At 45.4% G+C, this 142,940-nt stretch overlaps 4 protein-coding genes across 10 annotated transcripts in view; 2 read left to right on the top strand and 2 right to left on the bottom strand.

Moving 5' to 3' along the window:
- Copg2 (COPI coat complex subunit gamma 2) overlaps positions 1-28,362 on the top strand; it is a 123,742-nt gene extending 95,380 nt beyond the window's left edge. For both annotated transcript variants that reach the window (XM_052719304.1, XM_052719303.1), the window contains 4 exons: positions 26,171-26,268; positions 26,903-27,041; positions 27,294-27,392; positions 27,804-28,362. In XM_052719304.1, coding sequence (XP_052575264.1) covers positions 26,171-26,268; positions 26,903-27,041; positions 27,294-27,392; positions 27,804-27,934 — 467 coding nt within the window. In that variant the 3' untranslated portion in view covers positions 27,935-28,362. The remainder of the gene's footprint in view (positions 1-26,170; positions 26,269-26,902; positions 27,042-27,293; positions 27,393-27,803) is intronic.
- Positions 28,307-40,283, bottom strand: Mest (mesoderm specific transcript). Its single transcript, XM_052719306.1, has 12 exons — positions 39,990-40,283; positions 37,282-37,436; positions 35,756-35,835; positions 35,305-35,382; positions 35,067-35,203; positions 34,845-34,903; positions 33,595-33,635; positions 33,075-33,145; positions 32,825-32,926; positions 31,543-31,619; positions 30,660-30,723; positions 28,307-29,793 (listed from the first exon to the last, which is right to left on the bottom strand). The coding sequence occupies exons 1-12, from the start codon at positions 40,013-40,015 to the stop codon at positions 29,676-29,678; spliced, it is 1,008 nt and encodes a 335-aa protein (XP_052575266.1). The 5' UTR covers positions 40,016-40,283; the 3' UTR covers positions 28,307-29,675.
- Positions 40,284-81,221: 40,938 nt separating this feature from the next.
- Cep41 (centrosomal protein 41) lies at positions 81,222-123,971 on the top strand. 6 transcript variants are annotated; one of them, XM_052720024.1, is made up of 11 exons: positions 81,222-81,338; positions 95,247-95,310; positions 104,868-104,915; positions 109,415-109,476; positions 110,652-110,721; positions 116,304-116,448; positions 118,537-118,688; positions 119,115-119,182; positions 119,982-120,096; positions 120,715-120,930; positions 121,569-123,971. In XM_052720024.1, the coding sequence occupies exons 1-11, from the start codon at positions 81,306-81,308 to the stop codon at positions 121,715-121,717; spliced, it is 1,122 nt and encodes a 373-aa protein (XP_052575984.1). In that variant the 5' UTR covers positions 81,222-81,305; the 3' UTR covers positions 121,718-123,971. The 6 variants fall into 6 exon arrangements, with proteins under 6 accessions (XP_052575984.1, XP_052575986.1, XP_052575987.1 ...); XM_052720022.1 differs by lacking the exon at positions 81,222-81,338 and adding an exon at positions 87,257-87,352; XM_052720026.1 differs by lacking the exon at positions 104,868-104,915.
- Positions 123,972-131,298: 7,327 nt separating this feature from the next.
- Positions 131,299-137,245, bottom strand: Cpa1 (carboxypeptidase A1). Its single transcript, XM_052720028.1, has 10 exons — positions 137,059-137,245; positions 136,548-136,629; positions 135,895-136,128; positions 135,577-135,678; positions 134,956-135,057; positions 134,678-134,788; positions 134,184-134,274; positions 133,510-133,709; positions 132,943-133,027; positions 131,299-131,552 (listed from the first exon to the last, which is right to left on the bottom strand). The coding sequence occupies exons 1-10, from the start codon at positions 137,121-137,123 to the stop codon at positions 131,365-131,367; spliced, it is 1,260 nt and encodes a 419-aa protein (XP_052575988.1). The 5' UTR covers positions 137,124-137,245; the 3' UTR covers positions 131,299-131,364.
- Between the last annotated feature and the right edge of the window lie 5,695 nt (positions 137,246-142,940).

Here is a 142,940-nt window from a genome sequence, read left to right as displayed (position 1 = left end):
TCTGTTCTCTCTGGTGTCTCTGCCCTGTCTTCTACAGCTGACTCCACCATGTGCTACATCATCTTGATGTGCCTCCTTCCCTTCCTGCAGCCTTTCTGCTTCAAGCCTGTTTCTTCTTGTGCCCTCTGGTTAGTGGAAGACTCCCTGCATTTTCTCTGTGGCCCATACTTTTCTAAAAACCTAAAACCTGCCACTTGGTCTTAACTCATGACTCTTGTCTCTAGGACCTTCTTCCTTCCTGTGTCTGCTTTCATACTCAGATGGTTTCCATTGCTGTCCCACCAGCACTACTGAAGCTGTGCAGATCCCTGCTCTGGGTTTTCCACTGGTTCTCCTTGCCGCTCATCTTAGACTGCCATGCCCTCAGCTCTCCCATCCCAGCCATTCTCCTCTCCTTTCCTCTTCTCTCAAGCAGCAAGTCAGAAGAGTAGAGCCAGTCCTCCCACATCCTCCTCCTTCTCACTCACTTCCTCACCTCCACTGCAAAGCTCAGAAAAGAATATAGCCCCACTCATTGCAGACACACCTTTTAAAGCCCACTGGATGTTCCTTTTTTCCTTCCTGCCACTTGGAAATACAATATTCATTATACTTGTATTTATATTTGAAAACATTCTCCTTATGTAAGTACCACACTACATCCTCTTCTTTATTTCCTTACCTTTTATCCTCTCGATCCAGCACACGGTAGCCTAAGCCCATCCACCCTATCATCAGACCCTGGCCTTCTAGACCAGGCTCATTCCACTGCTCATGGACTAGTGACCTAACTTCACTCTAAACCTATGAGATTCCCATGGTGTTGGAAGGTCCTTCCTACCTTAAGCGGTTAGGAGGTCCTTCCTACCTTAAGTGGTGAGAAGGGCATTCCTACCTAGTAGTTGGAACCGTCCCTCCTACCCTGGGCAGTTAGAAGGTCCTTCCTGCCTTGAATGGCTAGAAGGTCCTTCCTACCTGGGCAGTTGGAACATCCTTCCTACCCTGGGCTTCACCAAGACCCCTCGCACAGTCTCTCTGTTGTACAGCACATCTCTCTCCTTTCAGCCAGTCTTGAACAGTAGAAGCACAGGTTCAGAGGTCAACTACGGAGTGGCTGTTCCGCATTGGTACCCAGCTGTGCCTCCACCATTTGCACACATCCTGTATCTACACTCTTACTGGACTCTCTTCAGGAGTCCAGTCCCACATTTCTGAGGTGGCTTAACAGTGGTCTGTGCAGGAGTCTATAAGGTGCACCTCACCTGGTCTCCTCTAATTAACTCAAGCCACTCTTGTCCCTTTGCCAAAAACGCCATACAGTTCCATCCTACAAACACCCGGGCTTTTGCTCATCTTTTCTGTCCCGCTAAAATCTGACATTAATACCATCTATCCAACAAACTTGTCCCCTGAGATCGCCAAGTATCTCAGTTAGGGAACTCTACTGTCTGCTTTATTGTTTTCCATAGTGGCCCCTCAACCTTGACTGAATTCACCACAAACTCATGAAATTTTCTACTGAAATGCCTCTTCTTTTTGTCCCACACGAACTGCCCTAAGCCAGTTCAACACCACCTGCCACCGTTCACTAGCAAGCCAAAGATCTCTATTTGTCTTCCATGCAGGTGGTATAAACTTTCTGCCATCATCCCCTGCAGATTGTTCCCTTCTCTGTCACCAACACTGTGCTGACACTACTAACTTCACCTCCTGCCTTCCAATCAATGCATGGACTCATCAGTCTTCCCCTTCTCGGCTCCCTTCCTCACCTTCACCCATTCCAGACATTACTGTCAGCCTCTGTGTTCAAAACCAGTTCTCCTGAGTCCATGCTGTTGGAACCCACCCCTGCCAGCCTGGCTTCCTAGTTCTACCACATTAAAGCAAGTCAGTTACTCGTCTGAGACCTTTATATCCAGCTGATGAACTCATTGGCCTCCTCTAACATAGTGTCCTAATATTTCATGAGTATCATGATGACCACAGGCTCCTACAGATCTTCCCCTGTTTTCATCCTGCTCTTATCTGACCCAGACCATGCCTTCTTTCTTCCCTGGGCTACATTCCACACTTTCTGTCTTCTTCCTTGTTCTTCACTCTGATTGTGTCATCCTTGATGTGGTAACTTCCCCTGAGCCTCTCGGCACCCTCTGCTCTCTTAGCTGCTGGCTCCTTCCACTGCTTGTGCTGGTTTGACCAGCTCTTCTCTCATGCTCTCCCACCTATTCCTCACCTCCTCACAACTCTCCTGGGTCCAGCTAACCCTTTCTCCTGCTTTCCCATCCACTGCCCAGAGAAGGAGAGTCCTACTCTGAACACCTGCAGCTCCTTCAGATGCCCTCTGCAATGCTCTGCTGTATCCTGTGGACCTCTGAACCTTCACCCTCACTGACCTGTCCTCCACACCCGCCCCTTCACCACGTTTGGTCCTCTTTGGGTCAGACTGAGTATACCAAGTCTGTACACAGCTGTCACCCCTATGCATCATCCATCTCTGTCAGCCTCACTCACTCCTCCACCTCAGTCCTCAGCAGGAATCACAGTGTTGGCACTGCACTCCCTGCCCCTGACAGCAAACCCTCACACAGCTCTCATCCTTCCTCAAACCTTCCTTGTGCACTGCATCCAGCTGCATCCAGCTGCTCACTGTCATCCCCCTGCACTGACAGGACCTTTTCTCCCAAGTCTGACAGTCATGATCTGATGCCTCCATCTGCCTGGACTCACAGGCTCCATCTGCTCACCCTTCCTTCTCTGTAGCCATCTCCATCCCCCCCCCCCCCCCCGCCTCCACCAGTGATTCTCACCCAGGGGTGCATGGCCCCCCAGTAGCCTATCAGAACATCTTCTGGATGGTGTTATTGTTGGTATTTGTGAGCAGATGACTGCTCTGCCTCTGATGTTCTGATAGGCCACCTGGGGGCCGTGCCCGCCCCCCCCCTCGGGTGGAACCCCCCCACCCCCCCACCCCTGGTTAAGAATCACTGCTGTGGATGGCCCCCTCTCCTTTCAGACCTTCACTCTTCAATCCCATGCCTTGAGCTTTCTAGTGATGACAATTTAGTGTCCCCACTCAAGCATCTTGGCACTTCCTAGTCTCTCTCCCTTTTTTGAGACACCTTCTTCCTTTCACTGTTTATTCTTTCCCACAGAACATACATACCCTGCTCCTGGTCTGCATGTGAAAGCTATTCTTTTTAACCCTCAGTCCTACCCATCATATCTTTCCTACCCAGCATCACTCAAGTTTTCGGTTAGTCTGGGTCTTTGGGGTGATTGTTATTACCCCTTTCATTTCTTCCTCTGCAGTTAAAACACATGGTACCTGCTGCAGAGATTATACCTTTGGTTCTCAAGATCCTTGTTGTAGTACACCAGCTGGTGTTATTTAGAGCAGCTACTGTCTTATTTCACCTCTAACCATCCCAAAGTCTTACTTCTACAAAAGTAGATATAGTCATTTCTGGTCACGGCTATTCCACTGGCCTTTCATCGTCTTACCTTGCCCTTTGACACATAATCACCAATCTTTCCTAGGTGCTTCCAACCCCTACAGCCTTGCTGTTCTTTCCATTCTTGCCACCCTTCCTTTGTCCCTTGATTGTACTACCCAGACCACCCAGGCCATGGCCATGCTCTTTCTTTACGGAATTCATCACACTCATTCTCTCTCTTTGCAGCCTTTTAGAAACAGAGTTCCTACTCAACTGACCCACTTTTCTCTCTCTCCTTGGTTGTTTTGTTGGTTTTTTTTTTTTTTTTGGTGTTTTTGTTTGTTTGTTGGGTTGGTTTTTGGTTTTTTGAGACATGCTTTCTCTCTACAGTCCTGGCTGTCTTGGAACTCACTCTGTAGACCTGGCTGGCCTCCAACTCAGAGGACCACCTGCCTCTGCCTCCTGAGTTCACCACCATGACCAGGTTAACTGACACCGTTCTGCTCCTCAGTGTACTTGTCTTGGATCAGGCCCTTCTCTGAGTGCTCTCCTCTCGCTCTTTCATGTGTTGCAAACTCCTAACCTCCTCTCCCATCTCCTGTGTTCAGCTGATCGTTTCTCCTGCTGTACTCTTTACTCCAGTGAAGCAAGGTCATACCCCCACACTGGAAGCCCTTTCCACTGTTCTGTGTGATGTGCTGGTTCAGTCTGGCGACCTGGGTATGCACTCTCTGCTTCATCTGTCCTCCACACCCACTGTTCTAACAGGCTCCTTCCTTCATCTTTGCAGCCCACTGCTTGTATCAAGCCTGCATATTATACCCAGCAGTCCATGTAAGTTCCTTCTAGAACTCCATACTCGTGACTCCCTGTAAACTGTTTTGCTTCCTTTGCTGCTCTTTTGTTTGACACTATTCCTGAAAAGCCCACAGAGAGCATCTGTCTCTTAATGTTCCTGTTTCTACATGCTTTTTGTCCTCTGCCCTCATTTCTGCCTACTCATCCTCAAATAAGGATGCCCACCTTCACTCTGACATGCTGCTGACATGACAGCTCTCTTTCAGGACACTCTAGCCCATCATCTTCCTTTCTTGCATCTCCATTCCGCCCCCCCCCCCTGCCTCCACCAGTGATTCTCACCCAGGGGTGCATGGCCCCCCAGTAGCCTATCAGAACATCTTCTGGATGGTGTTATTGTTGGTATTTGTGAGCAGATGACTGCTCTGCCTCTGATGTTCTGATAGGCCACCTGGGGGCCGTGCCCGCCCCCCCCTCGGGTGGAAACCCCCACCCCCACCCCTGGTTAAGAATCACTGCTGTGGATGGCCCCTGTCTTCCCTGGCCTTTGTTTTCCCAGTCCATGCCCTAGCTTTCTGGTGGTGACCACTTGATGTTCTCACCCCAGCAGTTCAGGGCTTCCCTGTCTCTAATTGGAGCCACTTCCTTCCCTTCCTGGTTTGTTCTTCACACACAGCAGTATTCAGGGCCTTAAGATCACATTTCTCCCTGCTGCTTGCTCCCCATCCCTGCTTGCTTTGGTTTGGTTTTTCTTCCCAAAGTGTGGCTTGCAAGTTGGCCAGACCGCTCTTAAGGGCCTCCTTCTGCCTCTGCGACTTCCCGCTTTCTTGTGCCTGTAGTTGTCCAGTTGTCTTGTGTCCCTGCTCCCTGTGCTCCCTGCTCCCTGCTCCCCGTGCTCCCTGCTCCCCGTGCTCCCTGCTCCCCGTGCTCCCTGCTCCCTGTGCTCCCTGCTCCCTGTGCTCCCTGCTCCCCGTGCTCCCTGCTCCCCGTGCTCCCTGCTCCCTGGGCTCCCTGCTCTGTTCTCTCTGGTGTCTCTGCCCTGTCTTCTATAGTTGACTCTTTCATGTAGAAAGAAGCTTTCTGCTTCTGATCTGTTTCTTCTTTTCCTCACCAAGAGAAAAAGGTTTTTTGCCTCTTCTGTATTCTCAATTACTTCGTTGCTGTCACTTTGTCAGATATTACATCCCCAGTGGTTTCCTGAGCCTGGCATCACTGCGCAAACTCCTGCCTCTTCCCACATTCTACCTGCTTTTCCAGAGCCAGTTGTTTTCACGCTTCTTACCATCCTCGGATTCTTGCCTCTACCGTTTCGGTCTCTTGTGTCCACTGTCATCCTGATTCCGTCTTTTTCCCTCTTCCTGTTCCACTAAAATGGTTCCCACAAAACTCGAAAGTCTACCCAGTACTTTTCATCCTTCCTCCTCTTCATCACTTCTGTACCACCAACAGGGCTCCCTTCAGGAAATACCTACTCTCTATTACCATAGACTCCACCCATTCACAGCATGTACATCTCCCAGTTCTTCATTCCTTATTTGGCCTGCCTGTATCACAACACTTGTGTTCAGTATTTAAGATCCTTTCTTACACAAGGCCCACTCTCCAGCTGCTTCTTCCTACCTGTTTTCCTTTAGTTCAAACCTCCCCAAAAAGAAGTTGAGCCTCGACACACTATCCTTCCCCCAGGATGTTGCTCTCTGGCCGAACAAGTTTACTCTTTCATTACCTTCTTGTGATTTATTTATAATGCCTTGCTGGGTTTGATGGCCTATCCATCCTTTTGCCATTTTCACTGGCCAGATGCTGTTTGCCAGTGCCTGCCTGTCTGCCAGGCATTACAGCTCTCCTTTTAGATACTTTTAAATAGCTGAAACACAGGTTCTGTGGTCACTGCGAAATGCCTGTTCCGCATTGGTTCCCAGCTGCGCCTCTGCCATTTGCAAGTATTTTGCTGCTGACAGACATAATGATTTCAGTCTGGAGTAGGCCTTTCCCAAGTCCCGTAACTTGTTGGCGCTGTCTATGCATGTCCTGATTTTAAAACGCAGTGCTGTCTGATTTTCCTGTTTGATTTAGATCACTTTGGGCAGTTGCCTCTGCTCTGCTCTGCCTCTCATGTCTGGCCTGAGCACATACCACTCATCCTGTCTCCTTGACTTTTCTACTAGAAGCTGAATGCCCTCCATTTAGAAACTGCAATCTCCTTCCCCCTTTACAAGTTGGCACCACTCTGACCTCCCATTTTTAAGAGGTTCTCTCCCAGTTGGAATGCCCCCATCCCTCTGTCTTCCTATCAGCTCTGATACAGTTGGCCCCACATACTACTTTTCCATGGCAGCCAAATCTAGTGACGGGATGTCTATTTAATCCTTGCAGGTCCCTCATCTTCTGTTTCTCCTCTTTTTTTTTAGAGACCCTCCCTCAACTTCCTTGCAGTTTCCAGGCACATTTCTTCTGCCATCTGACATCAAGCCCTAACACAGAAATGCCCATCCTTTCTTTGACAGCTCTCTTCCTGGGCACTCCAGTCCCCTCAGAGCTCATCTTCTTCCTGCAGCTCCTATTAACTACTGGTTCCATTTTTCTCTGTCCCTGCCTCTCCACGGACAACCAGCCACACACACCCCCATCACCCCTATGCATCATCCATCTCTGTCAGCCTCACTCACTCCTCCACCTCAGTCCTCAGCAGGAACCACAGTGTTGGCACTGCACTCCCTGCCCCTGACAGCAAACCCTCACACAGCTCTCATCCTTCCTCAAACCTTCCTTGTGCACTGCATCCAGCTGCATCCAGCTGCTCACTGTCATCCCCCTGCACTGACAGGACCTTTTCTCCCAAGTCTGACAGTCATGATCTGATGCCTCCATCTGCCTGGACTCACAGGCTCCATCTGCTCATCCTTCCTTCTCTGTAGCCATCTCCATCTCCCCCCCCCCCCGCCTCCACCAGTGATTCTCACCCCGGGGTGCATGGCCCCCCAGTAGCCTATCAGAACATCTTCTGGATGGTGTTATTGTTGGTATTTGTGAGCAGATGACTGCTCTGCCTCTGATGTTCTGATAGGCCACCTGGGGGCCATGCCCGCCCCCCCCTTGGGTGGAAACCCCCACCCCCCCACCCCTGGTTAAGAATCACTGCTGTGGATGGCCCCTGTCGTCCCTGGCCTTTGTCTTCCCAGTCCATGCCCTAGCTTTCTGGTGGTGACCACTTGATGTTCTCACTCAAGCATCTCAGTGCCTCTCCATCTCAAGTGAACAGAATACTTTCCACTTAGAATTACTTCCTTCCCTTCTGTTCATCCCTTCACACTGCTATAGTGCCCAATCCCAGTCTGTATGAGTGCTCTGTTTTCTTTTTCAAACACATTCGTCCTCATCCTAGTCACCTCTACCAAATATGACTATCCAACATTTTGATGTTACCCCAATCAAATTCTGTTTGCTTAGTATTTATTATCGCTTTTAATTTCCTCTATTCTTTTGCAGTTAAAACAATGAGCCCTAAAGAACCATCTTGAATTTTTGTCTATCCTTTCTTCCTACAAAACATCCCCTGACCCTCTTCTTTCCTATCCTCCCCACCTGAAGTTACTCTTTCTCCTTTGGGTAGATCCCATCTTTCCCAGCAGGTGTCTGTCTGTTCATTTGAACACTAGACATGGAATTGTTTTCCAGCTCAAAACAGTAGAATTATTTTCTCTCAATACCTGGCACTTGGCTCGTGTCCCCACCCAAAACCCATCCCAGTCCTCCCACGCCCAGCCCAACCCCATCCCACCCTACCCCACTACTCCCAACCCTGCCCTCCCCACTAACCCAAGTAAGCCCCATCCCTTACCCCTTCCCACCCACCCACCCTTCCCCGCCGGATCCGTAGTAAAGAGCCTGGCCTAAATTTTACTCCGCAAGAACACTCAAGACAATAATTTAGCTATTTTCCCTTACCTATTGCTGACTACCTTTTTCTGCTTTTCCTTCCCCATGCTGAGGCTTACAAGCTGTTCTGGGCACTCTAAAGTGCCATCATTCTGATCCTGGGACCTCCCATGTGTCTTTACTCCGTGATGGTTTCCAGCTTGTCTCCTTCTACCTTGTTCTCTGGTGTCCATGCTTCCTGGGTATGTCTTGGGCCCTGTCTGTCTTCCGTATACTGCATCATCCTCCTGTCGCGATACTTTTCCTTGCTGTATTTCTTCTCTTTCCTCCCTGGCTGAGGCAAACCCCTCTCCCTTGGTTGTTCATATACCTAGTGTCAGTCACTTCATTACCTCTTTGTCCATAGTAGATGGTCTGGTCTTTGCTATGCTTGCATGCTCATGGTCTTTCTATCCCTCCGTCACCTTCTCTTCTGCAGCCATGCACTGTCACTGGTCTGGATATTCAGTTGGCCTTACTTCATACCTAACGTAAGATGGCCTTTTTCTTTTTCGCCCTCACACCAGCCTTCTCTCTCTTCTTTCCTTTCCTTCCATCAAAAAGAAGCACACAACATTACAGCCAACCCTACACTTACTGCTCTTTCCCTGTCTTACTTGTCCTTGTCCACCAAAGGACTCCCCAAACTGAATACAGCCTTGTCTGTTGCACATGCTTCTGCACAGTTAAAGATTATCTAAATCATCCATCTCCTTCCATATCCAGCCTCTACCTACCTTCACAATAGGAATGATACCATTTTAAAGACATCTTCTTGCACAAGCACCAGTTTCCATTCTGGTCTGCCTGCCATTCAAAAAAGGAAGCCTTTCAATTGAACCCTACTTTGCACTACTAACAAGCTTCCTATTGACCTTCTGCATGAAATCTACAAACCCTGGAGAGTTTGGAAGCCCTCTGCCCACTTTCAGTACACCTTTTCTCCCTGCACAGTCTCTCTGTTGTACAGCACATCTCTCTCCTTTCAGCCAGTCTTGAACAGTAGAAGCACAGGTTCAGAGGTCAACTACGGAGTGGCTGTTCCGCATTGGTACCCAGCTGTGCCTCCACCATTTGCACACATCCTGTATCTACACTCTTACTGGACTCTCTTCAGGAGTCCAGTCCCACATTTCTGAGGTGGCTTAACAGTGGTCTGTGCAGGAGTCTATAAGGTGCACCTCACCTGGTCTCCTCTAATTAACTCAAGCCACTCTTGTCCCTTTGCCAAAAATGCCATACAGTTCCATCCTACAAACACCCGGGCTTTTGCTCATCTTTTCTGTCCCGCTAAAATCTGACATTAATACCATCTATCCAACAAACTTGTCCCCTGAGATCCGCTAATGTTCCCAGCTAGGAAACTCTACAGTCTACTTTTCTGTTTTTCATTGTTGCCCCCCTTGACCTTTGCTTAAACTACCACAAATGCATAACATTTGTTTCTGAGTTGCTTCCTCTTCCATTTTCCCATCAACTCCCCTGACCCAGCTTGACTCACACGTGCCACTTTCCCATGCCATCCCGCCTCCAGTGTGTCTCTTTCTGCCCTGAGTGTGAATGGAACCCTGCCCAGCCAGCTCTTTTCTCATGCTATGCTTTCTAGAGATCCTCCAGTTCCTCCCTATATGCAGTGGTATTTCCCCTGCCAGCTCGCAGGAAGTTCTTCTCTCCATGTCTACTGGATTCCTAACTTTTCCTTTACTGTTGCGATTATTGCTAACCTCTGTTTCCAGCCTGCTCTCCTGAGTCCTTGTGTTACATTAGTTCATCCAGACCATTCTAGCTGTGCTATTTTGGTGACAGTGTTCTCTGCAAAAGATGTTTCCTGTACCTTTTCTTACTCAACAAGCCCGTTGTTGACTACAGTGGTCATGGCTACCTCTACAACCTCATTCTCTAGACCTCTTTTACCATCACTTCCTTCCTGGATTCTCTATCCATGTCACAGTCTTTTCTCTCAAGAATTTGACTTCAAATTCTCTTTGCCCATATGGATGGTAGAGTCCCTGGATTCTCTGGGTTCACCCCTTCTTTGTCCTTGTGATCTCAGCAGCCCTCAGGGCTCCTGCGCTTTTCATCTTTCTGGTTTCCATAAATTAAAACTTCTCACTTCCTTTCCTCCTCTCATTCCTGATTATAGGTTAATTATTTATCCTACTTCCCCACAATTCTACATAGTATGTAACCTTCCCCATCTGCTGCCATTCTTTTAGCTATTCTAATCTGTCAGACGGTTGTCATGTTCCATGAGAATTCTTTTCGTGGTCTCAACAAATGAAAACAGATCCAATACTCCTTTCATTAGGCAGACTACACAAAATCTACCTGCTCTACCCAGCCTCTTAGGCTCGCCACTCTGGTCTACCAAATGTATGTTTTTCTGACTCCCAACAACCATGGCTTCCCTCCTTATAATCTTTTAGGGGTTCCTTTTACATTTTTTATGTTTTTCTTTTATGAGATAGGATCTCACTATGTATGGCAAGGTAGCGTGCAACACAATATCCTTGGATTCTACTACCTAATTCTTAGCCCTAATGCTTTTTATCTTCTGCCCTCATTCCTGCCTCATACATGCCTACTCCATTTGCCCACAGAACCACCCACCCTCACTCTGACTTTCCCTCCTCCCTCCATGAAATCCCCTGCACTGCTGACTCCATTCTCCTTTGTCCTTGCCTCCTCATGGACAACCAGCCACACATATTCAGTACCTACCTTTCTCAATGCAGGAACCACAGTGTTGGCACTGCACTCCCTGCCCCTGACAGCAAACCCTCACACAGCTCTCATCCTTCCTCAAACCTTCCTTGTGCACTGCATCCAGCTGCATCCAGCTGCTCACTGTCATCCCCCTGCACTGACAGGACCTTTTCTCCCAAGTCTGACAGTCATGATCTGATGCCTCCATCTGCCTGGACTCACAGGCTCCATCTGCTCACCCTTCCTTCTCTGTAGCCATCTCCATCCCCCCCCCCCGCCTCCACCAGTGATTCTCACCCCGGGGTGCATGGCCCCCCAGTAGCCTATCAGAACATCTTCTGGATGGTGTTATTGTTGGTATTTGTGAGCAGATGACTGCTCTGCCTCTGATGTTCTGATAGGCTACCTGGGGCCATGCCCGCCCCGCCCCTCAGGTAGAACCCCCCCACCCCCCCACCCCTGGTTAAGAATCACTGCTGTGGATGGCCCCTTGTCCTCCCTGGCCCTTGCTGTCCCATTCTATATGGAGCTAAGAGCTTTCTGGTGGTGACCATTTGATGTCCTCACACATCTCAGTGCTTTCCCCATATCATACAGACCTAACACTCAATAACTAGAATCACCTCCTTTCTCTCTATTTCCTGTTTCACACACAATGTGCTCAGAGCCTAGTTTGTATAAGAGAGCTCTTTAAAGAAACATATTCCTCCTCATTCCTCATAACTCCCACCAAATATGACTTTTAGGCATTCTGATACTAGTTTTTACTTTAACCTGGTCCTTAGATTTGTTTATTATCCCTCCCCACTTGTGATCCTTCTTCTTTACAACACACAGAGAGTCTGGACAGAGCATCACTGCTCTCAACGTCTGTCCTCTTGCTACAGATAACACTTTACCATTGCTCTCCTTCCCACCCACTCCCTGCTGCACTTGCTCTGTCTTTTAGTAAACTCAACTCAATCCCAGCCTCTGTTTATCAACCTCTGTACTCAAGGTGGAGTCTCTATGGGCTAGAAGCTCAGTACCTGAATCCTGGCTTGTACCTTCTCAACCTAACCCTCTCATCTCTCTATGTTCAGCCCACTATTCTCATTTCCCCTTCCTAGCCAATCCAGCTAATCCCCAAATAAACCTCACCTTCACCACCCAAACTTTCCTGCCAGCCACCTATCCCTAACCAGTCTGTAACAGAGCCTGGCCAAAAGCTGCACTAGCCAAGCACACTCAAGGCTTTAAGAGCACATTTTCCACCCTCCCTTCCCCATGCCCAGCCTTGAAGGCTAGCTAAGTCCTCCAGGGGCCTTCACTCCCACCCTGGCCCCTCTCTTCTTGCTTCCTAGCCTGTTGTTGCCTAGCCTGTCTCCCTTCCACCTGCCTTTTGCTCTCCGTCTTCCCTGGGTGCCTTCTGCACCTTTGTCTTCCATACCTGCCTGCCATACTGTGACTGCCCATTATTGTCCTGTAGTCACATTTTATACTCACTCTCTCTCTCTCTCTCTCTCTCTCTCTCTCTCTCTCTCTCTCTCTCTCTCTCTCTCTCTCTCTCCTTTTTTTTTCAAGACAAGGTTTCTCTGTATAGCTTTGCACCTTTCCTGGAACTCACTTGGTAGCCCAGGCTGGCCTCGAACTCACAGAGATCCACCTGCCTCTGCCTCCTGAGTGCTGGGATTAAAGGCGTGCGCCACCACCACCCAACCATCTTTCTCTTTCTTATCTGTTCCTCTTTTACCACCTGCATTACAGAATTCATCCTCCCATTTCTCTGGGGCTTGTACTTCTCTCAACTACCTAGTGTCTGCCACTTCATCCCGTCCCCTGCTCAGTTCTCCACTGGAGTCTTCCTGGACCCTTCTCATCCTTTTTCCATCCTCTCCCTATTACCTTCTTTTCTGCAGCCAACAGCTGTCACTCATCTGGATAATCCATTAATTCTGGCTTCAAGACACACTTAGGCTGCCTTTGTTTTATCACTGCAATGATTTGGATTGGGGTGGGGAGCTGTCTTTCCGTTAGAGCCACTGGGTTCCTCAAAAGTCTGCACACTGCTTCCTTTGAAGCTTCCCTTCCTCTGTTGTTTCTAATGTACCAGGATCCTTTCCCAAAAAGTGGGACTGCACCACCATCTGTGACAGTTGCCTTCTCACTATCAGTCCTATAGTCTAAGTCACTCTTGTTTTCTTTTTCTCCTTTGGGCCCACTACATTATAAGACTAACACTCACTCAGTTTTGAAGTCCTACTGTTTATACACATACCAGTCTTCATCCTGTTTCTCTTCTTTATCTCTTGATTAAAAAAAAAAACAAATAACAACAAAAACCCAGCCCCTGAACTCCTAAGCCTCAAACCCCTAGAGCCTTGCTGTATCCTGTAAAAATATTGCTACCTACTTTCTTTACCTTCTAAAACTAACCCTACAAACCTCCTGAGGTCAGAAGATCCCCTGCATCAAGGCTCCACTAATCCCTTGTTCCCTGCACAGTCTCTCTGTTACACAGCACACCTCTCTCCGTCAGCCAGTCTTGAACGGTGGAAGCGCACACAGATTCAGTGGTCACTGCGGAGTGGCTGTTCCGCATTGGTGCCCAGCTGTGCCTCCACCATTGACATGCATCCTCTGTCTACCCACATGCTCAATTCTTTCCACTTGAGTCCACTCCCGTGTCCCTGAGGCTGTCTTCCAGTGCCATCTGTTCAGGAACTGTCATAAAGTGCATGTCACTTGGTTCCTTCTATTTAAGCCAAGGCGCTTTGACCCTTTACCTTTTCCTAAGGGCCCCATTCTGCAAACACTTGGACTTTGTTTCTCTTCTCTTCTCCTAAGACTTGACACTGATGTTCCCATCCTACCAGATTGACCCCTGAGTTTGCCAGTGCCCCCATTTGGACAGCTTTACATCCAGACTTCCCCTTTTGTACAGTGGCCCATTTGCTTTAGCCAAAACCACCACACAAGATCTTTCCATTTTCTCCTGGGTTGACTTTTTTCCTATCAGCTCCTTGACTCCCACTGGGCACTTTCCCATGGCAGCCAACTGCAGTCTGTCTTTCTGCCCTGAACATGAGTTTAAATCTTGCATGGTGTTCCCCTCTGCCTCTCTCTACTGTTGTTTTCCAGAGACCCCCCACTTCCCCATCAGCATCCAGCCTTACTTCTTCTGCCACCTCCCAGCCAACCCATGGACTCAGGAATCTTTTCCCTTGCTATCTGCTCAGTTGTTGACCTGTCCTCACTGTTGCCACTACTGTCAGCCTCTTTGTCCCTAGCCAGCAGGACTGAATCCATCAGCTGTCCAGATTCACCTCTAAAGTTCTCTCTCTATATTAAAGACAGTGACGTACCTGGATCCTTTCCCTCCACCTTCCCTCACTTATGCACATCAGTGATAAAGTACCATGACCACTCCTCCCTCTTTCTGCTCTGGCCTCATCTGCTTCTTTACTGCACACTTCTCTTCTTCCATGGTCTTTGTCTTCCCTGGGCTTCCTTACGCACTTTGCCTGCATTAAGACAGAGTTTCTGCATGTTCCCTATTCATTCCCATGCCCATGGTCTTTGCCATGTCTCCCTAGATGTAATGCCCTCCGTAATCCTCTCAACATGCCTTTTCTTTCCTTCCTACTGGGCTCCTTCATTTTGTTCTTTCTCATTCTTGCCAAATGGGGTGTCTTAGCTATCACAGGCCTCCCTTGGATTGAAAACCTCTAATCTCTTACTTCTGGGCCCTGAGTAACCATTTCTCCTGCTTTTCTCTTTAGTGCATAATTAAGTACTATCTTGCCACTGTGCTTTGTGCTGCTGTTATGAATCCTCTAGCTGATCTAGTAGACATTTTCATGAGTCCTCCCATCCTGAGCTACCCTTGGTGCCCAGTGTTTGATTGCATTCACTAAGCTGGAGTCATACTGTACCATTATACTCCCATACCTAGGCACTCAAAGTGTGCCTCCTCATGGCCTGAACTATGGTATCCTCTCAGCATCCTACATCTGTGGCACAAGGTGACATATCACATTGCCTTTCGCATTCTTCTGAAAACATGCCGAGGAAAACTGGGTCTTTCATTCTCTACTATGTTCCTGTCCATGCATGCTTTTGTCTTCTGCCCTCATTCTTGTTCCCACACAGGTCACCCCATACCCATACAGAGGTGCCCACCCCACTCTGACCCACTGCTGGGCTGACAGTGCTTCTCCTGGGCACTCCAGTCCATGACTCCTTTTCCTCCTTCTCCTTTAGCATTCATTTCCTTCCCTGAGTTTCCCTACCTGCCTCTCCATGGACAACCAGCCACACACACACCCATCACCCCTATGCATCATCCATCTCTGTCAGCCTCACTCACTCCTCCACCTCAGTCCTCAGCAGGAATCACAGTGTTGGCACTGCACTCCCTGCCCCTGACAGCAAACCCTCACACAGCTCTCATCCTTCCTCAAACCTTCCTTGTGCACTGCATCCAGCTGCATCCAGCTGCTCACTGTCATCCCCCTGCACTGACAGGACCTTTTCTCCCAAGTCTGACAGTCATGATCTGATGCCTCCATCTGCCTGGACTCACAGGCTCCATCTGCTCACCCTTCCTTCTCTGTAGCCATCTCCATCTCCCCCCCCCCCCCCCGCCTCCACCAGTGATTCTCACCCAGGGGTGCACGGCCCCCCAGTAGCCTATCAGAACATCTTCTGGATGGTGTTATTGTTGGTATTTGTGAGCAGATGACTGCTCTGCCTCTGATGTTCTGATAGGCTACCTGGGGGCCGTGCCCGCCCCCCCCCCCTCGGGTAGAACCCCCCCACCCCCCCACCCCTGGTTAAGAATCACTGCTGTGGATGGCTCCTGTCCTCCCTGGCCCTTGCTGTCCCATTCTATATGGAGCTAAGAGCTTTCTGGTGGTGACCATTTGATGTCCTCGCTCACGCATCTCAGTGCCTCCCCTCTCATTTAGACCTACATTCTCTTCCACCCACCTCCTTCCTTTCTGTGTTTACTCCCTTTTCACACGACATGAGAAGTCTTCTCTTGAAGGCCCTATCCCAACCATCATACTCTCCCACCCTTATGTCAGTACCTTTGCTTCCATCCTGGTCCTCTCTGGACTTTCATCTTTCTTTCCTTAAACCTCCCCTCCTCTTTCTATGCAGAGACACAAGGAGCCTCTGCAGAGCAGACTGCTTTGTTTCCTGTGAAAATGGCCCCTTGCTTTTGCCCACCTTCCTACTGTACTTAAAGCTGCTCTAGTTTCTTCTTTCTGTAAGAACAGTAGACTTCTTCAACTTGCATTAATTGTCCTCATCACTCAAAATAGACTCTACAAGCTCAGTTCTAGAAAATTGTTATCTCTAGGCCTATGTCCTCAATCCCTACTTCCACCTCCAATATATTACTACTTCCAACCCTGCCTTCCAGGCTAGCCTAGTCTGGGCCTCTCCCAAACCCCACCTTAAATCCACCCACCTACTAGAGCCTTAATTTCCTACTAGATCCCAAGAACCTGGCCAAAATGTTATCCCCTTGACAACGGTGTTCACATTTCTATCTAGCATTTACTCTCTATAACTTCTGTTCTCTCTCTTTCTCCCTCCCTCCGTCTCCTCTCCCCCTCTCTCTTCTTCTCTCTTCCCCCATCTCATGTCCCCCTCTGTGTGCTTGCCTTCACTGTAACCTTGGGACCACTTTCTTCTCCTCGGTCCAGCCTGTGTCACTTGTACCATACTCAGTGCTGTCTGTCTGTCTGTCCACCTAGTGCCTCATCTCCATCTGTCGTCCATAGCTGACCTCTCTTTCTCTTCCTCATCAGAAATCTCCCCACATCTGTTCTTGCTGCCTTTCTTCTCTCTCTTAGGCAAGAGAAAGCTCCCTGCCTCGTATCTAGAACATACTCCTGTGATCTACTTCTTTGTATTCCCTCCTCATTTCTTCCTAAGAATCAACTCATTTCTTTAACCCATTCTCACTGCCCAGCACTTTCCCTTCTCTCCCTATCCCACTTTCTCTTCAGGGACTTTGACTACCAGTTTATCCAGTGATTCCAACCTTTTCTGTGTCTCAGTAGTCTTTGCCCACTTCTCCCCTACTAATAGTTCAGCCTCTTTCTTCCCATCCCATGAAATACATTCCCACAAAGCTCTTCTTTTTTTCCTCCTTTCTTCTCATCAGATGATTTCCCCCTAAAAGAACCTCCATTGATCATAGGCTGTCCAATTTCACTTGCTTCTCCTTCCATCCTTGACATACCACCTTCATACACCCATTTTTAGATTTTAAGACTCTCTTCTTAAGTAATTACTATTTTCCATCCTGTTGTTCCATGTCCTCTCTTGCCCTTTGGATCAGCTGACCCAGTATAGAAGCCCACACAGCCCCAAAGCCCTCTGCTCCTAGAGCCTAGTTTCCTGCTCGGTCATTTGTCTACCTTCTTTACCCCCAATACTAAACCCACAATGCCCAGTGGGTTCCACTGTCAACTTCTCATCCCACCTTGCCTTCTGTGTCAGCCAATATAGACTTCTAGCCACCCTGCAAAGGGGAAGAATGGATTGAGTTAACCCTACAAAATGTCTTCTCAGCATTGATCAGCAGATGCTCCTCCACCATTTACAAGCCTCTTGGCCCACATTCTGGACTTGGTGTCCATGGGTCCGTCTCCATGTTCCTGAGATTACTTGCCAGTACTGCAAACATTGTCTCACTTTCGGGATCTAACAGAAGTCACTGTGGCTCTCTGTGTCATATTCTCTAAGTCTACTGCTTTGCAAATGCCTAGGCTTTGGGTTTCCTTCTCTGCTCTTCTCCTGTGCTTTGACATTGATACTGACTTGTCTCTGATACCTGCACACACTTCCATATGGGAACTTTGGAGCCCACCAATCCTTTCGTAATCATCTCATGTTCAAGGCTGACCTCTGCAGACTCCTAACTTACTGCCCCTTAGGCACTTTCCAAGTGTTGTCTTTCCAATCAGCTCTTTTCCTTAACAAATACTCTTATCTGCTACCTTCCTCTGGCAGCTTTAATAGCTTTCTTCCTACTTGGGTATAAATTAACCATTGTTTCACCATCCCCACCATCCTTCTCCCCACCCCCTCTCTGTGTGTTCCTGAAAGACTGTGCTTGTACTTCAGCATCTCCTTTACTTCTCTTGCCACCTTCCAGTGATGCTGTAGTCAAGTGTCTTCCCCTCCCTGTCTGCTCCCTCCCTGTCAATTCATTGCTGCACGCTCACCTTGGTCTCTAGAGTGCTGTTGGAGCTGTCTGAGCTCACCTCTGATCGTCCTAGCGTCTTAGTTTTACTGCATTAGACACAGTTGTTTCTTCCCTTTGGGGCTTCCCCTCGAAGCTGTCCTCATCTCACCATGTCATTCGTTGCCATGGTAGTCCTAGAGTTTTCTAGGGGCCTTCCCAGTCTCTGCTTCCTGCTCTGGCTGTCCTACCCAGAGACGTTCTTCCTCCCAAGCTTGGCTCACCTGGCTCACTCTTGTCTCCCTCTTCTTTGGTGTGGTCTGGTGCCTTTCCCTTAGCTCTCTGTGCTCTGCTCTCTTGGCTGTTGCTCCTTCCACTACTTCTCATTTGGACCCAGTAAGAAGCTCTTCTTCCATGCCCTCCCGTTTTTTCCAAACTCCTCACCTCCTCTCCCCTGTCCTGGGCCCAGCTGGCCCTTTCTCTTGCTGTACTCTCTTGTGCTCTATGTCACACCTTCAATGTCTGCAGCTCCTTCAGATGCCCCCGTGATGCTCTGCTGTATCCTGTGGACCTCTGAACCTGCACCCTCACTGACCTGTCCTCCACACCCGCCCCTTCACCACGTTTGGTCCTCTTTGGGTCAGACTGAGTGTACCAAGTCTGCACCCTCCTCCCATCACTCTCTGTGGCCCAGGCTTATGAGTTCCTTCTAGAACTCCACATCCATAGCTCCCTGTAACCTGTTTTGCTCCCTTTCACACCGTTTTAGTCACACTCTGATAAAGCTCTCAGGGAACATCTGCCTCTCTGATTTCTGTATTCTGCTCTAGACAATCCACCCCATCCTGACCTAGTAACCTCTACCCTTACCCTAACTTGATCCTCACAACAACTCCTCCGCCTGATGGTCGTGCTTCTCTTCCCAATCAACACTCAACTTCTTCCTTGACCTCCATTTTGTTACTAGCTCCATTCTCCTCTTTCTCTGCTTCCCCCTGGATAACAAGCCTCAACTTTCATTATTACTGAACGCTACCCATCTCAGCCTCACTCACTCCTCCACCTCAGTCCTCAGCAGGAATCACAGTGTTGGCACTGCACTCCCTGCCCCTGACAGCAAACCCTCACACAGCTCTCATCCTTCCTCAAACCTTCCTTGTGCACTGCATCCAGCTGCATCCAGCTGCTCACTGTCATCCCCCTGCACTGACAGGACCTTTTCTCCCAAGTCTGACAGTCATGATCTGATGCCTCCATCTGCCTGGACTCACAGGCTCCATCTGCTCACCCTTCCTTCTCTGTAGCCATCTCCATCCCCCCCCCCCCCCCCGCCTCCACCAGTGATTCTCACCCCGGGGTGCATGGCCCCCCAGTAGCCTATCAGAACATCTTCTGGATGGTGTTATTGTTGGTATTTGTGAGCAGATGACTGCTCTGCCTCTGATGTTCTGATAGGCTACCTGGGGGCCGTGCCCGCCCCCCCTCGGGTGGAACCCCCACCCCCCCACCCCTGGTTAAGAATCACTGCTGTGGATGGCCCCTGTCTTCCCTGGCCTCTGTTTTCCATTCCCTGCCCTAGCTTTCTGGTGGTGACCACTTGATGTCCTCACTCAAGCATCTCAGTGCCTCCCCTTCTTGTATAGACCCTGAACCCTCCTTTTGGCGCCACCTCCTTCCCTTCCCTGTCATCCATTCACATGCAGCATGTTCTGACCCTAGTCTGCACTGTGTGATTGATATTGGACTCCTCATTTCCACTGGTTTTCCTCTTTAGATTTTTCGATGTCCCTCCCCTCCCAACTCCTCCCGTCACTGCTTTCTAACATCTTTCTGGTGTCGTCGTGGTCGTCGTCGTGGTCGAACATGCTTTCTAGGCATGGATATGCTCTTTTCCCCTGTGTTCTCTGGGCTCCTTTCCCCAGCTTCATTCAGTTTCTTTGCTTACTTTCAAGTTGCCCTTGTTTGAAATTAGACGTAAATATAATTCCACCCTCCTTTCCATCGTGCCCTGCATGACTGTCATCCTCTTTCCCATCAGTGTACTTGGTCTCTCGTGCTCTGGTCCTTTTCTTGGCTCATACTCTGATTCTGCTGGCCCCTTTTGTTGTTGTTTGTTGCTAACCTCACTCTTCAAGGTCTTGTGACACTAACTAACCCTATATTATCAAACCCATAACAAACTTAGCTTCCACCTACTTTCTATTCCTTTTGATGTAATTACAGTGCCAAGACTTTTTTCCCAACATGTCCTCTTCACATGGCCTTTCCCATGTAAGGGTAAGTTTAGCCTTGCTTTTTTATCTGTTTACCTGTTCCTATTCTGCCTGTGTTATGGATGACTAATTTATCATCCCTCAATCTGTTTTCATAGTTCCCCTTTTCCTAGACTGTGCTCAGTTGCTCTGGTTCTCTAGTCGCTCCTTAGCAGGACTCCTGCCACTCGCTTCGTTTCACGGCTACACAACCGAATTCTTTGTTTGGTTTGGGTTTTAGAGACAGGGTTTCTCTATTTAGTCCTGGCTGTCCTGGAACTCCCTCTGCAGACCAGACTGGCCTCGAACTCAGAGATCCACCTGCCTCTGCCTCCTGAGTGCTGGGATTAAAGGCGTGCGCCATCACCCCTAGGACACACACATACACACATATACAACCTAATTCTTAACTTTTCTATCAACTGTACCTTTCTTTGTATACACTTCCCTGAACATTACCCATCCCTCCCATGTCCTGTTTTTAGTTATCGTTTGATCTCCTTCCCTTTCTTCCTTTAATAACCCCCTTCTTCCTGACTCAGCTGCTTTGTAGATACCAGCAATTATCATTAACCGCCCCCCCCCATACACACACTCTTTTTATAGTAAATACACTACATTCTGAGTTTGAAAAGGCCTTCATCCAGCTCCCTTTTGGGGGGGAAAAAAGCACATTTTCAAACCACCATTAAAATGATAATGAAAAATTTTAAGACTATTTTACAGTACAAACCATGTTTAAGGACAGTTATCCAATTATTTTACATGCAGTGTTCAATAAGAGACACATTTTTATGTAGTACAAAATGATCCCATACTCATACTATAGGATGAAACAGTGGTATTTTTAACATAAGTAACAAGTTGTAATACCTTACATATTAAATACATAGAATATAAATAAATATTTTGGAAATATTTACTTACCAACTGATGAGTTTCTTGAGTTATCTCACCCATATTATTGGGAAGATGACAGGAATATTTCACAGCATTTTTTTTACGGTCCTTGGTCATAGGAAATGAACCTACTGATAAGTACTATGGCCATTAAAAAAAAAAAAAAAAACTATACTACCCCAAGCAGGCTTATGTACAAGGGAATCATTAGCATTAGCATCTGAGTGTAACTAACTGGTACAAGGCTTCCTAAGCACATGGTGGTGGTGGTGGTGGTGGTGGTGGTGGTGGTGGTGGTGGTGGTGTGTGTACAAGAGCTTTACATGCTAACTACTTTTAGACTGTGTACTACAGAGCTAGTAATACTTGCATTCCTCTTTCTGGCCTGTCGTTTTTGACACTCTAAACCTTGTGTTCTAAACCACCTCAGTTGGCTGACTTGATCTCCATTCAAGCACACCCACCCCATATTTATGTTCTCCGGATTGTGTCTCACTTCTCTCACCATCAGTTGGCTCTACAAGATTCTTTAACAATCCCCAGCCAATCCAGCCTCCAACTCTCCTTTAACAATCCCCAGCCAATCCAGCCTCCAACTTTCCTGTCTCTCCCTACCATATCTTAAACATTCTGCATGCCTCATCTGACCTGCTGAGCCCACCTGAATTTCGGGTTCAGTAGGGCTGTGACTGTATACTTAGAACACAGTTAAGAAACACTGCTCTTACCTTTCCTTCCACCAAGCCCTTAAGTTACCAAGTTCACACCCGGGCATCAAGAACAAGTTGACTCCAGCACTCACTCCTTCCTGCTCTCTTTTCTGTGCAGTCCTCATTGTGATCAGAGTTTAGTTCTGGAAACCTCTATGGCTCCATGGTCTCTCTCATCGGAATCATTCTCTAGGTTTCAGAGTTCCTTTGGGGCATTAACCTTTCTTCTTCATGTCCTGTGACCCAAATAAGGGGTTTCTCCTCCCGGACAGTGCCTGCCGTTATTTATTTTCACCTGTTGTTTCCCACTCCCTCCCTCCTCGCTCTCTGGCTTGTCCTAAAACAGGATCAGCCCTCTGGTAGAAACCACCTGTGTTCCTCCTGAACAAGCCAGGTTCTCTCTCTCTAGATGTCTCCCCTCTTCCAAAACAAGAACAAAAACCCTTCGTACAGCAGAGGAACTTTGGTGCAGCACTCTATATGGCACACATGTATCAATTTGTACTCCTATGTCTTAATTATATGTATGTCCATCCCCCATTTCTCCTTGGAAATAAAAATGAAGTTTTACTTTTGAGTTGGGTTCCCATCATACTCTTCAGCCACTCTCTCCCAATATTACTCATCCATTCTGTGGACACACTATTCAGAGACTTGTCCTGGTGTCATTTCATCAACGTCCAGCATAGTCCATCTCTTCCTTCCTGTCCCTTTGAATGAAAACACCCACCAAAGCCTCCCCTAATTTAATGCCTCACTCTTCTCCCAGTGCATATGTATGCCACTTTGGGAAGTCTGGCTTGAAGATCCGACAGCCAGCCTGAGACCCTCATTATTTCAGTCTCACAGGTTCCGTTCTGGGAACTACCATTACCAAGCTATCTGCCATGCTGCTCCTACCGTTAACTCCCCTTCAGATAACTCCCAGTCTCTCTCCTCCTCCTCCTCAACCATGATGGTCAGTACAATATGGTTTAGTCCAGACTTGGAGAGGCTTCCTGCAATTGGCCATAGCTCAGAGCCATCCCATTTATACTCCTCAACCCTTATGTCTGTGAGTCATATTGGTGGCTTCAGATGCCATTCAAGGAGAAACTAGCAGATGATACTCCTTCATAACACTGTTTCATAGCCACAGTCTTCTCTCCATCTTTGGTTGCAATCTAGCATAACACAGTTTCTCTCCTACAAATTCAACTCAGTCATTTTTCTTCAGCATTCCCCATTTTGGCCCTCTACAATGCCCTTCCCTACCCACCCTTTGTACTCACTCTGTCCTTCCACTCAAAATGCTACTTACTTTTTTCTTTTTCAGATTCCAACCTGTCTTCTCTGTGATACTTTCATACAAGGCTCCCTAAGTATGTCACTCAGAGTCGGCCAAGATCCACAAAGCATATCAGCAGTTTTAATGGTGCACTATGCAATAATCTGCATCTGTCATCTTTTCCATTTCCACCTGCACTGTAGTCAACATGGATGCAGAATTCTTGAGATGTATTTGCTTCCTCATAATCTTTACTCATTCTCCATCTTGTAATAGTAGTCTATTCTCAGGACAAGCTACCTGCCCACACCCTCCACTAAGTCATCCTAGTGTCTCCATAAAGTTGTCACCAGCCACTTTCTACCAGCACTGTGGCATCTTAATCAGTAAACTTTCCCTGCCATAACAACCAAATCCTCCAATTTCCCTCCAACCCTTCCTGTTCAGGTCCTTCTTCCTCATACTGTTCGCCATGGTCTCTAATGCCCAAATGTGACCAAGTAGATTTACATTGAGCTCTGACAGGACTTTGCATTTGAAATCTTTATTCTCCACTTTCTCTGCTTGTTGGTCCTCTAAGAGGCATGTTTTCCTTCCCTTTGCTTCCAGTCTACCTCTTATTTTTTTTTTTTTTTTTGGTTTTTTTCGAGACAGGGTTTCTCTGCGTAGCTTTGCGCCTTTTCCTGGAACTTACTTGGTAGCCCAGGCTGGCCTCGAACTCACAGAGATCCGCCTGGCTCTGCCTCCCAAGTGCTGGGATTAAAGGCGTGCGCCACCACCGCCCGGCATCTACCTCTTATTTTCATTCCTTCCTGATTTGAGGCCCACGAATAGTCTTAACTCTCATTTGATGTCTGTCATTCCTTAGTGCTGGCTCTTTTACATCTGTGGTTAACTTTAATGTTGATAATTCTGTACTGTTGTTCCACCTTTAATCTAGAGATGGCCTTAGTTTTCAGCATCCCTCCTGTTCTGTGTGTAGTGTTCCCATGGATTCAGCACTATCTGCTAAGTAACATCCATCTCCATCACTCATTTTTTTCTTTCTTTTTTACATTCACCGGGTAACACTTCATCCTTAACTTCCTGTGTACTGTGTTCTCAGCTCAGTCTAGACCTCTGTGGATCATTACAGGCAGCCTATTGCAGATCCGTTCCTTTAACCCTCTCCTTTTTGCTCTCGTGGCACATCCTTTCCTTCAACTACCTAGGAATCTCTTCAGATCTGTATCTCTTCTTTTTTTTGCCAGTCTTCCCCTCAGTGATTAACTTCAACTTTCCACCCTGACATGTGCTTACTACACACTCTGTCCCCAGCCCAGCTGTACATCCCTCTCCCTATTTAGCTTCCAGCATTGATGTTTTTTCCAATTCTGTATTCTTTTCATACTGTCTCCTTAGCAGCTGACTCTCATTTTTAGCCAGTCCTTACAAAATATGCTTCATTTTTTAAGCCTCTTTAACAGAGGTCTTCAGGTTTTGTTTTCTTTGCTCCTTTTGGTTTTTGCCTTTCCTGTTTGATGAAGCTGTAATCGTTATGATAGTGAAGTTGTGCTCTTGCCCTGGAAGGGTCCCTCTGCCCTGCCCTCTTGTCTCTCAGTGTCTGTCTCTTCTTTAGCTTTACTGATGCATTACTACCACTGGCTTTTAATGGAGCTCTTGGAAGGTTCCCTGAAAGTCCTCATTGTATCAACCAAATCATTTAATTAAAAAATGTGCCACAAAGGTGTCATTCACATATTCCTCCTCAATCCATTCCTAGGTGTCACATCCTCAGTACTTTTAAATGCCTTCTCTCTTGGCTTCTACATCATATCTAACTAGTCTGCCCCAGTCTGTGGTCTACTCTATCATTCATTTTGTCTCTCTTCAATTTATCCCCAGGCTCCTAATCCTGCAACTTCACATAGCACTCTATTAAAATTTGTACTAAAGAATCTATGGCATTGAATTGTAGTGTCATGAATAGATTAATCATATATATAATCACACTAATTTAACTCCTAGACAATCGGCTTTGGAAACAGAGGTCATATCTAACTCATTTTTGTGTCTACTACATTGCCTTATACCTTTACTTAAATGTCAGTGGGATGGGTGGGTGGGTGATTGGATGGATGGATGGATGGGTGGATGGGTGGCCGGACAGACGGACGGACGGACGGACAGATGGACTGAACAAATACCTCTTATTGCCCATACTATCATGCTTACATTTGAGTCTCCTTTCTTCTCTTGCTCATACCCCAAAACAGCTTTCTAATGTTCCAGTTTCTAGTATTTTGTGCACATAAGCCTTTTCCAGACTCCTGATTAGACCATAGATGCCTTTCCTCCATTCATGCTGGCCAAGTTCTCTCTTTCACTTTCCCAAATTGTGTCAATTTATTATTATTCATTTCTTACTTAATTCTGTCAGTCATCTGAAACGTACAGTGCCTACTTGCTTTTCCATTTTGAAACAGACTTTACCAATAGTAAAACCTCATTTTCATCTACTCACTGCATGTTGAAAGTTGACTTAGGAGTAGTTTATTCTGGTGTTCTGTGGATCCACTAAATCCACAATCTAAAGACAGCATTGCAACTGTGTACTTGGTCAGTATTAATCTGATGATCTGTGTGCTTTGCTGTCAGCAGTTTTTGCTTTGTTGTGTCCTACAGCATCAGTGGCTCTTTCATTTTTCAAAATATTGGCCCTTTTGACCAGCATGACAAAAAGTCCCCCCAAAATATCTCCCCTGCTGTCTTCACATCAACACAAAAACAGTGTGCTCAGGTCATCTCTTCTGTGTACTCTTCTAGTCTACAGCACAGAAATATTTTCAAATCATACTTGTGAAACTGACTTTTTGACCAGCTTGCAAGCTGCATCAGGAACTCTACTACCTTAGAACAGGGTATGCATATGTTAACACTTGAAATGTGGAACACAATGCTGAGCACAGGCGGTGCTTCCTCAGTAATGATGGAAATGTGCTTGTCCTGTCCACTCATGTACATTCACCTGCCCTTCCCTCCAGTTGCAGGCACCTTTAGCTGTACCATGAAGTTTACAGTCCGGGATTGTGACCCTAACACTGGAGTTCCAGACGAAGATGGATATGATGATGAATATGTGGTGAGTCTTCCCTTCAGACCCTGTACTTTTGCAACATTAAATGACTTCTAATCACAAGAGCATTTTTCTAGAAACATCTGACAAAACTCATGGGACCTAGACTAACCCTCTCTGTAATGGAATTGTATCATGCCAGAATTTAAATGGAGCACTTTATAACTAAAGCAAAGAAATTCACTTTTTTTTTCTCTTTTAATGGGAATCACTAAGATAATTGCATCATTTTTAATGTGATTGAGTTTGTTTATAAAGGAGGTTTTGGTTTTATTTCAGCAACTTTTTGTTTGTTTGGTTCTAATATTGGCAAGTCAGGGACTGAAAAGTTTTGACAGAAAGGAGGGGTGGAGTGTCAGGTTTAGAAGGTGCTGTATGGCCTCAACTAGGGCTCCAAATGTGGCAATAGGACTACTGTGCACCATAGGGCCATTGGCACTCCACCTACATTGACTTGACTCTTGCTCATCTGAACTAGAATCTATAGCATCAGGCTCGCCCAGGCCACAGGAGTGAGGAAGAACTTCCTTCAGGCCCTTTGCATGGTTTGTAGACATGATGATGAATGATCAGCTCCTTCTATTTTTGTTGTAGACTCAAAAGGACTTTTATTTACTGACCCCTGCTTATTGTCCACTAGCTGGAAGATCTCGAAGTGACTGTGTCTGACCATATTCAGAAGGTACTAAAACCTAACTTTGCTGCTGCCTGGGAAGAGGTGGGAGACGCCTTTGAGAAAGAAGAAACCTTTGCCCTTAGCTCTACAAAAACCCTTGAAGGTGAGAAGAGTTTTGCCGCCAGTGAGCTGCCTGGGGCCGTTATACAATCCAGGAAGCGTGCATGCAGTTGCAGAGGGACTCCTTCCTGTTGCGTGTGTTTTAATTTAATTCATCTACTCAAAACCAGCTCCGTCTTCATCATCTGACCCAGTCAGCCATTTCTCTGCAGCTACAGCTCCCTAGGACATCCTGGAGCAGGGGCCGACCCTCATGTTTAACTCTTCTAACCTGTTACATCAACTTTCTCAACAGAGGCTGTCAACAACATCATCACATTTCTGGGCATGCAGCCATGTGAGAGATCAGACAAAGTACCTGAGAATAAGAATTCCCACTCCCTGTATCTGGCAGGTAAGAAATTCCCATCAGCTTTCCCTTTGAAAGTGTAGAGTTTCAAAGGAAGGGGTGTGAATAGGCACTCCCTGCCCTGCTGCTGTCTGTCACTCAACATTGGAGACCTTTACAGGCTCTCCTTAGTTATTCTTTGAGGAGGCACATCTGGCCGAAAATACTGGAATCTCTAACAGCTGCCAGCACCACTCCCTGAGTACACTAAGTCAGTGATACTCAATACCACCCATATTCCTGGCTTTCATAAGAACATTTAAAAAGTGGGATTATTTGTAGGATTCGTTTCCTGTAAATTTCTACCAATGTGAAACTAAAATAATAGAAAGGAGGTACAGGCAAAACATGACAAATTCCATTAGTCAGGGCTTATTTGAAGTTCTTAATATACTTTTCCTAACTTTCTTCTCTCAGGTGTATACAGAGGTGGCTGTGACTTATTAGTGCGGTCTAGGCTGGCCTTGGCAGATGGAGTGACCATGCAGGTGACTGTGAGAAGCAAAGAGAGAACACCTGTGGATGTTATCTTGGCTTCTGTGGGATAGGTTCTTGCTGGGAAAGGTGATGTGGCTATGCTCTCCCTATTGGTGGATTTTTAGTGGCATGAATTTCCCAGAATCACACTTAAAGATTAATAGACTTTGAAGAAGCAAATCCAATGTTTGGCCCTGAGCCAGCAGATCAAGCAAATATTTGTCTTGTGCATGGATTTTAGTGTTCATCCCTTCTCATTGTCTCACTTGTTCAGCTTTGGTATGACAATGCAGCTTTGAATGATCTTGAAAACCAGATACTATCTATGTATGCTATTCTACAGCTGCTTGGCATCATTATATGCATTTTTTTAATGTGTGAAAACTCTTGGCAATGTTGGAAAATTTTGTCCCAGAAGGGTGGAGGGGGAGGGGAAGCCGGAATCCATTTTTGTCACAGTTTGTTTTTATTAATAGAAAATAAACACTCATTCATTCCAGTTTCAAAGTTGCTATACTTGAAATTTCTAATTTTAAAAAATGAATTTAAAATAATCAATAATGCTGCTTTAACTAAGACAGTTAAAACTGTTGCTTAAAAAAGTATTCAGCACCATTTGCGCTTAGGTCTTTCAGCATTTGTTCTTAAGTGTCTGGGGACTTGCCAGTCTCTCAGTATAGGAGTTGCTGAGTTACATGAGAAAGCCTTTCTGAACAGCCAGTGGGATGCTAAGCAGCCATCATCCTAAGGAGTTCGTGGCCATGTGGCTGTTACAGTGGCCCCTCCACTCCACTCCAGCCCTCAAGGAGCATGCACCTAAGCTCTGATGCGAGGAGGCAGGCTGTTATTTACTGCTCGGCTTGGACTTCCTAGCCAGTAACAGTCAATCTCGGGCACAGATGCAACTGGTTAATACCTTGTGGTTTTAGGAATTCTGTAAATAATCAGAATCTGTTTATTTACAAATTATATGTGTGATGAGGTTCTCTACTCTAGCAAGTACAGGCCAACTGTTTTAATACCCCTATAAACTACACACTTGAGTATGCTAATCAGCCTTAAAAGCATATTCAGAACACTGTATCATTTATGCCAATGATTCTACTTTGGTGAGTATTTTTTTGAGGGGGGGGCAGTGCTGGGGATTGAACCCAAGCTGGGTTTTAGCTTGCTAGGCAGACACACTACCACTGAGCTACGTCCCCAGCCCGCTAAGCCAATGTCTGTTTCAACAAAATGTCAATAATTAGAAGCAGCTGATGAAACTAAATGTAAGGTGTGACAAGATATTCCTTCTCATAGCTGTGTGGTATAGAGAGCTTGAAGGGGATATAAGCAAGCTCCTCCCTCACTCTTTACTACAGGATTCCAATTAGGGTTGGGCCAGAAGTTAGCATTTCTAAATATTTCAGCAAAGTCCACAGAAATGGGGGGGGGGGGATTTTTTTTTAAGTATTTTATGAAAAAGAATTTCCAATGCTGTTTTTCTGCATAATTGAGAAGTGTTGTTCATCAGAATGTTCTAATAACACAAAACAACAGTAGATCCGTACACTTGGTCAGATTTCACAGTAATAATGAGGGGAGGAATATCATGTCACCCTTTAGAGAATAAAATGAGAGATGGATTATCATGTCATCCTTGGAGTTTTGGCTGCCTATTTTCTATAATTTGTTCACCAATGTGAATAAAATGGACTTTATGAAAGAATAGTATTTGATTGCCAGGACCTCTTTTGGGCATTTCTAAGTGGAATACACACAGATACGAGAATGGGGAGTAATTAATACAGGGAAGCTACTCTTTCCAGCTCAGAAGGAGTTGATGAAGCCCATATATGCATTCAAGAAGCCCATGGGATCCTCTAGCTGTGGGTAGTGGCTAATGTGGTCATCCAGAATCGACACTGTGGACCGCGGCAGCGTTTTCCTAGTGGAAGAGAACAGCATGGAGGTGAACTTAAGGCTGGAGGATGAGAGGATGTAAGTGATGGGAAGCCCCGTAAATGCCCCTGTAGACATACCACACTGGAAGGAGCAAACAAAGCTTATTCATCTCCTACTTGGGAACTATACCTCAGCCAGATAAACTTGCCAGTTCCACTTAAACTGGTTCAATTGTTCAGAACACAACAGACAACATCTTGCAAATACAACACTTCTGTAACAGTCTTCAAAAAGTCATGACTTCCAGCTCCTTAGAGAAGCAACAACAGGTGCTCACTCAGCAGCTCGCTGCCCAAGCAAAGATAGACAGAGAACCTCCTTAATCTCATGAGTGATGTTTAAAACTGTAAGCAAGCTGTGGATTGCCAGAGCGTATCTACTAGGGCACATGAAGGTATGGAACATTCTTACGTGACAGTCAAGATTTCATATTCCAGCACCTTCTGAGTAACAACCCATGAAAAATGAAAAAGCATTTTTCATAGTGAACTGTTCATAACTGCTCACTGAAGTCTGCTCAGTTGAGGTCAGTGAACTGGCTTTACAGTCAGACTAACACATTTCTTAAGATGTTTGGCTCACATAAAGGTTTTTTCCCCTTTCCTCTATACTTAGGAATATGATAACAGCCACGACAGTGAAAAAAGGATGTATGAATCCCGATGTATGAATCCCGAGAAGGTGTAACCCAATCTCTTGATCTTTCTACTTTGGTGAGAATAAGGTTTCCTGTCCCTAACTAGGTCTATTTACTGTATGTTTCCAGGGAGGTCAGAGGCAATAATAGAGTGCCAACAACCCTGTCAGGATGAAATACTAACAAAACAAAGGCCTCTGAGGAGGACTCACCTGTACAGCTCCAGAAACTCTGGATAGGGATTTATAGGATCCAACGGCCCATAGATAAAATGAACTAGGAGAGAGAAGAAGGCATTTCTAACAACTCCCATCTATGCTCCTAGTACCACCCTCAAACTAACCTCCCTCCCGTTATTTTAAAAAAAAAAAAAAATCTGTGAATAAAAATTTTATGGTAGAAACCATTCTTATTAAATGAGCTATAAAGAACTTAGAGAACAAGCAGTCAGTCTTCTACATAGAACTGCGTGGTCCCTTCTTGCTCTTCTGAACTCTGAACCCAAAGGAATAAGCGCACTTTCAAGATCTTTCCAGAAGTGTAGCTAGAATCATCATCCTCCGGAGCTCCCTCTGTTGTAACTGCCCTCTGACATCTTGACCACTAGTATGTGAGGTTAGTGATCTGTGCTAATTCCCTTTTATGTGGAAGAGGGGACAGCCCGGTATCTTGCTGTCCCAACAGTTCATATTTACCATAGCAGGTAAGCCATACCAGCTCCATCTGTAGTAGTACCTCAGTGCCTTACACCCTCACTCTGGCATTCCAGGTGTTTGGAATAGGATTGCCAGTGAATAAAGACTGGGCAGTTAGCAGGGCAGTGGTGGCATACGCCTTTAATCCTGGCACTCGGATCTCTGTGAGTTTCAGTACGGGGGATACGGGTAAAAAGTATGTCCTAAATATTTCATAGCACATACTTATACTAAAAGTAGCTATTTTTTTATGTAAAACTCAGATTGACTTGGATGCATGTTTTTACTTGCTAACCCTGGCAACCCTGCATTGAGATTTTATGAGTGGTAATTATGTTAAGTCACTATTCCCCAAGGGTCCCTGTCCAGAAGTGACAGAAGACTACACACAGATACTCACTGGGGATGGTCACAGAAGCAAGTGCTCCCACCCAGCGTCTTCTGAATTTCTTCCTTTGATTGATGTACTGTAAAAGACTACATACAGCACAGGTGAGTCAGCAAGAGCGGAGCAAGAACTATTATCAGTGCAGTTTCAGAGGCCACAGAGAAGTGTCCTCACACAGAAGCAGCTTTGGGGCCCAGGAATAGCTAGCCTACTTCATCCATTGTGTTAACTACCATGTAGACACAAAGGTGACTGTCAACATGAGCACTGATGGTTCTTTGCATTTATTAAGCAGGAAATGAGATCTTCTGAAGGATTACAGTTGGTTTGGAGTGTACATAATTTAAAACCTGGGTCTAAGAATCCAGTTTTGATTCCACTACTACTAACTAGCTCTGTGGCTGAGAAAGCACTTTTTTTTTTTAACTTAAATTCATCATTTGAAACTAAAACCAAACCACATAATCTCTGAGTTGATAGCCACCTCTAAAAGTGCCAGTGTAGAAATTTCTGGGATCAGGGCTCGATCACTGTACTTCATCTCACCATGGAGTTGAGAACTCTTCCTGCTCTAGAAGTGGCCACCAGCCACATTGCAGCCCAGACGGCAGTCTGACTGCTCTCCCTAACTCCGGGGCAGTTAGTAAGGCAAAACAGGAGAAGAAAGGCATGCTTGTTTTTCAGTTTGATTAATATTTTTAAAAACTATATTAAGGATCGTGTGGGTTAGGATAGGGAGGGAGGAATGCCTCTCATACAGAGTTCACAGCAAAGCCAGCAGTTACAACACAGGGAGTCAGAGCAGCTGGCAAAAGGAGCGATGCATATGTTACCGTCTCCCAGTCTCTCCAAGGAAACAGCTACAGTCTCATCTAAACCAAAGCCTTGCTTCTCAAACCATGTTGTTACTGGAGAAACAGGCAAAGGAAGAGCTTTGTACTTAAGAGACAGATAGGCTCCTTTCAAAACTATGATTAAAACATTCTGAAATATTTAATATTAACCAAAAGTCTAAAGAAGGATATGTCAAAGTCATTGAGTCATTTTCATGCAACTAAGCACTAAGATTTGCAACTATTTGTCCACATTCTCTGTGCCAAATGCTTTAGGAGTAAAGTTTACCCTGTGCTTGATTTCTTTGTTGGAAAACACAGAGCAGGACTGTTTCAGGCTTGCCTCATAATCCCTAACCAGCCTTGTTGTGACATGGAGTAAGCCAGCAAGGAGCAGACTATAACCTTGCACCTGCCTCTCTCTCCAAGAGAGCTTGCTGGGGCCTAGAGCAAGGTCTTACCTATCAATGACCAAGTTCCCATCATTGTTGCGGATCCCAGCCCACATGTCCCACAGCTCACTCTCAGAGGGTCGAGTATATGGTCCGAAGACTGGAGTGAGACTGAAAAGGGTACAAATGCAGGAAGGTCAGACGTGTGGAAGGAATTCAGAGCACCAGACAGAACTAGGACCTCAGAAGGCCATACTGTCTGCCCCTTGGCCCGTTCAGAAAGTTCACAGCTCACACTCAGTCTTCGATGATGACTTACCCTCGAGAGAACACAAAGAAGTTCATGAGCCTTGTGAGGATAGGTGAGAGCACACCTCCATCTTTGAGGAGCTGCAGATAAGAAGTGAAAGTAAAAATCAAGGATCCAGAGAAGCTGACAGCTCCTCAAGACAAAATGTTTTACACCAGATAACATAGAACTTAGCCATATCATCTTCTGAAAAAAAATGTATCATCCCTAAATGTAACTGATGAAATCATCAAGTTTAGCCTAGGATCTCAATTTATTTAAACATCATACTTATGACAAAGATCTTCATATAGTTGTATTTCTCTAAATATTCATCTCCTATTTCTCAGAAATGTTTGGTTTTATGTAAGAGAGCCTGCTTTATTTGACTAAGGAGAGAAAAATGAACTTTAATGTGAATTCATAATAATGAAGATTTCAGTAGTCTGGCTTGTCAGTGCAGGTATGGCCCTTAAAAGGTCCTAGGTTTGTTTGTGTGTTTAATGTCACAGACATCTGAACTGAGGAGCTATGCAGTGGAGCTGCCAACCTTTTGGAGAAGAAGAGGACGGTGGGTCTCAGGAAAGATACCTGTGGACAAAGAGACTTCTTAGTCATTTCCCAACAACTCTAAGTTAAAAGCACAGCCATTACCAGAAATTAATCACCCTAGTCATGGTTACTAAATTTGAGGCTTTCACTGCCAAAACAGAATTATGAATAAAAATAGCTGTGCATTGCCTAACAACTTACACTCAGCACAGAACTGCATATATGTGTACCAAGCTGAGGAATGACTATACTGCTCATTTCTGTGAGATTCTCTGTTTGGCAGTCAAATTACAACACACTGGAATTCTTTCATGTAATTCATGTGCTCTTCCATAATGCATTGATGCCTAGGTCTAAACTCCCTTCAGCACCTCCTCCCAGTGCTCAGAGTACACAGTGCGGTAATGAGCTGGTCTGCAAACACACTTGTGTGTGTGCTTCTTGGTAAGTCGGTTCCAGGAAAAGAAAATGACTTCGTTTCTTTTGCACTGATACTGGGACAGAGCCACTAGTCTTCTTCCAAGCCACCCTCAAGACATTCAGGTAGGGGCATTTGGGCATTTCTGGATCAGTGAGCTCCTCAATGACAAAGAAAAATAAACTCCAGAGAACACTCATTCATTCCCAGCTGACACCTGGCACTGTCACCCATTAAGAGTTTACTAAGGCAGCTTACCAGCCAGATCAACAGGACCACATTTGTGGTCGTCCTTTTTGTTTGTTTTTGTTTGGGGGACAGGGTTTCTTTGTGTAGTCCTGGCTGTCCTAGAACTCGTTACATAGATCAGGCTGGCTTTGAACTCAGAGATCTGCCTACCTCTGCTTCCCAAGTACTGGGATTAAAGGCATCCACCACCATACCCAGCTCTTTTTTAAAAAACAGAACAAAACAAAACCATTTATTTATTGTGTTCATGTGTACATGGGTGCCAAGACACATGTGCAGAGGTCAGAGGAGTCAGCTCTCTCCTTCAACAGTGTGGGTTCCAGAATCAAATTCATATTGACAGACTTGGCAGCAAGCACCCTCAACCACTGAGTTATCTTGCCACAACCCCCTTGGTTATCCTTTTATTTTCTGTATGTTTGAAAACATGTCTTCTATAAATGCCATCAACTATCAAAACTATTCATGGCCCTATGTCTAGTGTCTGCTCATAATATAAGATTACCCTTAGATGTCTTTATGACTTAAAAGGTGGTTTTTCTAGGCTACATCCCACTTTCCACCTCCACCAAGGCAATTACCTCCGTTTGACAGACAGAGACTCTTTATGGTAAGCCGGCCAGATCGATTCTGCTTGTACCTGTAACAGGGCAAGAAGAAACACATATGTAGCTGAGCAACTGGCACCCATGCAGGAGGCTGCAGACAACCCTCAGAGGTTTGAAGATCCCAAAACAGTTGGACTTCCCGTCATCTTAAGCTCCTGACACCTGTGCCAAGGACAGAAGTCTGGTCTCACTGACCTGTACAACAGCTCCTGAGCAACAATATCTCCATAGTCATGAGACAGCAGGTTGATTCTGCGGTTCTGGAGTCCCAGGTGACGAAGAAGGGACTCCACGATGCTCGCTTGCTCAAATATGGAATACTGATGTGGTCGCTAAGGAAAGGAAATCCAGAGACACAGCATGACGTCACCAGAGCCTGACGTACATCCATAGCCACCCCGCCCATCCCGGCCCCCGCCTAGCTGCTGCTTACCGGTTTGTCACTGAAGCCAAAGCCTAAGAAGTCAAGGGCAATCACTCGATGAAACCTTAGGGTCAGACCTTCCCAGATCTGTAAGAAAGCAAGCATGACATGTACTCTGCTCTCACGTGCCACTGCCCTGCCCACAGCAGCCCACGAGACTCATGCCTGTATGTCAGCTTAGATAACGTGAAAAAATATCATGAAACCACCACAGGCCTGGTGATCCTCTGGGATAAGGGGTGATTCCTAGCATATATATTGAGAGTATAACTCCAGCCTTTAACTTGGGGACAGCCAATTTTTTACTCCCTTATAGGACATGAAAAGCAATTCTACATTTAATGAGATTTTTATCAAGCAGTTCAAATATGCAAGAGCCTTCTAGGGCTGACAAAAATAAAAAAATTCTAGGGTTTGAGTTTTTAGGACATGACAGGACCTAGAAACCAAACTTCATTACCTTGTACCAATCGTAGCTGGATGTTGGAAAGCCATGTAAAAGCACAACTATCTCAGGGCTTCCAACAACACCGGCGGAATCTAGGAGGAGGAGAAGAGAAATCAGGCAAACTCCCTGCAAAGTAGCCTCGAAGACGCCAAAATCAAATTCAGTACAAAGGATAAGACCAAATTAATGCTACTAAAATGCTCTTTAAAGTGCAAGCTTACAATACTTCAGATAAGAGGAGCTTCCTCTTACCAGTATTTTAAATTGTAAATGGCACACTTTACATGAAAATTCTGGAAACAGTTTACTCATTATCACTTAAATTTTTGAGAGACATTCCCATGTTTTAGTTATTAATATTAAAATGCAAATTATTTTTCATTTAGTAAATAGTAAACCAGTTAAATAAAAAAGTAAAGCCAATTAAAACGTTATAATCACAGCAAAATGAAAGAGTCTTTGTACCTTATCCCTACTTTATCATATTTCCTATGATCTGACAGTTCTTACCACTGGGGCGCCTGAGTCCGTACTCTATCAAGTAGAGCAGACACACCCAACTCTGAAACAAACTTACGAAATCCTACCCGCTACAAAAATGGGCTAATAGGAACAGGAACTTTCTTCTGTATGTGACATCTTTCAAATTAGTCAAACAACAGACTACCTTGCCACAGTACTGAATTTAAATTAATACTGTCAATGGCATAAAATTTTGGTAATAAGTTTTCAAAAATTATTTAATTAGCAATCACAATATCATGTACTGTACTTAGCCTGAAGAATCTACACAAGTAATATTAGTTAATATTAGTTCTGGGAAAGAACCAACCAGCCAACATAAGAAGTCTTCATACTTACCGGACTGTATATAACAAATGAGAGGAGGTCAGGAGCAATAATGAAAAACGGTTTACGAAAAACAAACATTTTTCGTTATTGCTCTTGACCCCCGCCCAAAAGATATCTTTTCCAATCTGGTTCTCAGTCTCTTCACCTATAAAATGAGATTAATGGCACCTATCTCCAAGTGCTGTTGTGATTAAATGAAAAAATGAAGATAACGAAGGTTAAAAATATAACAGAATGCCTTGAGTGTGGTAATTAAGTAGCAGTCCTAATAATCCCCAGTAAATCTTATCAGGTTTAGCTACATATAACAAATCATGGAAAATAATAAAATGACATGTGGGAATGGGCGGGGGTGGGGAACAAAGGTGTGGAAAGGTCTCTAAATATACACGTTACCTGACACTAGGGGGAGCTCATGAGAAAACTAGTGTCAGATGGAGCTGGAAGAAACTTACTACACCAGGTACAGCCCCACCCACCCATCCCGCCCCTCCCTCCTCTGCTGACTCCCCTGCTCTCAGAAGAATGAAGGGAATTAGTCCATTATTTCAGGTACACCCTATACAAACGGGGTTACTCCCCTCTGTCACTATGGAGCAACAGAGACCAAGGGACACAAAATAAGGACCTCATCTGGGACCTACATGACCCATGTCCTTGGGATTCTCCAACAGTCCAGTTCTCACCTTGGTAGAAGATGCGAAGTCCCTTGTAGGTGAAAAACTTGCCCGACGTCTTCCATGAGTGCAGAGCAGGGGAGAGCTGAGGAGGTGGGATGTGCAGGTACGCAGCCAGCAAGGGCACGGCCAGCAGCCCCACTTGGACCCACCACTCCCTCATCCTGTGGGAAAAGCAGCCAAGGTAACATTGTACATTTCCAAAAATCAAAACGGAACATGGGGTGGGAAACTTGGACACCATGAGGTAAATACTTTGATTCCACCCCATGTGGCCATGGCAGAAAAGTTTACCAAGAAAGTGTGATAAACGTCTCTATTGTTTGGCACTCACCATATGTGATCCTCAAGCATATATGTAACCTATTACATGTTCTTAAGCAGAGAGCTGCTCTTGATTTTTTAATACATACCCTCTGGCCAAGTGAAGACCCATTTGGCACTACTGTCTGGATTTGGGCTAAGAAACTGATGGGTGGGGCGGGAGTGGGTGGGCGGGGCGGGGTGGGAGGTGGAGGGACGGGGTGGGGAGGGGGAGGAGGGAGATGGGCGGGGAGGGGAGAAGGGGCGGGGGAGGAGATGGGCGGGGAGGAGGGAGGAGGTGGGCGGGAAGGGGAGGAGGGGCGGGGCGGGGGAGGAGGGACGAGCGGGGAGGAGGGCGGGGGTGGGGAAGGAGGGAGGAGGGCCGGGGGTGGGAGTTGGGGGGAGGGGGGGCGGAGGGGTGGGGAATGAGAGCCAGATAGCTGCAGCACTTCACATCCAGTAAGCAGCTTTGCCCTGACCCTGAATATCTAATCTCTTAGAAGTCTGGGCAGCAGATTATATTTTTGCTTTCTTAGCAGACTCTTGAGGCAATTCCCTTTTTTAAATTAAGACCCCACCCACACACCTAGCACTCAGGACTTGGTTTTGTCTGTGGAAGGAAAGCACAGATTTGTGCCCCCAGCTTGCTACACCCGAATTCTGAAGGTCCAGATCAATTATCTATACTGGAGGCAAGAATTAAAGCGGGATTAGAAACCATTTCCTCTATTTGTGACTTGCCATGGTCACCAAGGAGAGGGTTCCCTAGACAAAATGGGATAATGCATCCTAAACTGAAACTAGAGATGTCAGGAAGACAGCTACAGGTAAAACAAACGTCACTGCCAGAGTCCTCGTGGACTCCGTTTATAAGAACGCCCTATGACACCTTACCTGCAACCTCACGAAACTGGCTTTTTGGGGGGAAGGGTGGCTTTTTTTTTTTTAACTCTAACAATAAACCTGACGTGGTAGGGGAAAAACCAACACCCCTTGAAGAAACCTCAACTGCCTGCCTGAACTTCAGACTGCGCTTGGACTCTGGGTATTTTTTTTCACCCTCCAAAGTCTCTGTCCAATAAACAGCCACAATGGCTTGGTTCTACCTTTCAAGGCAATACTAGAAATGACTGGAACAGTGCCAGAACATGATGGTTTTATCGCAGTCTGTGATCCGTAACGGGCTTTGCCGCCGAACCTCCTTGAAAGGCAAATAACAAACGTGTTAGGTTTGGGGTTTTTTTGTTGTTATTGTTCATTTTGATTTGCTTGGTTGTTTTCCTCAGTACCATTTGGTCCTGTTACCTGTTCGTACATTTTCACGTGGCCTCCGGGGCATCCGTGCAGGTCTCCGACTGAATCGCAGTGACTCAGCAGAAGACGGGGGGGGGGGGGGGGGGGGGGGGGGGGGGGGCTACGGCAGGAGCAGGGGCTTCCCGCCCGCTCGCAGGGGAACCGAGGTGCCACACCCACGTCCGTACGTGCACCTCCTCCACTCAGGAAAGGGGGGGCAACCCCCCCGTTCTCAGTCTTAGTTGCCTTGGTAAAAGTACCCCCCCCCAACATTTAACACTTTTCAGTGGTCAAGCAAACTGGCAATCAGGAGAAAGGGTTAAATACATATTTTTAAGTCAAATCCCCATTATCTGATGGCGCCATGCTTTAGATTAAAAATTCAGCACACTCTCGAAACAAACTTTACGTGCCGTGATTTCTTATTTCTGTAAATGATGTAAAAACGCATTTATCTAATACCACCAAACCGGCCCATTTGACCACTTCTCAGCGAAAACCACGCTGTGAACCCACAAAACGAAGGAAACATTTCTCATAACATTTTAACAGTCTGGCCGTGTGCCCGGCCTCCCGAGGGTCCCATTTCTGGCTTCGGAACAACACTTACTGCCGCGGTCGCACAGCGCGGCAAGGTCCAGTCACACCTATGCGGTATCTACGCCACCGCGATGCCAGAACCTGGAAATCTTAAGTCGCGCGCGGCAATCTCGGCTCCTCGATCACGCACCAGGGTCTAGAAATCCTAAGTCACGCCACAACAATGACCAGCTCTACAAATCTTAGAACGCACCGGGGCGTTTCCGGGGTACACAAATCCCAAATCGCGCCACCACCACCTCCTAAATCACACCACAGCCAAGACCCTGACAAAAACCCCTAATTCCCAGGGTAATACGGAGATCCTAAATTTCCTAAATCTCACGCAATTGACCCCGGGTTCTTAAAAAAATCACCAGCGAGGGCGATCCCAAGTTCGGGCCGAGCGACTACCTTTCAGTCGGGGCAGCGCGGCCACCTTTTGGTGAGGATTTTGCCGCGGGCAGCTCCGGGGTGGCCGCGGCACCCACACCGAGTCGGGCCGGCCACACCCCCCTCGCGGCACGGCCGGCAGCACCCACCTGCGCAAGCGTTCTCGGCGCACCATGGCCGCATTATCCCAGGCCGCCCGCCGCAGGATTGCGGAGCACCGGGCGCGCCGAGGCGCCCACAACCGCACAGGATCGGAGGTGGCGTCGGCGCAGCCCACGGTCCGCACAGGGCGGCCCGCGGCAGCGGCAGAGGCGGTGGCGGCGAGCGGCCACTCGGGCGAGCCTGCAGCACTGCGCCGTTTGGCGAGGCGCGGCTGCCGCAGAGGAGGGCTGCTGCGCCAGCAAAGATGCACCGGGATGTGCTGGTGGCCGCGGCAGAGCGGAGCGAGCGGCACCGGCTTTAAAAGCCCACTGAGCCCCGCCCCTGGCCCGCCCACCGTGCTGCAGTGTCCCTCCTTCCCGCTCCCGCCGCAGAGCCCCTCCCCACCGCTGCAGAGAAGGGGGGCCTCTCTCGTGGGCGCCTCCCGGGGTACCGATCCCCTCTTTCCTCGCCAGATCTCTAGTCCTGAACCCCACATTCTGCTGAAGAAACCCTTTCCCGTGTGATAATGCCTCAGGCAAAGATGGCAAATGCCTGAGACCCTCCCGACCCTTCCCTTGGACCACGCACAGGTCCGCAGCCCCAGAAGGTGGTTGTTAGGCATAAATCACCTCAGGGATAGGGTTTTCACTGTGGCACCCATTTCTTTCTACATTGTAAGTGGGTGCTGAGTCCTAGGAGTGACTACGAGTCCGAAAAACGTGGACCACCAGAGCGCGGCAACCCCGAGCCCTTTACCCATGGTAACAATGAAGGAAGGACACACTTAAGGGCTAGGGAATGAACAACTTCTGTTATTTCCTCTGGGCTATGTGGACACAGTCATGGAAGGGCCACAACCACATAAAGCGGGCCCAAGTCACCACCATCACCAGGGTGGCACCAGGACGCTTCCTTTGCAGCAGCACGACGTGGTCGGCATGCCAGAAGCTGCCGCAGCACCCAACTGGAGCAGCGCGGGGGACCGCTCATCAGGCGCACAAGCCTCCTTTATTTATGCGCAGTACAATCACAATGCAAACACCCTAGAGGTGTGGGTAAAACTACAGATTTTTTTTTTTAATCCATAATCCTTTTTTTAAAAAGGCATCTCTCACACCTTCGCCAAGTGCCGAGCATCGTGGTGCCCGTGTGCTGTTGGGAGCTGCACGCTGAAATTCTAACAGCTCAGGCACGAGCTAGGGACACGGTGCAGGCTGGCCCAGTGGGGGCGCTGCAGGTCTCTCTTCGGCGCCTAGTTTGCAGCAGCTCTGGCTTTGAGGCATCCAAGACCGGCCATACAGGCCAGCAAGATTCAGCCAGAGGACCGCAGTGGGTCAGCTGAACCTGCGGCATCTAACCTGTGGGCATCTAACCTGTGGGCATCTAACCACGCTCCCGGAGTTGGGGCCACCCAGCAGACACTGAAAGTGCCAGCACCTGAGAGAGGGTCATCAGAACGCATAACGCGGTCCAGGGCATACTTCTTCGGGGATGGCATGAACTAAAGGGTTGTGCTGAACCTCCGCGGGCGATGCACGGGGTTACAAAGTGAGTGAAGGATGGAAGGGTGGCACTTTATACATTTTCTTCTTGATTTCAGAACATTTTCTAACAGGTCGGCCCCTCTTTCCCAGCCTAAGATCCTCAAAGTCTGAACCCATGTTTCATTCACCTTTTGTATTCCAGATCCCGCCATGGGGTGGGCAACAAAGCAGGCCCCTAACAAATACCGCATGAATAAGTTCAAGAATTTGAGGGCGCACAGGGGAGGAAGTAATTAAGGGGAGGGAGGAAGGGGTTGTCTTGAGTGATGAATAGACATTTACCAGAGACAAAGAACATTCCAGCCCGAGGGGACGGCTTTCGCAAAGCACTGGGGGCTCCATACCGCGTAACCTTTGGTTTAAAAAAAAAAAAAAAAAAAAGTGTTTCCTTTGGGCGCCAGCACTGATTGGAGGGCGGGGGGAGAGGGGGACCAGAAAGAGTAGTTCATCGGAAGGAATGTGGAATTTGTCCTAAATGAAAAGCTGCAGATGTATTTAAAAACCCTCTAAGACCGCAATTTAAATTAGTACCTTTACAAGTAGAGGATTACCTACCTACATTAACTAACCACCAAACCTTTTAAAGGCCAAATTACTTAGCAAAATTTGAACTAGTGTTTTCTATAGAGTAAAGGCATTCTGATTTTAACAACTGCCCGTGCGGAAAGCTTCTGCATTATATATTTTTTTCATATTTGCTGTCAATGGAACCTTTGAGCCTTACAAACAATTCCACTTTCATTCTCACTAGGCCGAAGCACCAGCATCGAAGATGAAGGCAATTTTCTAATTAATGGACTGAGTGCCCCACAAAGGATCTCATTCTGAAGGCCGGGGAACAGTCTACCCACATGGAACAAGAGGGTCGTGGGGGCGGGCACGTTTAAGCCCCCGAGGGAAAGAAAGTCAGTGAAAGCACTGAACCACAAAAGCAATCCAGCCCAGGCCCGGGAAATCCTCCCTGCTCAGGAGGAAGAGGAATAACCTGGGTGGCAAAGGGTGGGACGCCGTTGAAACGGCGTGGACTACAGAACTCGGTTAGACCGAGAAAGCTGATAACGCTCCGACACAAAGGCAAGAGCCGAGGAACACGCACACTGCTGGGGACCAACTAAGGCTGGGGAAAGCTTTGCTTTCTAACGTCCAAAGGGTTAGGAAATCTTCCAACCAGGACTGACTGATTTCTAGAGGGAGCTTCCTCCACAGCGGGGAGAATCTGACCTCCGTTCTAAAAGCCCTGGGAGCACCTGAGAAAACATGAAACTTCATAAATGAAGAGTCGGCTACCGAGTTTGCCGCTGGTTCCCCCCTTCTTCCAAACAGGCACTAACTATCTTGGCGGACGTGACCCGCAGCAGAGTTCCCGGCCAGCAGCTTGTCGGACATTCCCTTCACATTCCTTTTCTAACAGGGGTTCACAACATAACAGCACCTCAGATTTGTGCAAAAATCAGCGTAGAAACGTCTTCGTTTACGGTCTCACAACAGCAAGCAGTAAGAAACCAGCCCGGCTTCTACCGTAGGTTCAGTCATCATTTTTCTAACCCCATTTTAAGCGCTGTAACAGGAAGACAAATACAAGGATGCTTATAGACAACAGCACCTAGAGCCACTTTCTAAAGCCATCGTCACTGATTTGAATAAACTAGAAAAGTGCAGAATGGGACAAACTCATTTGAACAGTAACACTTGGTTAAAGAGATTTAGGGCTTTACTTGCTTTTTTAAAAAGGTTTCATTGGGTCTGTGAGAAACGGGGTTTTTTTTGGGGGGGGATTAGAAAACAAAATCTACTGTGTCTGGAGTTATGGAGATATACCCAGAATAACCTAATCCTGTGCTATTTTGCTCATCAAACCCCACTGAGACTATTTTATTCCGCTTTTCAGAGTAGATATTAAGAGGCATTTAGACACACACTAATGTATTCGGGGTAAAACTAAAATGCTCTATAAATCATGCGACTCAAGACAGAGCAGCTAGTATACTGAAGTTCCTACTATGAGCATATGTATCACGCAATGTACCCCCCATCTCCACAGGAACCGGCTAGGTGAGAATTTCCATTCACCCTGAAAAAGATTCTGCAGGTCCAGGTATCGCGCGCTAACGCGGAGGAGCAGGGGGCTGACCACAGATGCGGCTGGCTCCAGAGCTGGCATTCTTTCCTCTGCCCCACACTGCCTCGCTCTTTGAAATAACTGGGCATGTTTAGTCGAAAGAAAAGGAGCCTTGTGGAGTGAGTGGAAGGAGGAAATGTGTTCACAGTCTTCAAATATTTGTGGAAGCAGCGTTAGGCATTTTATTCCATATGGCTCCAATGAGAGCAAACAGCACAGAAACAGAAATCCATTCAGCATAAAGAATTTTCCAACAGTCCAACCCTGCTAGAGGGCTGAGTGGCTCGTGACAAGCTCCTTGTCACTAGGGACTTGGCAAGCTGGCAGCAGGTACGTAAGGTCCTGGTCTTTAGCTCAATGAATGGCCTTTGAGGGTTTTTACCACTCGGTGACACAGTCACGATCCTGAGCCCCAGATTCACTTAGGAATAGTAGACACATGGAGGGGTGGGGGAGAGGTTGCTATGAGTTTATTGATAATTCCTTCAGTTTGTTTTGCCCACCCCCCTGCTGGACCCAATGTATCTTAATATATTCCTAAGTGATATCTTCCTCCCTTTTCAGACTCTTTTTGAGGTTAAAAAAAAAAAAAGCAGGGAAGAGCTCCTAACATGAGTGGTAGAGGAGGGAATGATATCGAAGCCAAATAATGAAATAAGAGGAACCTAAAGGGCAGACAGCAGCCTTTCCTAGAGTACCCCTAAACAATCCTTACACACCCTTTACTCCACACCTCCCATAATCCCAAACCCGGAACTACCGAAGCCCTCTACTCCGCTGCCGGTAGAGGCCATCTTAGCCACTCAAACATCAGCAGGCCTGAAAGATTCTAATTAACTAATAGGATCTTGCATTTTCACAGCTCTTTGCCCTTCTCACACACATTATCTCATTTGCTGCTCGCCACAGGCCCTCTAAGGAGCAGCTACTTTCAAGCAAGCAGGCGTTCTTTTCCCAGCTGCCTGGGAAGGAAGACTACCGCGTTCGACCCCGACACCGTCGTCATCGCTTCCTCCGGCCCCCTTGCTCCTTTTTTTTTTTTTGCTATCTTTCACGTTAGGGTTTTCCTCCAGCTCCCATGAGCAGAGCCGGGGGCAGGTGTTTTGGGTTGCCTCCTTGGACCTTTCTCAGCTGTCCTGCTCCTGGCCCTGCACCGGGCCCCATGCACACACACCACCAGCAGTTCTGTCTCAGGGCCCTTCGTCCCCAGCAGCCTACACACCCCATCTCCCTGGCTGCCCAGGCCTCGCTCTCCACCCTTCAGCTATTTCCATGTGTCTTCCCTACCCCGGGCACCCACCCGCACCTGCATCCGCACCCGGCACCCGCAGAGTCTGGCCCTCTCCAGCTTAACAGGCGAGGTGCAGGAGGGAGTCGGCTCAGCGGCCAGGAGAGTTTTGTGTTCCCTCCAGGGGAGGTGCAGCCACAGGACTGGGGTGGGGGGTGGAGGGAACCTGTCCTTGTGAGAGTGCCCACGCCCTCATGCCATTGTCATTCCCCGTGGTGCCAGGACAGACGAGGTCCACCTTCCCCGAGAGGACTCAGTCTCACTCTTGGGGCGGACTGCAAAGGAGAAAGTGGGGCCGGCCCTCCTCCTACCTGGTTCAGATAAGACCTGTCCTACAGGACCCCCGAGATGGGGGGGAGGGAGGGTGCACATGCACTTCCTGGGACCAGAGGTTTGGTCTCCTCTTAGCCCGGTTCCCAGGATCTTCTGGGCCAGGCCACTGAATGCTGGGCTCTGGCTAGAGCGTCTCCAGCTCGGCGCACTAGCCCACCTCCCCCAGCCCAGCATTGCTGGCGCCTTCTTCCCGCCAGGCCCAGCGCCACCTGTTGCAAAGGGGATGAAATGGCAGGCCGCCCCTTGACACTCCCTGGCAATGGATAACCGGAAATAAGGTCCTGTGGGGCCTCACCTGAGTACTTTCTACGTTCGACCATTACAAGCGAAGGCCAAGGAAGCAGTGTTTTGATAGTTATTGACTATGGCGCCATCTTGGTGAGTCTTCCATCATAGTTACCCTCAAGACTCCCATGTCTGCAGCTCCAACCCTAGCCTCTGACCCCGCGTCTATACAGTTAATCAAGACCTCTGTTCATCTTTAAGTAGGTAACAAACATTTCATACTCAACAAAGTCTAGGTTAAACTCATCGCCCTATCTCCGCCCCCTTTTTCCCACACTGCAAACTGACCCATCCACGTTCTCTGCCTCCTTCGGTATCCTGTCTTGAGTACCACCAATCTTCCATGCACAAGTTTCTTTTCAGTTTACCTCCCAAGTCCCTCTTGAATTTCCCTGCTACCCCTCCATTGCTACCACCGTTTTTCTTAGCTCAGGCCTCCTCACCTTTCACCTGGACCTTTGCTTCCTAATTGGCTCCCAGGCCTCCACCATCACACCTTTTCTAGTTCCTCGTTGGCAAACCTGCCAAAGTGATTTTTCTAAAGTGAAAATCTGATGGCCTCTCTTTTCTTCTTAAGATGTGTTACTGATGTTAAATCCAACCTCTTCAGATTGGCATACAAAATGTTTCATGCAAAAACCCTTCAAAATCTGGCCCTTGCCTCTCCCTCTGAAATCCTCTGTCTTGCCCTCCTAGTTGTCTGAGCTCCGACATTTCATAATCTGACCAACCATTACTGATCAAAAATACCAAGCAGGTTTTTTTCTCCATGCTTTCACACAGGTCCTCTGCCCTAATCAAATGTATCCTTTCCCACTGTGTCTACCTTTTTTAAAAAAACCATATTCATTTATCAAAAGTCAGTTTAGTTACTGTATCTCTTGTCTGCCTTCCTAAAGAAACATCTTCCTCCTTCCACTGTGCCTCAGGCAGGCTTCAATAGATGCACCTACCACATTCTCTTGAGATATTTGGAGATCTGCTTTGTCTCCCCTACTATATCTGAACTCCTTAAAGTCAAGGGACCATGTCATTTATTTGTGTCTCTACTGTCCACCCAATATTTTATAAGGATGACAAGAATGAAGAATAGCAAAACACTGTTGATCATTTTTGTACCAGACCCTGTCTATACCTTTATATTTACCAATAAGACAACTGAGGCTTTGAAAGTCTGAGAATTCCAGCCAAGATTTCAAGACTGGTAAATTGCCGGGTAGGCTTTGAATCCAATTCAATCTAACCATGTTTATCTACTCATCAAAGAATTTAGGAGAATTGGGGGGAGTCATTTCCTAATGGTACTAGTGTTGCAGTTTGATTTCTCTCTTCAGGGGAAATCGCACAGCAATTCTACCTCCAGTGGATGGCCATAGAGGGTTCTAACCTTAAACTGATGGCACAGACGCTAAAGCTGACAGTCTTGATGACAGGCTTAATGAGAAAACAGCCCTGTTATTACTCATAGTTTCGGATCTTAATAAATGTGATGGATATTTTTGCTAAGGGATGTCATGATTCAAAACAATTATGTCTTATTTGTTGGTGGTGGTGTTGTTTTCCCCAAAACTTATGGGTAAGTTAGAGAACAGAGAAAATCACTAGAATGTTCAAGAAGTTGCCAGAGATGGAGATACCAAAATGTGGTGAGGTCTGAGTTCATGGGGGACACTAATGTGCCTGGCATCCAGGAAACACTAGATTACCACAATTACTGTTGTCACTAAGATAACTAGCTCTCAACCCAGTGCTGGGGAAACAGAGAAGCATAATGATAGATTATTTAGTGTGGCTGTGATCAAAATTCTAAGGGAGTATCAAGTGAGATCCCCCAGGGAACAGGGAGAGTGGCAAGGAAATTAGATGGCACCCAGTGGTCTCATGATAGAATTTTCCAGAACTGGAACTGTACCAAAAGATACCAGAGCATCAAACGTGTGGAAGAGATCATGGAAACCTATGCTGCCATGGACCTGTACGAAAAGGAAGTTCCAGATGCAACTGGAAGTCCAAGTAGGGACATCAAACTCCAGGACAGAAGAGCACATTCCCATCCCCCAGTCCCGGGTCCTCCCTCTCTGGTAGAAGAAAGAGCCAAGTACAAACACAGTGATGTGTACATCAAGTGAGAGGCAAGGGGGAGGCCTGGGACCAGCTCTGCTGGCACAGCCCGCTAAGGCCCACCTCCTTCCGAAATCCCAACTGATGCCAGGTGTCTAGCAGACTGCCCCACTGTTTCCCCAGCCAAACGACATGGAAGGTTGCTTGAAAATCGACATTCTTTACCACAGGCCATTAACTTTAGGCAAAACATATTTATGTTCCTCCGTTTTTCAACAAATAGAAAATGTCTGTGAGGTGTTCCCTCTGCCCACCCCCCCACCCCCATCCATCCCCAGAGCCGTGGTGGAAGGGAGCTGTCATTCCGATGGCAACCACTAATGAGACGCATGGCGGGGGTGGGAGGGTGTTCGAAGTTAAACAGAGGAACACTGTTGGTAAAATTCAATAGGTCCATCTTTCTTCGGAGGATAGTTTGGCACTATCAAAATGGACCCAGCAATATCACTTGGTCAAATTATCCTACACGTTTGCTCCCTGGCATGTGTCCAAGTTTGAACAATACTGCATTATTTAGGAAATTTTTTTTTTTGTTCTAAACTGGAAATGACTTCAATGTCCATTTATAGGGTACAAGTGAAGGGGTCCTCTAAGATGCCAAGCTTCTCAGTGTTGTGTGAGAGAGCAAAATTCAAAGCAGCCTGTACATTGTAATACGTGCAGGAAAGCACGTATGGTCCATGTTGTTAAATATAGTATCAGTATGTAATTCTGATAGCAGGAATAACTTCGGTCATGTATCAGGAATGCCTGTAAAACCCTGGGGCTGGGGGGGGGGGGGTGACAGAGCGGGTCCCAGGGACAAATCTGTTCCTCTGAAAGGTTTGGTTGGTTTTAGATTTAAATTTGAATATCTTAGGAGGGTGTCCCCTGCCGCCCCATTAAGCTGCCTCCTCACCCACACCCTCCTCTCTCCTGGTACTTGGCCCCTAAATATACAGAAAAACTGACAGAGGAGGAGGAGGGCTGAATGGATGCTTAGTCCTCACTTTCCGTTCTATGCGGCTAGCAAACGTTTCTTTCATACCTCAAGGGAGGGGAGGGCTTGGACCCAGATCTTTCCTGGCAGGGAAAGGGTTGGGGTAGGAGTGGGAACTGCAAGCCAGTAGGGAAGGAAGAGGCCCTGGTTTGGAAGCCGTGGCTAGAGTTCAGATAGCAGTCAGGGAAGCCAGGACAAATGAAGCCCACATTTGAAACTTCAATCCGCTCTCGACCACTGCAATAAGAGAATGTCCAAGTGTCTTGTCTTCCTTCTCCACGAAAACTGCAGTCTGTGGTTCATCACCTGAGCTGCTGGGCAACTGTCTAGTGTCTAGAGGAAGAACAGCTGGTCCTAACTGTCCCGGAGGGTCTCACTCTCCGGTGCCTCTGGCTTAATTCCTCCTCCTTTACTGTGTTGGCACCAGATGTGTAGGAAACAGGAGTGGTCCCAGCCAAGGTACCATGGAAATCAAACTGGAACATCCTTGAGCCAAGGTCTCCAGAAGATTGGTGCTATCTTGGCTCATGCTGCCTACCACAAAGGGTTGATGGTTTCCACAGTTAAAAACCTTTGAGTCTGCAAAAGCTCAGGAGAAGAACAAAGAACATTTCCAAATGAAACATGCTCTGGTTTTTGGCAACAGCTAGACAGACTGGCATGAGAGTTCCCAAGCTATGCCATACTGTTTCATCTACTGGAAGTTCTTCAGCAGAATAAAATGATTCATTTGAAAAAGTTTTGCTGAAGGAAGGTGGGTAATTCAGAGTCATCTCTTACGTGGTAGTGTTGTGGAACAGTTTCCTTCAAGATTACAACATTCAATGCTGCAGTATAGGGAAGTTCCTCAAGCAGAAAGGGAAACAAACTTAAAACAGCTTCAGGAAGTCCCTGAAACTGACCAGATTCACTGGGCCACTCTCTGCTATAGTAAGCAGTAAAAGCTGAGGGTTCCTCTCAGAGGAGCAGGATTGAGCTGCTAAGAAGACTCCCAGACAAGTCAGGATGCCTGGAAGAACTTTAGACCAACCTGTTGAGCTGCCTGCAGGCCATGCTATGTGCTCCAGGTTCCCAGCTTCTGCGAGCTGTCAGCCATACTGGCGTGGGCTCTGGCGATGCAGCCATCTTTGAGTCATTTCTGCTCCTGGAAGTGACCCCTCAACCACACTCCTATAAGTAACCCCAATAAAATTCATTGGTTCACCAAGTTGGAATTTGGTGGTATCTGTACTTTGGTCTGTCATGGGATCTCTATTTGGGGTGAGTAGACAGCAGTATACAACAGGTATGAAGAATGGAGAATGCACCATGAGGCTGAAGTGGAGAAAGTAGTCTGTGAAGGAAGTAAAATCCACATTTACCTATCATTTTGGCTTGATTTCTTAGAAAAAGAAAAGAACAAAAAGAGAGTCTGCGGGCATAGAAGCAGCTGGGTTATGAGCCACTTACCACCCTTTTACCTCTATTTCTGTCAGGGATGTGCAAGTCCTTCAAGGCAAACCTGAAAGGTCCATCATCTGATGACTGGATAAATCAAGTCTGGACCAGAAGTCTCAACAAATGTTGAAACTCATATGACCCATTCAAAAACTGCGATAGAATCAAATTATAAATTCATTATAGAAAAATATATGGGAATCCTCAAATTTTTAGAAATTAAAAGAATAAATTTCTAAGGAATCCATGGCTTAAATAATATGTCCACTGGACTAGAAATGGGACATAGAGAGCAGGTTGTGGGGTGGAGCCCGCGCTGTGCTAGTGTGGCAGGTCGGATAATGAATGATTCAAGAGGACCAGCTTCAAACAAAAACCACCAAGTTCTGCTAGAGAAATGCCAGCAGAGACAAGGTGAGCCAAGGTAAATAGAAGAAAGGGAATGTAGCGAGCAGAGGTAACAAAACAGAAAGCCAATATTTAAAAAAAAACAATGAAAATAAAAGTTAATTCCTTTAAAAAAAATCAATACAATTAAAAAACTCTAGAGAGAGAAAAAAAAGGGAGAAAAATTACCAGTATCCAGAAGGGAATTGGAAAGAATCCTTAAATAAAAAGGAAATGTTATATCAATACATCTAATAACTTCAATGAAATTGATCCCTTTAATCCCAACTATCAAACCCATTGAGTAGGGAGGCTGAGGCTCCCTGTGTCTCTTCAATGAACTGGACTCAGGGTTCAAACCCTTGCTGCGAAGAAAATCCCAGTGACCTTACTGCGCCCTTCCGAATATCTCAGGAAGAAATAGCCCCGTCTTCAGTCTCCTAGAACCAGAAGGGGCCACTTTCCAGCTTATTTTATGAGGCCAGCATTATTCGGTTGCTGAACAGGCAAAGGCAATACAAGAAAACTACACACCAATGAATCCACAAAATCCATTTGCAGAAATTCTTAATACATTTTTTGGCAAAGTGAACCTGGCAATACATAAAATGGATGACACATTATAACTAAATGGAGTTTGTTACAGAAATGCCAAAAATCATTTTAATATTCAGAAGCCAATTAATGTAATTCGCCACATTAAAAGATTAAAAGTGAAGAGTCATCTCAATAGATTTAGAAAAGCATTTGGCAAAATTCAAACTCCATTCTTGATTAAGCTCTCTCAGCAAACTAGGACCAGAATGGATCCTCTCAAATTTAACAAGGGCTCAAAAACTTACAGCCAGCATCACTCCCAGGGTCTCTCCCCCAGTAGAGCAAGCAAGAGAAGAAGGCTTTCTCACCCCTTTCTTCCACATTGTTCTGGAAGCCTTAGCCAGAAAAATAAGGTAACAAAAAGAAAAAAGACCACAGAGATTGCAAAGGAAGAGATTGAACCATGTCCATGTATACTCATGACTGTATGCGTTGAAAATCCCAAAGAATCCACACAGAAGCTACCAGAAGCAATCGGTCTGGTAAGGTTGTGATGCCCAAAGTTAGTAAATAAGATCAGCGGCACACATCTGCTTACCAGTGAGAGCCAGTTGAAAACTGTACTTCAAAAACGCCATTTACAGTAGCATTCAAAAATATTATTAAATGCTTATGGATAATTTAAATATACGAAACAAGCAGCACTCTAAAGAGAAATCAATTATCTAAGTAAGTAGAGAGCTGTTCCAAGCACCTAGACTGGAAGACTCAATTTTTTCAAGTATCATTTGTCTTCAAACTGATGTGTAGATTCAATAAAAATCACAAGAATCTGAAGTGTTTTGTAGCAGAAAATAGCAAACTGATGCAAAGTTTATGTGAAATGCAAAGGACCAGTGGTACACCTATAGTTCCAGCACCCAGGAAGCTAAGGCAGGGGGATCATGAATTTTGGGCGAGCCTGAGCTACATAGTGAGTTTCAAGCCAACCTAGGCTATAAAGACCCAGTCTCAAAAACAAACAAGCAAATGATCAGATCAAACTAGAAATGCAAAGGATAAAGATAGTCAAATTTTAAAAATAAAGAATAAAGTCCCAGGATATCAACTCCCCATCTTGAAATTTATTTTTTACATATAATATATTTTGATCACACTCTTTCCCCTTTAAATTACCCATTTTAAGCCTCGCTGTAGCTGTGGAAACCTTGCAGAGGTAATGCTTGTATAAAAACAGACACATAGGACAGTGTCTCAATAAAGAGCCCAGAAATCACTCTACAGATAGATGCATGACCATCTGATCACCAGAGAGACCCAGAATAAAAAGATAATGTTACACAAAACGGAACAAGTGGATGTGCACGTGAAAAAATAAAAACCCTTGAACCCTTACGTCATTTACACACTTAATTCAAGATAAATCATAGGCAACATTAAAATATACTCAGAATGAATCACAGAGCTAAATATAAGAACCAAGGGCTCTAGAAGAAAATTCTCAGCAGGCTTTGACTAGGCAAAGCTTTTTAACTAGAACATAGAAATAATTTTTTTAAAAAAACCTTCTATTGCACTTTTAATTCTATAATTTCTATTTTTTCATAAGGTGCTTCTCTATCAGTCTTTCAGTTGCTAATAAAGAAACAAGAGAAGGGGGACTCTGCCATTTCTTGTGCCTACAGGGTCTGAGGTGGACCACACACAGCCAGCTCGGGCACTGGGTTGGACCCACTGAAGACAAGGTGTCTCCATCTATTGGTTGCTCTTTCTTCTGGGTCGCCTTCCTTCTTGGGCCGCTTGGCCCCCTGGGATGCTATGACAGAGCAGCCTACTGATTTGACAACCCCAGAGAGAGACAGAGTCCAGCTAAGTCCTGGACCAACTCTTCATGTCCCAGCTTGGGTACTTAGCCCTCTCTGAACATAATTCTGATGGCCAGGCCGAGGTACAGGCTTGTCCATGGAGCAGAGGAGGGAGAGAGAAGAATCAGCAACTGTGGAGTAGGGCACAAATGGAGAAAAAAGAGGGCTTGCAGCCAGGCAAGTGAAAGCAGCTGGTGCCTAGTAGAAGGTACTACTTTCCAAATCGGAAAATGGTACTACTTTCCAAATGGGAAAATAAAGCTGTTGTTTAGAAAGACTGAGCATAAGGGAATAGCCTCTTGGCATCTCTAAGAACATAGCATGAAGGAGGAGGGAGGTGTCTGTCCGACTCCATGGACCAGCACTCTTGGAGATGTGGGGGTGAAGGGAGATGTCATGTGAGGGCACCTCTTCTCTTCTGGCTGAAACAGAAGGTAATTTGCCGAAAGAGGTCAAAACAAGATTAAGCTGTATTTCGAATAGTCCATTGAGGGAAATGCCACAGGAAGTTAGCTAGGTGTAAATAAAGGACCTCTGGGCCAACTTCCGGGTGGGTCACCAGTGGGGTCCCTTCTTGGGCCCTCATTTCTTGTGCCACCTGTCTGTCCTCAAGCACCAGGATGAAACTACTGTGTTTCCAAAGGTCAGACCTATTTTGCTTGATGATAAATCATTTGAAACACATTCATATTAATACAAATAGGAATTCATTATGAAGTCAAATATAAGCATTACATGAATTTTAAGATCAAATGCAAATTTCATGCTCACAATAATCCCTTAAAAATTGCTTTTTGCTACCTCTTCATGCAAACACAGCTCTCTCCTCTGCTGTTAGGAAGATTTTGGTAGAAACATTTGCAAAGTACCTCTTCAAAGAATAAGGACTGGGAATCAGTAATGTTCTTGGGATTTTTTTTTTTTTTCCCAGTGTCCAGACACTTGGGCAGAAGAAGCCAGGCACGTATTCCAAGTGGAAGGATTACTGAGGACAGCACGGACATCTGGCTGGGTTGGCAGGATCAGTGCAAGCACACGCATGAGGGACTGGGGTTTGGGGACTGCTCATACAGTCCTGGGAGCAGCTGCATTCCTGGGTGACATTTCACATGGAAAGTATGGGATCCTGCCCTGGCCTGGGGTCTGCATGAGTGTCTCTTGGTAGAAGGAGGAACCTGGTGTTCTCAGAGATGCAGCTGGGGATCAGAGAAAGTTCATCTAAGAACAACCCACTCCAGCAAGCTGGCTGTTAGCTTCAGAGTCAGTGAGCAAAAGAGATGGAGCCCAGACAGAGGTCTTGAGTTCACAGGTTTGATAAGACAACAGAGCTCCACCGAGACATCGAGAGAGGGAGAGAGAGGGGGAGAGAGAGAGAGAGAGAGAGAGAGAGAGAGAGAGAGAGAGAGAGAGAGAGAAGAAAGGAAGGAAGGAAGGAAGGAAGGAAGGAAGGAAGGAAGGAAGGAAGGAAGGAAGGAAGGAAGGACAAAGATGAACTAGAACTGACCGCCCTCCCCCTAGAAACAACAGTGTCTATAAGCTAGCCTTCCTTTTTATATTTCCATGGAGACTACCAAAAAATCTTTATGAGAGGCCACATTATTCAGAAGGACTAAGAGTCAGTGATGGGCAGGGTAGTTCCCCATGTTCAGGGTGATGTGAAAATTACTTCAGGGGAGTTGGGGAGATGGCGTGGGAAGTGCTCCTCGGTAGATGTGGTGAGTTCTAGCCCAGAATCAATGGTGGGGTTTGAGATCCCAGGCCAGGGAGGCAGAGGCAGGCAGAGCCCTGAGCAGACAGTCAGACACCTTGTCTCAAAAAAGGGGGGGTGGCTCCTGAGGAACACAACAAGGTTGACCTCTAGCCTCCACATGGACATGTGCACACATACAAGCATGCACACACACATGCACATACACACAAGAAAGAGAAATAGGGAAAAAGGAAAATGACAGACTGCCTCACTGATACAAAAGTGGTTTACTAGTGATAGTCTCCACATTTCCGTGAACGAACTGCTAACCAAACCTAAAAGTGATTACTGTTAATATTTTTGTATATTAATCATGCTAAATTCATTTAAATGATGTAATTCTACAGATCATAGAAGAGATGTATTGTGCTTTCATACACACACAGGTCAAAGGATCAGCTCCTGGCCACCGACACAAACCTGCAGCCTGACCACGGGATGTCCAACATCCCAGTCATTTCTGTCTCTCTTGGTTGGGGGCCCTCTGGAAATTTTAATCATTAACTCTTGATTATCACAGTGGATTTGAAAGGCCGGAGAATAAGGAGTGTAGGGTAGGAGGGAAGAATTAAATTGGCAATATAGCTTCTTTGGTCTAGGTGGTTGGAAAAAATTAAATAAGCACAAACCCAAAGGCAAAAAAGCAGGGCGGGGGAAAGCAAACAAGAGAGAGAGAGAGAGAGAGAGAGAGAAAGAGAGAGAAAGGGCAATCACAGTCAGCCGCAGCACCTGGAGCATTAGGCTCTGAAAATCCAATTTGCACATAGCGAGTGGAAGGGCCTTCGCTGAGGGGGCAGGGGCTGAGGACTTGCGAGGGAGCAGAGGACCGTTGCCCTGGAGACCGTCTTAGCTTGGAAATGGCAAATAGGAAAATAGCAAGGGCTTAAGGGAGAAAGAAGGGGGGAAATGGGCACTACTTACGATGGTTGAAATCTCAGAAACCAGACTAGACCACATAGAAGAATTGTACTTAAAAGGACAAACACAGATTTAACCACTTTGAAAATGAAGCCAGGAAGAGGGTGGCTCCTCTGTTGTCTCCATGTAGTGTTTAAGACGGGTGATCAGACCCTAGAGGGATTTCACATTGGGAAGGAGGAACATTTGCTCAAAGCACACACTGCCTCTTCATTTCCGCCCCCAGAACACACCAGCAAAGGTGTTCTTGGGGAGCCATAGCAGGGAAGACTAAAGATGAATGCAGAGCTTCCTCCCAGGTGCCTGTAATCACCTGTGGCATCAGCTGTGAAGGGGGATGTGCAGAGCTATTGAAGCAAAGGGCTTCGTATTAATTGGCTAGTTTCAAGGTGGGATAACGATTGGGGGAAAATGGTTTGGGAAACCTGGCCAAAGGGCTGGACAGATGGCTGAGCAGTGAAGGGGTTTTTCTGCTCTTCTAGAGGACCAGACTTGGTTCCCAGCATCCACCCTGGGCTGCTCACAACCATCTGTAACTCCAGTTCCAGGACCTCTTATGGCCTCCAAAGGCACCGGCAAGTGCAAACACATACACATAAAACATATAAAATAAAATAACTCTAGGACCCCTGGCCAGGAAGCTCCTGAGCTAGGGTTTGAGACACTAACACTCAGTTCCCAGGAATCAGCGCCTCTAGGGGTGGGAACCAGGGCCTGTCTCACAAACCCTCAAAGCAGTCCCCTATGCCCTGAGGATTAAGAAGCACCCTCCTCAAGCCACCCTGACTTGCCTCTGATGGATACTGGATTCACACTTGCTGGGATTCACATTTAAAAGCCTACAGTCAGCTCAGACAAACCGAGAAGTCATGCAATCCCCTTGCAGGTAGTTACATCCGGGTCTGAGACAGGCGCGAGACGGATGGTGGGAAGGATTGAAAGAGACGTGTAAAGCACCAGCTTAAGTGGTAGGGCTGTGGGAAGAATGAGAATTCACAGCCACCTCTCCCCTCTAGCACGAACAATGGAAAACTACGGGTCTGTGAGCGAAGAATTAGTGAGCCCAATCAGGGAAAGCGAACAAACGTAGCCCTCTGATCTCAACACGGGCCAGGTGCGCAGTGCAGGAGACCCCTGGGAAACAAGAAAGGCACATTTGCAGCCTGGCGAAGCCAGGTAAGAGAGCAACAAGAAGTTTTAAACATCAGGAACCAAACAGGTAGACATAATGGGCTGGGGTCAGGGCACTAATGGAGAAGACTGCAAATGACTGTAATTTTCGGAACTGTGAAACCATAAATCGCACCAGGAGAACTCTGCCTGCTGTTAGTGTGGCATCTGCTCTCACGCTGAAGCAGCTGGAGGCTGAGGATTTGGTTAAAATGATTCTTGGAAAAAGAGAGAAAATGGTATATAAGGGATCAGGAATGGGGCCCAAAGCCCCGGATATAAGGACCTGGACCAGCATTGGGGGTAAAGCCATGTTCATGTTTCAGCAAGGCGTGGATAGATTTTTACAGCTAAAGACTCAAAGGCATTAAAAACAAAACAAATGAACTGCCTGTTTTAGTTACCATTAAGCTTTCCATTTTACATAGCAGCCCTAGAAGGGCCCCAGCCTCTCCAGGTGGGGACTATGCTCAGGAAATATGGGTCAACAAAGCTGTTTTTCTCCAAAGGGCCTTTGCTTAGGGGACCAAGAAGGCCAAGAGACCTAACAGGGCTTAGGAGAGACTGAGAAACCAGGTGCCTTCTTCAAGTTCCAACCCCTGAAACCTCGGACAGCATGGCAGGAAATAAAAACTAAGACACAAAGTGCGTGAGGATCAAGACACTAGAGAAATCCCAGGATGAGACCAGGAGAGTTCAGGAGCCAGAGGTGGGCGACCTCCAGAGTCCAAGTCCATTATCCTAGAGTTTTTGCCAGGCCTTTCTCCATTTTGAGTGTTTATAAGTTCTGAATGGCTTCCTTGTACAATTGTTATTGTGCGATGTACATTAACAAGTTATTGTTCAGTGTACAATAACTTCCAAAAAAAAGTGTGTGATTTCACAAATTCCAGGATACGGCAGACTCTGAAATAACACCATATTCAAAATAATGGGCACATCCTGTATCCACCCCCACCTCCCTGCACTCATGCATCTTTCTAACCCACTTTTGTCCTCCAGTCCCACCTCCCATCTGTTCTCCCCAACCCCAGGGACTCACCGATCGATTAATTTCTGTTTCTGTAGATCAATCAGCATATTCTGGGGTTATATGTAAATGGTGCTATGTGGTAAGTACCCTTTAATTTTTTATTAATTTACATATTTGTGTGTGTAAGCATGTGGACATCAGAGGACAATTTCTGAGAGTCAGTTCTCCTCTTCTACCATGTAGGTCACAGAGATTGAACTCAGGTTGACAGTCTTGGCAGCAAGTGCCCTTACCCACTGAACAACATTGCCAATTCCCTATGCACTCCCTTTTGATAGGCTTTTTTCACTTAACATAATGATTTTGAGATCTACGCATATTGTTTGTTTTTCATGACTAAGCTGTATTTCACCACTTGTGGACAGATTTTCCTCTTAGACAAATATGGAGGATGCAGTATTTGATTTTACTAAGATGAGTTTTCTTCTTATAATACCTTTGTCTAATTTTAATACCTAATCACTGCTGATCTAAAAACATGACTTGGAAAGTGATTCTTTTTCCATCCTATGGAAGCTTTTATGTAGAATGAGTATTATTCCTCCCTTAAATATTTGGTGGAACTATCAATGAAGACATTTTGGCCTGGAGGGGTTGTTCTGTAGTGGATGAGGTTGTTTTGTGAAAGAGAGGTTTTTAGTCTATACATCGGAATCCTTTAATAGATACATGACAATTCTTGTCATCTGCTTCCATCTTGAATGAGTTTGAGTAGTATATTTTGTTGTCATTTTTTGGCATACTTTTTATTCATAAATATTCATGTCCTTTTGACATCTGCAGGATCTGTAGTGATACCCCTTACTCATTCCTTACAGAAGTAATTTGTCTCTTCTCTCTTTTCTTCTTGACAAAATGGCTACAGATTTATCAACATTATTAATAATCTCAAATAACCAGATTTTAAACATCTTAAGAGGAATGAGCTCTTTAAAAGTTTCTAGGGCTTGAGGCCATTAACCCCGTCATAAGAATATTCTAGTCTGATATCTAAAAGGACTCTCCTAGCCACGCAAGATCAACTGAGAGGATGAGGCAGAAAATTGCCTCAAATTTATGTCTAACCTGGGCTAAAAGGTAAGTTTCAGGACAGCCTGGAGAATAAATAAACAAGCAAACTCATCTATTAGTGCAGTTAAGTAGCCCAGGTTGTTAGGGGCGTGTGCCTAACAACAAATCAACCCTCCATCCATCCAGCTACGTGAGTCCACAGCAGGACCAATAGCACTGGCCTTCATGATGCCAAGAAAGCCAATTTTCCACTCTGAGTAAAAACTCTACAGGTATCCTTAGAGCAACACTGAAGTTCACTGAGGATTGAATGATTTCCTAGGTTTGTTAGAGTTCCAGAGTAGAAGAAGTGGAAGCCAACTTTCTTACTGTTGGAAAGGAAAGCCTCAGGAAAACAAGATAGGACAGCTAAAATGAACTCTGTGAGGCTGCATGGAAGTCAGAAAACCAATATGAACTCATTCATCTACCTACCTACCTACTCACCTATCTCTCTACACACACATGAATATATACACATAAACACACACATATGGAAAAACACTTAGAGATCTATTTTTATGAATTAGCATATATATATATATATATATATACATTTTCTTAGATCAATGTGCTGTGAAATCTAAACACAATGAACAAATCTAGTATCAACATCTAGCTTAGTATGTAACATTTTCAAATTATTACACAGTAGACTAGGGTATATAACTCAGAGTTAGGCAATTGCCTAGCACATGTGAGGCCCTGGGTTCTATCTCTAGTGCTATAAAAGATACATTAAATGGAATCAAAACAGGAATCTTGAAAAGACTGATGCTGGAGTGGGATGGTGCAATCCCAAACAAGTCCGGAGCCCTTTGTAATGCCAGAAAGTAGGAAATGCTCAGAACACAAAGGGGTGGGCAGAGGCTGTGAGGGATCAATGGGAAAGGCTTCCTCAAGGCCAAAATCTCAGACAATTCAAGTAACAACAAAAGTGTGTAGTCTGTGGATCCAAAGTAAGGTAAGTATACATTAAGTCCCAAAGGAATAATAAACAAGTGAAGCAGAACTCAAGTTCTAGACAACACCCCAACCCATCTGCAGATATTCTCCAATCCAGCCTAGAGAATTGAAATCTCTCTTCCCCTGACTCGCTCTAAAGAGTCGAGTGTGGAAATGGAGAATAACAACAACACCATAGAGAAGGCAAGAGCAGACGACTTCACCCAAGGATGGAGGATACCCTCACCAGTGACGTCATGCGGAGAAGATGTGCCTCCTGATCTCCATGTAGATGCCTGGTGTCTAAGGATGTCAGAAGAGGGCATTGGATCTCCTGGACTGGAGTTGAGTATGCTTGTGAGCCTCCATGTGGGTGATGGGAACAGACCCTGTATCCTCTGTAAGAACAGCAAGTGCTCTTAACCACTGAGCCGCCTCTCCAGCCCTCTAGCTACTGTCTCTAACTCTTGGTTATCCACTATGTGAAGAATTTAAGCCTCAGATTCCTGCCTTCCTGGACTGAGTGTTCCTGCCTCCATGCCTCCCCTGTCATAATAGACTGAAATCCTGAAATCAGGAGCCCAGGAAATTTCTCCTCCTCAAGCCCTTTCCCTTAGACAGTCTGTCAGGACGACACAAAAGTGGCCACGGCACACCCAGAAGAACATGAGTTAAAGGAAAGATTTTTCCACTTGGATAGTTTCCTTAGTAGAGTTGATATTTAGACTGACATATTAACAATAACTGACATATTAACTGGGTTTGTGTGTGTACAAGCAGAATGCATGACAAGAACAAAAAGGACAGAGAAGGCACACGAAGGCCTGCGATATGGCTTAATGGATAAAAACACTTGCCACAAAGTCTTAGCAGTCTGAGTCAGTGCCCAGAACACACTGTGTAAAGAGAGAACCAACTCCTGAAAGCTATTCTCTGATCTCTACATGTCCCATGGCACACACACATGCCCATGCTCCCTCACATATCACACACAATAATTAGTAAGTCAAAAGACAAGTCCTGTTCCAATGTACACTTGTAGACTTAACTTAATAAAATACCAGTTGAAGGTACAATGCAGTCCTGAAGGATGAGTATTAAATGGCATCAAACAACCACAGGAAAAGAGAGCAAAGAGCTGTTACCAGTAGTGTAACAGGAGATCAAATAAAGCCCCAAACCACGTCCAAATTAAAGCAAGAGAAAGTATGTGAGGGAAAAAGCAAATGCAGGTAAAATAAGCATAAAATCCCAAGAGTAGACACAGGTAAAGCGATGTATGTTTAAATCCAAATGAACAAAAATTTCTGTTGTAAAGCAGATAATATGACAGTGAATAATAAGATTTAACTCGGTGGTGGCTACAGAAAGACTGAAACATCTAAAGAAACAGACGAAGATGAAATGTAATATGCAAGCCCGAAGCATAAGAAATCCAGAGTTGACCACACGAAGTTCAGCCAAGCAGACTTCAGGATGAAAAATATTACCAGAGATAAAGGAATGTGTCCACTTTTTATTGCTGTATAATAAATGACCACAACGCTATTAGTTTAACTTTAAGACAATCCCCATGTGCTAGTTCACAATCCTGTGCATGAGAAGACCAGCCAGGCATTGTTGAGTTTTCTATTCCAGTTATTACAATACTGAAATTCCCAAGTTAAAGCTTCATTTAGAAGCTCTGAGGGGGAAATCTACTTCCAAGAATCAAATTCCTTGTGGTTTATTATTGAGTCCTGCATATCTTTGCTGCCTGTCAACCAGAGGTCATTCTTCGTTCCCACAGATTGTCTACCATAATTGACATGTGGTCCCTTCCATCTTCGCCAAGCCAGCACCAAGGTGTTAAATCTTTCTTATGCTTCAAACTGCTGGCCTGACTTCTGGGACCAGCTAGAGAAAAACTCCACTTGCAAGTGATTAGGTCGTACTAACCCAGACAACTCCCATCTAATAAAACTAAAAGAAGTAGACGAATTCACATTTATGGTTAGATACCTCAGCCCTTCTCATAATTGGTAGAACAAATAAAAAAGAAAAAAGAAGATATAGATGACTTGAGCAATACTACCAACCAAATTGGCCCACTTGACATTTGTAGAGCATATTCCAATGACTTCAGAATGCCTGTTTTATTTATTCACCAGTGTAGACAGTATAACTGTAGTGTAAAAGGATGAAAATCATACAGTGTACTCTCAGACCACAATAACACTAAAAAAAAATTAGAACTCAATAAAACCCTTGTCACGGCAATTCTACCATGATGTAGAGAACATGTTAGGATGTCAACAGGATGGTATTCTTTTGGTATGATCAAAGAAATATTAATTTCATAGGAGTGGGGGTCCCAAATAGAGTTGTAGAGAAGATGGCTTTCTGGGACGAAGTTCAGAACAGGAAGTGAGGAATGGGCAAGAGTGCAATGTTTTCTAACAGGAAAGGCCTGCCAGTGGAGATCTTGAAAGAGCTCCCACCTACCATGAAATTTCAGAGGCAGCAAACACATGTGCTTGTGAGACCGGGGAGTGGGTGAACTTTACAACATCCTGCAGAAAGCAAGAGACACTGGCAGGAAATGAACCTCAGAGACCCAGAGGTAACTCAGGTCCCAGAAGCCTTTGTATGGCCTTCATAGCCAAGCAGAAAGAAAGCAAACAACACATTTATAGCTACTTCATGGGTCAAGGAAATCACAAGGGAAGTGAGAAGATATTTTGAACTGAACAACAATGAAACTATATTGGGGGCTGAGGAAAGTAGCTCAATCGGTAGATTCCTTGCCTTGTGTATGTGAAGCCCTGGGTTCCATCCCTGGTATCACACAAAACCAGACATCATAGCATATGTCTGTGATCCCAGCACCCGTGTGTAGTGTGAGAAGAGGATCAGAAATCCAGGTTCATCCTTGGATATATAATGTCTGACAACAGATGGGCTACATGAGAACCTGTCTTAAAAAAAAAAGTAATAAATCAGAATTTTGGGGGATGCAGCTAAGGGAAATTTTTTCTGACTCTAAGAATGTCTACAATCTAAGCTTCTGCCTTAAAAAGCTGGAAAAAGAGCAAGAAAGCTTATGATCAATAAAGTAAAGAAATAATAAAGAGAAGAACAGAAATTAGTAAGGAGAAAATAGAGAAGGGACAATTTTAAAGTCCTTCCTTAAAAACATCAACAAAACTCACACACCCTGGGCTTGATCAAGAAATAAAGAGCGCATGACCTGACATCAGAAGGAAGGGGCTAGCACCACAGACAATACAGACATTAGAGGGGAAGAAAACGGCCCTATGAATTAGTTTATGATGAGCTGACACCCTAAACAAAATGGTGTCCTCCAAAATACACAACTTATAACTCAGACCCAAAATCAAATTCACAACATATGTATAAGAAAAAGGGCTTGTATTCAGCATGTACGTAACTCTTAAAATCCTAAAGAGCTCTTTACAAATGAACGTATTTAATGAGCCAACTAGCACACAAACAGATACAATGTCATTAGGCATCAGAGAAACACATCCTAAAGGGCCATCTTTGCCACTACACATCCACTGCAATGACTATGACTTCCAAAGTTAAAATACTCTGTCTCGTGTGGGGGTGCAAAACGTTCCGGTCACGTTCAAAGAAGTCTGTCATTTCCTTACACAGATAAGCACACCCTTATCCAGCAACCCAGCCATCCTGTTTACACAGGGAAGCAAAGACACATGTCCACATAAAAGCTTGCTGGGAATATTTATAGTGGGTTTTATGCAGAGGCTCTAAAATCTGAAAATAATCTGTCAATTAGTGGGTGAATGGAAACAGACTGTGGTACATCTATACTAAATAATAAAAAATAACAGAGTGCTGATTCCTGAGAAAATGATGTTCTGAATCAAGGGCCTAAACCAGATCATTGTATATACGCATTGAAATGTCAGCCTGTACCCCATAAATATGTGCAATGGCTGTGTCCAGATTTAAACTAAACAGATATTTTACGACAGTATGATGAATCTCAGTAACCACACCATATGATTCTATATGGATGAACCAGAAATGAATATCCAATCTGTAGTGACAAAAGCAGATCCGTGGTAGCCCGGGACCCTGGTGTGCTTCCGGGACACAGAACATTCCCAGTGTGACTGAACTGAGTGTGTGTGGGTACATGCACTTTTCAAAATTCATTGGATTTTATGTTTGAAATTAGTACATGTTACTGCTTGTAAATTACAACTCAATAACGCTGAGTATAAACAATCTTTCTACAAGAAAATCTCTAGGCCCAGATGGTCTCACTAGTTTGTATTAAATGGTTAAGAAAGAAATAATAGCAATTTTATACAAACTCAGAAAATAGAGGTGAGGATGCTTTTTAATTAATTTCAGACCTGCAATACCTCGACACCAAAGCCACATACGTTACAATCAAGCAAAACTCCAAAACATCCATTTGTGAACATATATATGAAAGCAGACTCAATATTAATCCAAATGTAGCAAAAAAAAGGACACTACATCATGACCAAGCAGGGGTTAGCCCAAGAATGGAAAATTGGCTTAATATTCAAAAATCAATTGATATAATTCAATATACTCTTGGAGTAAAAGGGGGGTGGGGACCATAAATGAGGCAGAGGAGTCTGTAGGCACACACAGGGTGCTTTTTAAAAAGTCTCTTTCCAGCTGGTTCTGGTTCAGTGCCGACTAATGTTACAGGAGTGATTTGACTCAGCTGCTGATTTGCCTCTCACCTAATCACCACCTCTGTTTGCCTCCTTTAGAAAGAGCTTTGCATTATGGGTACTGCCGGCCAGTGCAGCAGAGAACTAACCTGGGCAAGATAACATCACCCCTACGTCCTGACTATTTTTCTGAAAGATTTCTCTCACAGGGAGTGTTAACACTACTGTGCTAATGACACCGAATTCATTTCTCCTGTCTTATTATCCTTTTTTTTTTTTTCCTGGTTTTTCGAGATAGGGTTTCTCTGTGTGTATCCCTGGCTATCCTGGAACTCGCTCTGTAGACCAGGCTAGCCTCTAACTCACAGAGATGAGCCTGCCTCTGCCTCCCAACATTAACACCAGGAGAACTTCCGCCTGCTACTCCTCTTGTCCCCAAACAAGAAAGCAGTGAGTGAAAAGCTGTCTGTCTTCAACCCAGAAGAATGCAGAGTTCTCTCAACCACAGTCGGGTTTTACCTTGAACAGCCAGTAGGCCTCAGTCTCCACGCCGCCATCACAATTGCTTACCATGGCATTGAATCTGCAGCAGTCTTTTACACTGCACTTCTGAAGGACCAGAGAGCAAGCATTTTCGTCAAACCAACAGCCCAGCAACGCTAGTCCCACGAGCTGGCCTCAGGAGCTTGAGGGGCCATGCGGCCACGCCACTGCGGCTCTAACACCAACAGCCGAAGAGCCTGAGGAGGCCTGATTTCACCTGGGCACCACAACCAGCAGAAGGAAGATCGAGCGATGGCTGTGAGGTGTGCAGAAGGAACCAACTCTGAAGAGGAACTGCCCCAAATAGAAGTTCAAAGGATACCCGAGAAGCGTTGGCAGCCCCTCTCTACCCTCGCTGGGGAGCCATGCCCAGGCCTTGCATCCCTTTGTTGCAGTGGTTCCTAAAACTGTGGCCTGGCTGCCCCACCCCCAGCGGCTGTCAATCATTAAGGTGACCATAAAATATGTCACCCAAAGTGAAGTGGGATCTTTTTAGAGTAAAACGTGAACGCTATCAGTTGCACCGTGTCAACAAAATATAAACTGGGTTGTTGTAGGGGACGTGGGCACATCTCCCTCTAACAATTGCCCCTCCACCCCAGGATAGGTCCTCTCAAAACCAACTGGAAAGCCACAATCATGACACTGTGCTCTTCTCAGCCCCCACAGAAATGAAGGCTGGCTTTTCCTTTCAAAGGCATTACTTTCTAGACACTAAACTGAGATTGAAAATGGAAATCACATACGGAAAAATTAAAAGCCTGTTCCTAGGCCATTGAGAGGGTTCACTGGGTAAAGCCTGATGACCTGAGTTCAGTCCCTGGGACCCACATGGTGGGAGAGAACCTACTTCTAGAAGTTGTCTTCTGACCTTCACACAAACACTGTGGTACACACACACACACACACACACACACACACACACACACACAACCACCACCGGAGCAGCAGCAACAAATAAAAAAGTGTAATTTTAAAAACTAATAAAATAAAGAATGTTCCTAGTTTATGATGTCTAGTCTAAATAGCCAAACTCATTCTGAGAAGACAAGTGAAGTTCCTTATTTCAGCTTTATATTTGCTCTCTTTTTGTATGCTTAAATGACTGCTTGTTCTTGTAATACACATCACGTACACTGTAGAAAATTAGAAAATTTAAATCAGCCTAAAAAATGAAATCCTGTGTGGTTATCACTGTCACTATTATTGAATGAGTGACATCAGTAAACACGGTGGACTGAGGGCCTCGAAACCCAGTTCTCCTAAAGTGAAGTGGTTCCAAATCAGCTGTGTCAGAACTCTGGACGTCAACCACGGATTTAGTAAATCCAGGGAGGTTTATTCAAGAAAGGCTACTGAGTCTCCGTTAAAACAGTGAGTTGATGATTGTTTAACTTGCCCTGTTCCCCTACTGGGTTTCTAGCTCCACAGAAGCCTTGAAAACAAAGAGGCCACCATTGTAATAAACCCGGCAACCCAGCAGTCAAGGAGAGAGCCCATTCACACCTCTTTGGAAGAACTGGAGCCTCTGCAAAGCTTCATTCAGAAAGAATTGTTATTATTTCACCTATCTGGTGTTTCCCTGGGAGACTCCGTTTGCAAGGCTTTCTTTATTTGATTAGAGTTCATCAGTGCAAGTAAAGCCCCCTTTTCCCTCGGATGTTTGTCAAAAACAATTAGAGCTAATTGTTTAACTTCATGGCTGCTTGAGTCTGCAAATAATGGTTGGGACAAATAATAGACTAACCAGGAAGCTTCAAAAGAAAAGTCTAGGGATGAAATGTTCCTGGGGGATCAAAATGCACGTATTCTTCGACTGTCAGAGTTATGTGTATGCATACAATACACTCATGCCTCAGGCTATACACATGATCAGCAAGACCACGAGAGTCTGCTTCTTCTGACACTAGAGACATGTACAGTGGAAATTTTCAGTGTTGTTGAAATAACTGAAGGAAACTTAGAAAATGGAATAATGCACTGCTAAAGAACTGGGAGATTTTCTAGTTAAGGTGGCAAAACTCCTGAAGTAGATTACATAGTTTCGGTTCAGTTCCTATAAAGTTTCTAAGCCCACCCCTTTTATTCATAAATAGACAAGCTGATGATTTGAGAAGATCCCAGCATTCTTTTTCAAAACACATACTTATTTACTTTTCATTTGTGGATATGTATATGAACCTTCAGGAGTTTATGTGTATCACGTGTTTGCAAGCCCAGAGAGGCCAGAAAAGGACCTTGGGTCCATGCAACTAGAGTTACAGACAGTTGTGAGCTGCCACGCAGGTGCTGGGAACTGAACCCCGGTCCTCTGTAAGAGCAGCCAAGGCTCTTAAGCCACTTCTCCAGCCCCAAGCCTAACTCTATTATCTTGATAAAGAACAAAGCTGCTTCCCAAATTCAAGTTGTGAAAATCACAATGTGCAGAACCCTGTCATTGATGGAAATGTAGACAGACAAATAGAAGAGATGAAAATTCAGAAATGAATCCAGTCATTTATGGCCTATTTATTTATTGTAGTTGTTGTTGTTGTTTGAGACAGCATTTCTTTGTGTAGCCCTGGCTGTCCTGAAACTCACTCTGTAGACCAGGCTGTCCTGGAACTCAAAGATCCATGTGCCTCTGCCTCCTGATTGCTAGGATTTAAGGAGTTCGACACCATGCCTGGCTTTGGTCCATTGATTTTTTTGTTTGTTTGTTTGTTTTTATTTTTCGAGACAGGGTTTCTCTGTGTAGCTTTGCGCCTTTCCTGGGACTCACTTGGTAGCCCAGGCTGGCCTCGAACTCGCAGAGATCCGCCTGCCTCTGCCTCCCGAGTGCTGGGATTAAAGGCGTGCGCCACCACCGCCCGGTGGTCCATTGATTTTTTGACATGGGTACTAAGACAAAAGAAAGAGGGGGGGGTGGGAGGAGGGAGGACAGGGGAATCCGTGGCTGATATGTAATATTAAATCAAATTATAAAAAAAGAAAAGAAAAAAGAAAGAAATAGTCTTTTCAACAACCATTTCTAGCATAATAGGATACAAAAAAATGTGTAGATCCTTTCTTATATTCTATGTAAAAATGAACAATATTGATAAAATATACAAGTTAACTCTAAAAGCTAAAATTATAAAATTCTTAGAAGAAAATGTAGGGGTAAAATTTCCTAAATTTAGGTCAGGCACAGATTATTAGAACAACACCGAAGGGCAAACAACAAAAGAAAAATAATACAGATAAATTTGAGTTCACAAAAAATTTCAAGTCTTTTTTTCTTGGAAAGATATCATCAAGAAAGTGAACAAACTTGTAGAAGTCAGTCAACATTTCAGCCTGGAGAAGGGACATGGACACCAAGTCCCACCCCAGCCAAGAAGCTGTGTGTAACTGATGCCCGCTGGGAAAGCGAAGATCGGTTTTTTCCAGTGGAGTGTCACTGGTGCATCAGGAGGAGTTGGCCAACACAAAACTCAATGGCTTTTATTTTTGTTTTTGGTTTTGGTTTTTTTTTTTTTTGTCTTGTTTTTGAGAGGGAGAGAGAGAGAACATGAAATTGGAGGAGGGGAAAGAATATGGTTGAAATATATGGGAAATTTTTAAATAAATAAAAAAGTGGGAAAAAGAAAATATTTGCAAATTCTATATCTAGTAAGGGCTTTATATGTAGGATATATCTAGTATTTTCTTTAACTACTTAAAAAAAACCCTAATCTTCGAATTGAATATACTGAATAAACACTTCTTCAAAGAAAATATAAAAAAGCCAAAAGCCCCCAGCTTTTCTTATTGTATAATTCCTTCTGCATCCAAAGGCTAGTCTTCTGCTGGACTCTCTCCTCATGAGTCATGTGGGACGCTCGCCCCCACACCACAGGCTTCTGTGTTGGTAGGACATAGTAAGCAGTCTTTGGGTCCTGAGAGGCCTTCTCAAAGGGATGGTGCTTTTCTTGAAGAACTAGACTAGCCATCGCAAGCTGGGTCCCTTTAACTTTTTTTTTTTTCCTCAGACTGGGTCTCTCTGCAGAGCCCTGGCTGTCCTGGAACTCACTTTGTAGACCAGGCTGGCCTCAAACTCACAGAGATCCACCTGCCTCTGCCTCTTTTGCTGGGATTAAAGGCGTGTGCCACACCCATCTCTTTCTTTTCATTGTTGTTATTTTTTTGAAGTTTTTAAAAATTATGTGTATGTGTTTGTATCTGTGTGTGTGTGTGTGTGTGTGTGTGTGTGTGTGTGTGTGTGTGTGTGTGTATGTGGGTATGTGTGTATCTGTGTGTGGTGTGTGTATCTGTATGTATATGTGTGTGTATCTCTATATGTGGGAGCCTGAAGAGGCTAAAAGAAGTCAGATTCCCTAGAGTTGGAATAACAGGTGGTTGTGAGTCACCTGGTATGGGTGCTGGGAACTGAACTCTTGTCCTCTGCATGTACTTTTTAATCTCTGCATCCCCAAAACTCCTCTCTGTCTCTCTCTGTCTCTCTGTCTCTGTCTCTCTCTTTCTGCCTCTCTCTCTCTCTCTCTCTCTCTCTCTCTCTCTCTCTCTCTCTCTCATCATGGCAGCTCGCCCTTGTACTTCCCATCATAAGGTTAAGCAGCACATGGACCTCAGCAGAAGATGAGAAGGTTCTTACAGCCTCTAGAATTATGAGACAAAGCTCTTTTCTCTATAAATTACTTCATGTCCGGTATTCTGTTACAGTCACGGAAAGTGGACTAAAAGAGCTAGGTAATCTGCACTGAGAACTGTGCATGGTAGCTCATGCTTAAAATTTCAGCACTGGGACCACTGAGGCAGGAGGATTACCTTACATTTAAAACCAGCTGGATTTATACAAGATCAAAGAGTCGTAGCTCAAGGCTAACCATCTCTCTGAAAATGTTCCTTCCAATCCCCAACCTTCAAAAGTCATCACTAAAGTGAGTGAACTTACTAGGGAAAAACCTTGGTGTGGGCAGATAAGAACCGAGCAGGGACCAGATTTCTAAATGCCTGAGGACACACCCTGACTGTGAGCCCCAGCAGTGGGTTGAATGGAGTGTGCCCTTGTCACTGCCGTAGAACAGGTCAGCCCAAAGCAAGAAAAGTTTGACCCAGTAGAAGCTGGGGCTCACTCGAGACCCTTTGTCCTCTGCCTACAGAGTGAGGCAGGGGAAAAAGAGGGGGAACAGGGCCCCGTTGACGGCCTTAGCAAGGGCTGGGAGAATGAGCACCTCTGTAGCCCCTGGGGTGTATAAACTGACTGATATATAAACCAGAACACTAATACATTCATATACAAAGAGAACTCTCCCTGCCAAATGGACCAGATGTTCATGCTGACTGGTCAGCGCATTCTCTCCTGTTGGAAAATCTACATGGGAAGCCAAATTATAATCAGGAGGTTGTTTGTGAGCATGAAATCAGAACAAAGGGAGGGAATTGGATGAGTTCTGTGGCATCCATGGGGATATAGGGTGGACTGCATGCTTGTGTCTAACGGTCAAAAAACAACCCTTTCCCTTGACAGGGCTGGAGACATAATGACAAATGTTTGTTCCTTGGCTCCACTCTTCAGCACTCCCCACAGACCAACCCCCTCCTGTTCCCATAGTCTTGCTTCAGCTGTTAAGGCCATTGATTAGGTTACAGCTCTCCTTCACATTCCGTCATGCCTTGATTAGAGTTCCAGGCTCTGCAGCATCCTGTTTCTTAGGATGACATTTGCAGACATTTGTGTGTGTCTCACATGTGGGTCTCATTGGTCTAACAATCAAAGGAAAATATTATTTATCACTTCGGGAGATCGTTTATCATTAGGCCTTCTTATTGATATACTAGATAGCAGATAAGCAGGTTGAGGATGGCCAGGGTGACAAAGGAGGAGACTGTCCACATATCAGTCTCTCGAGTGTCTTCATGGGAACTGTCAACAGTTCAGTCTTGACAAATATTGAGCCCCTATCTTATCCCAGACACCAAAAGTGTGAAGTATGAGGCTTCATGGAGTGTCAAGTAGGGTGTTGAATGATGAAGGAAACAGATCAAGAAATCACCTATCATAGTCCAGGCTGTTTCCAGGCATGTGTTGGTGGCATTTGAAAAGAGTATCTCCCAAAGTCTGGGATGAAGACAGAGGTCAGTCACAGAAGGTTCCCAGAGTGAGGCGGTTTCATATTTCTCCTAAAGGATGCGTAGACGGTAAGCAAACGATCCGAAGACAGACTTACCAAACAAAAGACAGTGCAGACAGAGGACTCAGAGGCACCGGGTGGCATGGTGTGCTGGAAGAGCTGTCCTTTGGAGTGACCAGAGTCCTCAGCGTGGTGAGAAGCTGACCTCTGCCACCAGGTGGGAAGAGAACCTCAAGAGTCTCCATTGTGGAGAATCACTGAGTGGTTTTGAAGTCTAGTGTGGTTTGAATGTACCCTCTAAAATGCCATCCTTTGGAAACTCAATAGCCAGATTCATATGTTCCTAACATTTGGAGTCGGGGCATTTGAGAGGCCATTAGGATTAGCTGAGGTCATGAGAGTGGGCCCCGTGACAGCATTAGTGGTTTTATGAGAGAGTAAGAGACTCTGTGCTCTTGGCCTGTTTTACTATAGGACACATGGAGAGAGCCCCGACAGGTGCTGAGCAGGTGCTGGCCCTGTGCCTTTGAACTTCTCAGCTCCCGGGGCATCTATCTATTCCTCATAAATTACCTACTCTTGAGTATTTTGTTATGCACACTATAAATCACATAAGACATTGTTACCACTTGTACTTAATGAATTTCTTTTCAAGACAATAAAAATTGACGGGAAATGTCTTTTGTATTTATCCTCATTAAAAAAAAATTATTCCCATTGTTCAACAATTCTTCATTGTTCTTTGTGTTTGCCACGATTCCCACTATGACCACGCTTTTTCTGGCACGGAACTCCTTTTAATATTTTGTTTAATACAAGACAATTGCCAATGAATTTCCCAAATTTTGTCTGAAGAATATCTATTTTTGTTTTTAAAAAATATTTGCCTTGACACTAGGATGTGAGCCTGCTCCAATACAATTGCCTTGCCAGGATAGACAAAGATCTCTAAAACTATAATCCAAAATCTATCCTTCTCCCCTTAAATAAACAAATGGATACTCTGGTTTTGGGGTTTTTTTGGTTTGTTTGTTTGTTTTTGTTTTTGGTTTTCGAGACAGGGTTTCTCTGTATAGTTTTGGAGCCTGTCCTGGAACTCGCTCTGTAGACCAGGCTGGCCTCGAACTCACAGTGATCCACCTGGCTCTGCCTCCTGAGTGCTGGGATTAAAGGTGTGAGCTACCATCGTTGGGCAACAAATGGATACTCTGGTTGTAGAATTCGGAATTAACCTCCCCCACTCTTCTGCTGCACTTAAAACATATCCCTTAATTGTCCTGTTTCGTTACCGAAAAGGCCTTTTCTGCGACCTGATTTTTGTTCTCCACGTGTAGTATTTCTGTCCTTTCTGAGCGTCACTGACGTCCCCTTGGGTCAGGTGGGTTTCATCTCTACTTCCATTTGGTTGCGCTTACACCGTTGAGTCTCGGACCTCTGCCTTGGTTACCTTCCAGTCGTTCTAGAAAATCGTGCCCACTGTACCTCTGTCATCAGCACCTTTCCTGCTTGAGTGTCTTCTCGATGACTTCCCAGCATTTGAAAAAAGAAATTAACTCTTGTGGGTGCATGGATGATGCTTATGTGTGATTGTGTGTATTCAAGTGTTGAGAGTATGGGTGGCCAGGCACAGAGCTCCTTTTCAGCTAAGCCATGGCCCCCCACCCCACACCCCGCCAGCATTTTTAATGTTGTTCTGTTTTGTTTTTTCCTGTATTCCTTTTCCAGGCCTTCTCTGTGTTTCATTTTGGATAATTGCCTTCAAGGTCACTGGTGTTGGAAATCCTGGCCACTCCCCCGGCTATATGACCGCACATGCGCAATTCAGTACCCAAGCAAGGGGCCTTACATCCTATGTAATCCGGGCGCCACGAGATTGCGTAATTTGCGATCACGCAATCTATGCGCATGCGTTGCGCAGCTCCGTAAGCCCATATGCGCATGTGCAGGCAAATCCATAAGAAGTGGGTCACAGACCCCTCCACCTTCTTCTCCTTCCCTCTTTCTCTCTGTGCACATGCCTTCCACAGGCCCAGTCATGCTCTCTTCTGTCCCTCTCTTCTCCTAGCAAAGCTCTGATAATGGGTTTTGTTGTGCCTTGTGGCCTTTCTCGCATGGTAACAGCCGCGTTAAAACCAACAACTGGCTCCCGTCAGCTGTGGCTAGGTTGAGTCTGGTATTAGGAGAATTTTTCAACGTTTAAAACAAATGTATTTGCCGGGCGGTGGTGGCGCACACCTTTAATCCCAGCACTCGGGAGGCAGAGCCAGGCAGATCTCTGTGAGTTTGAGGCCAGCCTGGGCTACCAAGTGAGTTCCAGGAAAGGCGCAAAGCTACACAGAGAAAACCTGTCTCAAAAAAACAAAACAAAACAAAACAAAACAAAAAAGTATTTATTTAGTGCCTGTGCATTCCGTGGCACGTGTGTGGAGGGCAGGATTCAGCCCACTCCTACCATGTGGGTCCGAGGGACCAAATTCAGACACTCAGTCTTCGCAGGAAGTGTCTTTTTCCCCCTGAGCTATCTTGCTGGCCCCAAATTTTTCACTGTTGACACTGTTTTTATTCCTCATACTTCAATTTTCATAGTTTCTCCCTATTTGCTAAGATTCTCCATATGTTAATCCATATGTTTTCTACCTTTTTCATTAGAACTTTTAGTATTTCGTCAGTTATTGTAAAATCCAGGTCTGATGGATCTTTATTAAGGACTATACGTCTCCCTTTCTCTCTTCTTTGTTTCTATGGTATGATTTGGTACCAAGCCGCAGCCATTGTGTAAGTTAGTAGAAATGAGGTAACTTGTGTTTACACCAGGATGTGGGCAGCCTGCCTCCTCTCTTGGGCTGCTCTTGTGGGGACCTAGCTAGCTTAGATGTTGAGCTGGTTCATGTTCGGCTTTTGCCTCACTTCCTTGGGTACCAGAAGGGTCACAGCTCTGTGCCTGGGGCTGGAAAAGTTTCTTCAGTATGCAGGATACCTCTGGCGTGCCCGCCTACCTGCACACTGGTACTCCAAGTGTGGGTACACACTGGTACCCACAGCCCTCCCTCTGGCGCCGTCTCCCCATCTACAATAGAAGCTGCAACTCTCCTGCTTGTCACCAGACTGCAGTAAGAGAAAGGCAGTTCTAGATTCCTCGGGTCCAGGCCCTCTCAATCTCCTGCAAGGATAATTCATCTCCAGAGGCCTGCTCAATCCTCCTCCCATACCTGCCTGGTAATTTTGGAGGGCATCACATGCCATTCCCCTTGTCACTCTATCTCTGCTATATATTGGTGCAAGTTCTTGGGATCTAGAGTTTTCTTGACCCACCCCATCCTGCCCCCAACACAAACAGCTTATGCCTCTACCCTTTCTCTAACATAACAGATGTCTGTGGAATTCCTGGGAATGGAAAGCCAGCTTCCTTCCTGGCCCCAGATGTTTCCCCCCTTCGTGGGGCCCCCTGCCCTGATGGTCTAAGGTTTTATCACTTACAAAGAGTCATAGGATATGGGGTAATGTTTGTGCCTGTCCCCAGCAGTGACCGATCACTTCCTGCAAATCTATTCCTCCATGGTAGCTTCCCTTGGATACCTTGTCTTGCTCCAATCTTTCTGTGAGTAACCAGGGAACACGGATGGACAAGAGAGTTCACATGTCCTCATGTGTCAGGGTCTCTATCCTGGTCAATGTTCTTAGAGAAACAGAAGAAATGGGGTGTGGATATCTCTCCCCATTTATCTCTAAGAGTATTTCTCTGTATGGAGGGGAGAGGAGAAGCAAGAGTTAACAAAGTCTGCAGAGGGTGTGCAGGCTGGAGACAAAGGGAAGGGAGTCCAAAGGCAGCCTGCTGCAAAGTCACTTCCTTGAGGGTGGTCAGTCTTTTTTCTCTTAAGATCTTCAGCTGTTTGGATGAAGCCACGCCACAGCATACAGGGTTATCTGCTTTGCTCACAATCAAAATTAATCTCATCTTTGAAAACACTTTACAAAAACACCCTCATTAATGTTTGACCAAACATCTGGGTGCCTTGGTCCAGCCAAGTTGACACACAGAATTAACTACCACAGGCTCCCCATTATTTATTCCACCCTGGTCTGCTAACCCACATCCAGCCTCTGGGCATGAACCCATTTCTTCTTCCCCACTTCCATGACCAGAACCTTTTTGTCCATCCCAGTGGTCAGAGTGGGACTCCACAGGACTTTGGAGTTAGTTTTGTGGTTGCCTTATAAACATGAGCTCATCTCTCTGAAGGCTTCAAGAAAATGTGATTTTTATAGATGAGCTACTTTTCCATTTGTTAGAATGGAGTGATGTTCCCTTGCAATCTTTTGTATACTAAATGGAAGCAGAACGCCTGTCAATGTGTTTTTGTTTTGTTTTTACCATGGGTATGATCTTGATTATTTAAAAATTGTGGACAAGAATTATATCTGGAGGGAGGACGAGAGACAAGGAAGGCAAGGGAGAGGGATTACAAACTAGTGGCCTCAAGTTTTCACACGAAAACCTGAGTTCTTGTGGGGGTTTGTTTGTTTTGTTTTGTTTTTCGAGACAGGGTTTCTCTGAACAGCCATGGCCATCCTGGAACTCACTCTGTAGACCAGACTGGCCTCGAACTCACAGAGATCTGCCTGCCTCTGCCTCCCGAGTGCTGGGATTAAAGGTGTGCACCACCACCACCTGGCTCTTGTGTTATTTTTGACAAATATGATCATCCAATACATCCTGCCCTTATTGGACTTCTCCTGGCACATAGGCCCACGGGCCATGCCTTGTGTCCAGAGTATAGTAAGTACCTCTGAACTCCTACTCTTCCTCCATTCTCACCCAGGGCAGCTCTTCAGAGTGCTTTTGGTACTGGGTCTGTGGCAGAACACTGTTCCACAAAAATCCCAAACCAAGCGGTTAAGAGCACTGACTGCTCTTCTAGAGGACCTGGATTCAATTCCCAGCACCCACATGGCAGCTCACAATTGTATATAACTCCAAGATCTGACACCCTCACACAGATATGCATGCAGGCAAAATGCCAAAGCACATAAAAATATATATTATTATATATATTATATATAAATATAAATATAAATATATATATATATATATATATATATATAATTTTAAAAAAATCCCAAGCCAAAGGCTAGAATATTTCTTGTATTACCCTAACATCCTGGCCTCTATCACAAGTATGAGATCTTCTAGGAGAGAACATCACCTCCACTTTCTGTCACAGCAAGGCAGTCCATGTGGCCCACTGCTAGGGTTTGAAAGTGTCTTCCAAATTTCATATGTTGAAAATTTTAACCCCTAATTCATATATTTATACCTGGGACATTTGAGAGGTAATAGGATCATTAAGAGTTCTGTCCTCATGAGTAGAATAATTCACTCATGGATTAATAGATGAATAGAATACCTTCTCTGGAAAATAAGATGTAAATGGACATTCCCTGTCCCACCTGCCAATTCCCAAATAACCACTCAGAGGCTTATATTACTTATACATGGTCTGCTGATGGCTCAGGCTTATTACTCACTAGCTCTTACATTTAAGCTAACCCATTTCTATTAATCTACATTCTGCCATGTGGTTCATGGCTTGTTACCTTATTTTTTACATGTCCTGCTTGCTCGGTGGCTGGCTGGTGTCTCTCCCAACTCTGCCCTTCTTCATCTGAGTTCTCAGTTTGATTGTCCCACCTAACTTTATACTGCCTTGCTACAGGCCAAATAGCTTTTTTATTAACCAATGAGAGTAATACATATTCACAGCATACAGAAGGATTCTCCCACAGCAATAAGCACTCCATGGGATGCCCTCTGCCATGTCATGATGCAGCAAGAAAGCCATCACCAGGGACCAAGCAGATGCTGGCTCCATGCTCTTGGAGTTCCCAGTCTCTAAAACTCTGACTTAAATGAATCTCTATTCTTTGAAACTTGTCTGGCCTCTGGTATTTTGTTATAAGAACAGAAAATGTACTAAGACACGGGTGGCAGCAAAACTGCACAAGAAGGAACATGGACTCCAGAAGCAAATTAACCAGGATGTCATTTACATCAATTTGTTTGTTTCATCAGAAAGTAATGCAGTGTGTGACTACAACCTTGAGTATTGATCACTCTCTTTGGACTGGCTGCAGAGATGTATAGGCAAGGGCCAGTATCCCATTCAGATTCGGTATGTTCTTCCTGTGGACACATTCTACACCAATGGAATAGCACCAAATTGTTGCCACTGTTACAGGAACCTTTCACAGGGTAGAGTTTCTCTACTTCAGCTATATTCCATTTCTGGGGACCCAGGAAAGGATCCCAGGACCGGACTAGACTGGGTGGAACTATTTCCTTAACATCTGGACATGTATGTCATTTAGGAAATGAGAACAGATGAAGCCAAGGGATGGAGCCAAGGCCCATATCCAAAAAGGAACATCATGAGACAGGTCTGGTGGAGTGGGGAATTTGAGCTTTAATCAAGAAAATAGACTTGACACCCAAGGGAGGGCAGTGAGAACAATTGGATGAAGGATGCGAAGCTGGACCATTAGAGGGGTTCAGGGTGAAGGAAGGGACAGGGAGTTTGAGGCATGAGAAGGATCATCCTGCTGGTACCAAAATGCCCTTTTAGTTCTGGAGAGGGGAACTGGGGAACTGAGTGGACCCAGGGGTAACTAAACTACAAACCAGCTTTCCATCAACCACACTGACCTTACCTGATGGCTCCCTCCCCCCCAACTCAACAGAGACTAAAAGCTTCTGGAGCCTACACAGGGTTAAAAAGGAGGCGCCAAACAAATGAAAGTTCACAAGAGCACTTGTAACTTTGGAGAAAAATAGGACTAATCAGTGGGAGTAGGAACTTCTAAAGAAAAGAATCAGAACTCCTTCTCTTGCAAACAAAGCTCGAACCTCTCAGCAATCACCACTCTGATTGCAAGGATCTCACTCAAGTGCCTGGAGAGTCTTTTACTGCCAAGAACTACAGCTCTTCACATAGGGGAATTACTCAGAATTCTGTTCTGCTCTAAATCAGCTCAGACAAAAGCCATAGACAGCTTTCAGGACACAGCCAGCATCACGAGTTTTGTTTCTTAGGGGAAGAATGTGATTTTTAAAGTATGGAATGAGTTCAGAGTCACTAAAGAAAATTTGTGAAACTCACAAAATGTCTACCATTTTAACAAAACAAATATCTATATTCTGTAATCTGAACATAGATTTTATTAATTTTTTTCCATTCTTTTCTTTGTGGATACCTGTATTTTTCCCCCAAATATATCAGGATCATATTAAATAAGAATTTCCCCAGTGTTCTTCTCATTTACTGCATCAGGAGTAGTTCTCCATTGTCCCAATTAGTCCTTGAAATATAATGTTTAATGGTTTTGTAAAAATATCTTTTATGAGTATGCCATCATATATTTTAATCATCTCTTACTTGATGATCAATTAAGTTGGTTCCATTTTTCCAGTTAACATCGACGCATGCCAGTGCTGTGCATTGCTCTGATTATTTCCCTAGAAATTCTTAGGATATTAAGATTTGAGGATTTCTAGCCAGTGGTGTACACCTTTAATCCCAGCACTCAGGAAGCAGAGGCAGGCAGATCTCTGAGTTTGAGGCCAGCCTGGTCTACAGAGCAAGTTCCAGGCCAACCAGGGCTATACACAGAGACACTCTGTCTAAAAAACAAAACGAAACAAACAAAACAAAAACAAAAAAGATTTGAAGACTTCTCTGTAGCCATTATAAATTACTCTTCAACAGGTCACACCTCTTTATATGCACACTAGTTGTATCTGAAGGTGTTTATTTCATGAATCACTAGGCACCATATAGCTAACGTTCTAAAAAATAAAAGTATCTTTTTCTGTTAGTTGAAAAATGAGACTTAGCTCTTGGCCTTGTTAGACACATCTTACTAGTTTATTGAACTTTTTTTTTCATGGATTATTGTTTGATAGAATTTAGCTACTTTTCATGTGGAGAGTAAACACCTACCTTTAATTTTGGTCCAGTTTTGACACAAGCAGGATCTGAAAGGGATCTTGATGAGAAAAGCCTTTTGGTTTGTAGCTTGACACTGCCAAAGAGTCCGTGGAGGCATACTATGAAAGCAAGGGTGTCTCTTCCTGAGCAGAGTCCCTTGAAGCGTGGCCTTTGGGTTCTTCTGTATCAAAATCCAGGGGATGGAGAAGGATCATGTGTTTAAGTTACTCCACCCCAGTCACAAGGCAGCATCATATCGAAGAATCCACACTTGCATAACCTTGCTATATGTCTTATATGTTGCTCTTTTGATGAACACAGTGGCCACTATGGTCAGTAAACCTGATATTTCCAGACCCACTAGAACAAGAATTAACAGTTCATAACAATTACAAAGAAATGAACTCCAGCAGTAAAGATCGGAAGTTGAATGTGTGCTGAGCATTACGTTTGCTGTTCTTGGGATATTTGATTGCTGTTCTGTAACTTTATTAGTGTATTATCACCCATTTACTTGATTTCCAAGTTTAAAGATTTACAGCTACGCTTGATACATTCCAGTGCCTCCCCCTGCCCACCCATCGCATGTATAACTATAACGTCACCTACAGATGTCTTGAAGTTTCTCCTTTCTTCCTTCTCTCCCCACCTCTCGCCTTGGTCCCTTATTCCTCTTTTTCTTTTTGTTTTCATATCCGCTTATTTTGTGAGTCTGCATGTGTGTGCACATGTGTGAAAGTCTCAGGACAACTTACAAGTAGTTGGTCCTCTCCTTCTATCATGTAGGCTCCAGGGATTGATCTCGGGTCATTCACTTTGGCAGTCAGGACCTTTATCCACTTTATCTGCCCCGTTCTCATTTTCTACCCATAATTCCCATGGCCGCTCCAACTCTAAGCTGCACAGGTAAGCACACACGCTAAATATATGTCTAGAAGCTTCTGCTTCCTATGCAAAGATCTGATAAATATTCTCCTACCTACTCCCTACTAATTCATTGCAGCCCCCGATCTTTTATTCTAGTAGAATGGTAGGGAGTGGGAATATCGGAAGAGCTGAAGGACTAGAGATGGTAAAGGAGCTTGGGAGGTTAGAGCATAGGGCCAGCTATGATGATAGTCCAAGACCCTGGAGGTCCAGCCTGTCTGGATGACTTGACCCACAGAGGTATAGCCCTAAGAGTAGGTTCCTGAAGCAGCTAGCAAGACAGGAGTATGGGAGACCGTGTTGTTGAATGGGTCATCTGCACGGCCCCTGCGGTAGTTCACATGGATGCTAGCCAGTATGAACAACCCAATGGAACCCTTCCCTATTCCTGGAAAAACGACTCAGAGCAAAGGACAAAGGGCTGCTGTGCTGCTCCCTCCCTGTAAAAGGAAATACTAATTTTGATGGATTTGGTGGGACATTTAGGGGCCGAGTCAAACTGTGTGGGTAATTGTTTTGTAAAGGTGCTGGGACTTAATTTTCAGATCTGGAATGAGAACAGGTGGTGGCTGGTGGCAGGAGTCACAATGGTTTCCATGACAACGGGATTGGGTTTTAGTCATCTCTCCCATCCTCCACCAAACGTACGGCAGCTTTCCTCACAAGGTGCTTATTAAATACTCGTTAAATGAATGATGAGCCACTGAACGGTGTGTGCTCTTTGCAATTAAGGCTGCCGTTCTTTAGTTAGACTAAAAGCTTTTAAAGCAACAATAATTACTGTGTTTACTCATGTTATTTTGCATAATTTGCATAATAACTTTAACCTGAAAATAATAAACCATGTACTCGTTCCAGCTGAACAACCGTGGCCCATACTATGTCCTCTGTCGTGGAAGAAGGAGCCCCTGTGTTTGGTGAGAATGGCCACACGGAGGGACAGGGGCGACCCGGGCTGAATTTGTGTTCCCATTTCAGCCTGAGGTTGGGCCCCTCTCATCGGTTCTGCGCAGCCGCAGCCTTCCCCTCCCCTCCCCCCAGCCCCCACCCACGCGCCCCTCTTCCCGCGTGCAGGCTGGGGCTGGCCGACAGGCCCCAGCCCCGAAAGCCGCGCTAGCGGGCGTCCCGCGTTGCCCTTGGCAACCATTGAGCCGCTTCTCGCGCTCCCTCGCCCAGCCGAAGCAGTAAACGGAGCTTCTATTGGCTGGCCTGGACAGCCGGGCCAATCGGAAGCGAGGTTACAGGGAGGCGGCTGAGCGGGCGGTGGGGGCGGGAAGCTAGATTAGGAGCGAGACGTGAGGCTAGAACCCCGAGCGTGGTCGGTTGGAGCAAATATGTCTGCCCGGAGGCACATTGGGAATCCTGAGGTGAGGGCCAGGTCCGGACCCGAGAGCCGGAGGGGGCGGGCGCACCGGAAAGGGCGCCACGTGGGCAGGGACGAACAGCCGGCCACTTCCGCCGCCCGGAAGGCGGGAAGTAGGCAGCGTGAGGAGGGGGCCGAGCGCAGGGCCGGGGGCGGGGCAGGCCCAGGCTCTGCTTCCCAAGGCTCCCCCGAATGCTGACCTGACTGACGCCCGTGTTGTGAGGGTTGGAGGAGCCAAGTACATAAAGACACAGCCCCTGCCTTCCAGGAGTTGACAGTCTAGGAGTGACACTTGCAAAACCAGTGAAAATAAAAGACCTCCCCAGAAACGTGGAAGGAGATGTGCGGGCCCATCCCTTCTGGGGGTCGGGGTACCAGCAGACCAAGCCCTTGCCAAGGGAGCAAAATGGGACCCTTTCTGTTGTATCCTTGACTTACTCATCGCGTTTACCTGCGGTCACCCAGTATTATTTGACTCTTACCCAACAAGTTCCAGGCCTACAGAGAGAACAACAAAGTCCCACCACCCTTTGTGAGTTCAGTCTGGTGATGGCAACTTGTACACTAGAGTTGAGTACGGTGAGATTGGGGAGTAAATGTAAGAGGAAAGATAGAACTCAACTGAGAGAATGAGGGAGGTTCTGGAGCTGGAAGAGTCCTAACACATCAAGGCCATTCACTGGTCAGGTGAAGAGCATGCTAGGGAGAGCAGCATAAACAGAGCTAAGGAGACATGGACTCCTACCAAGCCCCGGTTGGAATCTTCGGAGGCAAGGGGCAAGGTGAGAGGACCCTTGTGTGCCTTCATATCAAACACCAGCTGTAGGTCTTTCACTTCTGGGTGAGTGCCTGGTGTCTGAGGGAACTGTAGCATGTGCATTGGAGCGCCATGATAGTAATGTCTGTTATTTTATGTTTTTGTTTTTTTGAGACAAGGTCTCCCATGTAGCCCTGGCTGTCATGGAACGCGCTCTGTAGACCAGGCTGGCCTCAAACTCACAGAGATCCATGCCTGCCGGTGCCCCTTGAGCGCTGGTATCAAAGGCATGCGCCACCCCCACCCAGCCTTGATAGTAATGTGTAAGTACTGCACAGAGTCACTTACATTTGGACTATAAAGTCCGACTCATTGAAGAAGAAAGTAGAATAGTAGTCGCCGGAAGTTGGGGATGGAGGTACAAAGAGATGTACAGATGCTGGTCACAGGATAGCAACTTTGTTAGAACTAAAAGTTGGAGATTATTGCACAGCAGATGGCTAAAATTAATGCATATTTCAGATTAGCTAAGAGAACGTTCCAAAGCTCTCGTCACAAAATGTGAAGTGAGGACTGTATTTACTAACTTGATTTAATAATTCCACAGTGTGTGCATATCAGCACTAAATTAAAATGTTTTGTCCACTAAAATAATATTAATAGTAGATGCCTATGATGGGTTGGGAGAGGGAGCTGTAGAGCGACACCATATTTCTCCAGCCTGTTGGTCAGAACTCAAGAAGCTTTTAAGATGTTTTAGTAGTGTGGTCAGATTTGCATCTTAGGCACCATTCCAGCCACACTGTGGAGGATGGAGTTGAGAAGGCCAAGGCAAGAAGCAGAGAGACTGATTAGGTGACTGCTGATGAACGTCTAAACTGGGGTCAGGAAGGGAGGATAGAATGAAGAAGAAATATTAGGTGTAAAACACTCCATGGGGCATGAGCACCCTTGAGAGATGGCATTGAGAGGGATGGCTGGGACTCCCAGCTGGGACCACTCATTGGTTCTCATGAAGGAAACGAGGGTCCAGGAGGAAGAGTGTGTTAGAGGAAGAAGGCGCACACAATTACTGTGTTTACTGCCGTCTTTGAGTGGAGGAGAGTTTCCAGGAATTCTTGAGAAAGAATACAGAAGTGTTTTTGTACCTAAAATGTAAGGCATATCTAAAACTTTTTATTCTAGATTTGCTTTTTTTTTTTTTTTTTTTTTTTTCCTGAGAGTGTGGCTGAATTCATGGTTGGAAAACATCACCATCTTGAAAATGTTGCTCAGTGGCCCAGCAGCCAGTGTTTCTGTAGAAAAATCCAAAGCCATCCTGCTGCTTTGTGACTGGTTTTTCCTTTCAGGAAGCTTCATTTCGTGCCTGGTGTTGATGACATTTCACAAAAAGATCCCTTGCTATGGTCTGTTTTCACTCACTTTGGTAAACACCAGAAACTTGTATCTTTCTAGTCTGTACATTTTTCTTGAGTTATTTTATTGTTGACTTCATTTTCTCCACCCTCTTTCTTGGATTCATTATTTTGATATTAGATCCATGTAACTGGTTCTGGTTTTTTCACTTTTATTTCCTGTCTTTGTATTTTTGTCTTTCTGCTTTAAGAAATTTAACTTTATTTTCTCATTCTTATATTGGTTGTAATCTATGCTGTGTGTGTCTGTGTGTGTGTGTGTGTGACAGAAAAAGAGAGAGAGAGAGAGAGAGAGAGAGAGGAGTATTTTTGTGTGTGTGTGTTCGTATGTGTGGATATATGGGGGGTCATGTGTATGGATGTGTGTGTGTTCATATGTATGGGTCTATGGGGAGATCATGTGTATGGATGTGCGTGTGTGTGTTTATATGTGGGTATTTGGGGGGGTCATGTGTATGGATATGTGTCTGTGTGTGTGTGTTCATATGTATGGGTATATGGGGAGGTCATGTGTATGGATATGTGTGTGTGTTCATATGTGTGGGTATGTGGGGGGTCATGTGTGTATGTGTGTATATGTAGGTCAGCAACCTCAGGTACTCCCTCAGATGCTATTCACCTTGTTTCTTCTTCTTCTTCTTCTTCTTCTTCTTCTTCTTCTTCTTCTTCTTCTTCTTCTTCTTATTCTTATTCTTATTCTTATTCTTCTTTTCTTCTTTTTTGGTGACAAAGTCTCTCACTGACTTGGGACTTAGCAATGAGCCAGGCTGGCTGGGCAGCACACCCCAGGGATCCACCTGTCTCTGCCTCCTTAGCACTGGAATTCCAGGCATATCATCCCAGGTTTTCACATGCATTCTGGGACTCAAAGTCAGATCCTCATGCTTGGCCAGTCATCATTTTACTGACTGAGATATCTCAGACCCCCATCATTTTAATTTTTAAGAGCTGTGTTTCACTCTGATGTCCCTTTAAAAAAAACTTTGCAGAAAGGTGCTAAAATAGTAAGAGAGGTCTGTGTGCCTTTCACTCAGTTTTCCACAAGTACACATCAGAACTAGGTATTTATTAAAGCTTGTACAATTTATGCATAGTTCTAGGCCATCTCCTCATATACGTAGGTTTAATATAATCCAGATTTATATATGTGTAGAGCTGCAGTCAGAGTAAAGAATTTCGTTACTACAGTAGCTTCCTCATGGTACCTCTCCCAACACACCCATTTCCTCTCTTACTGCCCTTATCCCTGGCAGCCACAAATATGTTCTCCATCTCTGTAATTCTGCCATCTTAAGAATGGTATATGAACAGAATCGCCCAATATATGACCTTTTCAGATGGCTGTTTTTCTACTCAAGATAATGTCCTTGAGATACATCCGGGTGATGCATGCAGTTGACTCCTTAGTGCTGGCTAGTTTCTGTAGTGTGGATATACAGTTCGCTCACTCTTTAGCTCATTCAATCAGTGTAAAACATTCTGGTTGCTTTCAGTTTGGGACTACTAGAAATAAAAATACTAGTCGTTGGGTATACCTTTTTGTGTGAACATGAACTTTCATTTCTGTAAGATAGGTAGGTACCCAGGAGGACAGTGGCTGAGTTGTATGGTAAGCATATGTTTAGTTTTAATAGAAACCGCCATATGATTTTCCAAAGAGGCTGTACTATCTTTCATTCCTGTTAACAGTGTATGAGAATTTTAGATTTTGCAAAATGTTGTTAACATCTGATATTGTCAATGTTACTACAGCTGCTCTGAGTAGGTCCATGGTGTTATCTCATTGTGGGATTGAAAAACCGATTATTTGTGTGTGTGTGTGTGGGGTGTTTGTGTGTAGGGGTGTTATGGTTTGTGTGTAGAGGTCAGAGGACAACTTGCAGAAGTTGGTTCTTGCTTCCACCATGTGGGTTGCCAGGCTTGGTAGGGAGTGCCTTTACCCACTGGGTCATCTCGCCAACCCTCATCATGGTTTTCATGTGTATCTCCTGAATGGACACATTTGCAATCTTTTCTACCATTATGTGATTATCTGTCATCCAGACAACTTCTTCAGCAAAATATCTTTGTATCTTCTTGTTTTCTTTTTCTTATTTTTTAAAGGAGCTCTGATTTTTTTTCACTGTTTTTAAAGATTTATTTATTCTTAGTCCACGTGCATTGGTGTTTTGCTTCCATGTGTGTCTGCATCAGATCCCCTGGAGCTGGAGTTACAGACAGTTGTGAGCTGCCATGTGGGTGCTGGGAATTGAACCCTGATCCTCTGGAAGAGCAGCCAGTGCTCTTAACCACTGAGCCATCTCCCCAGCCCTCCCCTTTTTCTTTCTTTCTTTCTTTTTTTTTTTGTTTTTTTTTTTTTGGTTTTTCGAGACAGGGTTTCTCTGTGCAGCTTTGCGCCTCTCCTGGAACTCACTTGGTAGCCCAGGCTGGCCTCGAACTCACAGAGATCCGCCTGGCTCTGCCTCCCGAGTGCTGGGATTAAAGGCGTGCGCCACCACCGCCCGGCTCTTTTTTTTTTTTTTTTTTTGTAAGATAGGGTTTCACACTGGAGCTTAGACAGACCTTGAACTCACCTAGTCCTCCGGCCTCAGCCTCTTGAGTGCTAGGATTACAGGTATGACCCTCTCCCCTGGGCTTCCTGTGCTAACACTTGAGTCTTTTGTTCCCCTTTTGTTTTTTGGACAGCAGATAATAATTAGGATTTAAATTCCTCACTCTTTATTGTTTTTCCTGGAGTTTCTGTATGCCTTTACTTTGACTCTAGACTTCTTATGAATAATATGTCTACATCATTGTCACTGTTGGTAATTGTTACTACCAAATTTTATTTTATTTATTTTTTTTGAGACAGGTTTTCTCTGTGTAACTTTGCTCCTTTCCTGGAACTCAGTCTGTAGCCTAGGTTGGCCTCGAACTCACAGCGATCCGCCGTGCTCTGCCTCCCGAGTGCTGGGATTAAAGGCGTGCGCCACCACTGCTGCCTGACCCAAATTTTATTTTTATTCTACTTTATAATGTAGGAAAATTTCCTACATCACTATCACTGTAATTTTTTCATAATTATCATTTTTCTCTACACATTTTACTGAAAAATTTATGTTGGGTGGCAAGGAGAAATTTATATTGTAATTTTATTTTACATAAATGTTGTATTGTACATATGGTGTTTTGACTTGCTTTTTTTCCACACTTAACAATATGTCTTGAAGCTCTGGGTGCCAGCTGATTCCATTTCTGGTGAGGACTGCCTTCACTTGTAGGTAGCTACTTCTTATGATGTCCCCACAGTGGATGTGAAAAAAGGGGCAATTCACTGGTGTCTCTTTTTTTAAATTTATCTTGTGTTTTTTAAAAGTTTATTTGTGAAGCTGGCACATGTCTTTAATACCAACATTCAGGAGGCCCAGGCAAGGACATCTCTGTGAGTTCGAGGCCAGCCTAGTCCACATAGTGAGTTCCAGGACAGTCAGGGCTACATAGTGAGACCCTATGTAGGTGTGGTATGTGTACATGTTCGTTCCTGTGCACATGTGGTCAAAAGTGGACATGTAGTGTCCTCCTCTGCTGTTCAGTTTTTGATGCAGGGTCTCTCACCTAACCTGGAGTTCTTGGGTTAAGCTCTGCTGGCTGGTTAGTGAGCCCCAGGAATCTGCTTGTCCCCATCCTGCTGCCTATGTCTCCTACCACTGGGGCTGCAGATACATACCATCGTGCCCAGCCTTGTATGTGAGTGCTAGGGCTTGGAGCTTAAGTCTGCCTGCTTGCATGGCATGCACTTTACCAATTGAGCCGTCTCCCCAGCCACTGGTAATCTCTTTTCATAAGGACGCCGATACTGTTAGAGAGGTAAGATGTTCTCAGAGTTCTCTTACCCCTCGGGTGTCGATTTATGTTTCTGCGTAGCAGATTTTACATGGTGATTGAGATATTGAGGTTTTTTGTTTTTTATTAAGAAGAGGCCTACTGATGGTGAGCTACAGATGGTGACATTTACCAAGATGGGCAAGGGATAATTGCCTCGTGCAGTGGTGTGTCTGTGTGTGGGGGTGTGATCTGGAGATCCAGCTCCATAGAGCTTTCATCAGCCACTCCTTTCAGTCCCGTTGTGGGGGATGCTTGAGGCAGCCCATTCTTTGGCCTTTTAAAGATTGTTCTTGGCTTTCCCTGATGCTCTGTCTGTCTTCTTCAACTGTCCTAAGTCTATCAAGTCATTTCACTTGTTGATATCTAGTGATATATGGCTTATTCCTCTGCCAGCCACTTAATTCCTTATTCCCTAGGGATCTGCCTTCTCAATCACTAGCTTCTCTGTGGGTTTGAGGACTCCAGTGCTCAATGCTGTCATCTCTCCCACGCTCTCTGGATTTGGCATTGTTTATGGCCCTAAAATACTGTTTAATGAAGTCTTACTGAGGTTTTGGGAGGGGGTAGAATTAGATACGTCCATTCAGTCTGTTCTCTGTTCCAGTTTATCATCATCTACAATGATTTTATTTACTTGTTTTCCTGACATGCTTGCAAGAACATAAGCTAGGGACCCGAACTCTCTACACTGCTATTGTCAGACGTAGTCCTTCACAGATACTCTGAACAGATACGTCTAAAGCTGGAAGGCGAAGTTAGGGGTAAAACTCCACCATTTGGAGATTAGAAGCCTATAAAAGGAAGTAAGTCTAAGTCTTGACTCACAGAGAGTCTATTGATTGAGGAGGTGGAATCCTGAGAAACACAGTAATTAGGGGGCTGACAGGAATGAGTCATGTATCAATGGAATGTCAGAGGAGAGAGAGATTACTGAAGCCAATTGCAGTAGAAACAAGTGTGTTTTTTAAAAAAAATTATATTCTATCATGATATAAAAGGATCAAGAAGTTTAAGGGGAAATATCCCTTATATTTGGCAAGTAGATTTTTGACATTCGGTAGCTGGCATGAGAACTACAGTCAACGGTAGAGCAGCGAGACCGCAATCATTGTAGTGGATTACAGAGTAAAGTTCAGGCAGTGTAGACTTTTGCCATGGTTAGACCGAAGAAACTTAGCAGGAGAAATGAGGGTAGGGTACTACTCCAGTTCTATGATGATTTGGTAGGAATAATAATACCCTGATTTAGTGGCTTCACAGGAACCCTTCAGTTGTTATCTCTTCTGGCTCCTAGCTCTGCTAGATGGTTATCTCATGAAAGCTCATGAGATTTTGCAGATAGCCTGAAGCTAGAGTTTTTTCAAAAACTCCACTTACATATATGTCCACAGATGCGGTCTGTTTGTTGGAGCTAATAATCTCCTACAAATGTCATTTTTCATGTGGCCTGGACTTTCCCACACTTGGTAGCTGAGTTCTAAGAGCAAGTGACCCAAGAGAACCAGGTAGAAGCTGTACTGTCTTTTACCATTGCGCCTTGGAAGTCATAGCCCAGGCTCTCCAGAGTCTGGAGATGAGGAAGTCATAGGCCTCACGTCTCAGACAGCAGATTATAAAACCACAGTCCAATGGGGTGGGAAATTTTGACTCTCTCTTGAAAAATACAGTCTGCCATGGGTAGTAGCTACTGAGAAAGCAGATATTGCTGTATTGGAGTCTTGGACCGACATAACTGTTTGATATTAACATAATGGGAGCAATTAAAATACCCATTTTAAAAATTCCTCTTTGAAAAACCTATTTTAATGTGAGATTACCTCAAGACTAGTCTTCACTCCCCTCATTTGTCAACATAAAAGTAGGGAGGTTCTGAACCAAATGTACAGTGTCTTTAAAAAAAAATTCAAGTGTGCAGACAGCATGTGAGTCCTGTTTTGAGAGATGGGAAATCAGAAAAGCTCCTGTGGTTCAGACATTTTACTGCTCTTGGTTTGGTTTGGTTTGTTATCATTTTTCTTCAGAAAAATCCCATTGTGGACTTCTCATGAATCTTTCTTCTCCAGCATTCATAGCTCCACAAAGCTGTGTCTCACTTTGCGCCCTCTGTCTGTCTGTAGAGGACTGCTGGAACACTGTTGTGGCTGTATGACCCGCATCTCAGGATTCTTACCATGTTCCGTTGTTGACAAGGGCTAGTCCTCACTCCTGATCTGTAGTCAGGCTTCCCGTTTGAAGCCTTACTCTCCAGGTCCAGCGTTACTAGCCCAGGATTCTGCAGCCTAATGGTTATTGAGATTTTGGAGTTACATACTCCTATGGAAACTTGGTGGAAACCTAGGCCCCTGGCAGAGAAAATGTACATACATAGAATTTTCCCAGAGCTTCATGAGATTCAAGGAAACTTAGCAGTGAGCTGGTGAAGACCCTGGCAGGAGTTCAGGTTCCCAGTGGCTGATGGTGAAATGAGATGAAGTAGGGAAAATGCTCGGTCAAATGTCAAACAACATGGGACATGCTCACTAAATGAAAGTAGCAGTTGCCATTCTGCTGATTTTCAACTTTCTTCGGCAAACAGAACAATTTGTTTTTCAAACATACCCTTAAAATGGCTTTGCTATTAGAATTTATTTCTTTGGAATACTTTTTCCATCCTCTTATTATCTAGTACCTATTCTTCCATGAAGTCTGTCTTCTCAACCCAATGTCTGAGCAGTCTTTTTTCAGACTTCTAAGAATCTAGAATGTTGAGCTACTCTTATGGGACCAGTGTGTGCATGGGCCTGCATGGTTTGTGTGTGTGTGTGTGTGTGTGTGTGTGTGTGTGTGTGTGTGTGTGTGTGTGTGTTTACATGTGCGTGTGCTTCTGTGTGTGTATTGAGTTGGGATCTTACAAAGTTACCCAAGTTGTCCTAGAACTCAAGTCTTCCTATCTAACCCTTCAAAGGACCTGGGTTGCAGGTGTGTGCCCCTGTGCCCAGCTTCAGTGTATTTGACAGGCACTTCCTGCTCCTTTGTTAGCACAAGGTTTTGTAACAGATACTGAGGGATGTACAAGGTGGAGCCCCTGTTCCAAGATGGACTCTAATCAGGACATGTAGCCAAGTAAAGCCTTTCCTCTCTGGGTTGCTCTTTGGTCATGGTGTATGTCGCAGCAACAGGAAAGTGACTAAGGTAGTGCCCCTCTAGCAATGTGCCCCTTGAAGGGTCTTTGGCATAGTTGGTTATTTCCAAAAAGCCTGTAATAATTTACAAACATGAGCTTTCTCAACTTCCTGCCCTCTCATGATGAGCTTTATTATGACCATAGATTTTTTTTAATCTTTATTTTAAATACGTATCAAAAGCTGCCCCTTCCACCTGGGCTCTGGGCCTCTGCCCGTTCATCTGTAAACATCCTTAAATTTCTCCATCCCCCCCCCCTAGAAAAAATACATAAAGAGCACCACAGAGAGGAGGGGGGGGGAGAGGGAGGAAGAGGAAGGAGAGAGTTCACCTTGGCAACTCTGGAGAGAAACAAAAAGACCATCTGTCTGTTTCCCCACCCTCCAGACATCTGAACTCTTGGTTTTGCGTCTGCCCTTGGTCCTCTCCTGTGACTGCCTCCCTCCGGCCCCATCAACAAGTCCTGATTTGTAAGTCCAAACTCACCTTCTGTTCTGCTAATTGACTGGGTTCTTGCTGGCCTGCTCATGCTTGGCCTCCTGTTCTGGGGTTTGACAACTTTGTTCCGTGTTGACTGCTTCCTTCTTCTTGTAACTTTCCTTCTGTACTTTTCATAATCCGCTTTCTCTGGCCTCAGCCAGAGCTCTTCCCCATCCCACTGTCAAGGTTGGGAATTTTCTTCCTAGTGTACACTGTTCCTAGAGTGATTTTGGCCAATCTCATGGCTTCATATGCTGCCTGTATATGGATAATTCCCAAATTGTTTTGCGCCTAGCTTTCTCCTGATCTCTGTGTCCATATACTCAGCTGGATACTTCCATTTTTGATAACCTACAAACATCCCATACTTAATATGTCTCCAAACCTCATACATAATGTTTTTCCATATCTGCCTCGTCTTTCACTACCTTTTCTGGGGGATTATGGTGCCACTTCCCTCTTTTGTATTGTGGTCCATGAGTAGCCATGCTGATCTTCATGTTAAAGATGGAGGAGCGGGCACTAGACAGAGCTATAGCCCCAGCCTCACATTTCAAAGATTTCTCGAAACTTTCTTCTCTAGCTCTGCTGCCACTTTTGTAGGGCTTCGTATCCCCCAGCAAAAGTCTCTCAGCTGATTTCTGTGCCTCTTTTCTTGACTATGATCATATTCTCCATATTGTGTAGATATCCCAAAATATAAGTAGGATCTCATTAGTCCTCCTTAAATCTTGGGTGACTCCCCATCCTCTTCTCTTGGGCTTCTCAAGTTCCATACTGTTGACGTCCGGGCTGGCTCTTGTGTTAACCGTATACCTTGCCTCTTCCTAGGAAACGCCAGCAGCGGCCCCACTACTGAGACCTTGATAAATGTCCCCGGGCACAGAGCTGGCAAGATTGCACGTACTGGAATCCACAGATGGGCAGGCCAGGGTGCAGTGCCTTGGGTCTTTCAGATGGAAGGCCCTGTGTGCCCTGCCCTGCCCTGCCTCTCCAGCGCCCTTTGTTCTCTCAGGCCCCCAGCACTCTGTGCCTTCCAGTGGTGACTGGCTCTCTTGAGATCACCGACACTTTTGTCTTTGTGTTTCCCTGGGCTTTTCTGTTTGCTGGGGCCTTGTAATGCCCACACCACAGTCTTTGCACGTGACCCACCACCGTGGCCCTGGGGATCCTGCTCAGTGAGCACTCTCTAGGAATCAGTTCTTGACCCTGGGCCTTGTTAAGGTACTGTCTCATGTGTCCCCATCCCCCTCTGTTCCCTCTCCTTGTCACATTGACACCTGTATATCCATGGGGAGCAAGAGCTGAAGGCCAGGCCTGTTTTTATCTCTGTGTCCCACATAGGGACCTACTTCTGCTAGGCACTCAGTAATAAATGTCCATGGAATGAATGGCACTCACTAAGTATTTGTAGAGGAATGAGTAGTCTCTCTTGAAACGGCTTCTTGTCACAGAGCTTTCCCTTCCCACCCTTCCAGCCTGGGTATATCATGGAAACAAAGCCAGTTGGTCAGTAGGTCAAGAAACGGCCACCCCAAAGCAAGAGTTTGGGAAGAAAGTGTGGTGCTTCCTCAGAGCCTAAGGCACTCTGTGGGCAATGCAGCACACAGAGCTTCATGTTGATTCAGGTCCTGGAAAGAACTAAGAAACTGAACAGAAATGAGAACTGGGAAAAGAAGTCTGACATTTTTCTCCAGCAGCATATGGATTTCTCATCAGTCCATGTAAGGGAAAACCGGGGGTGGGGAGCCCTCAGCAGCTGCAGCTGTCCGCACTCCCTCCCTCCCTCCCTCCCTCCCTCCTCATTCCACCGCCACCACACCTGGTCCCCAGAGGACCCTCACAGCTCAGCTATTTGGCTGAGGGATGGACAAATCTCCATGGTTCAGCAGAGACAAGCCTGGGAGTTTTCAAAAGAAGCTTTGCTAGGAAACAAAACAAAGTAAAAACAGGAAATAGGGTATAGAAATGATAAAAATATAGACAAGGGGGAAACGTCCCTCGGTTTAAGATAAGTGAAACAGTGTGTGTGTGTGTGTGTGTGTGTGTGTGTGTGTGTGTGTGTGTGTGTGTGTGTGTGATTTTGCTGGATTTAGTTCACTGTTTAATTTTTCATGATATTGTCTGCCTCTGGGAACCTGGCCTTCAGTCTCTCTCTCTATTTGTATGCCGTTCTTTCTCTTAAGAACCTTCTCCCTCTTCTCTCGGGAAGGTGTTGGAGCTGGTATTTCACTTGCTTGCTCTTCCAGGCAGCCATGACTGATCACAGCGTGAAACGAGTTTTCCACCATTTTTCTGAGGCTAAGTCATCTCAGTGATTGCAAACACTAGCAGAGGACCCGTGCTCAGTGTTCATAATAAAGGTTTTACTTGCCTGGTGTGAAATGAAAAATACAGACAACGTCATTGGCTTTTTAATAACATGAAGGAACTGACCTTTTTACCCTGAGGGCTTTTTTCTTTTTCTTTTTTCTTTTTTTTAAACCTTCTAGGTAATTGAAATAGCAGATGGTGGGGCTGAGAGTGAGTGGTTTAGTGTGGTTGCCTAGCATATGAGAAGCCCTGGGTTTGATCCTCACTGCTGGAAGAAAAAAAAAAAAAAGAAAAGCAGATAGTTTATGTGTTGTGTCATTAAAAAATTAATTTAGTTAAAATATAAATATACTTACCTTAAAAAATAAGATAGCAAGTGGAAGTTGTGAGGGTTTTATGTACTTACTTGGCAAAATTAAAAATGGATAATTCTCTGTAGGTACCCTCAGTTTTGTTTTTGTTAGATTTTTACATAGTGTGTGCGCACAGACATGGTCGTGCATGCCACAGTGTTAGTGATACGGCCATAGGACGACTTTCCAGAGTTGGTCCTCTCCTTCCACCATTTGGCCCTAGGTATGGAATGCAGGTCACTGGGTTGGTAGTAAACATCTTTATCCACTAAGGCATCTCTCTGGCTGTCCTGCCCTCAGGTTTTAAAAATCCTTGTGCCAGGAAATCTAATGCTGGCCAGCAGGTATTGCATAAACCACAGAAGTGTCCTAGGCTGGTTCTGTGCTCTGTAGGCCGTTCAAGAAAGTGTTCTGATGCATGTGATTTATCTCACAGTCCTCCCAACAGCAGGCTTGTCCCTCACTGTTTTCTAAGGCAAATGATCAAGTCTTTGTAAGGTTGACATTCTCTCCTTAGGAACCAGGTAGTATGGTTCAGTCCTTAGACAAATAATCATTGATTGACTCTAGCAATAATCAATGGATTTAGCATGTACTAGGTCCTACAAACGTGAGTAATTTATTGTCCCTCTCTTCAAGAAAATCCTAAATTAGGGGAAGAAAATCTAGTTGTAAAGGATGGGATGGTGTTCCCTATTCTGCAGGCCAGGGGGAGAGTGCCTATTTCTACCTCAGACAGCTTCACACTGGACCAAGGTTTTGCCCAAGAGAAGTTGAGGAAAGGCACTTTTGGCAGTTATCTGTCTGAACTGCTGACATCAGGAGGAACAGTCCCCACCAGTGCGGCATAGGAGCACATGCAGGAGATGCAGGTTGGAAGGTACAGCTGCCTGGATAGAACACATGCTTTTCGGATCTGTAGGCCAGACACAGGCCGGAGCAAGGAAGCTCTTTGTTCTAAGCTTGCCCTTCCTTGGCAGCTTTTGTATTCACCTCAGGAATTTAATACGGGAGATTGTCTGCCCTTGGATTCCAAGGGTTAACTGCCAGAACACAGTACAACACACAGCAAATCTGACATAGACATCTCTGCCGACCGTAAGCTCACCCCGAGCCCAACATGAGCCTCAGCTGCCACAGAGCAGATGCCATGGCAGTGACATCTGTGGAGCCCCAGAGAGCCTGCCAGCATCTGGAGCATCTGGATCCTGCCTGCCACACTGTAAGAAGCTGTGGATAACACCTAGGAGTGCCCATAGGAGATGGCCCTGAAGCCATCCTAAAAAGACAACAGCATAGCTACCTCATTGGAAGACAGTCTTCCTAAGGTTTTTTCCCTTAGCACACAGTACTCTGAGATTATTTTGATAAAATTGGAAATGTTTTGATAGAAACAAGGTAACTACCTCCACCGGAGGAAATGTCATACTGCAGAGCCCTTTCTGTAAGGGACAGTTGATCCTCTGAACCTCATTTGTCATTAAAGTCTGAATTTCAGCATATGTTCCCCTCTTCCCACCACGACCCTCACTTGAATCTCCTTCCTTGTGAATTGTCTTTTTTTGTAGTATCTGACCAGACGGATACCACAGAACCCAAGGTATCAACATATCAAGTCAAGACTGGATACTGGTAAGTCAAAATCCGAAACAGAATTTTAAAAATCTAGTAGCCGTTGATAGACAGGAAAGTGCCCATCAAGCTGGGACCAACCATAGCTGGAAGTTTCTTATTGTCTTGCCTGATGTCTTTGAAAGCTGTATTTCAGATTATCAGTAAAATTTGCACTCACGTAATTTCAGTTATTATTACTTCCCCCATTAGAAATCATCTAAATCAAGAAAGGGAAATCCTAGGAATCGATAAGTTACAGGGCCGATGCTGAGTAAATGTCAGGAGGTCACACTCCATTCTGGAGCACCTGAAGTGTACTCCATCAAACTGACAGCAATAGATCAGACGTGTGCGTGTTTGTTCAGTCCAGTGTTTACAGAGTGCTGACCACATGTAAAAGTGTGGACTCATGGATAGGAGGATGGCTGTGGGCTGTGGCTTTTGCAATTAGAGCACCAAGACTCAAGTGGAGGCCGGCTGACTTGAACGAGGAACTAAAATGCCAGCCGAGATTGAGTTAGTGCTGCCTTAGCTGAAAGCTCATGCAAGAGAACCATGCTGTCTGCATCTCTCCGAGTTCTGCTGCTGCTGCTGCTGCTGCTGCTGGCCAGATCCCAGTGGGTCTGCAGTCTTGTGAGGTTGGGGTTGTTTGTCTCTGTGTTCTTCAGCCTTTGCCTCAAAATCCATAGTTTTCCTGCAGTATCTGAAGACACCTGAGGGAAGTGAAGGGGAATGTTCCCTACGTTTAAATCACCCTCCCCTTCCTCCGCTCTCCTTCGAGTCATGGTCTTCCATTCTGCGCTTCCTCACTACCATAGATGCAAATGTTTTCAGTGTTCCAGATTTGCATGTCCTATTTCTTTGAAACAGTCCCATGCTACACAGGTATTTATTATTGCACGTATCCTGTGCCACAGGCAAGTGGAAATATTATTACTGTTTCAGAGGAGAAGATGGTGACCTGGAGATGTTGTGATTTACTCAGATCTCAGTGAAGGAGATAAAAACTAGGGTTGTTGGCAGGGTGAGGAAGTCTACACTGGAGGGTGGGTGCTAAGCCTGATGCCCTGGCTCTTGGACTTCTTGTCCTGTGTTTTCTCCCCAAATATTTCTTCTGCCACAATATCCTCAACGAGTCCAGCTTCCTCTCAATGGAAGACTTGAAGTGTCATAGTTTTGTAAGGTGCTCGTCTGTTCTGTTAAAGAACACAGTAAAAAATGAATTTCAGTCAAAATCTTTTTACCCCCGTACATTTTTGTGCCACAGATACCTAAATGGCCTGGAACTGGCCATGTCGATCAGACTAGCCTTGAGTTCACAAAGAGCTACCTATCACTAAAAATGTAAAATGTTGTCTTTTAAAGGAATGAGAGTGTAGCTCAGTGATATACCCAGTGACAGAGTGCAGGTCCAGCATTTGCTAGACCTTAGATTCTATTTCCTGTACCACAATAAACAAACAAGTAAATTTAAGAGCCCAGGTTTGTTTCAGACATCTAGATTTATCTTCATATACCTTCATAACATTTTTCTCATGGAAATCAAATAGGAATTTCTGCCACCCCCTTCTATCTCTTCAATCCAACCATAACTAAAATTTGACTTAATAATGGTCTCTGAAATTAATTTTAATTTTTAATGCAATGCATAACATCTGATTTTGTAGTGCATATTAAATGCCAGAATCCTTTTATATCCCAAGAGTTTTAAACTGCTTTCTGTTAATTAAGCTTTTTATTTTGAAGTAATTGTGGATGCAGATGCCTCTGTAAGAAATGAAATGGAAATTCCACATACTCTTTACCTGGCTTCTCTCAGCCTCCACTATTGCTATGGTGATAACAGCATGGACATGTGCAGCCAAGCCTTAGAGTACTGCCGTCCCCACAAAGGTCCCCATGTTGTGCTTTAGGAGCCCTGCCTACTTCCACTCCATCCCTCTGTAATCCTTTTAGCTACTGATTTTTCCAGTCTCTCGGTTCGGTTTTTTGTTTGTTTTTAACGCTGCCCCTGTGGAGCTGTGCAGTATACAGCATTTTGCTGCCATGCTTCTGTCTCTTTTCTTTGCGTATTGCTGGGGAGTAAACACAGGCAATTAAGCATGCAAGGCTGTTGCCCTACCACTGAGCCCTGCGTGTCCAGCCTGGATGGACTTTTTCATTGGGCAGAGTTCTTTGGAGCTTCTTCCAGTGTGTTGTGTGTAACAACAGCTTGTTCCTTTGTGTTACTGGCTGGTATTCCCTGATGGCTGTACTTCATTTAATCACTCGCTAGTTGAAGGAAATTCACCCTGTTTCCAATTGGGAGATAGTTACAAAATAGAAGTAAACTTCTGTAGGCATTCATTTACTGCTTTTTATATGAGCAAGTCTTAGTTTTTCTGGAATAAATGTCTAAAGGCACAGTTGCTCAGTCACATTGTAGTTTGGTTTGATTCAATTTGCTTTTTTGTTTGTTTTGTCTCTTTTAGAGACAGAGAATCAGGTAGCTCAGACTAGCCTCAGACTCGTTTTGTAACCAAGGCTGGCCTTGAACTCGTGATCTTCCTGCCAGTTTTAAGGAATTGTCAAACTGTTCTCCAAAGTGTCTGTACCATTTACCATTCCCACCAGGAGCAGATGAACAATCATTTCCTCCAGGTCTTCGCCTGCATTTGGTGTCGACACCATTTTTTTTTTATTTTTCCTTACTGAGAAAGTCTGTAATAGTAGAGCATTACCCTTAAACTTGCCTACCAGCTAATGATGGATGTCTTTGTGTGTGTTTGTTTCTGTCTGTCTGCTTTGCTGAAATGCCTGTGCTGACCAGGTTACTTGCATTTTATCATTATTTCCAGTTTCTTATGTATTCTAGACGCTCGCCCTTTGTGAGAGGCATGGTTTGTAAGGATCCTTTTTCCATCTGTAACTTGTCTCTTCCTCCTGACAGTCTTTGAAGAAGAAAAACTTTTTATCTTGATGAGGTTCGTTTTTATCTGTTTCCTTCTCGTAATCATAATTCCATCATCCACTTTAAGAACTCTTGCCCTAAACTATATCCCAGAGATGCTTTCTATCATGATTTTTTCCTGAAAGTTTTTAGGTTTTACATTTAAGTCCACGGTAGGTTTTGAACTGCTTTTATGTAGAGGCGGCTGACTTAGATGAAGATTAGCTCTCTAATTTAGGGGTATCTGACTCTCTGGCATCTTCATCTTTGTCAGCAGTCAGGAGGATATTTATGTGGGTTTATTTCCAGGTCTCTGTTTTGTTCCCTTGATCTGTTCATGTAGCCCTTTGCCAATACCGCAGTCTTGATTAATGTAGCTGCACAGTACACTGGATACTTAGAATTGGTTAGCCTCGTTATTCCCATTCTGTTTCTCTTTACAACATTATTTTAACTATTCTCATTTCTTTGCTTTTCCATATAAACTTCAGAATAATTTTCTTCACTTTTATAAAAGGGCTGATTTTTGTTTTGGGTGGTTTTTTTGGGGGGAGCAGGGGCGGGGGCAGTGGGTGAGACGGTTTCTCTGTGTATCAGCTCTAGCTGTCCTGGAACACTTTGTAAACCACGCTGGCCTCAAACTCACAGAGATCCACCTGCCTCTGCCTCCTGAGTGCTGGGATTAAAGGCATGTATCACCACCACCCAGCAAAAAGGGCTGATTTTTAATAGGAATTATTTATCAATTTAGAGAGAACATCTTGACTACATTGAGACTATAGATCAGTTTTCTGTTTCTGTGGATTTGCATATTCTGGCCATTCATGTAGGTGGAGTTGTATAGTACATGGCCTATTGTGTCTGCCACCTTTAACATAGTGTGTGTATTCAAGGTTTATCCATGCCACAACACATGTCAGCACTGCATTCCTTTGTATTGCCAAATACCGTTCTGTTGGACAGGTCTTCTGTATTGTCTCTCTCTACTTATCAGTTGATGGACGTTTGGATTTCTCATACTTTTTGGCCATGGTGTGTCTAGGAACATCAATATATGCAAGTTTTTGTGTACATGTGTTTCTAGTTCTCTTGGATAGATATTGAGGAGTTGAATTCCTGGTCATATGATACTTTCTTTTTTTTCTGAGAGCATACCAACCAAACTCTACCTTACCGTCAGTAGTACAGGAGGTCTGTGTCCTCTCCACAACTCACCATCACTTTGTCGGTCATCTTGATTATGTCCACCATCGTGGCATGAAGGATTTTAAAAATGGTTTTAATTTGTGTGTTCCTGATGACAGATGTTGATGAACACCCTTTTTGTGTGCTTATTGGCACTTGTATATTTCCTATGGAAAAATGTCTATTCCAATCATCTGCTCATTTTAAAACTGGTTATTTTTCCACATTATAAGTTCTTTTGTTTATTCTGGATACTAGACTCTTAACAGAAATATGATTTTCAGATGTATGCTCCCATGCTGTGGGTTGTCTGGGGTTTTTGTGGGACTTAGCTGGAGGAATAAATTACATCTACCCTTCTTTCCTAGAAGCAAAAGTCTCTCAAACTAGTTTTGTAATAGCTTTTGGAAGGGCCAAAGCATGTCCTATTGCTTCAAGCTCCCAAGTACTTTATAGTCAGTGTGGAGAAAAATCCTATTCTAGCATTTGGTTGTGTGTGTGTTTCACATTTAGCCATGAATCAGCTTCAGGGAGAGACCTTTAATGTTTGCATTTCCATGTATTTTTGTGACTTAGCTCTCTAGTGTGCAAAACCTGTGGGTTATATGCTAAGATGTACAGCCTGTCAACCTCTGGGGCTATCAAGGCCCCAGGAGCCCTAAACACGTCATTGTGCCCAAAGGTTAATCATTGCTGTAGGTGAAAATGTTGAGGAGTCCTGCTTAAGAAAACACTGAGAGGGCCATAAAGCCCAAGCTGCAGGGAGACGTCTCACCTGTGGATGGTTTTAAGCTCTGCAGCCAGAGCCATGGAAATAGGCAGGATGAGTAAGCAGTTCCCATTTCTAGGCTAACTAGGTGAGCCTTTAATCTTTTCTTATAAAACAGTGGTCAATTTAGAATTAATCACACACACACACACACACACACACACACACACACACACACACACACACAATCAAGAATTCTGTGGCATGTCATGTCTGTGGCATGTCTTCTGGTCTCTTCCTTCCTCCTGAAAGAGGCTCTTTTGTCTCTGTGCTCCTGACTCCACTTCTCACAGAAGCCTGAGCCCTGCTGTACAGCTGGGGCTGACCTCAGAATTATGGGGAACTTGCAGCATTTCCTTTGTTTCATAGGTGCCTAGGTGTTTCTTTCCAGTCCCCACCACTGGGGACTGTGCCAAAGGGGCCTGACTTCTGAGGCCCCCTTGCATTTTGCTCAGTCCCAGCGGCAGGCAGGACTGTGTGTTCCAGGCACCTCTCTGGGTCTCGGTTCTGTGGCTCCACAGGCTTCATTAAGGACACTCTAAACCGGGCTCTTCCTGTGTGGGTCTCATCTTTCATGGGCGCTGCATTGTTCTCTCGCTTCGGTTTTCAATTCAGTTGTCTGAGGCTTTCCAAATCCTGTACCCTCCTCCACTTGGTCTTTTCTAGCATGATTTTTATTTTTATGGATGTCACCTTCCTTTTGTTACATCTACACAACTAATCATTTCCTTTTCTTCCTTCGTCTCTCCTTTTCCTGATTATTCGATAATAGTTTTGATCTTAAGCACTCAAGCTCATTACAGACTACATGCGCTTCGTTTTCATTTGGTATTTGATTTGTCTCTTACGTCAAAGGAAGGAATGTATGTGAAAAGCTTTTACAAACCAGAAAGCTGTAGACCTACATATAACTGATCTGGTTAACAAAGGACCACTGTGCCGCCTCTTTTCACGCTTCCTGCTCCTTCGGAGCCAAAAGAACTTCTCCGTAGAGGAGGGAAATATTGAAGAAAAAATAAAGCCGTGGAGCTGTCTCTTAGCAACTGAATTCCTGCCTTATAAATCTTACCCTCTCTAGATTACTGCTGCTCAGAATCATTTGCTTTTGTTACATGCTCAGTACAAATAACGTTATTAAATTATAGGAACACAATGGGGAAAAAATCAAAGCAGTGAGTCACTCCGTGAATCGATTGTACTCTGTCTTAGCACAGGGCTGCTGATAGAGTTGAGTTGTTTCTTTCTCTTGATTCAAATAGTGGAACTCTTATTAGATACCTTTCATTGCAACTTCAGTGGTAAACAAGGTAGAAGCTAAGCATCACCTTAGGCGTTTCTAGGTTGTCCGAGTCGATGGCTCATATGTGTACTCTGTAACATAATTACGTATCAATTAAGTTGTATATCATTTAAAGGAAATTAGAAGATCGGATATATGAAACACAAGCCAAATCAGGATGTGATTAGTTACATTATAAAATAACTTTTCTCTAAGGACTTCTCAAACGGCAGAGTTTTGGAGTGTATTTCATCCAGCTAGTGTATTTCTGGTGTCTCCTACACTAGAACACAGGAATAAAGATTGTGTGTGTGGATGTGCACAGATAAATAGCCCTGGGCTTTCTGTAGACGAAGGTAGATAAGGCAGTCTAGTCGGTGATATATGCCTTGTGAGAGGCGAGCTGCTCGCTGCGGAGGGAGGGAGGGAGGGAGGGAGGGAAGGGCCAGGCTTCCTGCTGGGGAAGCCAGAGCAGGGACTGTGGAAATGAAGGTCAGCAGAGCTCAGGGTGAGCCATGAAGACCCGCTGGAAGTCAGCAAGCTGCTGGCAGTCCCCTGCTAGAGCTGGGAACTCAAATTCAGTACTGGGCAGTGGACAGCCACTCAGCTTTTACTTTGCTTTGTTTGGCTTTTTAATTAGTCTTATTTAGGAAAATTTGGCAATAATACTGGATTTCAAAAAGTCTTAAAAGATTAGTTCTCTAATAGCTTTTCAGGCTCCTTTGGTATAAAAGACATGTTTGTAAATAAATGGCCTATGAAGTTCCTCCATTTCCAGTCATTTTGTTGCAATTAGATGAAGTAAGACAAAGCACTCATTTGCCACACCACTATAAAATGCCTGATAAAATGCCACTTCTCATACTTACTCAAATCATTTACACGGGGCCAGGGCAGCCCCCTTACAGTCTCCCTCCTCCAGCTGAAGCAGTATAGAAACCCTCCACTTTCTTTCCCCTCATCCCTGGAGAAGAGTGGATTTCTATAAAGAAAAGCCTTTTGTTACTAGCCCTCTTAGATCTGTTCATAATTTTGCCAGGTATCTGTAGAAACGCAGAGGTTTTTGTTTTTCTGCCTTTTCCTTTAGTGAGTAGGAAAAGCAAATGACGGTGGTGAATCCCTTGCCTCTGAGCACACCGGTGGACGTCTGCTGATGGAAGACGATGGAGTGCTGTGCAAACCTACAGGAAATGGTGATAGTGAAGAAATTAATTTTCCGGACCGGCGTATAGCATAGTGGTAGAGCACTTACTTAGTATTCAATCCCCCGCACTGCAGAAATCTTAACAAAGGCGTGCATACATATATAAATTTTAGGTACTTTGTCAGTAGGAACAGTATTAGTTGTGACTACAGTATTTTAATAAGAGATTAAATAAATGGAGCTGCCTGTTGTTTTCCATTCCTCAGGGAACGTGTAGCATCAAAATGATCCTGTGATTGAAGAAGGAACATTCCCTACAGGTTACAATGTTTTTAAACCACAGGACTGCGATCGCTTAGGGTAGACTCCTTGCCTGCCATGCAGGAAGCCTGGGGTTCACTCTCCACTACCAGTTACAATAACACACCAGTAGAAAAGCCCGGGTGGTTCTATGAACCATACTAGAAACCGGGAGGTTGGGAATGCTAATCCTCGAATAATTGGTAAGTTGCTGCATTGCTGGGCAAATTGATGAGGTTTTTTTTTTTTTCCTCCCATTTTTCTAACTAGATTGCCTGAAGCTCCCCTAAACCTAAAGAAACTGCCACTTCAACCACACACAGCGTAGGAGACACAGGAAGGGACCTGTCACTAGGACTCTTGTGGCGAGTGTTTTAAGGAAAAGACTCTAAGATGCTGTACAGCAAACGAATTAGCATTTTCTTCCAAAGCTCGGTGTGTTGACCGGCAAGTCCACACTTGAGTTCAGAGCTGCAGCAGCGAAGGGGGGATTCAGAAGGACTGATGGTTTCTGCTGTGGAATTCCTGGGGCGAGTCTCGGGTCAAAGGGCTTAGTGTAGACATTTAAGGAGTATTTGCTCTTTCTTTCTCTCCCTCTGTATATCCTCCCCACAAAAGGAGAAAAAAAGCTTTGACTCAAGAAAGAAAAACTCAAAGCTCCTAAAACAGATTGTATTTGGTTCTTGTCTGGTTCCTGGTGGCTTGGGAGGGTCTCTCTTGAGCCGGCTTCAGGCCTCCTTAGCAGTCCCGATTTCTCTCTGGGATTCTGGAATAATACCATCTGAGTTTTGGGACACACTGCACCCTTCCTATCCTGATAGAGAGTGTGTGTCCTAAGATAAAAACAGGCAAAAGTAACAATAATAATTAAAAATAAACCTAAAGCAGTGCATGTTTATTCTGTGATGAATTCATGGTAAAGTTTTAATAACAAATTAAGTCTGGTACTATTTTGAAAATACATTTAGGGGTTTAAAACGGGATTTATTTTCCTCTCAGTCTCTGACCCAAACATGAAGAAAAGTTCAGAATAGTGCTTTGAAACAGCAGCTCATGCCATTTGTCAAAAGCATTACTTTGATCTGAAGTTAGGCTGGATCTCATGGTTTAAAGAGGAGCAAAACTATAGAAATGAGAAATTATTTTGAATGTTTTTCATTTGCCATGTTTAGGTGCAAGATTGAACTTGCCATGTTGAATTAAATCAAACTTCAGCACACTCAGTTTAAAAAATAATAATAATCATAGCCCTGGCTTGAAAGCTGGAATTGAATTCATTTGAAAACCAGAATGATCATGGACCAGTTTTAAAACATGAAAATGCTCCAGAGCACCTTGGCTAGAGCTGAGTATTGTAGAACCAGACCATAAAACATGAGGGCTGGGCGTGCTCCACAGCAGTGGGAACCTCGGCACACCAAGGCCGCAGTGAATACTGGTGCCCAGATTGTGTGGTCTGGTTCAGGCTGCAGCATCAGCATGAATAGTGGAATACGTGGTGGGGGGAAGGGGAAGCCGCAGAGACAGAGTGGAGTGGAAAGAGTTGCCTGGGTGGCCACAGAGCAGATTTTAGACATTCGAAGATGATAGCTTCTTTCTTCATCTTCCTCTGGATATCTAACCAAAAGAGGCCATGGGGGCTATAAGGAGGAAGAAGTCTCCGACTCTAGAAGGGTAACACAAGGGAATGCAGGCTCTAAATTATCATCTGTATTGCCTGAGACTGCAATGGCTGGGGCAGTGCACCTGGGCTTAAACTCAGTGGCCCAGAGCATTCCTTGGTTCCGTTTCTTTAGCTGATGCCGCATAAGCCACAAGGCTGTTTACCATGTGTAGTTCATTTGCCTGTTGTCCCAAGTTCTCTAGTCACAGGACAGAGGAGCTGAGGGGGTCTTACTCTCAGCCCAGTTTCACAGCGGTGCTCATTTCCAACAGTAAAGCATGTCTAAGATTTGTCTTCTCTTTCTAGGGAACAGTATGACCAAATACATCGAGAAGCTAGAAGAGATTAAAAAAAGTGAGTACCGCTACTGATGGCTTGAGAGAAAGGATGGAGCTCTGTAGGCAGTCGGCTGTCACCTGGCTGCCACTCTCCGGCTGCCCTGTGTGGAGGGCTGTGGGGGTCAGCTGAACCTGCAGGTGCTTGCAGACACTAGGCACCCTGTGTCCACTCAGCGTACACCCTGTAGGGGATGGTAGTGTTAGAATGTGGGAACAGTCACAGCCCAAGCTTCTGGTTTCGGGCCCTGCAGTCTTTGTGGTCTTTTGTCCTAGGGCCCTGTCTTCTTATTTGATGCATCCCTGAGATAGGGTAATAATAGCTCACTTCATAGTGTTCTTGTAAGAAGTCATCGGCAAATGCTGGTGAAGGACTAAGAGGTCTGAGGAAGCAGACTTGTCCTTAGTCTTCTACATTAGCCATTCATTGCAGTCTGTTTTCTTTTAATTAAAAACCATATTTCACATAGATCCCTTTTAGAAGCTAATCTTCTGCAGAGATACCTGACTGGTCACTGAATGCATTGCTCTCACAGAGAATCGTCATTTTTTTTAAATCTGTATCCCAAACCAGTCAATATGAAATGTCCATGTTGAGGCCAGAATTAAAGAAGATGTTTTCTAAGCTAGATTCTCTTTGTGGAAAGTAGGAGAAGCCAGAGTCAGGATATTTGGCTAATAGGAAGAGACGCACACACCCCAGCTCAGGATTCGGCTCTGCTAACATGCATTTTCTTGGGAGAGAAGTTACAATTCTGAAATACATCAAAACTTTTTTTTTTTTTTGACAACAGGCCTTTTAATTAAAAAAGATGATATCCCATCTGAATTGCACAGTGTAGGGAAACCCACAGTAGGTGTGGCCTTGGGGCAGCTTTCTACTCTCTATTTGCTACACTCAACTAGAAGACCTCCTTCTATAGACATTTAGAGAATGTATTTAATAGTAAATAATAAATACAACGTCACAGGATTGTTCCTTTTCATTTCACATGATGTCAGTTATATGTCTTTATATAAGATGGATTAAATTTCTGAACTATGAAGGAAAATCTTGTGTACTCACCGATACCGCACTGCTGGAGTCCTCAGTTCAGCACCCTGCCGGGCTGCTTCTGGTTGGGTTTGTGGCCCCTTTCACCTCCCTCCCATTTGAAGCTAGATGTCTACTCACATGCCCTTACCAGGAATTTGTTCCATACCAGGATCTCTTCCGCCCAGATCATCTAAACCTTGCTTGAAAACATTTCTTAAGAGTACAATGTGGTTTCCAGAGTCCCTAAACTTCAATGGAGACTGTCTCCTGCAAAGACCTGTTCTTGTTATTGAATCCCTGAAGATATCCCTCTTCCTTCCTTAGAAGTCACGGCTTCCTCTCACCTCCATCAGGTGCTTTGTGCTCATCCCCACAGAAACACTTTAGAATCTGGTTTGGCACCCACATTTTAGAAGCTGTTTCCTCCCCCACCCCCATCCCCACCCCATTTTCTGTTGCAAGTGTTCTCCTGGGTCTAAAGGGAGGAGAAGCTGCCTGGTTTCTTGACATTCTAGACCCAGCTCTCTGCTGGCCTGACCTCAGATGCCACGTCTGTCTGTGAAAACACAGACCTTGTTCTGTTCCTTTCTTTGATTTGTCTTCCTCTGTGAGTTCAACTTCCTTTTCTTTGCTAATAACACATTTTAACAGAGCCCTGAAAATGCAGAAATCCTTTGTAACCTGAACATTCTTTGCCCTGTACCTGGGAAAACGATGCTCCCTGCTATTGACCATTGACAAAGCCCACTCTTGGGACCTGGTGATTAGATGATACTAGTTGGACCCAGTGTGGAACATCCTAGATAGTCAGGTCTCTGTCCTTCCAGTAACTCGAGAGAGGCCAACTCAGACCCTGGGCTCACTGGAGAAGCAAAGCTTGATAGTGTGTCTGAGCTAGGATAATCGTTCTTCTCAGAGTCTGAGAGGAGCCGGAGTAGTAGAAGCTCCATTCTTAAAGCTGTGTTCGCTCTTGCGAGGACAGACTGACAGAGCTGTCCAAGTCATCTTTTTATACACTTTAAAACTCTGCGTAAGACTTTGACTTAATCTTTTGTCTCTGGGTAAGAATGTCAGAAAATCCTCCTGACGGCTGTCCCCCTAACCCAGAACCAGGTATGTATGCAGCCCCCAGGCTGCAGTGTGTGGTGGGTTCCGAGACTTGTACAAAAGCGAGTTAGTCTACACGCTATAGCAAAGCTTGCTACTTATGTGGTATCGTTTCTGTTTAGCTACGGGGATTTTAATGTATACATTTTATACTTACAGGTATTTCAAGCTACGTAACAATACCAAAAGAATACCAATGCGTAGATGTCAAAATTGAAGCTCCTTGAAAGCTATTGGCTTTTCTATTGTCTAATTTATTGCTATTTTGATTTACAAAACTTTTCTTTAGGTGGGCAGGTTGGTGGCAATTTGAGGGAAATACTGTAGCAGCTCGTTCGTATTTCTGAGGACTTTACTCAGCCTGTTGGGATTTGTATCCAGGCACATTTATTAACTTATTTTATCCAGTAGAAGCTGCTCTAAGAACTTTCTAGAAATAATAGTTTACTTGCCAAATTGCTCTCTTCATGACATTTTCAAACAGAGAAGTTTCAATTCCCTGCAAGAAAGAGCTGTAATATATTTAACAGATGGTTAGTTTTTAAGGTATTATTATTTCCTGACTCTAATTATTAAAATATTTGGTAAATCAAGCTTAGATTAGCCTCCAAAATAACCGTCCAGTTTGTGCTGAGTTTTTTGGGGAATTCATGGAACTGATTAGTAACACCAAGTAAATAATCTTAAACACCTTTAATCCTTTCCTTTGTTGCTAGGAGTCTTGGGTTATGAGACATTCTGTGAAGGCCATGGCAATTATCCGGCTAACCTTTAGTAATTCTAAAATAATGAGGCGGTCTTTAAGGAGTCCTGGGCACCAGTGTAAAAACCATGAACAGGAAGGAAGGATAAAGGCGGGCAGAGTTCAACAATGCAAGCTTTAAAATTAGCTTCATTGTTAGAAAATTTTCAGGAAGTGAGCTTCTGGTGAGAATCTTCAGAGCAGATATTAGAAAAGTGAGATTGTCCGGTTTTTAATGTTTGTTGGATGTGATATGAAGATGTCTTTTTCATTGTTTGAAGACAAGGTCTTGCTGTTAGTTCAGGCTGGTCTTGAACTCAGGATCCTCCTGCCTCTGTCTCCCAGTTGCTAGGACTGCAGAATGTTCTCCTAGGCCAGGCTGATACAAAGAGCTATTGATGGGCGGTGGTGGCGCATGCCTTTAATCCCAGCGCTTGGGAGGCAGAGGCAGGCGGATCTCTGTGAGTTCGAGGCCAGCCTGGTCTATAGAGTGAGTTCTGAAACAGCCAGGACTGACTACACAGAGAAACCCTGTCTTGAAAAACCAAAACCAAAACCACCACAACAAACCAAAGACAACAAAGAGATATTGCTATAACTGTAGAATCGCCCCCGTTTGAGTTATATTTCAGAACTATAAAGATGATGCTGAGTGAACACACATTATTTCGGTTGGTTTTTCGTGGATTTTATTTTCATTCTGGTCAAAACACAAAGCATAATTTACCATCGAGCCATCTTCAGGCGGGCACTTACTGCAGTTGTGTTGTGCTCTGCTGTACAGCAGACCTCCAGAATTTCCATCGTGTAAAACTGACGAGGCTGATTTTTTTTTTTAAAGAAACACCCGTTAAGTCATGAGGCCCAGTCATGACCTTACACCAGCGCACACACACACACACACACACACACACACACACACACACACACACACACACACGTGATGTCTCATGTCTCTGGCATAGTTTACAAGCACAGGGGAAAAGTGATTGCTCTCTTTGAAGTCAGAGTCAGAATATCAGGGCAGAGATGCCTTACCAGCTGTTTGGCCTGAGGCACCTCAACTTCTCAAGAGTCTCTGTCATCATCTGTAAAATGTAGACGTTATCCCTTGCTTTGTTCTGAAAGGGATTTGAGGCAGCTCACACGAATGCATGCCACACAGTATGGCTGTAGTAGAGACAGCTTAGTGAAAGGAAAGCTCTTGAGGTGGCCAAGCACGTGTGTGTGCGCGCGCGCGCGCGCGCCTGTGCGCGAATAAACACCACCTTGCCTTGAGCACACGGTGAAGACCAGATGATGAGTTAAAGCACACTCATAACTTGAAAGTCACACCATATAACTTGACAACTAAAAAGAATAGCCCAGGGGGCTGGAGGGATGGCTCAGGGGTTAGGAACACTGGCTGCTCTTTCAGAGGACCTGGGTTCAATTCCAGCACCCACATGGCAACATGGCAGCTCACAACTGTCTGTAGCTTCAGTTCCAGGGAATCCGACATCTTCACACCAATGCATATAAAACAAAGTTAAATAAGTTATAAGAGAGAGAGAGAGAGAGAGAGAGAGAGAGAGAGAGAGAGAGAGACCAAAATGAACCCACATAAACGCATGTTGTATTCTGCTTTTTTCAGATTATAGATACAAAAAAGATGAACTTTTCAAGAGACTAAAAGTTACCACTTTTGCCCAGCTGGTAAGTTCAGTGATCTTTTGATTGGAATAAAGGTGAATTGGTGCTGTTCTACATGAGCATTCTAGGTATCTCTCAGGTCTTTTGGGAAGGAGTGGCTTCAGGCCCTTCCCATTTCACCACAGGGGGTGAATTGGTGTCTACGGGGTGATGTTCACATAAGGATGACATGAAATGTTTCTCTTTAGTAAGGGTTCCATACAATAAACATATCTGCATTCTGGTTTTAATGATTAGATTGGTGGTTTAGGTTGTATTTTCCTTTGCACACTTGTATTTAGAATCTAAGATTGTCGATTCTAGATGGTTTGGTTTTTTTGAAACAAGTGGCTGCCTTGTTCTGTCGCTGAGCTTTCTGAACTGCTTGCTCTGAGTCCTTTCCTTACTCCAGTCCAGGCATTGTCTTCCCTCACTGAAAAATAATGGACAAGGTGTCTCTGTGACCCCCACACAAGAGGTTCATTGATGTGACTCAGGCTGGATTTGAGGCTCGATGGACAGTGCTTTTAAAATGAACACTGTGGCCGGGCGGTGGTGGCGCACGCCTTTAATCCCAGCACTCGGGAGGCAGAGCCAGGCGGATCTCTGTGAGTTCGAGGCCAGCCTGTACTACCAAGTGAGTTCCAGGAAAGGCGCAAAGCTACACAGAGAAACCCTGTCTCGAAAAACAAAACAAAAAAAAAAAAAAAAAAAAAATGAACACTGTGTTAAGACAGACAATCTGTAATCAGCATATTCATAATTCCCTTTATTTCCCAATTGTGTGGAGAATTGTCCATACCATTCTAGGTTATTGTAGGTCAGTATCACATTTTGAAGTGATACTGTGCCCTGCTGAATCAGTTTCTGTACAGATGTGGATTTAAACTCTTTTTCATGTTTCCCGGCTGAACTGATCCTTTTGGGCTTCTGTGTTGATACTATGACATTCATTTACTTGTTTGTTTCCTGTGCTGTTTTTGTGTAAAGTTTTAAGTGAGTTTTTGTTTTTTCTGGAACATTCATCTGATGGTTAAGATGCCTGAAATTCAGTAAGATTTGCCAGTTACAACACTACAGCGTCTTAAAACAAGATGGCTTTGGTGTTTGGAGTTTCCCAGTCTTCTGTAAACGACAAAAGTGCCTGTGTTTAAAATAAAAACTCATACACATCTACACATTTCATTCTTTTCTCTCAGGTCATTCAAGTTGCTTCCCTGTCAGATCAAACACTGGAAGTGACAGCTGAGGAGATTCAGAGGCTGGAAGGTAATGAGAATTGAGGATGTGGGGAACTAGCAGATTGACAAGGGTGAAAAAACTCACTCATTGGTGTGTTCACAGGGACTTGGGTCAGTGATACACACGTCTGTTTGCAATTAGTTCCTCTTGGAGAAATGCTATCTGGTGCCCTAATTATTCTCATTTCTTTAAAAAATAATATTTTCTGACACACAATTTCAGTGTTTTAGATGTTTGAATATACTGCTTCCTTTTTTCCCAGAAAACACTTCTAATGTCTTCTGCAACACACAGGTTACAGAAGTCGGTGGGAAGAGAAACTAGAGAGCCGAGAAAACATCTCTGCCCCCATGGGATCCGTAGCTGTGTGTGCACACACATAACTGTGTATGTGTCAGGGGAGAATGATACAGTGCTGAAGTTACTGTGTGTCAGGATTCATGGATGGAAGGCCACAGTCTTTAAGTGTGGAATTTTACTGTTTACTGTTCTCAAAAACAGGCAGGAAAATGTCCTAAGACGAGGAACCCGAACATCAGGAGTTAAGCCCCGGTGGCATATCTAGTGAAGAGTGGACCTGGGACTTCACTCAAAATGTCTCCATTGTTATCACCAAGGCACTCTGCAGAGTTCCTTTAAGATATGTGAGATACCGTGGGAGGGAGTTCTCAGGAAGGAAGGATGTTTTCCAGTTAGCCTGGACTAGGCTTCCTGAAGGTGTCTGAACCAGGCCTCAAAGGGGGGTAGAAGTTATGGGGGATGAGAAGCCTAAGCAAGGCCTGGACATGAAAGGACAGCATGTATGCCGGGAATCTGGTAATCCAGGCTGGCTTTGGTCTTCAGGGACGGAGAGACACTGGGTGGGAGATAAGGCAGAAAGATAAGCAGGCTCCAGATTTCCTTGCTTAAATACCAACTGGAAAATAAACCCGTCTAGTTGTACAGTCATGAAAGGAGCGCACAGACTTCGGGTCTCGATTTTATCCTGAAGCAGCCTGCAATCAATGCGTGCCTGTTTACTAAAGAAGAATGTGTTTGTTAAGGTTGATGTCGGTCAGGAATTTAACTTCTGATTTCAAGACAGGGTTCTCAGGAAGTCTGAACACACTGGTTTTGTGCAACTCAACTGTCATTTTACTGGGCTGGTTTTTGTTAGGGAGGATAAAGAGAATCTGAAAACGACAGGAATTTATCTTTGACAGATGCCTCTCGCCCCGCAGAAAAATAAGGGTTCATTGTAACAGAGATAATTGAGTCTCCTCATACAAGCGCTCCCAATTTTAACCGGGTTATATAAGCACCTAGATTTGGCCTTTAATTCTTGTTGAGATTGCTGCACCAGAACATACAGGCACATGCAATTTTCTCTTCTGAGATAAATTTGCACAGCAAAATAGGCTCTTGTAAAGCAGGACGCCATAATGTGAGAGTAATATTAGTGTTTTTCTGGTGCTCTACATGGATAATAACTCAGTCAGAGTGCCTGGACAATAAGCTGTATCTGTGGGTGTGTTGGTTACCTTTGAAGAATGCAAAACCCTCCTTTTACAAGGTTAATGCTTTTTCCTAACTTAAAATAGGTTTCAAGATGGCAAAAATATATAAAGAAGAAAATGATAATAAACAATAGTGAGTGTTGATATTTGGGTCCATTTTCCTGCATCTCCCCGTTACGGTGCATGCTCTCTGTGTACAGCTTTGCTTTGTACAGCTTCAAATTAACATGTTTTTCATGAGTATTTTCCAATTCATTAGCCAGACTTCAAAAACATGACTGTAAAAGTTGTGTTCTTTGAGACATACCTTAATTTAATGATTCTACTGTTGGGCATAGCAATTTTTTTCCTGATTTGTCACTTTGATGAAATAATGCCACACTGTGTTATGTGTAAACAGGCATGTGAGTCTCATTGTTCATTGAAAATGAATCGCTGCAGATGGTCGAAGGTGAAACCACTCCCACACCATCCCCAGTGTGGTTGTGACCTGCATGCATTCCTGTCAGAAGTAAATGGGAACACCTTGCCACTAAAACAAAATAATTAACCCTTAGAAACTACTTGCTTATACAGTGGATAAAAATTTATATCTAATCGTTTTATTTTTTAATTCCTTTGATAATGAAATTGAGCTATGTGTATATGTATGTGCATGTGCCCACATACATTCATTTACTGGGCCTCTCTCCTTTAAAATATTTTTATGTGTTGTTTCCTATTTTATTTTTCTAAAACAATGCCCATCTTTTTTTTTCTTACTGATTTGTGAACACTTTGGATAATTAGTATCTTTATACAACAAGAACCAATATAATACTGAAAATGATGAGGAAAATCTTTGATTATTTGTAACAATCTCCACTGAGTCCAGAATTAAGGATTAAAACTCGGTTCAGGCCGGGCGGTGGTGGCGCACGCCTTTAATCCCAGCACTCGGGAGGCAGAGGCAGGTGGATCTCTGTGAGTTCGAGGCCAGCCTGGTCTCCAAAAGCGAGTTCCAGGAAAGGCGCAAAGCTACACAGAGAAACCCTGTCTTGAAAAAACCAAAAAAAAAAAAAAAAAAAAAAAAAAACTCGGTTCAGAAAGGACTGACATGTTTTACTGGGAGGCAGTCAAAATCAGGAACGTACCACAAGTGGTGCTTCTTCACTGGAGTCTTCACTGAGACCCAGCATAAAACTTTGCATGAGACTAGGGCCTAGAAGTGGTGTGGTGCTTACAGGGGGTGTGGTTGTATTTCTAAGGGAATGTTTCATTGCTGTAGTTATTGTAAATGAGATCTTTTCATATTTTCTATTCAGTGTAGAAGAAAGATGTTCTATGTGCTTATTAACATTGATATCATAACCTTAGGTTTGTCCATGTTCTCCTAGCGTTTGCTTCAAGTTTTTGGCATATTAAATTAAATTTTAGTCTTTTTTTTTTTTTTTTTTTTTTTTTGGTTTTTTTGAGACAGGGTTTCTCTGTGTAGCTTTGCGCCTTTTCCTGGATCTCGCTCTGTAGATCAGGCTGGCCTCGAACTCACAGAGATCCGCCTGCCTCTGCCTCCCGAGTGCTGGGATTAAAGGCGTGCGCCACCACCGCCCGGCAATTTTAGTCTTTTTTATAGTTAAGCCTCTATTTCTTCTTTCACTGTATTTGTTAGAACAGAAAATCCACAAATGTTGTAGCCTTGTCCCCCTCTATGTTCTTCAAGATTATTGAAGACCTAGAGAGCTTTGGTATATGTGAACTGTATTTATTCAAATTGAGTATATTAAAAAATTATTTTTGGTTTGTTTTTCAAGACAGGGTTTCTCTGTGACACCTCAGCTGTCCTGGAACTCTCTCTGTAGTCCAGGCTGACCTCGAACTCACAGAGATCTGCCTGCCTCTGCCTCCCAAGTGCTGGGATTAAAGGCGTGCGCCACCACCGCCCGGCCAAGTATATTAAATTTCAACCTAAGAATTTAAGCAATATTTACTGCCACATATAAAAATATCAATCCTAATCCCATCACAAACAAAAATAGTGTGTGTGTGTGTGGGGGGGGGGGGGGTAATAGGACAAACCCAGGACTGTATGCATACTAAACACATGCCCTTCCACTGAGGTTTTTTTTTTTTTTTTTTTTTTTTTTGGTTTTTTTTTTTTTTTTGGTTTTTCGAGACAGGGTTTCTCTGTGTAACTTTGCGCCTTCCCTGGGACTCACTTGGTAGTCCAGGCTGGCCTCGAACTCACAGAGATCCGCCTGCCTCTGCCTCCCGAGTGCTGGGATTAAAGGCGTGCGCCACCACCGCCCGGCTGAGTTTTATCCCTAACCCATAAAAGCATATCTTTAGAGTTTAAAAAAATCATTCCATTTCCTACCCAGAGTTTTACCAAGTGGCTCTAAGTATTCTCTAAATTTCTTTCATGTCAGTTTTAATAGACGGCAGCTGATTTTGATATCTGCCTTTTGTCTTCAGTCAGTGCAGAGTGCTGTTTGGGTTGAAGTCTGGGAGGCAGATCTGGCTCAGTGGACCTGTAGTTAGTTGGGACAGGGAGGGGACTTCACTAGCCATTTCAGTCAACTGTAGACTTTTCTTTGCTACTGCAGAAAACCCGCCGACTGGTTCCTTGTCCCTCCCGCTCCCCTCTCTTCCTCCCTTTGCCCCCCCCCCCCCCCGCACCCCCTTCCCCCTTCCCCCTTCCCAGTTCTCCTGCTGGAGCACAAGCCGGGGCAGCCTGGGCAGCCGGTTGTTCTTCTGTCTGCCTTCTGACCCACACCGGTGGACTTTTGCACTCCGTCCTATCAGAGTCCCGTGGTCTGCTCCATGCTTTCCGTGGCTCTTCTGCCTGTGTGTGACGTCATATCATACACTGCTTATTTGTCACATGTCACTTTACTGAGCTATGGAAATCAGAAATGTGTCCAGTGTCGGGAGGCTCTTCATACTTCACCTCCGGGTGCCAAACACAGATTCCAGAATTCTGGGTTTTGTTCAAAATTTAGCCACTGACAAGAAATACCATCAACTGATTTTTTTTTTTAAAAGAATGCTCACTCAATTCATCTTTGAGATGATGTCTCCAAATACACAAATCTAAGGACCCAGATTTTCTTACCAAGAAAGACCCCTGCAGCAAAAATGGTTGGCTCAGCTACATGTTAGCATTCTAACCCTTGTCCTTGACATTGCCACGGTATATATATATAGGTATATAGAAAACCACCCTTTCATCACACAGAGTATTCCAAAGGCAAATACCTACATCACAGAGACAGTTCTCTCGTTTTTTCTGACCTAGGGCGTTACTTACTCTGTAGCTCTGGCTGGCCTGGGACTCACTGTCTCAAACCTATCAGTCCTCTTGCCTCAGCCTCCCAAGTGCTAAGATTACAGCTGGGAGCCACCACACCGGTTCAAGGTGAGGTTTAATGAAAAGAATTAATCATTGTTTATGAGGGACGCTCTTTAGTATGACTGCCAAATGTATTTACTGCGAGAGCATGTGCAACAGGGGGAAAATATGACTGCTAAGAAATGTGATGCTTACCGGAGTGCTAGAGTTTTCACACAGTCTTTGTACCATGAGAGCAAATAAATACAGCTTTAAAAAAAATGGCAGCGGTTTTGAATTTAGCTCGGCTGGTAGAATACTTGCCTACCAAGTGCAGGGCATTGGGCTCCGTCCTCAGCTGGGGTGGGGACGGGGACAGATAACACCCTAAGAAAGAGTTCTCACTTAGTAGACAGCGTGACTGGGTCTTGAGGCGCTCCTGGGGTTTACCTCACTGCATTTTGAGAGCTCTCTGTGTTACAACTTGTAGGATAACTTAGCAATAGTGATATGATTGGTTTTTAGCTTTGTATCAGTGGAGATACCTAATAAGTAAATTCCAGCCCTGAGACTCCATTTGGGTACTTCTTTTTAAAATTTAAAAAAATCTACATTTATTTGTGGGTGTAGGTGTGAGTGGGCGTGCACACATGTGCAACAGTGCACATGTGGAGGTCAGAGGATGACTCCTGGGAACTGGCGCTCCTCTCACTGTGTCCTTCCCAGGGATCAGACTCACATCGTCAGCTTGATGGCAAGTGCCTTTGCCTGCTGAGTCCTGAGTGTCCCTTCATTGCGAATTTTAGACAATGATTCTGCAACTTCGGAGGCTGATGCTGAAATGACTGTCAAGACCAATGGGAGAGGGAGCCCTGGGGAGCAGCCACCCAGTCCTGTCCAGTTCATCAGCAGCACGGAGACAGGCGACTCCAGTCGCTCCACTCTGCAGAGGTACTGGTGTCAGAGTCGAGCATTTCCTGTGTGTGCTGACCCATTTCAGTGACCGACATCCCGCATTTGAATCCCTGGCCCTTTACCGTCTTTCTCTTTATTTCAGTGTTGCCTGAGTCCTTCTCACCTCTTACCGAGTTAATGTGAGTGGATTAATAGGCGCATATTAATTTTACGTCTTGGTTCTGTTCTTCTCAGCCCTTCTACAGGTAGGCTAATTAGGGTCTTGCTTTTCCAGGTACTGTGTTTCTGTTCTGAGTATGAATTTTGTCCTGTCTACTGAAGCTCATGTGGTCCCGTCTAGAGTAAGAAAGACACAGTGCCACAGAATGCCCTGGCATGGGACAGGCACAGAAGAGACTCACAGCAGCCATTGGCATTTATTCCAAACCGCACATGGCTCATCCTTTTTCTTTACAATGACTTTCTTCCTTGCACTACTTCTCAACTGTTGATTGTGAGACTGGTGCTGCTTTTCAGCATGTATCCATCCCGTCTCCTCACAAAACAACTGTGCTAGAGAAATCTCCAGCAGAAAAAGTACCATCATTGGTGCCACTGGGTTATTATTTTCAGAGCTGCTTTTGTGAAAGGGCTATAGAAAAACGCATGTAAGAGGATTTAGGTACGGCTGGGGAGACGGCTCAGTTAAGAGCACTTGCTGCTCTTGCAGAGGACCTGGGTTCAGTTCCCAGCACCCATATTGCAGCTCAAAACCATCTCCTGACCTCTGAGGGCTCCTGCAAACATGAGGTGCACGCACACATACACCCAGGGATACACACACAGGCACACAGGCACACACACAAACACATACATACACCCAAGTGCATGTGCACACACGCACACACACACAGAAAGAAAGAGATTAAAAAAGAAGAGATATAGACCACCAGTGCCTCCTCGGAGGGTGTAGGTTCCCATCAGATAAGTTTTCTTCTCCTTTGCTTCATTGAAATACACACTGTGTAGCGTGGAGTCATAGTGTTTATTGGATTTAAATGCAGATAGTGAAGTCCTGTGGTGGGAGAGGAACAAGGCAACACGCCGATCCCGGGTTCGGCGGCGGCACCCTAACACGTCCTAGAGTTGTCGATAGCCTCTTCCCACTTCCCTCCGGACACTTCGTCACTTGCCACTTTGTTCATGGGACCTGGTCTTCTTAGTCCTCTGACGTTCTACACTTTCTCTATGACATTGAGATGGCAGCTCATGTTTAATGATCTTAGAAACAGAACTGTCAGTGACGAGCTCCCTTATTTTAGTCCCAGCTCTTCCCTTGTCTCATTATATGAATGAGACATAACTCTAAAAGCCTCTTCAGGCCCATCATCTTCCTGTATAAATTGGAAGTAAGTACAGATAACTATTGAAAATAAGGTTCAATGTCCATGTCGGGGAGGCCGTTATGTAAGTACAGTCACGCACCACGTAATGACAGGACATTCCGAGAAATGTATCATTAGATGATTTTCTTCCATGATGGAGTATCAGAGAGTGTACTTAACAAACTAAAATGGCTCCTCTGTCACTCTGCAGTGCCATCCTAAGGGAGTGCCATTACATTCTGTTCACATGTGACTGGAATGTCTTCACATGATCCGAGACTGGATGTGAAGTATATAAAACATTATTGGTACTTTATATTGTGTTTCATATACATACAAATCCTTTGCATTTTTCTTGTCCTGCAAACCTTATTCTCTGCTCATTTATTCTGTTTTCTTACTCCTTCCATCCTATTGGATTAACTATCCCCTCTTTCTTTCTCTGAGTGTTGCCTTTGTTGCTGAAGGCAGCATGTACCCTGTACTTTCTACCCCTCAGCCTTCTAGCAACTTAACGTGCATTCTCTGAGGATAATGATGAATACACACCAACTCCTTCTTGGGGTCCAGTATGGTAGAATAGCATCCCCACAGCCCTGCCTTCTGGAAAGAAATGAGGCACTCTGCCCATTTAGTTTTTCTTGGGGGTACCCTTGAGAAGACAAGAAACCCTCATCTCACCATTCTGCAGAGACACATTTGACCTTTCAACCTCCCACCCCTGACTAGTTTCTGATGACCTATTTTTTTCTGCTTACAGCGTCATCAGTGGCGTTGGGGAACTGGATGTAGACAAAGGGCTAGTAAAAAAAGAAGAGCCCAGTGGTAAAGACAAGCCTTATCCGGACTGCCCCTTCCTGCTGCTAGATGTGCGGGACAGAGACTCTTATCAGCAGTGCCACATTGTCGGGGGTAAGAGAGGAGGAGGAGGAGGAGGAGGAGGAGGAGGAGGAGAAGAGCCCCTCAGTCCCAGGAGCGGAACCTAGCCATCTCCGGGGAAGTGTAATACTAGCACAGGTCAACAGTCAGGGAAACTCTCTGTGCTGGCTCCATCACGGAAGCCCTGGGAGTGAGCACCCCCACCTCCTCGAGAGAGGCTGAGCACCCCCACATCCTCGAGAGAGGAGGCTGAGCGTGTTCTCCGGGGCTCCCGGGGCTCTGAGCAGGGAAGCTGTTGGCTCCTTTGTTCACGGCACCCTCTCTCCTTTCATGTTGGATGAAGAACTTAGGTGTATTTCGTTTATGGCTCACTGACTTTGAAAGTGTCTTTACCTCGTAGCCTGTGGGGCCAGACTGTAAGAGGGTTCAGGGCTTCCTAATCTTGTTCTTCTCGTGTAGCTTACAGTTACCCAATTGCAACTCTATCCAGGACAATGAACCCCTATTCACACGATATTCTTGAGTATGTATCCTTTGTTGTATTTTAAGGAGTTGGATATTATCAGGATCTTAAGACTCAAACTTATCATGAACCATGTGTGGAAACTGCAGAGGACCTTTGGCACTAACCAGGCTAGTGGATTTTAGATTTTCGGTTCCTAGCAGCTGCTGAGTGACCTAACTGTGGAGACAGATCCTCTTCAATCATGCTTCACTGTGCCAGAAAATACTAGGTTAAGGGGATACAGTTGGTCGAGAGTTGGCTCTGAGACTGTGGTTCCTCTAGAAAGCTTGCCCGAATGGAACTTAAGTAGTAAAGACTTTTCTATTTTCTTTTTTAATTTTAATTTTTTTATTCATAATAACCATACAAGTAGAAAAATACTGAAAATATTAAAAAGAAAACTAAAATATCCTATTATCAGACAGTTGAGGATCAGCTCCTGTCACAATGCTGGTCTCTCTTGTTCTGACTATTTTCTGTAGGTGTATGTGTAATGTGTTGTTGTAAAATCGAAGACCTACTGTAGCTGTCTTTCACAGCTGTAATTTCCCCATGCTAATGTAAGCTGCTGGTAAGCTCCATTTTTGACAGGCTTCCTTCCTAAACTGCCCCTTCGTTGTGGACTTTCAGTGGTTCTGTTGGATGATGGTAAGGAAGCCTTCAGTGGATGTACTGGACAGAGAAAGTTAAAATGGAGACTGTGCTCTCTCCTTCCCAGTACTGTGAGGGAGAGAGAACTACAAGGTGGGATGTGTGCAACTTGTACTGTCAGGACCTAGGTCGTGCTCGTTCCAAACACCGAACCTTAACTCACCTCCCAGAAAAATGCTCACGGCAAGATCATCATTCTCTACGATGACGACGAGAGACTGGCGAGCCAGGCGGCCACCACCATGTGTGAACGCGGGTTCGAAAACCTCTTCATGCTTTCTGGGGGTGAGCAAAGTTGCAGTCTGCCTTACACACCCAGTCTGCACCCAGCAGCCTTCAGACCCACACTTGTCACCTCTCAGTGCTCAGTGCTAGAACCTTAGCTTTAGGCAGAGAGAAAGCCGTGCTGTCTGGAAGGAGCTAGGAGTCCTGTGAGATGTCCTCTAGTTCTGTCTGCACGTCTTTGTGGGGTTTGTTTTGGGGGGGAATGGGGAGTTTCATTTTTTTTTTTCACTGTAGATTTTCTTGATTTGAGGCCTTGATGTTTTTTGGGACAGGATCTTGCTACATAGCCCAGGCTGGCCTCAAACTCTTAATCTTCCTGCATCAGCACCCTACTGCTAGGATTACAGGCATGACCACCAGGTCTAGCTAGCACATGGTTTGAATTCCTAAGATAACAGCATTGCTGCAGGGTTCTGTAAGAATGCTAAAAACTTGAGCAAAAGATTTCCTATGGAATTCTTGGCTGGCATTTCCAGTTTACATGTTGACACAGCAGTGAAGGATGATTTCAGATCTTCAGCTTGGTGATGAAGGGTTAGAAGATACACAGGCCTCTTCTAGCTTTGCTGGGGCCTCACTATGTTAATCCTGCTTTTTCTTATGCTCTCCTACATCTAGGTCTGAAAGTCTTAGCTCAGAAATTCCCAGAAGGACTGGTCACTGGTGCCCTGCCAGCCTCTTGCCAGCAGGTCCTCCCTCATGCTTCTGCCCGGAAACGATCCAGCCCCAAAATGCCACCCCTGCCAGCTGAGAACAAATGGAGATTTACCCCAGAAGACTTGAAAAAGATAGAATGTTATCTGGAAGCGGACCAGGGTCTGGCAGACAATCATAGTAAGAGCTTCTGACCTTTGTTTCTGGTGGAGCTTGAGCTGATATCTTTGGGTATCCCTCATCATACAAAAAGTCCCTTTATTATCCATATTCTTGAAGTGCTTGAGGTCCTGTGCATGACGCAGGTGCTGGTGAGGCTCACCGGTGATGGCAGAGATTAGGCGTCGAGGACAGACGTGGAGTTCAGCCTGCAGCTCGGGTGTCTGAGGCAGGGTGTGGGCGCACAGATTCCTTCTTGGGAGATCCGCCCTTCCTTCTCTGCTTTTGAGTTTGCTTAAAGGCCTGCCTGGAGCCTCCTGCTCTGTCTTCCCGCCTTTGCCTGCTGCTTTCTCTCCCCTCCTCAGTCGCCCTCACCCTGTATACCCATCTTTACCAAGGAAGAAGTGTGAGATAGACCAGAGTTGTTGAGGAGAGTGAAGGGGAAGAAACAGACTGTGTGAGCGTCACCCACCCCTCCCCCTTCCCCAACATCAAGCTGATCTCAGGGATGAGAACTCGATCCTCACTGGCCCACAGTAGACTGTGGAGAGCTTCATTAGAAGTGGCCCTAGGCTGAGCATCGCTAACTTCCAAGTGTTCTTGGCCAATTGTCCCTGGGACCCTGCTTGCATCTCTGCCCTCTTTCTTGCTCCCTTCAGGCCGAACGAACCAGATTAACTCCGGCGGAAGAGACTTGAAGGTGCCTGCTGGCCGCAGTGGCGCGAGCCTGCCCACCGGGGGCTCTGCCAGCCATTCGAACCCCCGCACACCCAACAGCGGTCACCTGCAAGGCAAACCCTGGAAGTGAAGACCTGTGTCATGTAGTCAAATAAATGTCCCCTCCTTTCGGAACCCCCAGCACTCCCAACTTGGTCATTTTCAGAACTGGTGTAGAGGAAAGCCACACTCCAGGCCAGAGCAGGCCCACTCCTCCCTGTTTGCAGCCCCCTCCCTTCACTCAGGAAGGGTTTTGACAGATGGCCACAAAAACCAGAGCCTTGACAGGCTCTACTGCCCTCCCTGTTGTTTACAGGATATCCATGTCTTTGGAAATTGAATAGGAAAAAAAGAAGATACTTTCTTTCAAATAAGGTCCAGCCTGTTTGGTCTGTAACCAGTGTTGTTTTGTAAATAATTCAGTCACATCTGCTGGTGTGTTCTTCCCAGCCAGCTTTTTTCATTCACTGTTGATTTCATGAAAGATTCTCCAGGTGGGCCTGGCATTGGCCCCTGTCCCTAGGGGTGCAGATGAGTCTTGGTTCCTGCAGCCCACGGGCCCAGTGGGGCCCCACACTAGGCCAGGTGGCTGGCCGAGTCACTTAGCCTGTGTGCTGCAGGCTCTGCTGGGAGTTTGAGGCTGAGGAGTCTTTGAGCATGGTTCCATCTTACTGGTTTAGCAGAGAGGCTCTATGCAAAATAATCTCCTTGTTAAATGGTTCCTGAGACCAAAAAGGTGTGTGCTCAGCTGCCCTAACACCTAGAAGGAGAGGGCCTAGTAGACGAAGGTCCCAGCGTCTTACAGATCTGTGCTGAGAGCCCTGGAAGGCCACCACAGCTGTCCCCTCCATTGTGAGCCTTAGATCAATTAAAATTTCCCATTGCCTAATTTGAGCCCAGCTGCGTTAGCTGGCTAGCAATCACAGTCACTTGAGAGCATCAGCGTCGCTCAGGCAAGGAGAAGGCACAGGTGAGGAGGACTCCCGAGTCCTCTGTCAGGGCTGACAACCCTCAAGCCCTTGCCTAAAAATACAGTATTAGTCTAATTGAGTAATGAGTGCAATTTCCTGCTTGCTTTTCATTCTCACGACTGAGCTGTGATTAGGAGGCTGTGATTATAGATTCTGGTTTTGGCCGGAATTTTGAATTGGCATTAATTGAATTGCTAGATGACTGACATCCATTCTCTTTAATTGGGGGAACAAAAGACCTCAGGTAAGGATGAGGCGCATGAAGTCACGGGAAGGAAGAGCCCTGTTAATTTTTATGGTCTGTGATCGGAGCTGTGATAAGGGACTAAGGAATAAATTGTGCTCTTTGTCATGGCAACCAGCTTCTGAAAAGCCAACTGAAAATTGCCTATCCTTAGGTGGTTACTGCTGCTGGGTAAGATTCACCTTAACAGTACTATTTTCTTACCACTAAAAAAAAAGGAAAAAGAAAAAGGCCCTACAGTATTTCTAGCATGAGGGCTGTGTTTGTAAGAGAAATAAACGTAATAAATATCTCATGGAGACATATGGAAAAATAACTCGGTCAGCCCAGCTCTGTTTCAGAATGTGTTTATTCTTCTCTACTTGATTTCCAAAGTGCAACATTTTCCAATGCTTTAGAAATCAAACAAACCAGGGACATTGTTCAGATGTCAAGCCGTGCCCAATTTTCCACAAGATTCTCGAATCTTGTATAAAATTCAGCCAACGTACACATAGTTTTAATGAGAAGCCTGTCATGTTTCCCCATAAATTTATTGCCTGAGAACTTAGTTCAGCCTTTTGCTAATGCCAAAATGCACTGGCTTTTTATTTTCTTTACGGCATAGATAGAAAAATGCAAATTTTTCCACATTTGATTTTCCCCTAGCATGGACAAGATTTTCAGTCATCTTTGACACATATACATTCCTAAGGAAAGTATTTTCCTCGGGAGCAGAGTTCTGGCTTGCCACTTTAACATGGGCTAGTCAGGAGGTTAGACCTCCTCATCCAATTCTATTTTGAAAGAACCATTCCCGCCAATGGATGGTAGTGTCAGAAACTATTGTATAGATGTGCAAAGCCGGGCTAGCCAAAGCAGTTAAAATTGCTGTGTGTTTACTGGCGTGGTCTAGCAGGCTGAATGTATTTCCGTGTGCTTCTCCACAGCACTTTGCCCTGCTGGCAAAGATTTCAAACTTCCAAGAGACCTGATCCGATTCTGCACTCAGTGTTACTCTCCGACGCTGTTGCTTCTTGACATTCCACTCTACCAGTTTCTTCATTAGAGTATTTGACATGTATTATTTAAATGATCAGTGATACTTTGTGCAATTATGAATGTTGAAGATTAAAGAACGTAGTTACTAATTTGTCGTTTGCTATTAATGTGCTGAAACCTGCCAACTTCTCTCTTCCTCTCTGTCAGAATGATTTGGGGGAGCCCCAGGAGACTGGAGTGATTTGAAAGCGTACCTCTTTTTACTGTATTTCCCAGAAAGGCGTTTGCTCTTTGCATCAATGAATCTGGAAATCATTCCAGTTTAGAGCAAGAGACCATAGCTTTCTAGTCAGGAGGCCTGTGTTTTTCCTGGAACTCAGGCAGGGACAGATTGCTACCTTGGACAACTGTTTCCTGGCTTTTGTGTCATTGTGCTGGTGGCTGATTTGCTGGAGATTTGTGCACTCCACAAGGAAGATGCTCGGTGATGTATGACGGCCTTAGCTCTACCCGGTATCTCCAAGGGGATATGTATTTAAGAAAGAGAGGCTGTTAAGGGGGTACTTATTTAAGAAGACAGACAGGAAGGAAGTCAGGAAACAAAGGACAAAAGATAGAAGAGAGGCAGGAAGTGGCCGGAGAGAGAGGAAGGAAAAAGCCAGTGTTCATTCAAAAACGGGAACATCCTGGGCTGTGACCTCAGGCTGGGTCTGTCGAAATCTGTGGGATGAGTAAATAGCCTAAAGTAATTTTCTTCTCTCTCTCTCTCTCTCTCTCTCTCTCTCTCTCTCTCTCTCTCTCTCTCTCTCTCTCTCTCTCTCCCCCCGAAAGCCAGAACAAGCAGTCATGTTGGACTTGATGTAAACAGGAATTAGAATAAATAATGTCCGTTAGTTGCTCAGGGAGTTTTTCCTGTGGTGCTATTTAAATTATACAGAACTTAGGACATTAAGCTACTCACAGGCAAACAGAACAAAACAACCCCTCCTCTTCTCTAATCCCGTGTGGGGTGTAAGTTGTCAGAATCCTGGGCTGGAAGAAATATTGTCAGTGATTTTTCTTGTTTTTTCCTTCCTGCCAGGGTGTTCACTGGTTACAGAATCTGTCTTTTATGCTGTCTGACATGTTGAGGGGGATAACTAATTTCAGCCTACCTAGATGTAAATCCATGACTACCTCTTCTTGCTCAACCCTGAAGATAACCAACCATTAAGAACATTTAACAAACTGTTGAATGTCTTTAATGTGCATTTATGTTCTTCACAATTCTTCCAAAGATCTAAGACCCATAACTTCTTTCTCCAAAAAACCAGAACCATGTGGATTATAATTCATCAATTAAATTATGTGAACATGTTGAGTTCACATAATTCAGTTATTTTTTATTAACAAGGATATTTTTCATGTGAAAAACAGTGAACAAGGCCCAGTGTTCAGAATGCACTTGGGTGGTTAAACTCTCCTAGACTTTTAGTAATTATTGAAATCGGGGCTGGGGATGGCTGCATGGGTAAAGTGCTCACCATGCAGACACAAAAACCTGAGGAGTTCAGATTCCCAGCACCTGCATAAAAGGCCAGGCATGGTGGTACATACCTGTGATTCCAGTGCTGGGGACGCAGAAACAAGGATCCCTGGGACCTGCCTGTTCACCAAGTCACTGAGCTCCAGGCTTGGTGAGAGAATGTATCTCATAAAATAAGGTAGAGAACACCTGAGGAAGACCTCTGGCCTTCATCACACACACACACACACGAACATGTTTATATACATATACCACAAACAAAAATCACTGAAATTATTATGGCATCCTTAAATGAGAACCTAAGTCAGATATAGCATTAAAAAATATACCAGTATAAGTTTATCCAGCCTGAATTCTGAAAGAACAGGATTCAACACACAATTTTATGTGAGTTCACAAACCTCTTCATTTGTCCCACTGAGCCCCTTCCTTGAATGTAGAAGCCAAGTCCCTTCACCTGTAGAGCAAAGTGTCCTGACTCCTGGTAGACCTCACAAACAGAGGTCATTTACTTAGGAGCCATTGACCGATAGATAGACCACATTTTTACAAGAAAATCAACAACGACTTCCCTTTGAAATTTAGATGAGAAGCTCCCAAAGGGTCGGGTTCACCAACTCTGTGACCATGGCCCTTGAGTAAATCGTCAGGACTAAGTAAACTCTCGGGACTGTGGCTGGCTAGGGTGTGCTGGCCACGCAAGGTCAGCCTGCTCTTCTGGAGACTCAGCGAGCTCAGTACCTTTGTCTCCCGACAGCTTCCTCTTGTGTTTGCAGCCATGGCTTTCCTCCCTTCTCCAGAAGGTGCCCAGAGAGCTGCCCTCGAGTTAGTTCACCTGTTTTTGTCTGTTTTCACGGTTCTTTTAGTAACCCATTCATCATGCCAGGTAGCCCTCACTGTCTCCAGCGAAGGGTTATTTTCCCTTCTGTTTCAAAACTAGACAGTGCCAGATAATACCAGCAGTTTATGTGTTAGGCAGCGCTCAGGGGTCTCTTTGGTATGTTTTGACACCTTCCGTGTTCCCAACAGTCCAGTGAGGTGGCACTCCCGTTTTCAGAAGAGGAGACTGGGGTTAGACACTTCATACTGTAATACTGACTAGCTGAGAAGCTGGGACTCAACCCAAGAATGGTGGCTCCCAAGCAAAACCCTGTGGGCTCTTGGCTTTGCTTTCTAGGGCAGACTCAGCCATGCTCAGGCTTCCTGGGTGGTTCCTCGGTCTACCCATGGGACTGTAACTTGTGATTGGCTTTTGGGTGCCCTTCCCTCTTCATCAGTGCCATTGTTTGGAAACTGCCTCGTACTTACCTATGCAAAACTCAACGGGGCTCCTGCAGTTTTTGTTCCTAGGAGCCTTTTCACATCTCCACTGTCTGTGTCAGGGGCCCTGTCTCCAGCAACAGCAGTTTGGGAGGTTTGTTTGTGTGTTTGTTTGTCCACAGACTCATAATGAGCTTTCACTTATAGAATGAGAGTTACAAAATTTTAACCGACTAGTGCCCTCACAGACGGAACTGTTCACGTAATAAAGCATGCTGATGTGATTGGCATCTGAGCTCTTCTTCTTTGATAACATTTCTGGTTTAGGCTGACACAAATTTCAAGAATTGGTCAATGGTCCCAGGCCTGTGTGTCATGGGGAAACTGAGGCACAGCTTCTTGCTGCAACCCATGTCGGCAGAAGCCTTACTTCACCATGTTCTTCTCAAGCTGCAGTTGGCACTGTGGCTGTGCTTAAGAGGGACTTTTAATTTTCTCCTTTTTCTTTGGCAATAAACACTTGGCTGTCTCCGTCTCTGGGGTTTTTAGATGATGCTCACAGTTTGAGTTGCCAAATGAATGCGGATCCTGAAAGCTTCAGGGAAGAATTCATTACCCTCTGACGGGTTCTCAGGTTTGATGGTGCTCTGTGCTTTTCCCAAAGCTCTTCTTGGCCCGGACACTGCAAATGTTATGGCTGTTCATCTCAAGTTCCTCCAGGCAACATCTGGGGCTTAGTGTGTTCACAGAATGATGTTTCCCTAGTCCTTCAGGCAGGAGCCTCTGAGCACCTTCCAATCCACCTAGTCCCTCACTCCCCTCACAGAACAGTTGCCAGATGATGAATAGCTCTGCACTGGTGAGGGAATGGGTGAAGTCATATCTGGGCTGCATTCAATAATACTTCAGCTTCAGGCCAAAGCCAGAGAGCTAAACACCCATATCCGAGTGTTAATTCAAGAGACTACCCGAAGACTTCTCGTGGAGAAGTGATGGCCCCTGGGCTTCACTGAGAACCACCTGGAATGGCCTAAGAAAGACCTGAAATGAGTTCACTTGAAACAGAGCCCTATGAGAGGCCCTGGAGACTCCACATTAGCATAATACAATCCCGAGACTGCAATGGGAACCGAATGTGAGCAGAAAAGGCTCTTGGGAGTCTCCACCAGAGCTACAGCAGAGGACTTAAAGTATGTCCCAACTGGGAACCTGTGTAGTCCCAGCCTTGTTAGTAACACAGCTATCCGGAATAGCAGTCTTTCTAAATGTAAACCAGGCAAAGGTAGTGAAAGGAGATGCTGGCACAGAGGGTCAGAGTTTAGACAAATTATCTAAAAAGAACTGAGCAAAGGCTAAGGTGGCCATTCCTACGGTTGCTGTTGGTAAGCTAGTGTTAAGTAACTCTACACATAGCCCTCCCCATCCCGAAGCCGACTCAAAGCCATTGAAGAAACTGGGGAGTATAAAGAGAAACCCACCACCACCTCTACCCAGGGCACCACGATTGCCACCGGGGATGTATCCTCGAGGGTGTGTGTATGTGTGACAAAGTGATACTCATAACATACTGTTTTGTAGCTAACTTTTTACAGAAACAGCTATTGGTATATAAATCATATGCCCTGCAACTCAGCTATTTAAAGAATGCAACGATTTTAGTAAACTTAGAGAACTGTTCAGCCATCAACACAATCCAGTTTTAAACATTTCCATCTTGTAACCAACTTCTTTCACTCACTGGGCTGTGAACGGTTTTTCTAGGTGAACACAGGTCTTATGTCTCCTGCCGTGTGGCTGGGTCTCACAGTGCCAATATTGATCCTGATGAAGGCTCCTTGTGACGCACTTGGCTCCTTTGCTGTTCCAATCTTGCAATTTAGTCCAAATATTTTCATAAATTCCTTCAAATGGATTTGCCGAGTCAAAGAGGTACTATATTTAATTTTAAGAAAGTCAAATTGCCAAATGTACAGACAGTTCTCCTCCTCCTGGTGGTACAAGGCTATATTTATTTCTTCATACCCTTGATAACACTGTGTGGCCGGTCTTTTGTTGTCCAGCAATCTGATGAAAGAAATATGTTTTCCTTTAATATAGAAGAATTTACTGAGGATCACTATCTTTCATCTTTTATTGGCTTTTTTATCTCTTCTTTTAGGAGATAGCTGCTTTTCTTTTGAAATGTTGGTTCTTTTCCTTCAATCTTTTTTATTTACCTTTATGTCCTCAAGGTTATTAATACTTACTTTCATTTAAGTTGTAGTATTTTCTAAAATTGTTATCTTTTAACTTTATAAATTTATATACTTTGTACCTGTGGATTTGTAACTCTGCCAGTAGCATAAAGCTTTTCTCTCAGCTGAAATATCTGTAAGTGTTAATAAATTCTGTATCTTGCCAGGTGATGGTGGCGCATGCCTTTAATCCCAGCACTCAGGAGGCAGAGGCAGGAGGGTCTCTGTGAGTTTGAAGCCAGCCTGGTCTACAAAGCAAGTTCCAGGACAACCAGGGCTACACCGAGAAACCCTGTCTCAAAAAAAAAAAAAAAAAAAAAACAAGAACAAAAAAGTTCCATATCTCTAATATGCATTGATTATCAAAATTCCTGTTGATATACATATCACTAACTGTCATGCACTTGACCAGGCAGTGCAGCCTCTGCCCCCGTGGAGTTCACAGTGCTGCAGCCCTTACTTTTTTTTGGAGACAGGGTCTCATATCTCCCAAGCCAGCCAAAGATGACCTAGAACTGCAGATCCCCCTGCCTCTCCCTCCCAAGCATTAGGATTATAGGTGTGCATCATCACTCACAGTTTTTTGAGGTGTTGGGGATCAAGCCCAGGGCTTCATGCCTGCTTAAGTAAGCACTCTGCTGGCTGAGGTACATCCCTAGCCCCAACTTTCCAACTTAAAACTCTTGCTTGCTTAGAACCTTACTTTTTGAACACTTCTGAGAATTCATAATAATTTGGACATGGATATTTTAACAAGCCTAAATGACACACAGGCCAGGCATGGTGGTGCATGCTTTGAATACTAGCATTCATGAGGCAGAGGCAGGAGGATCCCTGTGAGTTTGAGGTCAGGCTTGTCTTCATAGAGAGTTCCAGACCAGCCAGGGCTACACAGAGAGTCAGTGTCTGTCTGTCTGTCTGTGTCTGTCTGTCCCTTCTCCTCTTCCTCCTCCTCCTTCTCCCCCAACCCCTCTCAGTAAAAGTAGAGTTCTTTCAACAATTACTAGGCACCTGTATTCCAAGCACTGTTGATGTTGGAAATGGAATGCCAAGGTGGCCCTTGCTAGCAGGGAGAGCACAGTTTATTTTAAATTGAGTTCTACCATCTGTTATTTATAAAATAATGTCATCATACTAACCTAATATTTTTTCTTGCCAGCGTGTATTAAGCTGGTGACTAACTTCTTGCTTGGTCAAACTAAGCAGCTTTGTCTCTTGTCACGTGGCTTGAGGGGGAAAACTTTCCACAAGATAAGGGAGTCTAACCAGATCTTCAGTCTAAACTACCTCTTTTTTTGCTGTTGTTTGAGACAGGGTCTTTCTGAGTAGCCTGAGGCTGGGTCCAAACTCAAATCCTCCTGCCTCTGCCCGCCTCATGCTGGAATTCCAGGGCTGTACCACGTGCCTGGCTGGAAAGACCTTTTCACCTTGTCTCCTAATCTTAGTATGCAGACATTTATGTGTAATCAGCCTCATTCTAATTTTTAGAATATTTGGTAGGAAAAACAGTATTAAAAATAGAACTCTAAGATGAAAGGCTTTTTGACCTTCAAGCCATTTTCTATGGAAAAGACAAGACTTAACTCTGGTGCTGGAAGCATCTTGAAATCTAAGTGGCAGAAAAAGGGACAGGCCCCCAATCTCACCCCAGCCTGTCTACCTGCATCTTTCTGTGTCAATGTCCCCCAACTCCACATTCACAGTCGGGAGATACAGAGGAAACCAAGGTCGATTCTTGCTTTAAAGAAGGTGGTAACTCCCTGTATTGTGATGCCAGTTGGAAAATGTGCTGGCCTGAGGGTCACCGTGCCAAGGAAGGTCAGCTTTTCAGAGAGGGGTAGGACAGGGAAATGGGAAGGTGGGGGACAGAAACAAGAGGCAGCAGAGGATTTGGCAAACAAAATGTAAGCTGCTTCCACTCTTCCTGGTAAAGTGTCCTCAATACACTACAGTTACTCAATGTCCCTGGCTGGACATTCAATCTTTATCTTCAGTAAATGATTTCATTTCACCTCAGTGTTTTCTTCCAATGTAATTCTGTAGTGGGAAGCCACATTGTGCTTATAGTGATCTGTTTGATTCACCTGCAACATCGCCTTTGGACAGCAGTGGCCACTAGGATTATTATATTCCATACTCCAGGTTACTGCTTTTAAAGATGATACCATCAGCTAGACTGCTGTACATGCTGAATTCCTCTTCACCATGGGGTGCCAGGCATATGATTAGCAGCTGTGGCTGTTGCCTGCCACTAAGATATGAACAAACCACCCCACTGCCTCTTGGATGCAACTTTATGGGACCCTGGAATGCAAGAGAATTTAGGGGTCATCTAGTTCATCCACCACACATTTTCATTGAGACCTGCAGGAACTTAATCACTTCTGCCTCAGCTAAAAAAGTGGGTACTCCATGTGCATTCCACACACAAACCCCAAGGTTCTTTTTCTTGTACAATCAATTTTATTGAGTTACCCAGATGGGGCTAGGGAGAAGGGAGGGGTAGGGGGGTAAAGTGCTGCTTTAGTATGGGTGTTTGAAGGTGTGGTCCATGATGGTTAGAAGGGCCAGCCATGTCTCCTCAGCTGTGGGGATGATCTGGGAGGCAGGCAGCAAGAAGCCTCTGAGCCCAGTGTCCCGCAACTCAAAAGTGAAAGAATACTTGATGCCCTGGCTGTAGGTCCAGTCAACAGTGCTCCCACTGGCTTGATCTGAGGTAGGAACAAAGATGAGTGTAAGGGCTGATCACTGCAGATATCGACATGGACTGAGCACCCGAAGCCCAAGCCTTGTGTAGTGCCAAATAGAGTCTATATCTTCTGGAGGCTGCTGTTGACACACAGTGGACTTCCAGGAAACTCCTGCTGGGTCTAAACCAAGAGACCACCAACCAGCAGTGGTGGTCCTGTTCATTATGGGGGATGCCAAAAGTCTGTGTAACTGCAAAAGCCTGTCTGAAAATTGTCTCCACCCATCAGTCACCTCAGCGACACCTCTAACTACGCCAGAGACCCATACTTGGGTGACTAGGAGTCCATCTCCAAAGACTCCTGGTCAAGGCAAAGCCTCTTGCCTGTCTTTTAGAGGGAAAATCTCAACGGCTTTGCAGCACACGCTGGCTGACAGAGCTGCTGTGTTGAACTGGGCAGAGGGTGGGAGAGGGGGTAGGCTGCACAGTAGAATTTTACTTCAGGACACTAAATGCAGCAAAAGTCATTGGACTCGGCTTAGAAACTGTTTCCAAAGAAAGCCTGGGATCCCACTGCAGCCCACTACCCACCTAAAACCTGGGCCCACTGGCACGGAAGTGGGCAAAGTGGTTGGTGTGCTGCGCTTCCACCTTGGCACCTTGTCCTGCTTTTGCCTGCCAGGCAAATTTTTTGAGGCAAAAAATTCCCCAAATACCCCATACCACATCACAGAGCACAGCCTTTACTCTAGAAAGTTCTTCTGCCTGGAGGCCTATTACCTAGACAGATGGCCTCCCCTGGCTTCCCTTCATTTCCTTCAGCACTAGCCCAAATTCCTCTCTGTCTGCAAGCCTGCCTCTTACCCTGGTATTCAGCCTCCACCCTAGTACTCCTGATGCCCCCGGCCTGCTCTGCTGTTCCCCCTCCAGCTCTCACCTAATCCACTGTGGTTTCTAAGCACATGGGCAGGCCTCCTGCCTAGATGGTGTTTGCTCCGTTTATTCACTCTCTACTCCAAGTACACAAGTCGAGGCCTGGTGCGGAGCAGGGGCAGGGGCTCAGTAAGCACGCGCCGACTGTGTTCCGCGTGCGTGTAGCAATGATCCTCCCAAGGACATCTCATGAACCGTGTAAGGAAGGGGTGGAAAGGCGTTTCTTAAACAGAATTTTATGGTGACCTATAAATCCCATCAGAGTTCCACCTCATCCGTGCAGGGATCCAGATGTAACCTCAAGATAAGAGGACAAATGTGCTCAGAGGAGCCTACTGAACAGTGTCAGGAAAGACAGGGTTCAGATGAGGAAAAGGCACTGTCCACCCTCTGAAGGGTTCAGCCAGCGACTCCCAGATCTGAGCAGCTGAGGCAAGAAAAGCCAGCTAACTCCGGTTTCTGGGCCACCAGTAACTTACAGATTGTGTCAATGATGCTGCCATACTTGTACTTGGTCCCATACAGAGATGTCAAGGCCGTCACAGCAGACTTAGCTAGCTGATCCTGGAGGAAAGATCCAGCGGAGCCACTGTCAGGGCCAGGGGAGCCCAAGTACTGTCAGGGTGGCCCAGGAGTAGGCACCAGCTAATCGGGCCCCTGGCAGAGGACATGGGGCCCGCCCTTCAGGTCAGCCCTACACTATCACAGCAGTATGATCCCTCCATCTCCACCGGACGGCTGGTCCACGTCTTCCCTCTGGTCACACCGCAGCTCCAGGTGGAGTTCACAGATTCAGGGTCTAGCCTCACCTCTTGCTCTGTCATGCGACAGAAGGACTCGGCCGCACTATGCTACTGTTTCCCAGCAAATGAAGCAGGTCAACACCCATCATCCCGCCAGACGCCCCAAATCATCAGGAGACTGTGGGCACCGGGGACACTGGTAGGCTCTTAGCCCTTAATTAGCTCTGAGGGGTGAAACCCAGGTTCCTAAAAGTGGGGACACAGAAGGAGCCTGGACAAAGGGCAAGTGGGGTCATCACCCACCAGCTCTTCCTTGTCGGGGGCTGGTTCTGATGTATAGCCATAGGGGTAGAGAAGGAGTTGAGAGTAGCTGTGGATGGAGATGAAGGCCTTGATGTTTCTGTGGTTTGTCACAAAGTCCACGATGGACTTGACCTCTACTTCAGAGTTGGCAAACTTGCCATGGTAAGTGTCCGAGCAGGGGTTGCTACTAGCTCCGGCGACTGTGGGAAGGCAGAGGAGACAGCTAGGTCTTAGTCCAGGTGATGTGGCTTCCACAACTTCCACAGCTTCTAGTACACTTCATGGAGTTGGGTAGAAGTGGGGTGCAGGGAGACCTCACCCCCTCCCCCGGCTTAAGGAACAGCCGGTCATCACATCACCTGGAGCCCTGCCTCCTTTTCTAGCCAGGTTTGGGTGGAGCAGAAACCAGTTTACACAGGGGCATGGCCAAGGAAGGCCAGAGTTGGTATTTAGACATCTTCTCCAAGAGAAGCTCTCAGACCCAAATTCCATCTACAAGGAACTTTCTTCCTACAAATGAGGGCCCAAGTCCCTGAGTGCCACCTCCAACCCAGAAAACCCTCAGGCGGAGCCAAGAGCCCACACTCTTCCTCACTGCTGGGTCCAGAAAGCGGTAGTGGAAAAGGAGGGCAAGAAGCCACGTCGTCCCATCCCTGCCCCATAGGAAGTCTTACGCCCAAAGCCAGCGTCCCAGTTCCTGTTGGGGTCCGCTCCAACACAGAGAGAGCCCTGTGTGCGTGATCGAGTCTTGCGCCACATGCGATTCTGAGGAAGGAAAGAGGCTGAGCCAGGGATCAGCACTGTGGGCTGTGACATTTGCCACAGGAGAAAGCTGCTATGGAAATCGGGATCCGGGCTGCAGCAAGGGTCTCAACCCAGGGCAATATTGGTGTCTCCAGGACATTTTACAGTGTCTAGAGGTGTTTGGCGTTATGACTGACTGAGGGGTTGCTACTGGAACCTAATGGGTAGGCGAAGAGGCTATTCAGTACATGCACAGATAGTCGCCAACAACAAAGAATCATCAGTCTAAGATGGCAATGGTGCCTAGGCTGAGAGACCCAGGTCTATGAGGACAGGTCTACGTGCCCCTTCCTCCACTGAGGGGGTCACTTGTGGGGCTCCAAGGTACATCCTGCTGTCCTAGGGAACAAGAGGTAGTCTGTACCGTTTTGTGGGTGTAGGCAAAACCATCAGGGTTGGTGACAATCTCCAGGAAGATGTCCATGTTGTCAAGAATGGCTGTGAAAGCTGCGTCTTGGCCGTAGTCTTCAGTGATCTGGTGGGTGAGGGAGAAGGTAGAGTGTTAGCCAAACTGGCACAATGGACACATTCCCTGGCCTCCCTTTGTGGCCACTGCTTCTGGAAAGGGGAGGTCCAGCCTCCCGTGGCCTGTGCACACCAGTTCCCCAGCAAGCAAGAGCCCTCCTCATCCCCCAGCTTCACCTTTTTCGCGAACCAGACGCCACTGGCCTGGGTGACCCATTCCCGGGAATGGATGCCAGTGTCAATCCAGATGGCTGGGCGGTTGGTCCCTCCAGTGCTGAACTGAAGAAGAGGCAGGGGAATAGGTAAAAGGCAACTTTCCACCCAGGCCTCGGTTCCCCTCCACCTTGGCCAGAAGCCACCAGCCCTCTATATACCTAAAGTCGAGGGAGGCTGCTGTGGGGACTATACTTTTTGGGGTTATGGGGTCAGGGACCAGACAGGGACCCTACAGAGCTTGGACTCCTGACATCCAGGTCCCAGCCCTATTCTGATGCTTGGATAGTGCACTGTGGGAAGTCAGCAGGAAAACATGTTATCCGGACGTCCGGACTCCACAATACTTCTCATAGTGCAACACTTGATTGGTAACACTTGGGTCACCTCAAACTTTGTATACGTGCATATGGCCACCTACGCCAGTATAGATGCTCAGACCTTCCCACATATCTGCACAGGGACTGTATAGAACAGTGCATTCCCTTACTCATCTATGAGATGTATAATCTACACCCTTACATGGAGCTCCACATGGGGGCTCATTTATATGCGTACCCTTGTCTACATGTGGGCTTCTGTTACCTTCAGTACATAAATGGGACGACCTTCAAAAGTGTTGCCGATCTGGATCTTGCTTACAAGCTGTGGGTTCTCTGTCACCAGCAAGTCCATGAATTCGTAGATCTGAGATCAGAAAGAAGAAAAAGAGAGAAGGAGAGACTAAATGGATTCTGAGAATCCAGATGCCTCCCTGAATCAGCAGCCATGTAGTGCTGGGCTGTCACAACTGACCACAGCGGCCACACAGAAACAGCACGGATTGCCCACAGCCAGACCAGCCTTGCCAACCAGGAAGCAAAGTATGCTGCTCTGGGCAGAGCCTTCCAGGGCTGTTCTCACCTCATCCAGGGTATGATAGGTGGCGTAATTGAAGGTTTTGGTGGACAGGGCCCTGGCCTGGAAGGCAGACATCTGCTTCTGTTCCTCATCCAGCAGTGTCTGAATGTCTTCAATCATGATCTCATAGTTGATACCGTGGGATTCCAGGAAGACTTTGACTGACTGGATACTGGAGAAGGGCACTCGGACATCGATGGGGATTCCAGGCCGGACAGGGTCTCGCCAGAAGTCCAACTGGGAAGAACAGGCGGCAGCACCGTTAGAGGCGGGTAGAGGCGCCAACCAGGGCAGAAAGGGGGAGAGCCAGAGAAGGGGCATTGGCACTAGAAGCCCCCACACGGCAGGAGGTGATGCAGGGGTGCTGGAGGAAGCTTGGGAACTGGACAAAGTCCAGTATGGTCAGGAAATGGCCAGAATGGAGAGGTTTCGAGGGGATGAGGCAGACAGAGAAAGTGGGGATGGGGTCCTGGCATGCCATCAGATTCTCAAGGGCGCCAAGATCTGAATCTGGGGTCTAAAGTCATTTCTCAACATCTCAGTCTCGTGGCTCTTTGCTGGGAGGCTGAGCCAGAGCCCAGGGACTGACCATGGGCAGCCGTGGGGACCTGAGGTGGTCCTTGGGTCCCCAGGGAGGCCTGCACTGAATCGCTAACCTGCAGATGCTCCAAATCCTCCAGCTCCTTCACTTTCTGCACCTGGGCTTCATCAGCTGCAGAGATTCGGAGAACCTGGTGCCTGGGCAGAGCAGGAGGGGCCCTGAGAACTGGAGGCACCCCAACACTTCCCAGGCTGGGCCCATAGAGGTGCAAGGGGGTCTGAGCAATGGGAGACCTGAACTTCCTCACATCTTCTCTCTCGTCTTTGGAAGCTTCTAGACTTTTGTATTGTCCCCATCACAATTTAGACTAGTTTCTCTCCAAGCCAACCAGACCTCCTCTTTCTCCTTCTAAAAATTCTTTCTCAGAGCTCAACTCTTTCAGGGCCCAGAAGAAGCTGGGCCCTTTCAAGCCCTGCCCTCCCAACCAGGCTGCTGTCCCAGAGTGGTGTCGGTTTGTCTCCTCTGGTTGTGTCTCCACATGTCTGTCTATCCCTTCCCGACACCAACTTGAGGAGAGAGTCCTTTCATCACCCCTTAGGACACCCCCCTCCTCTCCACACCCCTACCCCACAAAGTTCTCATTGCCAAAGACTGCCTCCAACAGCACACTCAAAATCAGCAGCTTCCACATGTTGGGAAGGTCGAGCTGAGGCCCAGACTGAGGTCTGAGGCCTTTTAAACGCTGACAGGGGTCCCTGGGGACTGTTCCCCTCACATCTGGATCCAGTCCCACGGGGCGGGAGAGGTGAGAGATCCAAACTGTGGCACCTTCTCGCTCTTCCTGATAAAGCCCTGATAAAGCGGCAGGGAACAAGGCAGGTGGAGAGATAAGCCAGACTTCCACCCTTGACCATGACGGTCAGCTGGGCCTCAGGTCTCCCAGCTGGCATCACTCGTCCCGCTTCCCACAGCCCCTGATACCTTGTTGTTGGTGCACTGTGTCAGAAACAAGAACAGACAGTGTTAGCATTTATTGGGTAACAATAAATGCACAAGTTATATCAATTTCATTGGCTTCAATTCACCAACTATGGATTTCACTCAATATTCATGGCCATTGGCAAACACAGGCTCTTCCTGATGGCCAGTATTAACTCTGTGATCACACATTATTGATTCCACACAATACTAGAGAGATTCCCCCAAAGAGTTAAAGCAGCTTCTGGGTTCAGAGGGACCTTAGTAAAGGCAGGATCGGATGCAGGTGGTAAGATAAGATATCAATATAGCCAACCCTGTTACAGAGCTGTTCAGGCCCAGGGCTGCCAAATGCTAAGCTGGATCAAGGTCCTGAGCTGGCTGTAAGCTTTCTGAGTCCGGATGACGGAATGGAGGTTGACCATGTCAAGCAGGGAGATAATGCTGAACAGAAAATCCAGGAAGAGACTCAATAGTTTCTTTCCTGACCATACCATAACACATGTACGCGACGATCAGATAAGAGTCGTGAGTACCACTGTTCCCCACCCAGTATTTGGTATCCCTCTTTATGTATGAGCTAGGTGAAGGGATTGTGTGGTTCATTGCTGTGTTTGATAGGCTCACAGACCCGTTTTTTGTTTGTTTGTTTGTTTTTGGTTTTGTTTCTGATAGCTTTGAAATGCCCATGAAGCCAAATGTTCCCGATTTAACTTGGTAAGTTCCTAGGTGGTGATATTTTGTGTAAATAAGTTGTTTTTCAGCCTGTGTCTTGTGGCTTGGGATGGACAGGTGATGGTTGCTTATAGACAGGAACAAGATGCAGAACCATTCTGCCTCAGCACCTGCACTCATAACGGGGTGAATTGCTGGGTTGGGTGTGGTCATATGTTTGTGCATGTCGAGGCCAGAACATAAGCTCAGGTGTTGTTCATTGGGAGGCATCACTTTGTCATTATTTTTAATCTATTTATAGACTCATTCCTCACTCAAAAGTCGCAGCTCGGGTGGGCCTAGTTCCAGGGAGTAACAACAAATTCCATTTTTTTTCCCATTCAAGCTTTAAGTTGCTTTTCTGCTACATGTAACAAACAAACAAACAAAAAGAAAGAAAGAAAGAAACTACAAAGACATTTTCTAACTTCAGAAGAGAACAAAATGGGACGGGAGGCGTGTGAAGGTGCCTACGTGTAGATAACCATGGCGACCTCTGTGGGCCCTCCAGCTGTCACAAGCGAAAACTCCAGAACACTTGGATTTCTTTTTTACTTTAAAACCAAGCCATGGAAACATACCTAGGAAAGGCAAAGAGAGCTTTGTCAGGTCTGTGGGGCAGTCAGAAGCCACTGAGGGAAGCAGACTGGCAATGGGGTGGCCAGGGCAGTGTTGGTTAGAGGCGTCACATTTTACTGAGGCTTTGGTGTGGCAAAGTCATCAGGCTTGAGCTTGTGTGGGAGTTTGGGATAACAAGGTCCCATCCTCACCCTCCTTCAGTATTGCCTTTTAACTGTTCCGTGAAGCCCGTCTGTTATTTTGAAGATGCCAAGTTATCACTGTACAATGGCTAGAGGCACGGGTCTCCAGAAGTGAGGGCGGGACGTAAGTCTGGAGTAAGGGCCCTCTGAAGAGAGACAATCCAATGTCAAGGATCCTTAGGGAGTGTCCCCTCAAAGCCCAGATTTTTGCCTGTGACAAAGAAAAAGGCAGAGACGCACCCCCATGAGAAACTGAAGGGACAGAGTGCTTCTGCTGAGCCTAAGGGAGGATCAGGGACTCCTGTCCCCAGCAACAGAAGCTCACAGAGCACAGACTTAATGTGTTTCCTCATGAAGGACACAAGCGTCAACACCACATCTGCCTTTCCTGTTTTCTATAATGTATTCCCCTTTTATATCCCAAGTACAATTTTATGAACATTTCTCCTGTGGTCTTCCCTCTGCTCAGGAAGTTGAGGGAGGTGGGCTGGGGGCTCAGGAAAGGGATGAGAACCACAGAGCTTAGCTGTGCTTGGAAGAGCAGGAGGTCAACTGCAAACCAGGGCAAGAAGCTAGCAAGGCGCTGGCCCAACCCAAGGCTCCGGAGGCCATGTCGTTATTTCTAGTGACTGTGGCTAATACTAACTTTGGAAGGCTGAGTAGGTTGGAGTTCCCCACCGTGAGCCTGTCTCTCGTGCTGAAGATGGGGCAGGCCTGGCCCAATTCAGGCAGCTTATGGGGATGGGAGGGCAAGGCACGAGGAGGCTGGCAGTGTGGCACTAACCAGGGGCCCGCAGAAAACAGGGACAGTTGGTGGCAGAACTCATGGCTGTAGCCTAGGAAATGGATGTCACCTGGGAACATTTTACAGGCACCATCTCAGCCCTTGTTCCAACATAACTGGGGCCACATTGGGAGTAGAAGCTGCGTGGTGACAGATAAAGCCCTTCTGGGAAAATGGGGAGTGGGGCACTGAAGGATAAATTTGTACAGCTGTCTAGCTCTCTGGTTTTCAGACTCCGAGTATTTGGGACAATTTTTTGGACAGTGGTAACACATTCTGTGGCTCCATGTGGTCTGGCCTGCCTGTGGCTGGCCTCTCATCCTGATTTTTCCTGATGGCCCCCTGATTTTTCCTGATGGCCCCTCCAGACCAGCTTGGAAACTCTTTGGGGGCCAGTGTTCTTGGGCTGCACTGTCTGATGGCTTCAGACGTCTTGCTTTTCTAAAGGAGTATTTCAGATATTTTTTTCTGTAGTCATTTTCTCTGTGTTCCCGTCTCTGGTTGGAATGGTCAGAGGGGAGAGGGGGAGGCTGGGAATGGAAACAGCACCTGGCAGCACTCCTGAATAGGGGGCATTGGCCCTTCACCCTGGGCCTCTGCCTCTGGCTGGCCTCACACGAGCCACTCACATTCCAAACTGGAGGGCTGGTTTGTTTTCTTAAGAAAGTAATAACTGTGCACATTCACTGTGGTTCTTATGGTTTTCCATATGTATAATCGCTCTTTCTCCTTCAGTTTTTTCAATTTTTTTACACTTTCAAATAAATTCTCATAAATTTTATGGGTGAAAAGGACGAAAAAACATACCTAAAAAGAACAGCTTGTTGGAAAAAGGAAGAAGGGGGAGGGGAAGATGTAGAAAAATTAAGGTTCTGTTCAGCTTTACATATTCAAGAAAATGGGAGGGGATGTTTCAGACTTACGAAAAAGAGAAATCTTAAAATCATTTTTCTGGCCCCAGAGCATCTGAGTCTTAAGCTCTTGGTCAATGCACTTAAAACCTGAGCTTGCTGGGACCTGGTGGTGGTCCCTCAGTCCTAAAACCAGCTGAGACTACACGATCTCCTGGAGTTAGTGGTCTCTCAGCCACGAGGGTCTCACGAGCCTTGTGCAAATCTCACGATGCAGAAGCCCCAGTCTTTGGAACTTCAGGATGAAGGGGGCTGGCTAGGACATCTGGGAACTTCTGTGAGTTTTCAGTTAACAAGAGCAAGAAACTGGTGCTGAGGCCCTTCCCACGCTCCCGTCCCCCATAGATGCTGTCACAGACTCCATTGGGTGTCTTTGCAATATCCGTTCCTTCCTTCCTCCTTATCAGAACTCTGCTTTTATTTGAAGCAGGGATGTGACCAGCCGCAGAGAGAGTTCCCAGCCTCCCTTATAGCCCGGGCGGCGCCACATAGCACTGTTCCAAGCCATAAGATAGGAATGCAAACCCACAGGCTCGGTAGCTCCCACTTTCACCCCCCTGCTCTTCCTGCCTAGAATTCAGTTCGATGTGAGGGGTAATGGCACCATCTAGAAAACGGAGGTCACAATTCAACCGTCCTCCCCATAAAACCACTGACAGTGGGCTCACAAGATGAAATGGAGCTGGAAGTTTCCAGTCACCTAATATCACTGCGGCCACCATAAAGTCTGGAATGCAACGCATCACTCATGCATTTGGGGGGACATTGGCACAAGTAGATGTCCAAGTATAGTGCACACTGTTACACATACCACGTAACACTTGAGTAAACACCTGTGTTCCTGGTTCCTATGTGGACTAGCCCATGTTTTTTATTGTCATTTTAGAATGTGCTTGTGGTGGTTTGAATGAGAAATGTCCCCAATGGGCTCATTTATTTGAACCCATGTGGTCACCTCGTTGGCAGTGGTTTAGGAAGGCTGTAGGACCTTTGGGAGATGGAGCCTTGCTGGAGGACCTGCATCACTGAGGGTAGGCTTTAAGAAGCTCTCCCCACTTCCAGGTCTCTCTCTGCTACGTGTTTCAGTTGAAGATATGATCACTTGGCCTCCTGCTCCAGCCCCCTGCTGCCATGCCTCACCCCCATTCTAGACTCTCCTTCTGGAACCGTGAGCTCAGATAAAGTCTTCTGTAAGTTGCCTTTAGTTGTGACATTTTATCACAGTGACAAGATGGCTAATACAGTTTGGTTTTTCGAGACAGGGTTTCTCCATGTAGTTTTGGTGCCTGTCCTGGATCTCGCTCTGTAGACTAGGCTGGCCTCGAACTCACAGAGATCTGCCTGGCTCTGCCTCCCGAGTGCTGGGACTAAAGGCATGCATCAATGCCACCCGGCTCTGTTTCTTAATTAAAAAAAACAAAACAAAACTCAAGTATAGCAGTAGTCAGGTTACTCCAGAGACAACCACATATATCTTGGGATTTGTGGGGATGCTGGTTTCTGGAAGTGCTGGGGATTGGACATGCCAAGCAAACCATCACTGTACAGCATCCCAAGATAACATCTTATGTTTGCCACATCTCTTGATGACGTCATACTTTCTTGTGCTTAATCTCGTTTTCTTCTTCATTGTGGATTGAGAGGATAGTTCCTGCCACATGCATGTACCATGAAACCTGGTGTGCAGTGGGCTAAAGCAGCTACAGCATGTAAACACACACTAGGATGTTTGCTTAGTGGCACATTTCCTTGCATGTGTCCCCACCGTTATGATACATGTCTCTGTGTCGCCAATGACAAGACAGATCAGAAGGGTCTGTGTCCCCAGTGCCTCAAAAACAGTCCCTGGGACAGCCCTAGCCTGCCCCTGTCGGATTAACCCCACCCATTTCGGCCATAGTGAGGTGAGTTCTGTTACACTGTCACATATAGCAGCACTGATGGAGGAGAGGCTGAGGAAGAGAGACCGTTCTTCCGCAAATCTCGAGTGTCTTTCATAGGCCTGGTGCTGCTGGAGCTAAGGGAGAGCAAACAACCCAGATGAGTGCCTGCCCTCGTGGGTCTGAGTCCAGCCAAGATGAACAAGGAAACAAAATCAATTAGTTGCTAATGATCATTGCTTCAAAGGAGATAAATGAGGCCTTGGGAAGGAGGATTGTGGGAGACAATGATCTATGGCCAAAGGGTAGTCAGTCCTACAGCCAAAGCTCATAAGGAAATTTAAAGGGAAAGAGTGGGAGAAAGAATGTTCCAGAGAGAAGCAGCAGCGCGTGACAAGATCTCTAACTCGAGACCTGGGACGGAGTTGTGAGGGAGGGCTGAGAGGGCTAAAAACAGGTCATGTGACCTTGGGTGGGATT

Source organism: Peromyscus californicus, unplaced genomic scaffold (genome assembly GCF_007827085.1).
Source record: "Peromyscus californicus insignis strain IS unplaced genomic scaffold, ASM782708v3 Scaffold_6__1_contigs__length_162567912, whole genome shotgun sequence".
Classification (NCBI taxonomy): Eukaryota; Metazoa; Chordata; class Mammalia; order Rodentia; family Cricetidae; genus Peromyscus; species Peromyscus californicus.
This window is presented reverse-complemented; position numbering and strand designations above follow the sequence as displayed.

Excerpts from the sequence above, each read along its gene's own strand:
- Mest (XM_052719306.1), bottom strand. The coding sequence starts at position 40,015 with ATGGTGCGCCGAGAACGCTTGCGCAG. Across the intron at positions 33,146-33,594 it reads GTCCTCTTCTTCTCCAAAAG|CTCCTCAAAGATGGAGGTGT; the intron begins GTTGGCAGCTCC and ends TCTTATCTGCAG. Across the intron at positions 30,724-31,542 it reads TGCTTCTGTGACCATCCCCA|TTCATTTTATCTATGGGCCG; the intron begins GTGAGTATCTGT and ends TCTCTCTCCTAG.
- Cep41 (XM_052720022.1), top strand. The coding sequence starts at position 87,272 with ATGGCATGCACTTTACCAATTGAGCCGTCTCCCCAGCCACTGGTAATC. Across the intron at positions 118,689-119,114 it reads GCAGTGCCACATTGTCGGGG|CTTACAGTTACCCAATTGCA; the intron begins GTAAGAGAGGAG and ends CTTCTCGTGTAG. Across the intron at positions 119,183-119,981 it reads CACACGATATTCTTGAGTAT|AAAAATGCTCACGGCAAGAT; the intron begins GTATCCTTTGTT and ends CTCACCTCCCAG.
- Cpa1 (XM_052720028.1), bottom strand. The coding sequence starts at position 137,123 with ATGTGGAAGCTGCTGATTTTGAGTGTGCTGTTGGAGGCAGTCTTTGGC. Across the intron at positions 135,679-135,894 it reads CCTATCATACCCTGGATGAG|ATCTACGAATTCATGGACTT; the intron begins GTGAGAACAGCC and ends TTCTGATCTCAG. Across the intron at positions 133,028-133,509 it reads CCCCCGACAAGGAAGAGCTG|GATCAGCTAGCTAAGTCTGC; the intron begins GTGGGTGATGAC and ends TCTTTCCTCCAG.